This window comes from Bufo bufo, chromosome 8, assembly GCF_905171765.1.
Source record: "Bufo bufo chromosome 8, aBufBuf1.1, whole genome shotgun sequence".
NCBI lineage: Eukaryota > Metazoa > Chordata > Amphibia > Anura > Bufonidae > Bufo > Bufo bufo.
In genome coordinates, this window is record NC_053396.1 from 208,009,328 (window position 1) to 208,153,506 (window position 144,179).

The following is a 144,179-nucleotide window of genomic DNA, read 5'->3' on the forward strand; positions in this document are numbered from 1 at the left end:
TGCAATACCCAAACTGAGATGAACTTATCACCAAAGGAAACTACAGTGAGCCAAGTCCAGTGCAGCTGAACCACAGTCGGTTCGGGTAAGGCCTCATGCACACGACCGCATGTACAGTATTTTGCGGTCTGCAAAAAATACGGATGACGTCCGTGTGCATTCCGTATTTTGCGGAACGGAACAGCTGGCCCCTAATAGAACAGTGCTATCCTCGTCCGTGATGCGGACAATAATAGGACACATTCAACTCTTTTGCGGAACGGACATACGGAAACGGAATGCACGCGGAGTAAATTTCGTTTTTTTTTGGGTTTTTTTCGCAGACCCACTGAAATGAATGGTTCTGCATACAGTCCGGAAAGACGAATGGACACGGAAAGAGAATATGTTTGTGTGTATGAGCCCTAAGGGTGGCTGCACATAATGCAGCATGGCCGTATCTTGGAGGAGAATCAGCACTGTTTTGACATGAGTTTTTCATTGTAGCTAGCTGAGATTATCATTAAATCCTGGTGTTCTGCATAGTGGAAATGATTTAATTAATTTCAACTAGCTACAATAAAAAACGGCATCCTTAATGCATGTCAGAACTGCACTGTGTCCATGCAGTAAAAAAAAGTGACAAAAACCACACCCAAAAAAACACAAGGACGATTTTCATAATACGTTTTATGGTGCAGATTAATATGCAGAAAATCTGCACCAAAACCACACAAAAAGACTCCCATAAAGACTCACTATTTAGGCCACCTGCACATAAGATCCGCACGACGTTCTGTGCAGATTTATGTGCGTTTCTGCAGCATATCCACACCAAAATTCACCGTGTCTAACAGCGGATTTGATGTGGTTTCGCCACAGATCTCATTGAAAAGGGTGAAATCTGCATCTAAAACCACAAACATAAAAGACATGCTATTTATTTGGAAATCCACGTGGCAGGTCAGTTTCCGCAAGGAAAAAGTCTGCAAAGTCTACATGAGATTAGTGTAATCCCATAGACATTGCTGGTACTGTAATACAATATGGTTTTTCCGCACGGGAATCCACGCGGAAAAAAAACGCAGATATTCTGCAACCCTTATGGACCCTTTCACACGAGCAAGTTTTCCGCGCGGATTCAATGCGTGATGCGAACGCATTGCGCCGGCAATGAATCCGGACCCATTCATTTCAATGGGTCTGTGTACATGAGCGTTGTTTTTCACGCATCACTTGTGCGTTGCGTGAAAATCTAAACATGTTCTATATTCTGCGTTTTTCACGCAACACCGGCCCCATAGAAGTGAATGGGTCTGTGTGAAAACCGCATCGCATCCGCAAGCAAGTGCGGATGTGATGCGTTTTTCACTGACGGTTGGTAAGAGATGTTTGGAAAAATTCTGAACCACTGAACGCAATCGCAGACAAAACTGATTGAAATTGCTTGCGGAATGGTGCGAGTTTTCCTGAACGCATCCGGACCTAATCAGTATCGTTCGTTTGAAAGGGGCCTAAGGGTCTATTCACACGTCCGTTTTTTCTTTCCTGATCTGTTCTGTTTTTTCAGGAACAGATCTGGACCAGATCTGGACCCATTCATTTTCAATGGGTCCTGGAAAAAAACGGACAGCTCAATGGCAGATTTTTTCCAGGACCCATTGAAAATGAATGGGTCCAGATCTGGTCCAGATCTGTTCCTGAAAAAACGGAACAGATCAGGAAAGAAAAAACGGACGTGTGAATGGACCCTAAGGGTGTATTCACATGGAGGTGGAAAAAAGGCTATTAAAAATGGATTCACACTGTCAGTTTTTCATGGCTATTTTGCATCAGTGTGGCACATTTATCAAGCTCGCCTGTTTTTGGCCATAAAATTAGACAGCCGTACTTCATATTTTTCATATTTGCGCGTAAAAAAAGTTGCACGTCTCCAGGAAACTGCGGCTTTTAATGCATGAAAAGTCACAACTCACCAGACGAAGGAAAGTACGCCAGCCCTGGGGTGGAGTAAAAATTTGATTGTTTTAACGACAAATTCAGGCGCAAAAAAAGTCACAACTACATAAATAGGTCGGAAAAAAGTTGCAAAAGTTAGAAAACTTCTGAATTCTGAACGTCTAAAAAATTTTAATAGTCAGATGAGACACAAAAGCCCCCAAAACAGTAAATAGTAAATGCAACAAAAAAAATAAGACCGTCTAAAACAGCATTTTAAAAACAGCTGCGAACACTTTAGTAAATGTGCCCCAGTGTGTGCTTACATTTTGTGGCCATGTATCTGTTTTTCATAATGACTGTTTTGCATCAGTTTTTAAAGGGGTAGTCACATCTGAGACTGGTGGCATATCGCTAGGATATGCGATCAATGTCAGATAGGTGCAGATCCCACCTGCAGGACCATCGAAGTCAGTGAAGAGCAACCATGCAAACGCAGTCCCTCTCCATTCATTTCTATGGGACTGCCAAAAATAGTTGGCTATCTCCAGCAGTCCCATAGAAGTGAATGGAGCATGGCTGCGTAGACACTGTGCACTCTCCATTAATTTCAATGCGATGTCCGAAAATAGCCAAGCTAGTGTACACTTAGCTATTTTCGGAACTCTCATACTGATTAATGAAGAGCATGCCGTTCATGCGCGGTGCACTATCCTTCACTGAACGCGCTGAGCAATTGCTGTGTATACAGATCGGGAAGCGATAAGCCGGGGGAGTGCAGGAGCTGTCGGGTCTTCCTGAGACCACAATCAGCCTCAGCTGTATAGTGTAAAAATAATAAAGTGTTTTATAAAAAAATAAAAGTTTTACATATAAAAAAAATAGAAAGAACTTTAAAAAAAATACATACTTAGTATCTCCGTGTCCGTAATAACCAGCTCTATAAAAATATCACATGATCTATCCCATCAGGTGAACACTGACATTGAATAATGTCAAAACAGCTAGAAAAAAAATACTTTTTTAGTCACCTCACATCCCAAAATACATAATATGAAGCAATCAAAAAGTTGTATGTAAAACGTCACCTCATCCTGCAAAGAAAACAAGCCCGGACCAAGACCATAGCCAGATTAATTTACTTTTTTTATGGCTGTATGAAAATGGCAACACAAAAACATGATTTTTTCCAAAAATAAAAAAATAGACATACAGTATCTCACAAAAGGTAGTATACGCCTCCCATTTTTTAAATATTTTTTTTCTATTTTTTCATGGGACAACACTGAAGATATGACACTTTCATACAATGTAAATTATTCAGTGTACAGCTTGTATAACAGTGTAAATTTGGTGTGCCCTCAAAATAACTCCACACACAGCCATTAATGTCTAAACCGTGAGTACACCCCTAAGTGAAAATGGCCAAATTGTGCCCCGTTAGCCATTTTCCCTCTCCGGTGTCATGTGAGTCGTTAGTGTTAGAAGGTCTCTGGAAGTTCAACATGGCTCCTCATGGCCATGGAACTCTCTGAGGATCTGTTGCTCTACATAAAGATGGCCTAGGGGGCTATAAGAAGATTGCCAACACCCGGAGACTGAGCTGCAGCACGGCGGCCAAGACCATACCGTGATTTAACAAGACGGGTTCCACACAGTACAGGCCTCACCAAGGTCGACCACAGAAATAGAGTGCATGTCCTCAGTGTCATATCCAGAGGTTGTCTTTTCATAATAGATGTATTAGTGCTGCCAGCATTGCTGCAGAGGTTACAGCGGTGGCGGGTCAGCATGTCAGTGCTCAGAACATACTCCGCACACTGCATCAAATTGGCCGGCATGGCTGTTGTCCCAGTAGGAAGCCTCTTCTAAAGATCATGCAAAAGAAAGACTGCAAACGGTTTGCTGAAGAGAAATAGACTAAGGACATGGATTACTTGAACCATATCCTGTGGTCTGATAAGACCAGGATAAACTTATTTGGTTCAGATGGTGTCAAGCGTGTGTGGCGGCAACAAGGTGAGGAGTTCAAAGACAAGTGTGTCTTGGGTACAGTGAAGCATGGTGGTGGGAGTGTCATGGTTTGGGGCTGCATGAGTGCTGCCGGCTGTGGGGAGCTACAGATCATTGAGGGAACCATGAATGCCAACATGTACTGTGACATACTGAAGCAGAGCATGATCCCTTCAGAAACTGGGCTGCAGGGGAGTATTACAACATGATAACGACCGCAAACACACCTCCAAGATGACCACTGCCTTGCTAAACTGAGAGTAAAGGTGCTGGACTGGCCAAGCATGTCTCCAGACCTAAACCCTATTGAGCATCTGTGGGGCATCCTCAAACAGAAGGTGGAGGAACGCAAGATCTCTAACATCCACCAGCTTTGTGATGTCGTCATGGAAGAGGATTCCAGTGGCAAACTGTGAAGCTCTAGTGAACTCCATGCCCAAGAGAGTTAAGGCGGTGGTGGAAAATAACGGTGGCCACACAAAATATTAATGACTGTGTGTTGAGTTATTTTGAGGGCACACCAAATTTACACTGTTATACAAGCTGTACACTGACTGCTTTACATTGTATTAAAGTGTCATATCTTCAGTGTTGTCCTATAAAAAGATATAATAAAATATTTACAAAAAGGGTGTACTCATTTTTGTGAGATACTGTATGTGGTATCTCCGCATCCATAACGACTGGCTCTATAGAAATATCACATGATCTACCTCATCAGGTGAACGCCGTAAAATGATATATAAAAATTACTCCAAAACAGCTTTTTTGTTACCTCGCCTCCCAAAAAATATAATATCAAGTCATCAAAAAGTCTTATGTCTCTGACAATTGTACCAATAAAAAGTACAGTCTGTCCTGCAAAAGACAAGCCCTCAGGCATCTACGTTGGCAGAAAAATAAAAAATGTATGGATGTTAGTATATGGCGATGCATTTTATGATTTAATGCAAAAGTAGTAAAACATGAAAAAAACTAAATAAACTTGGTATCACCATAGTCATATCGACCTTCAGAATAAAGTTATTATATCCTATATACCACATGGGGAACCTCATGAAAAAAAACACTGACAGAATTTAAATTGTTGCCTACCTCACCTCCCAAAAGAATGAGATAAAAAGAGATTGGAAAGCCAAATGTACCCCAAATTTGTGCCAATAAAAACTGCAGCTTGTCCCATAAAAAATAAGCCCTTACACAGTAAAGTCAACAAAAAATAAAAAAGTTATGGCTCTTAAAAACCATTTCAGCAAATTCCATGTTAGAAAATCCAGATTCCGCTCCATAACCCGAAACAGCAGTTTATAACCTCAAATGGGGTGTTTCTGTGTTCAGGAGAAAATGGGTAGAAAATGGGGTTATATTCTCCTGTTGTCCCTAAAGCACCATTTTCTTGAAAAAAAAACAAAACATTTTTTTCATTTTCACAGCTAAAGTGTTATAAATTCTATAAAACACCTGTTGGGTCAAAGTGCTAACTACAACCCTTAAAAATCCCTTCGGTGGTGTACTTTCCAAAATGTGGTTACTTTTTGGGGGGTTTTCACTGTAGGGGTAACTCAGGGTCTCTTCAAAAACAACATGGTGTCTAAATTCCAGCAAAATCTGCCCTCTAAAAACCATATGGCAGCGCACTCTTTGCTTTCTGAGCCCTGCTGAATGCCAATTGCTTACGACCACATATGGGGTGTTTATGTAAACTGCAAAATCAGGGGTAATAAATATTGACGTATGTGTTGTTGTTACGCCTTTATGTGTTTAAAATTTAAAATTTCACCTCCATTTTGCTTTAATTCACCTCCTGCTTTAATTCTAAAATCAGTTTTGAATAGCTTGAGGGGTGTAGTTTCTAAAATGGGGTAATTTATTCTATTAGAGGCCGGTAGCAGGATCCATATTTGATAGCTCTGGTACGGGGGTCAGCTCTGTTAGGGTCTCAGGAACTGGAGACAACAGCAACTCAGCTGACATCCTTCTCTTGAGTCGGTTACTGTGTACCAGCTGATTGCCCCTATCCTGCCCTTTGGATCTTGTAGACCTTGGGTGAATGCACGACCACAACTGTATACGACTCACACTCCCGGTGACTGGCCACAATTTGTTTACTGGGTGGTTATTTCTAAGCCAACCTAGTCTCCAGTTTGTAAGGGTCCATCAATGGCATGGAGGTCAAAGTCCTGTTTTTGTTTTGGCTCAAACTTCTCTATTCTGGAGTATATTATTTCTCTAGGTGCCTCTGATGCTCCTTGACCCATGCAGTTTGAGAGAGAAGTTGCTCACAGGCAATATTCACAGGCAGTCGGCCATGTCATCCAAACATGAGATAATAGGAAGTGTACCCAGAAGAGAAATAGGTTGTGTTGTTATATAGGTACACAAGTTCTGGGAGAAGCAGCAGCCAGTCAGCTGTTTGATAGGGTGGAACAGCCTTGCACATATTGATGAGTGTCTGATAAATTTTTTCACACAACCCATTCCTCTGGTGGTGGAAGGCCGTGTTCCTTAATTTCTTGCAATGGTACAGAACACAAAGTTCCTAGAACTGGAACACAAACGCTGGCCCTTGATCAGTGAGTATCTTGTCAACACACCTATACAGCAATAAGAAGCTATAGTTCTAGCAATCAGGTCTTTCACGCGTACGACCACTACAAACTTCATGTAATCTATGATAGTCATGGCATATGTATACCCAGATCTGCTGGGTTCTAACTTTACATGATCGATGACCACAATTTCAAGAGAACTCTTGCTCACTACTGGGTAAAGAGGAGCTCGCTGGTCACGTTTCTCCCTCTAGCGAGGCACTCACGGCACCAAGTCTTGCTCTCAGGCCTCATGCCAAACCAGTAAAAACGCTGCCTAATGGTGGCTTCAGTCTTTTGTGTCTAAATGTCCTGACCTGTTATGGTCCATATAACGCACCACGTTTGCATCTCTGCGATGCACTACTCTCTGATGTAGATGCTTGTCAGTGACAGGGTCATGCGTCCTCCAGAGTAGACCTTTTTGCAGAAAGAGTTGTTTTCTCTGCAGCCAGAAACAAGCCAATTCCGGATTGGCCCTTTATTTCCTGATCTTTTTAGGAAGTAGTCATTCAGCAACCCAATGACTCTACTCTCTGCTTAGCACCTGAGCCAGACTTCTTTCTCTACTGGTGCAGTAGAGTCATAAGTCTGTGGAGAGATGATGACTCCGGAGTTCTTGGTTCCTGAGCCTCTTGCTATGCAAACCAGGAAAAGAACACTGTCATCTCTACATCTACAACTGTTCATCTGTAGAGACTTAATTTTTTTTTAGCAGGTAGCCTGGAAAAGGTGTTAGCATTATCATTAGTTATGCCAGCATGGTACTTGATGGAGAAATTGAAGATTGCGAGCCTAGAGGCCTACCTTTGTTCCAGGGCTCCCAGATGTGCAGTGTTCAAATAAGCCAGTGGGTAAATATCGTTGTAGACTGTGAAGGGTGTGGCCACTAAGTAATCCTTGAACTTCTCAGTTATGGCTCACACCAAAGCCAGGAACTCTAGTTCGAATGAACTATAGTTTTGATCATTTTTGATGGCTCTCTCTGTCCCAGATTGGAACTGAGACAGTAGGTAACAGTTTGTTATAGTCTGGTTAGCCCAGGATTGGTGGCTCTGTAAGTTTTTGCTTGAGTAGCTGAAAAGCTTTTCTCACTCCACTAAATTGGTATTTCAGCATTTTGACAGTTCTTGCGACGTTATTGCTACAGAATCATACTGACAGTGTTATGTCAGTATAATTCTGTAGATTTAAGGTCATGCAGAGACACATAGCATTATAAATCGGTATAAAGCCGTGTGCTCCTACAAGACGAGCAGTGTCCATAATGCGAGATCACGCTCACACACGAAGCGTGATTTCCGCACTGGACAAGCTCGTGTGAAAGTCCTTAATGGAGACGCGGCATATTTCCCCTTTTTGATTGACAAACTTCTGTTGGGCAGACAACAGACTAGTGAATGGCCCGGGGATGCTGTTGGAAAAGGTTTCTTCATGGATTCCAGTACTTCTCTGTAGCAGTTGCAAAGAACATTCATGCCAAGGACAACAGGGAGGTTGTCGTTGTCCTGCACCCAGATGACAATGACTCCTTGAGCTTGGTGTCTCCAATCTGGTTGCTAGCAATTAAATCCAGACAGGATTTGAAGGGTTAAGTGCCATTTCGACATCTCTATAAGAAACAAAATGCCTCAAAAATGTGCTTCACACAGTTCTTTAGGGAAAAAAAACACCCTAAAAACCACATATAGTATGGAAAAAAAAACACAAGCTGTTCCTATAGCACTTTTTAGTGAGCGAAAAACATCAGAACAAATTCATGGAGTTCACACTTCTGTCAGAGATTCTGTCATATTTGAAGGTAAGCATAGCACGTCATGATGATGGACGCTGCGGCAGAGCCCGATAGCCACCATTATAAGACCTCATTCAGACGGTCGTAACGTGTCCGCATTTTTATCACCTGTATTACAGCCCAATCGCGCATGTAATGATCTGGACTTACAGCAGTATAGATCCCTTTGATGCCGTTAGTTTGGGTCACTAGACATCATGGCTGTGCTGGGGTTTGTTCCCAACATACCATCACTGCATGAGGCTACCCACTTAGCTCTCTCCACTCCACTGGTGTCCATTGTGACCGATCCAGCAGTACGTTGCTGCTTCCATTTATGCTGGAACGCACAAAGCTAGTGTGAACAGAGGCTAAGGGTACATTCACGCAATCATTTTCATTGGCTTTTTTTTAAACTTCAACCAATTTAGTGCTTCCAGTATATATTATGCCCCCCTCACAGTGAATCAAATCCTGCTTCTTCCAATGTCGTGATGTTACATGTTCACTGGGAGCAGCCATGAGCAGACTGGCTACCGACCCTACAGCATGGGCAATCCGGTGTGCCTCTTAATCCCTCCTCTTGACCATCAGCAAGGTACATAAACATTAATGTATGAGCATCAGGCACTGATGCACCTGGCATGCGACAGCAGGTGCCCTCCTGAATTCAATGATATTGTCATCCTCAGGACAATGATACAGCTTTAGGCCTCATGTACACGGCCGTTGCCCAGCCGTGGCCGTATTGCGGCCCGCAAACAGTGGGTCCGCAATATGCAGGCACCGGCCGTGTGCTTCCCCCATCACAGATGCGGACCCATTCACTTCATGTTCTATTTTTTTGCGGAACAGACGGATCACGGACCCATTCAAGTTGAATGGGTCTCAATCCATCCCGGCCGCTGCACAGCTGTTGCCCGTGCATTGGGGACCGCAAATTGCATGTGCATGAGGCCTTATACTGTGGGGCGGGTGTCAGTATGTTGTGCTGCACTGTGGTATCTGGTTCTCCTGGGGTGGTATTTTTAGCTGCACTACAGAATTTCTGGCTGCTCCTACTTCTGATGCCCCACCTTCTGTCAATTTGGACCCACCTACAACATGAGGCCACTTTTAGTTTGTTTTTTTCAGGGCCACTTTAAGTTCCCAGTCCACAGGTGATTGCTTCAGCAGCACATATACTAAAATTGTAACGATACAGCCAAGATTTCCATGGCCCCTGCACAAGGATTCACAGTTCAGACAAAACCCGTCTGTGGGTACAATATAGAAAGGTGGTATATAGAAAATCACTAATCACAGACTACCACCCTTAAAACATAGCCTTTATTATATACCATTAAAAACCCAAATAGCCTATATTATACAAAACAAAAAGAAAATAAGGAAAGAAACCATACATTTTAGATGAGTTAATACTCAATGATCTGGGACATCAATAGGCAGGTGTGGACCAAGTATAGTAAACTATGGGGTTCTGACCCTAGAACTGGCCCCATATCTGTTATACAGCCTGCAAATAGAATAGCCGCCCCGATAGGGGCGACCCCGTATCAGGAGCCTCCCGAGCGCCCTAGGATGGCCCTGATGGAGGGAAAAGCTACCAGCTAATGTAAGCTGACCAGAAAGACTATTACTACAATGATGAGTAGCACACAATAAGAAAAACATAAACTTGCAGAAAAATGAAGTAAATCATGAATATAGGTAAATTAACAACTCCTATAAACCGATCCTGATTTAGAAAATTATATAGAATAGATGTTCTAACGAGAAACGACGTGTTGATTCACGTCGTCGTTGTCGTCCCAACGCGTTTCGCCCATGCTGTCACTGGGCTCATCAGGGGACACATTTGACTTAATACTTGACCAGGACCAGATCAAAACTTAGACCTGAAGAAGTGGCAAATAAACATTTAGATATATAAAACAGGAGTTATTGTGTTTAAAGTTAAAAAACAAACTGATATAATCGATATCAACATCAGCTCATTATCATAATGTCCGATATCTCTGCAGTCTCTCTTTGTAATTCTAGGGGAGACCTGCTATATGGATATCAGTTGTCAGCAAAATGGGAGGAGACAATGATGTGGTGCAGGAACCAGATCACCCCAGTGGGTCAGTCAGAACGGCAATGGGCGTACATGGCGGCCACCTATAGAGTAATATACAAGAGACCATCAGCCAGAGTTTAGCTCCAGCTCCACATACATGACAGTGATAGCCAAAGTAAAGTAGTAGAGCAATTTGTACCTGTGTATGGATGAAACACAGAATAGTAAGGAGCTGCGCCACCTCTCGGGGTGAGAAAGGGTCTCCTGGCGTCCGTGATGATGTCAGCGGCCATTACTGTGCCGTCGCATCTCTTATGCTTACCGCCAGCTATTACGGCGTGTCACGTGAACAATCACGTGATCGGAATATAGTCACGTGCATAGACCGCATCTGCTTGTATCCACAGCAGGGCGGAGTTAAATTGGCATGGCCAAGTTGCTGTAGGTAGTCACATGAACGGAGTTCCTATTAGTATCATCTATTAGCCATATGATTTCGGGGATCGGTGAGCTGATATTGTAACAAAAGATCAAACGTGCAGGAAATTAGATTAGTAATAAATAAGTTATAAAGGTAAAACTTATTAAAGGGGATACCACCATTATATAGAGATGGGGCTGGCTACAGGCCCCAACGTTATTTAATACCCAATATAATATTGGTAATGCGGTATTCCCAGTATAGATAATGGACTTTTTACCTACATATTTCAATCTACAATGAGATTGCACCAAATAGACTACTCCCACAGTGTTGCCTGTATAGGTCTTCGTCTCAGAACTGTTCATAAATGTATTACCCGTGGAGATAAAGGGGCACGCTTTGCTCTTCCCACACTTGAAAGTACCCATACTCCTGTTTTGTAACCAGGTGCTGGTCTCTGGGGCCTCTATGTTGCTATGTACAAGTGTGTCCCTTATGTTACGTCCGCGTCTAAAAGTAATGGCTGGACTGTTGGGGAGAAATTTGTCCAAATCAGGGTCAGTTTTTAATAGTGACCAATATCGGCTTAATATATCACGAATCTGTTTAGATTATAGGTACCAATAACCCTAATTGTTTCTTGTGAGTTGGAGGTTGGAGTAGAGAGGAACGATTGACGGAATTAGCGTTACTCCATGCCCCAATGAGACACGAATCTGGATAGCCTCTCTGTTTAAAACGATTAAACAATTTGGACGCTTCCAATGTAAAGTCACCTTGCTCTGAGCAGTTTCTGCGGATTCTCTAAAACTGCCCCTTTGGTATACCCCTTTTTAGTGGGTTTGGGTGGAAGCTCTCCCATCGCAGTAAACGAGGGGTTGTCTTGATAGTTATTCTCTCCCCGTTTAATCTGAGTGTCCAAAAAAGTCATGGAATCACATTGGAGCTCAGACGCAAAAAACAGGCCAATGTGTTTGGAGTTTAATTCATTCATAAAAAGTTTGAAATCCTCTTTAGTGCCTGACCACAGGAGTAGTATATCGTCAATAAATCTGGACCAAAGGGTGATATATTTGGTCCAATGGACTAAGGAGTCAGAACAGACGATGGTATCCTCCCACCAGCCCAGGAGTAGATTTGCGTAAGTGGGAGCACCTGGGCTGCCCATCGCGGTACCCCTGAACTGGTGGTAGAAATGGCACTCAAAGACAAAATAGTTGTGGGTAAGAATAAAATTCAACAATTGGATCACAAAATGACTATGATCAGAGAGATCTTTAGATCTTGAGTCCAAGAAGTATTTGGCAGCTGCCAAACCTTTATTACGAGGGATTGATGTGTATAGAGCCTCCATGTCAATAGAGGCCAACCACATATCTGGTTCAATAGTGATCCCCTCCAGTCTCTGAAGGAGATCAGTAGTGTCCCTTAGATATGATGGTAAGGCCACAACAAAGGGGCGAAGCACCTGGTCAATATATGTGCCTGTATTCTGCGCCAGGGAGTCAATCTAATTTCCTGCACGTTTGTTCATTTGTTACAATATCAGCTCACGGCGTACATTATCGCCACCCCCGTCCCTCTAAATTGCAGTTTTGTATACCAACAGAGACCGATCCCCGAGATCATATGGCTAATAGATGATACTAATAGGAACTCCGGTCATGTGACTACCTACAGCAACTTGGCTATGCCAATTCAACTCCGCCCTGCTGTGGATACAAGCAGATGTGGTCTATGCACGCGACTATATTCCGATCACGTGACATATCATGTGACTGGAGTCCGATCGCGTGATTGTTCACGTGACACGCCGTAATTGCTGGCGGTAAGCATAAGAGATGCGACCGCACAGTAATGGCCGCGAATGCCCATGGTAGGGGTGGCAGAATTCTTCCAGGAAATGGGTTTTCACAAAAGGCCTTGAGCAGGGAGACATGGAAGACGAATCCTCATACTGTTAGGGAGTTGCAGCCGGAAAGTTACTGGATTAATCCGAGCGGTAATTGGAAAAGGTCCCAAATATTTTTTTCCCAATTTAGAGGAAGGAACATGTGTCTTCAAATGCTGAGTAGACAGCCAGACTTTGTCACTAGTTTGAAAAGAAGGGGCTGCTCTGCGATGTCTATCAGCAGTCTTTTTGTACCGTTCCTGAGCTTCCCGTAAAGTCTCAATCAACTTTTCCTGAATTTCCTTTACAGCTGTTATTCTAGTAGAAACGGCTGGTATAGGGGTTGAGACTGGCAGGTTAGGGGTAAAAACCGGATGATAACCAGAGTTCAAGAAAAATGGGGTCTGGGCAGTGGAGCTGTGCTTACAGTTATTATAAGGGAACTCGGCAGTGGGGAGGTAATCCATCAAATCGTCTTGAAGGTAACTGATGAAACACCGCAAGTATTGCTCCAGAGTCTGATTGGTTCTTTCCGTCTGACCGTTAGTCTGGGGATGAAAAGCAGAAGACAGATTGATAGAAACATCTAGAGCTTTACAGAAGTTCCTCCAAAATCCCGAGGTAAACTGAACCCCCCTGTCAGACACCACATTATCCGGAATTCCGTGCAATCGAAATATTTCGCGAACTATCAGATTAGCAGTCTGTTCCGCTGTGGGTACACCTCTGGCTGGGATAAAGTGAGCCATCTTGGTGAGATGGTCCACTACTACTAAGATAGTGGTCATATTGTGTGAAGGCGATAGATCCACCACGAAATCCATGGAAATGGACCCCCAAGGTCGTGATGGAACTGGGAGTGGCTGTAATAATACCAGAGGAGCAGATCGGGGAGTCTTGTTTCTGGCACAGGTCAGACAAGAGGCAACATATTTCTTCACATCTTTTTTATAACTAGGCCACCAGAAGGATCGGGATAAAAGATCTTCAGTCTTCGTGGCCCCAAAATGCCCTGCCAGTTTAAAATCATGTACTAGTCTAAGTACTTCAACTCTAGCACATTCGGGAACATATATGCAATTAGAATGCATCCATAATCCATTCTGAAAAGTTAGACTAATATCCATTGATGGATTACAAAGGAGTGGGTCACTACTGTAACCATCTTTAAGAAGTGTTAGGAACTCTTTGGGTGTAGTAGCCCCCAGGAAGTTCTTTTGAGGTAAAATGGTAAAGTCTGGCTGGGTTTTTTTTTTCAAAGGGATTGGACAAAGTTCTAGATAGGGCATCGGCCTTGCCATTCCTTGATCCAGGTCTGTAGGAGATCACGAAGTTGAACCTGGTAAAAAACAAAGCCCACCGTGCTTGTCGAGATGATGGCCTCTTAGCCGAACGGAGAAATTCTAAATTCTTGTGATCAGTTAGTACAGTCACAGGATGATTGGCCCCTTCCAGAAGGTGTCTCCATTCGGAAAATGCATCTTTGATAGCCAGCAGTTCTTTATTGCCAATATCGTAATTATTTTCAGCAGCAGACATTAGACGAGAATAATAGGCACAAGGCTGAAGCTGCATCTTATCTCCAGTCCTCTGAGAAAGAATTCCTCCCACAGCGTAATCCGAGGCATCTACTTCTACAATAAAAGGTAGTGTGGGATCCGGATGTACCAGGATGGGTGCAGAAGTAAAAAGGGTTTTTAATTTGGAGAACGCAGCCTGTGCTTCAGGTGACCAGGAGAAGGGTTCGCCTTTCTTTGTCAACTGAGTGATTGATGCAATGACTTTAGAGAAATCTCTAATAAATCTGTAGAAGTTTGCAAATCCCACAAATCTTTGAACCTCTTTAATATTAGTTGGTGTGGGCCACTCTACTACTGCTTTAATCTTGGCAGGGTCTATACTCAGCCTTTCTGGAGAAATTATGTAGCCTAAAAACGGAATTTGGGTTTGTTCAAACTCACATTTCTCCAATTTGATGTACAGTTTGCTGTCTCTCAGTCGTTCAAACACTGTACAAACATGTTTGCGGTGTTCTTCTACATCATCTGAAAAGATCAGGATATCGTCCAAATAAACAACGACAAAAACGTCCAATAGATCTCTAAAGACATCATTTATGAAATGCTGGAAGGTAGCAGGAGCATTGCACAGGCCAAAGGGCATAACCAGGTATTCATAATGTCCATATCTGGTTCTGAAGGCGGTTTTCCATTCATCACCCTCACGGACACGGATGAGGTTGTAAGCTCCTCTTAGATCTAATTTAGTAAATATTTTAGCTGATCGAAGTCTTTTAAGCAGCTCAGGGATTAAGGGAAGTGGATAACGATTCTTAACTGTAATCTTGTTCAGTTCCCTATAGTCGATGCATGGTCACAGGCTATGGTCTTTCTTTTCAACGAAGAACAGAGCTGCCCCTGCTGGAGATGTTGAGGGCCTGATGAACCCTTTTTGTAGGTTTTCATTGATGTACTCCTTAAGAACCCACAATTCCGGTTCTGAGAGAGAATAAATACGACCAAAAGGTATTTCTGCCCCAGGTAGCAACTCTATGGGATAGTCATAAGGGCGATGTAGAGGCAATTGATCAGCATTCTTTTTATCGGAGACATCTTGAAATTGCCTGTATTGTGGAGGCAAATTGCATAGGAGCAGCTTCCTCAACTTGAACTTCCTGGGTGACGGACTGACTCCGTAGACAATGTTTGTTGCAAAAGTCCGAAATGAATGTTATAGTGAGTGACCCCCAGTTGATAGAAGGGTTGGGGCAGCAAACCAAGGAATGCCCAGAATGACAGGAGACTTTGGTGACGCTATTAGCTGAAAACTGATTGTCTCCTGGTGATTGGATTCAATGTGAAGTTCAAGAGGAACAGTCTCATGTGTAACCGGCCCAGATGATAAAGGTGAGCCATCGACAGTCTCCATCTCAACCGGTGCCATCTTGTTAATCAGTTTTATATTGTGATTATGAGCAAATTCAATGTCCATAAAGTTTCCACCAGCTCCAGAGTCTACCATGGCAGAACAAGTAATGTCACGTCCTTGCAGCAGGATACGGATAGGAATGACAAAATGAGAGGATGGAGAGCAAACTTTATTTCCATCGGGAATTACTGGTGAGACAGTCTGAGCGACGGAGTTTATTTGTTCGGACACTTTTAGATCAGTGGTAGCAACAGTTCTCTTTAATTTATTAGAGGCAGTTGACTGCGTAATGTCCAGAATCCCCGCAATAAAGGCAAAGGTTCTCAGCATGCTGTCTCTCTTTCTCTTGAATAGAGATAAATTTCCTGATTGTGTCTATCTGCATGGGTTCAGGTGTGTCAGAAAAACTCCTCTGTACAGGTGGACTAACAGAGTAACGCCCCCCCACCATTATTACCAAGCTGTCCAAGTCTCTCTTTCCTTCTTTCGGTCAGTCTTTGATCAATATGGATACATAGCTGGATGAAGGCCTCCAGATCATTAGGGGTGTCTACTTTGGCAAGCTCATCTTTCACCTGTTCAGACAGACCACGACGAAATTGGCTCTTTTGCGCTGCTGGGTTCCATGTAGTGTCAGCCACCCAACGGCAAAACTCGGCAGTATATTCAGCCACTGAGCGTTTCCCCTGACGCAAGTTGTGCAGCTTAGCTTCAGCGGTAGCGCAGCGGTTAGGATCATCAAACATTTGCTTTATAGCAGTTATAAACTCATCAAAATTGTTTAGGATGTCACTGTCCTGTTCCACATAAGGGGAGGCCCAAGCTAGGGCTTCATCAGTCAGGAGGTTGATAATAAACAGTACCTTTTTCCATCCAGAAAGAAACGCAGTTTGGAAATAGATCCGGCACTGATTAAGGAAACCTCTGTATTGCCTCCGATCCCCATTGAATTTTTGCTGAAAAGGCATGCGTGCGCTAGAGTCTGTAGCGATGATATCCCGGTAGCGCAAGTCCAGCATTTGCCTCTGCAAATCATTGATCTCATCTTGTTGTTCTTTCACCATGTTGTGTAGACCCGCGAACCTGTCTTGATAAGTGACACCAAACTTTTGCAGCTCAGCAATTTGCTGCACAAGAGGGGCCACGGCAGCGGACTCCATGTTTAGGCCAGATTATTCTGTAACGATCTAGGTTCAGGCTCGGAGTCCAGTAGCTGGAAGCAGCAATGCACAAGCAGAGATAGATGAGAGGCAGCAAGCAGATGGAAGTCAGGACAAGCGTGGGTCTGTAGTCGAGGATGTCAGATAAGTGAAGGAGCACAAGCAAGCGTAGTAGGATGATACAAGCCACGGGTCGGTACACGGATGATAACGTCGATTTCACAGGAAGCAGCGAGGAGCAAGATATTGGCAGAGAGCACAATAATCTGGCAATGAAACAGAGCCAGGACATGGCTTTTAAAGGAAGTATATCGGAGGAGCCAGGAGTTCAGCAATGTATCTAGTACAAGAGATCCGACAAGGTAACAAGTCGGGAGTGAAGGTGGCTCAGCAGACAGAGCTGCAGCCAGGCACTGAAGCATTACTGGGTTCAAATCCTGACATTACCCCACTCCTTCCATGACGGCCACTGGACGTCTGAGGACCTGGTTTGTGAGGAAACCTGTGATGGAATTCCCTTGTTAGCCTGGGGGCGTGCACATTTTCTTCGGGTTCCCAAGAATTTTCCTCTTGACCATATCCTTGCCATTTAACAAGATATTGAAGCTTGTTCCTATGAATACGAGAATCCAGAATACGCTCCACAATAAATTCCTCTTCACCCTGTACATCAACTGGTGGTAGGGGTGGCAGAATTCTTCCAGGAAATGGGTTTTCACAAAAGGCCTTGAGCAGGGAGACATGGAAGACGGGATGAATCCTCATACCGTTAGGGAGTTGCAGACGGAAAGTTACTGGATTAATCCGAGCGGTAATTGGAAAAGGTCCCAAATACTTTTGTCCCAATTTAGAGGAAGGAACATGTGTCTTCAAATGCCGAGTAGACAGCCAGACTTTGTCACCAGTTTGAAAAGAAGGGGCTGCTCTGCGATGTCTATCAGCAGTCTTTTTGTACTGTTCCTGAGCTTCCCGTAAAGTCTCCATCCTGACAATTGCTCTATAGGTGGCCGCTATGTACGCCCATTGCCGTTCTGACTGACCCACTGGGGTTATCTGATTCCTGCACCACATCATTGTCTCCTCCCATTTTGCTGACAACTGATATCCATCTAGCAGGTCTCCCCTAGAATTACAAAGAGAGACTGCAGAGATATCGGACATTATGATAATGAGCTGATGTTGATATCAATTATATCAGTTTGCTTTTTAACTTTAAACACCATAACTCCTGTTTTATATATCTAAATGTTGATTTGCCACTTCTTCAGGTCTAAGTTTTGATCTGGTCCTGGTCAAGTATTAAGTCAAATGTGTCCCCTGATGAGCCCAGTGACAGCTTGGGCGAAACGCGTTGGGGGGACGACGACGGCGTGAATCAACACGTCGTTTCTCGTTAGAACATCTATTATATATCATTTTCTAAATCAGGATCGGTTTATAGGAGTTGTTAATTTACCTATATTCATGATTTACTTCATTATTGTGCAAGTTTATGTTTTTCTTATTGTGTGCTACTCATCATTGTAGTGATAGTCTTTCTGGTCAGCTTTCATTAGCTGGTAGCTTATCCCTCCATCAAGGCCATCCTAGGGCGCTCGGGAGGCTCCTGATACGGGGTCGCCCCTATCGGGGTGGCTATTCTGTTTGTAGGCTGTATAACAGATATAGGGCCAGTTCTAGGGTCAGAACCCCATAGCTTACTATACTTGGTCCACACCTGCCTATTGATGGCCCAGATCATTGAGTATTAACTCATTTAAAATTTACCAACCTCCGCAGGTGCCCTCCTGACCTCAACTGTATTGCCGTCCGGCAGTATTTTGTGTTGAACTGTGGTATTGCTGACCCTGCCTACGTCTGTCAATTTGGACCCACCTACAACATGGGGCCACTTTTAGTTTTTTCTCCAGGGCCACTTTCAGTTCCCAGTTGGCCCTGGGAGCAGCAGGTCAGAGTAAGTGTTCCCGTCAGGCCTTTTTTTTCTTCATGGTGTCCCTTATTTTAATGGCGGGTAGATGGACACACTTCTGTCTAAATGGCCGTTAATAACGGGTCCATTGATTTCAATGGGATTCGTCAGGTTGTGACGGCCAAAAATAGGACATGACTAGGGATGAGCGAATCGACTTCGGACGAAACATCCAAAGTCGATTTGCATAAAACTTAGTTTCAATACTGTACGGAGCGAACGCGCCGTAAGTATTAAAATGTATTGGCTCCTATGAGCCGAAGTTATTACTTTGCGAAGTAATAACGTCATAAGTTGATTTCTACTGTAAAAAAAAAAAAAACATTTCCCGAACTCGGGTTCGGTTCCAAGTGGTAATAACTTCGACTCATAGGAGCCAATACATTCTAAGTATTAAAACGAATCGACTTCGGAAGTTTCATTCGCTCATCCCTAGACAGGACCTATGAGGCTATTAAAAAATAAAAAGCCATGTGAATGTAGCCTTAGACTGCGATGGTTGTGAAAGCAGACTTGCAGCATTACATATCACGATTTATGTCGCCCGTATAGTTTTTTTTAAGGGCATTTTATGACTGGGAACCGATTTGCCCCTCTCTATGGTGTGCCTCTGTGTCAGGCCCCGTGGCCCCTGGAGAGTCTCCAGAGCGGATAACAAAGCTCCAGAGCAACTTTCCACCTCACTGAACTCTCCAGCGCACAGCGGGGAGCGGAGGACGCCAACATCCCACGTCTATTGGTTCTTCCAGGTCACATGACAGGGAGAGCATCGCAAGAGCTTCCGGGAATTGTAGTCCTGAGGCGCGCTCACCCTACGCGTCGTCCGCTGCGCTGAACTACAACCCCCGGAAGTCGCTGCGGAGGCCGACCAATGAGGGCGCTCTTCCTGCACGTCCTCTTTATTTGTGGCAGCAGAAGGTATGGCAGCGGCTCTCACTTGTATTGTGGTTTCATGGTTTGGTCGTATTTCTGCGTTGTGAGGGGACGCACCGTGTGCACGGCTCCTTTCTGATGCTGTGCGTCGCAATGAGCGGTCATGTGGCTCACATTTAAAGGGGCTGTCCAGATGTGCAGTGTGGGGTGCCTGGTCTGCTCTGGAGCCTGTGGAGAGTGGATAGATGAGAGCACAGGTGGCATCTGATGCTTTATTAAGGTACAGGATCATTTCCTCCTATAGCTGAGCTCTATGGTCGCTCCGGGTATCGTCCGCCGCCATGTTCCACCGCGGTGCGTGCGTCTGTGATGGGATAGGACCGCGGCCGCTCAGTCAGGCCTTAAGTAATGTGGGGGTCACATTGTGCGCTGTATGGCGGTTGGTGAGAATGGTGCATTGGGCGTCTATGGTGAATATGGCGGTACGTATCGTCACGTGGCACCTGCTGCGGTTAAAAAAATGTATGATGTGATGGAAAACGTGCCTGCGAGTTACTGAAGGCGTGATGGCTCCATAGAGTAACATTCCCCTTTCTATTCTGCTCCTGCCCCTTGTGGATAGAAAACGGAGCGCACGTGAGAGTGAGGCCCAATGCCGTCAGTGGTTCATCCATGAAGAATCTGCGCTCCGTGTGACATCCGTATTCCACGCGCACTGTGAAAACTGTCGACGGAGCGTGGAGGCGACTCGTGTTGTGTCAATGGTTTTCCAGGGATCCATAGACCTCAATGAGTGTGTCTGGTGCGCGTCACAGACCAGAATAGTCCACGTCTCTGTGTAAAGGCCGCTTTCACGTGAGCGATATGGATTGTCAGGAAAAACGGATCGTTGGCACGCAAGTTCAATTAGTCTTTTTTTGTGATTGCGTTAAGTGTGTGCAAATTATCTTCTGTGTGGACTTACCCTTAAAGGGGTTGTCCGGGATCAACTCCCTTAATTCCCACCCCATATGTTTTTAGGTATTTTCGCCACTTCTACAGGGCTCCGACGGTCCCCCAACGCATTGTTTACATCTATGTTTATCTTTGCCCTGTGGGTCCCAGAGCGGCATCATGTGGTTACAGCTGACTATCATCCCTGCCGTAACTCCGCCGCCTCATTAATATTCCGCCTCCTTCATTCATTAGAAAGGGACCTGAGGGGCGTAGCTTAGCGCCATGTCTTCCAGCCTAGTCACCGCCCCTCCCTGCGCTCTGCATAATTACTGAGGCTGACGGTGATGTCACCGGGCTCCCTGCGAAGCGGAAGAAGAGGCTTCGCTCTGCAGCAAGGGACCCGGTACGTCACTGACTATGAGAAATTCCGCCTGAGAATTTGTGATATCAAAACAGGGCATCAGACATGTGAGGCAAAGGTAGGGCAGGCATGTGTGTAATATTTGTGTCACTGTTGTACACTTAGAACAATGTCCCCAATCCTGGACAACCCTTTTAAAGGGGTTCTGCAGCTTTTTCTTACTGATGATCTATCCTCAGGATAGTGTCTGACACCTGGGACCCCCGCCAATCAGCTGTTTGGGAAGGCGCTGGCAGTAGAGCTGCGACCTTCTCGCTGTTTCCCGCGGGGCCCGGTGATGTCATGACTAGCATCACTGGCCTGGGAGCAGCCAAGCCCCATTGAGGTGAACTGAGCTTAGCCCCGCCCAGGCCAGTGATACTAGTCATGACCTCACCGGGCCCCGCGGGAAACAGCGAGAAGGTCGCAGCTCTACTGCCAGCGCCGCTGCCTTCCCAAACAGCTGGTCCCAGGTGTCGGACCCCCACCGATCAGATTCTGATGACCTATCCAGAGGACAGGTCATCGGTAAGAAAAAGCTATAGAACCCCTTTAACTTTAGAGGTGGGAGGTAACTACGGGAACTGAAATATTTTTAGGTGGAGTTTATATGAAGAAAGCGATGAAAATGAGCACTTAATGAGCTCCGCCTCTGAAGCCACCAGATATCCTAGAAGTCAGTGTTCGGCCCTTTAAATATCTGGTGGCATCAGAGGCGGAGCTTGTTAATCGCTCATTTGCATCCCTTTCTTCCCAGAATTCCAGAGGAGCATGTGAGGCCTATAAGACTAGGGCTACACAACGACATTTGTCGCGCGACAGACAGGGCAAAACTACACTGCAACATTTGTAGCGCAACATTTTGTTGCACTAATGTCGCGCGACAATTTTTATAATGGCAGTCTATGGTGTCGCATTGCAACATGCAACATACTGCGACGCAACAGTTGCAGAAAAATTCATCTCGAATGGATTTTCTGCGACTGTTGCGTCGCAGTCGCAGCATGTTGCAGTGCGACACCATGTACTGCCATTATAAATATTGTCGCGCGACAAATGTCGTCGTGTAGATGTAGCCTAAGTCTCCTCAAGCTGATTAAGGCGCTCTCCCCATAAGGAGCGACAGTACCCCCCAAATCCCAGTTTATATGAATACACGATTTACATGGACTTAGAGTGACACGCTGCCATGGACATGTACAGTACAGACCAAAAGTTTGGACACACCTTCTCATTCAAAGAGTTTTCTTTATTTTCATGACTATGAAAATTGTAGATTCACACTGAAGGCATCAAAACTATGAATTAACACATGTGGAATTATATACATAACAAACAAGTGTGAAACAACTGAAAATATGTCCTATTCTAGGTTCTTCAAAGTAGCCACCTTTTGCTTTGATTACTGCTTTGCACACTCTTGGCATTCTCTTGATGAGCTTCCAGAGGTAGTCCCCTGAAATGGTTTTCACTTCACAGGTGTGCCCTGTCAGGTTTAATAAGTGGGATTTCTTGCCTTATAAATGGGGTTGGGACCATCAGTTGCGTTGAGGAGAAGTCAGGTGGATACACAGCTGATAGTCCTACTGAATAGACTGTTAGAATTTGTATTATGGCAAGAAAAAAGCAGCTAAGTAAAGAAAAACGAGTGGCCATCATTACTTTAAGAAATGAAGGTCAGTCAGTCAGCCGAAAAATTGGGAAAACTTTGAAAGTAAGGGCTATTTGACCATGAAGGAGAGTGATGGGGTGCTGCGCCAGATGACCTGGCCTCCACAGTCACCGGACCTGAACCCAATCGAGATGGTTTGGGGTGAGCTGGACCGCAGAGTGAAGGCAAAAGGGCCAACAAGTGCTAAGCATCTCTGGGAACTCCTTCAAGACTGTTGGAAGACCATTTCAGGGGACTACCTCTTGAAGCTCATCAAGAGAACGCCAAGAGTGTGCAAAGCAATAATCAAAGCAAAAGGTGGCTACTTTGAAGAACCTAGAATATGACATATTTTCAGTTGTTTCACACTTGTTTGTTATGTATATAATTCCACATGTGTTAATTCATAGTTTTGATGCCTTCATAGTCATGATAATAAAGAAAACTCGAACTTTGAATGAGAAGGTGTGTCCAAACTTTTGGTCTGTACTGTACATTAAAATATTATTGCTGTCCGCTATTGAAGGTGTACGGGCGACTTTTAGGGTCTTTTTACACAGATTAACGGGGTAGAGCGTTTGCACGAACCTTGTCCCCGATAATCTGTCGGCGATCACTGTTCTGTTCTGCTGAAAACCACCGTTCCTGCCCGGCAGATTGTGGCGTGTAAACCGCGGTCTGCTGCGCTGGAACAATCACTCTCTATGGGGATGAGCGATCGCCGAATTGTTTGCTTCTCCCCATTTTGCTGCGTGTAAATGCAGATTTGACGGCGATCGGGAGCGTCGGCTTTGTTCCCCATCATGTCAGATAATCGGTCCGTGTAAACGTACCCTTAGATATTTGATGTCCTATCTGCCAGATAAGTTGCCCATATTAGATTGTTAATGGTCTGACCCCCCCCACGGCTGCTGCCATAAAGAGCTGCTTGTAGGGATGCTGGTGTCGGACCCCCAACAATCTATTATTGACGACCTAATCCTCAATATCTTAAAGCTGGACAACTCCTTAAAGGGGTATTCTGTTGGTTTAGTTACCCCCATCCAGAGAATAGGGTATAACTATTAGATTAGTGGGGGTCCTACTGCTGGGACCCCCACCAATCACACTAGGGAATAACTTTAAACAACCAGAATACCCCTTTAAGTCCAGGAGCCTGCTGGTATGTTTTTGCATGTTGTCTATGGGGAGCATGAAGTTGCGTGCTTGAGCGTGTTAATATCCCATTCAGTTTTTTTCGCCGGAGATAAAACCGTAGCATGCTGCGGTTTTCTCTTTTGCCTGATCAGTCAAAATGATTGAACTGAAGACATCCTGATGCATCCTGAACGGATTACTCTCCATTCAGAATGCATGGGGATATGCCTGATCAGTTCTTTTCCGGTATTGAGCCCCTGTGACGGAACTCTATGCCGGAAATGAAAAACGCAAGTGTGAAAGTACCATTAGTCGTCGCTGTATGCGTGTAGAAGGGTCCGATATTTTCGAAGGAGATCTTAGGACTTTTTCTCTTTGAATTTTAGTTTGTTGTTTTTTTGTTTTGTTTTTTTTGATGATTTTGCAGTTTATTTCTCTAAACCTGAACAAATCTTTTATATAAAGAGGAAGAGAAAGGTCTGACTAGGGACGTGACGCCGGAGAATTACCAGACCCAGCGCTCCCTGGGTAATCACAAATGTAATGTGTGGAAACATAAAAGCCGGCACTGCGGTCCTGAAGAGCAAAAGAAAGTACGACCAGCACCAGGGCGTCGGGTGCGCGCTACCAGCGAACAAGGACTACAAGTAACAGCACACCGCTTTATGCACAAAGACGCATGGAAACACGACTACAAGTAGACTGCATCACTGCTGTACTTACTAGATGGAAAGGCGACTTTCACACTGGCGTTTTGGCTTTCCGTTTGTGAGATCCGTTCAGGGCTCTCTCACGTGGTCCAAAACGGATCAGTTTGCATTCTAATGCAGTCTGAATGGAGAAGGATCCGCTCAGAATGCATCAGTTCAGTCTCCATTCCGCTTTGGAGACGGACACCAAAACACTGCTTGACGAAACTGTCCTGGCACACAATGTAAGTCAATGGGGACGGATCCATTTTCTATGACACAATCTGGCACAATAGAAAACGGACCCGTCCTCCATTGACTTTCAATGGAGTTCATGACGGATCCGTCTTGGCTATGTTAAAAGATGATGCAAACGGATCCGTTCTGAACGCATGCAGACGGTTGTATTATCTGAACGCATCCGCACCAAACGCAAGTGTGAAAGTAGCCTAAGTAGAAGCTCTTTGCGCACATTTTTGATCAAAATTGCGTCAGGCCCATCTACCAGCGATATGAACCTACACGAAGATGTGCCTCTCCTGGGCTTTTGGCCTCCATAATTCGGGGCACTGCAGAGTCCGCACCAGGCAGATGGGAGGGAGTGCAAGATCTAAATGGGGGAAGCTGCAGGGGTAACGGACACGTACCTGTCCACTTCTGCTGTGACCTGTCCTCACAGGTTATGTCATAACTGAGGCTCCGATGTCGGCCTTCTACCAGAGGTGTACATCAGGAGGATTGCCCAATGTTTGCTGTCGATGCCTCTGACCTATGACATGCGCTACCTCTGAATAGAAAAACTATGTCGCCTAAACTTTTAAAAAAGTACACAGATATATATACTGGCCGAAAGGCGTATTGCAGGGGTACGCCACCTCTGGCACTCCAGCTGTTGTGAAACTACTACTCCCAGCATGCATACTTGCTCTGCTCTTGTAAGAACTCGCATAAAAATGAATGGAGAATGCTGGGAACTGGAGTGCCGAAGGTTGCTGATCCCTGGCATATTGTGACGAGAGCTTTACTGGCACATATGTCAAATGCGTGCCCAAAAGGTGATGCCAACAAGAGCCTAATGTAGTTTAAAAAAAAAACGAATCCAAAAAAGATTAATTTAAAGTAACCAAGCTAAGGCCTCTTTCACACTTGCGTTGTCCGGATCCGGCGTGTACTCCACTTGCCGGAATTACACGCCGGATCCGGAAAAACGCAAGTGTACTGAAAGCATTTGAAGACGGAACCGTCTTCCAAATGCGTTCAGTGTTACTATGGCACCCAGGACGCTATTAAAGTCCTGGTTGCCATAGTAGGAGCGGGGAGCGGTATACTTACAGTCCGTGCGGCTCCCGGGAGCGCTCCAGAGTGACGTCAGAGCGCCCCATGCGCATGGATGACGTGATCCATGTGATCACATGATCCATGCGCGTGGGGCGCCCTGACGTCACTCTGAAGCGCCCGGGGAGCCGCACGGACGGTAAGTATACTGCTCCCCCGCTCCCCACTACACTTTACCATGGCTGCCAGGACTTTAGCGTCCCAGCAGCCATGGTAACCACTCTGAAAAAGCTAAATGTCGGCTCCGGCAATGCGCCGAAACGACGTTTAGCTTAAGGCCGGATCCGGATCAATGCCTTTCAATGGGCATTAATGCCGGATCCGGCCTTGCGGCAAGTGTTCCGGATTTTTGGCCGGAGCAAAAAGCGCAGCATGCTGCGATATTTTCTCCGGCCAAAAAAACGTTCCGTTCCGGAACTGAAGACATCCTGATGCATCCTGAACGGATTTCTCTCCATTCAGAATGCATTAGGATAATCCTGATCAGGATTCTTCCGGCATAGAGCCCCGACGACGGAACTCTATGCCGGAAGACAAGAACGCAAGTGTGAAAGAGCCCTAAGAAAAACGAACCAGTGTTTTATCCTACACCCCCGCTTCTATTCAAGGCCTTACTGAGCTGTTACTCCGGGGGCCTCGTGGCTGCATCCATTTGACTAGTATCTAAGGTACCATGGATGTGGTTGGCGTAGGCATTGCCGCCACATTGAGACAATGCGTATAAGTACCGCACTGATACTTTCGACAACCGCAGACCTTTAGTCAGATGTACACAATGCCTTAGGGTTTATCACTAAGGCTAGGGCGACATGCGTCGCGCGGCAAAAAGAGTACAGCTACATTGTGACGTGTGTCGCACAGCCTTTTTATAATGATGGTCAATGGTGACGCCCTGCAACATGCGGTGATGCAACAGTCGCACAAAAGTCTAACTTGGATGGATTTTTTGTGACTGTAGTGTTGCATTTGTAGCATGTCGCAGTGTGATACCATTGACTATCAGGTCGTTGTGTAGCCCTAGCCTAACATATCTGGGGCAACGTCCCTCACCGCTGAGGCCCCCGGAGAGAAGCTCCGTACCAGTGACTTCATGTCTTCTTTCTGGTGTCTACACTTGCCATGCACAGTGTAACCTAACGTGATGTTGTTCCTCTGGCTGTTCACAGCTTGTGTTCTTATAAAGCCTGACATCGTCCTTGCAGCGACTGAATCGGGTTCTACATGGAAGAGAGAATGGAGCCTGTGGAGAAGACGCTTCCTCTAGGTGAGAAACCAGAAACCCTACAAAGATTTGTTTTTTGTAGCTACAAAAGGGGAGCGACATAAAGGGTAAGTGTCCTTCACATCCTGCATGGAAGATGCTAAGACCACCCTTATGAACAGGACAAAGCGGCAGACGAGCGCAATCATTTCATCTGTTTGTTTGTTTTTTTGTTCTTCGAGAAGACCTCAGTATGGGCTGAAGGAAGTCCATATCCGTACAGGCCTTGTCTAGTAGTTTGATATTGGCACCCCGTCGATCAGATGTTACCTTGTATCTCCGGACGGCGCTGTGCACTGCCATTGTGTAGTTCCAGCACTAAAGCTAGGAGGTAACAGCTGATCGGCGAGGATGTGGGTTGTTAGACCCCACCGATCTGATATTGATTGCCCGTCCTGAGGATAGGCCATCAAAGTTCTAACCCGTTCAATATTTTAGCAGCAAAAGCTGGCATTCAGGATTGAAGTTTCCAATTCTGCTTTGTATAGATGGAATACTCTGTATTTCTTCATGTACATATCACATCCATGCAGACACTTTTAGAGCTTTTTAGGAAAGAAGGTCTTTGTACAAATGAGAGACACGTGGAGGAACATTATAGGATCTGTGTAGCTAATAGAGCCATAGTACAGCCATGTGGATATTCCCTTAGGGGCAGTTTACATGGGCCGATGCGATACACAGAACTACGATCAGTAGTGAACCGTTCTTTCCTAATCATTGCCCGCTCATGTGAGCTGCGAATGATCCTTACTATGATCATTCATCCCCATACAGACTGGTTGGTTGTTGGCAGTACATCCTTTTTTACACGGGCGATGTGCCACCTACCACTGATGATTTTATGTGCCACACAAATGGTCACAAGTGTTTTGCTCATTTGTCGTGATCGGCGACACGTTTACACAGGCCGATTATCAGAAGCTCGTTTTCTTAGGTACGTTGGCTGCTATTTGTCAGGATCAGCCTCCTGTGTGATGGATGCTTTAGAGCGCCGGAGAGGCCTCCCTATGTTAGTGCTTGTATTGCCGTCGGTACAAGTAATGCCGCAGGGTGCCGCTCCTTTTCTAGGGCAAATGAGAAGGATTTTCGCATTCTAGAGACATTTACCACATATTGTAAGTCTCCCCTTAACGACCCTGGCTCCTGACCGTTCTCCCAGGCCTGATCTTCAGAAGAAGCCCATGCAGTATACTTGCCCGTCTGCGTCCAGCTTTTATTGTGGCTTATTTCAATGATTGCAATTTATTGAGATAAAGAAAATTCCTTCTTTACAGAATCTGCTGTTGTGAAGCCAGACATCGAATCTAGTATAAAAGAAGGCAAACCTTTGATTATAACGATTCCAGTAGACGACGAATGCAAGTCCTCAGGTGAGTAGCAAACTAGGGTTTGTCCAGGAGTACACCCAGCACCCTGCCTCCCCTGCTGAAAAGATCGTACTTACCTGCTCCACGCCGCTCCAGTCCTCGGCGCTGGCTCCCGTATCTCCATCTTCCAGTCCAGGGTTCTTCCCGTCCGGCATGGTCACCTGATTCTTTTCAGTCAACCACTGGCTTCATCAGTGATGTGTCCTCAAGAGACTCGTCACTTCTGAGGAGGATCAGGTGACCGTGCCCATGCGGACAGGAAGAAAAACCCTGGAATGGAAGATGAACATGCAGAAGGAGGCATGGAGCGGGTAAGTATCGTCCTTTTTGTAGTGGTGGCAGGCTACCCGCACCTGTTAGACATGATGTGCTCCCAGACAACCCCTCCAGGAGATGATAAAAAAATAAATACCGTACTTCCTTTCTGGTGTCCTGTGTGTCAGACCCATCATTTGATCGTCAGAATTAGAGCTGAGCGAATTTCATATTTTGAAATTCGTTTGCGCTTCGTTTGGTGGTAAAAGCAGAATTGCGTTATGGGTTCCGTTACCACGGACCATAGCGCAATTTTACGTCCTACTAGAAGTCCCGTTTCTGTTATGCAGGGGAGTTCTATTATGACGTGGAATTGCGTTATGGTCCGTGATAACGGAATCCATAACGCAATTCTGCTTTTACCACCAAACGAATTTCATAACATGAAATTCGCTCATCCGTAGTCAGAATACAGATTGTGGTTTACACCTTCAGATTGGCAGGTTTAGGTCAGAACACAACTGAGGCTGAGGTGATAAGTTCCAGTGATAACTCCATATTCCACAATGCTGTGACAAAGATGGTCAACTCATCAATCATTAAATCTCGGGTATCCCACCATTGTGGGGGTCTGACCTATGGGACCCCATCCATCCTGAAAATGATGGGGATACAGCACTGGATTAGCGGCCCTTTCCCTTTGCACATTTTCCCTGCGCAGTGATGCACTTAGCTCGTCCTCGGTCCTCCATAGGATTGGTTAATAAAGCGATCTGTTTTTATCTATCCTGTTTGTATGTATTTGTTTATTTTGCTATTGATCCACAGACGTCTATGTGATTTCTGATAATGCCTCAGCAATAAAGCAAGAAATTAAACCTGTGATGGATCCTTTACGACACAGAAATACATTTTCACAAGGTTTGTCAAAGACGTACATCTGGTTTACCTTACTGTTTGTTACACACCTGAGGGGTTAAAGGGGCTTTCTGAGAGTAGACATTGATGACCCATCCTCACAGTGCCGTACATTTTATAGCTGTTCTTGGTATTGGAGGCCAGGCCTAGTTATTTATGCTGTGTGACCTATGAACGTGACGTTACTGAGGTCCTAGCCGCTTCACACAGCTGATCGGTGTCTGGAGTCTGACCCCCACCCATCTGATATTGATGACTCGTGATGAGCGAAGCAAGCTTCAGATGCTGCATCCGAAGTCGCTTCGTTCAAAACTTCAGATTAATACTGTATAGAGATCTGTCTCCGTACAGTATTAGAATGTATGGGCTCTGATGAGCCGAAGTGTGGTTCCAGTTGGAGCAGAGTCAGAGTTCGGTTCCAAGTTTTAAACTGGTTTCCCACTTTAAAAATCAATTACCGAAGGTATTATACAAAGTCTCATGCGACTTTGCGAATAACTGACTTCAGCTCATCGGAGCCCATACATTCTAATACTGTACGGAGACGGATCTCCGTACAGTATGAATCCGAAGTTTTGAAAGAAGCGTCTTCGGATGCAGCATCTTAACCCGTAGAGGACCCACGCCGTACATGTACGACGCAGATGTCCGTGACTTAAGGACCAATGCCGTACATGTACTGCGCTGTGATCAGGCAGGTGCAGGAGATGCGCCCACCCGATCCGCGGCAGGGGTCCGGCAGTCGCTGATAGCCGAACACCTGCTGCATGCACCGCCATCGGTAAAATCACGAATGCCGGCGCATTAACCCTTGATGTGCCGTCGTCTATGCTTACCGCCGCACCTTCGATTGTCCTTGCAAGGATCGGAGCTTCCATCGGGTCCCTGCACTGCTGTGACGGGGACCCGATGGCAGTGAAGGCAGCCCGATGCCTTCCTTAGGCATCGTGGCTGCCTTCCGAGAGAGCCTGTGAGATCCAGCCCCCTGTATTATAGTGTGTAAAACACTTACAGCCAATGCATTACAATACAGAAGTATTGTGATGCATTGTAAAGGGGATCAGACACCCAAAAGTTGAAATCCCAGAGTGGGACAAAAAATGAAGTGCAAAAAAAAAAAAATCTAAAGTTCCAAGTAAAAAAAATAAATAGAAAAAGTCCTTTCCCCACAATAAAGTAAATAAAAAAATTGGCAAAAATAGGGAAAAAAAGAAAAGTAGACATATTGGGTATCGCCGTGTCCGTATTGACCGGTTCTATAAAAATCACATGACCTAACCCCTCAAATGAATACCGTCAAAAAAAATAAAAACTGTGCTAAAAAAAAAACATTTTATTTTTGTCACCTTACATCACAAAAAGTGTAATAGCAAGCGATCAAAAAGTAACATAAACCCTAAAATAGTACAAATCAAACCGTCATCTCATCCCGAAAAAAATTAGCCCCTACACAAGACAGTCGCCCAAAAAAAACTAACTACAGCTTTCAGAATTTGGAGACACTAAAAAATCTTTTTTTTTTTTTTCAAAAATGCTTTAATATGTAAAACTGAAACAAACAACCGAAAAAATATTTTTGGTATTGCCGCATCCGTAACGACGTGCTCTATAAAAATACCACATGATCTAACCTGTCAGATGATCGTTGTAAATAACAAAAAATTAAAACTGTTTCAAAACTATTTTTTTGTTACCTTGCCTCACAAACCGTGTAATATGGAGCAACCAAAAATCATCTGTATCCTAAAATAGTACCAACAAAACTGACACCTTATCATGTAGTTTCCAAAATGGGGTCACTTTTTTGGAGTTTCTACTCTAGGGGTGCATCAGGGGGGCTTCAAATGGGACATAGGTTCAAAAAACCAGTCCAGCAAAGTCTGCCTTCAAAAACCGTATGGCATTCCTTTCCTTCTGCGCTCTGCCATGTGCCCGTACAGCAGTTTACGACCACATATGGGGTGTTTCTGTAAACAACAGAATCAGGGCCAGAAATATTGATTTTTGTTTGGCTGTTAACCCTTGCTTTGTTAGTGAATTTTTTTTTTTTTATTCAAATGGAAAATCTGCCAAAAAAGGGAAATTCTGAAATTTCATCTCCATTTCCCATTAATTCTTGTTGAACACCTAAAGGGTTAACAAAGTTTTGAATACTTTGAGGGGTGTAGTTTCTAAAATGGGGTCATTTTTGCGTGGTTTCTATTATGTAAGCCTCGCAAAGTGACTTCAGACCTGAACTGGTCCTGAAAAAGTGGGTTTTTTGAAATTTTCTGAAAAATTTTAAGATTTACTTCTAAACTTCTGAGTCTTCTAACGTCCCCAAAAAATAAAATGTCATTCCCAAAATGATCCAAACATGAAGATATATGGGGAATGTAAAGTAATAACTATTTTTGGAGGTATCATTATGTATTATACAAGTAGAGAAATAGAAATTTAGCAAATTTGCTAATTTTTCCCAATTTTTGGTAAATTTGGCTTTTTTTTTTTTATAAATAAAAATACATGTTTTGACTCCATTTTACCAGTGTCATGAAGTACAATATGTGACAAGAAAACAATCTCAGAATAGCCTGGATAAGTCAGTGTTTTAAAGTTATCACCACATTAAGGACCAGGCCATTTTTTGCAAATCTGACCAGTGTCACTTTAAGGGAGTCTGTCATCAAAGTTTCACCTTTTTAACCCTTCCCATAGCTTTCTAGCAGCCTTACAGTTAATAAAAACGTTACCTTTATGAGCAATCCTGGACTTATAAAACCGTCAAAAAACAACTTAGTAGCATATGCAAATGAGGGCTCGCAAGTGCCCAGGGGCGGTATTACCCTCGTAGGTGCATGCGCATTAATTACTGTGATGCCGTACAAGGAAAGGGCATCGCAGTGCGCATGCGCCGGCCGACGGACTGAGTGCGCAGGCGCGGGATCTCGGCGAAACAAGAAGTAAGTAGATGGGTGGTCAGAGGGAAAGAATGGGCGGGGGGAAGCGACGATAAGGCTGAGCTAGCTGGGCACCTACGAAGGTAACGCCGCCCCTGGGCACTTGCGAGCCCTTATTTGCATATCCTATTAAGTTGTTTTTTGCCGGTTTTCTAAGTCCAGGATTGCTCATAAAGGTAATGTTTTTATTAACTGTAAGGATGCTAGAAAGCTATGGGAAGGGTTAAAAAGGTGAAACTTTGATAACAGACTCCCTTTAAGGTGAAAAATGGCAGGGTCCTGAAGGGGTTAAGCTTGCGTCGCTCATCACTATTGATGACCCATCCTGAGGATAGGTCATTAATATTTTACTTTGAGAAAACCCCCTTTAAAGGAGCAATCAGTTCACGTTGCTATCTGTCAGTCCCATAGACGGTGAGTGGGGCAGCAGTGTGTACGCTCTACCACTGATCTATTCCAACTTGGGACATGGACCCAGTGGTTGGTCCTCTACTGACCTATGATCAGTTGTCCCTTATCCTGATGTTATTTCCGGAGTACCCCCTATAACACTAGTCTGGTTGGAGTTAAAATTCTTTATTAGCAAATTCATCTACAATACATACCTCCCTCATCTAGTGACCCGGTGTGCACTGCAATATGTGTCCCACCGGAAACACTCTCCTTACATACATGGTGCCTAGAGTCATTATTACAGGACCTGTGTCTAGATATTCTGATCTCTATTAACACCTGAAAGTCCAGATACACACGAGCGACTTTATGGCGAGAAACTTGTTGCGTGTGACAGTGTGATTTCCCGTTCTGACCTCTGCTCCTCTGAGCAATGATGCTGTGTGTCCCTTCCAGACCCCGAATCTACTGAATTACACTGACGGCATTATGTCAGTGTATTTCAGTCAATTCCAGGTCCCTCGGGGTCACACATTCTTATAAATCATTGCGATCCTGTCAGAGGAGCAGAGGTCAGAACGGGAAACCACACTGTCACACGCTGCAAGTTTCTCGCACTGAACTCGCACCTTCTGGTCAAATGGTCTCCCCTCACATATATAAAGAGATACGTATGGGACAGTGTCCGTTCACGTTCAGTAATGGCTTCTTTTGAATGTATACATAATGTATGTCTAATATATATTTGTCACTCTTAACATTCACTTTTCCTTGTTCCCCCTATACACAGGAGTTTACGTGATTTCTAATAATACTTTAACATTGAGGCAAGACACAAAACCTGAGATGGCTCCTTTACCACTCAAAAAGGCTTCGTCACAAGGTATGTTACAGATGTAGCTGTGGTTTACTTTGCTTCAGTGCTTGCTGTACACCTAAAGTGGTAAAGGGATTTTCCAATCGGCTATTTGTAGGGGTTCTTCATACTTAACCAAGCACAGCGCCATACAGTGGCTGTGTTTGGTGTTGCTGCTCAATCCTCTAGACACTGTTTGTATAACTTTATGCCAATTATTGGTTTGCTTATGTTGCAACATAATTTTTCACCAGAACTGCCATGAAAATGTTGCATCTTAGGCCTCGCCCCATTTCCCTCTGATCATTTGGTGCAATTCACGACAAGGTCTAGGTGCATTCACATTCGTCAATGGGGCCTTCTGATTTCTAATACTATACTGTACATTCTTTGCTTGCGCATTGATTATTCTTTTTTTTTTTCTTTGGGGATCTACAGGTGTTTACGTGATTACTGACAACACTTTAAAAATAAAGCAAGAAACGAAACCCCAGATGGATCCTTCACCACTTAAAAAGACATTGCCACAAGGTTTGTTAAAGACGTACTTCTGATTTTACCTTCCTACTTTCAATTCCAAAGCATCACCGTATAGGCAAGGTTAAAGCGGTATTCCCCTTGTTTTAAATTATCCCCTATCCACAGGATAGGGGATAGCTATTAGATTGGTGGGGGTCCTACCACTAGGACTCCCACTGATCACTAGAACGGGGACTCTACCCCCTGAAGCCCCCCCTGAAATGAATTGAGCAGCCAGTCGGGTGCAGCTGCTCCATTCATTTCTATGGGAGTTCGTGATTGTTGGGGGTTCCCAGCTGTAGGACCTCTACCGATCTAATAGTTATACCCTATTCTCTGGCTAGGGGCTAACTTGAAACAACCTGATTACCCCAGGGATTGACCATCCATTTCATGTGTATCATGACCTCCTAACGCCTGATGTCTAGGGAGAGTAGGACACTGTTGGATTTCATCATGCCTGGGAAGATAATGTAGTGGCGGTGTTTGGGGTGACCCCAATGCTACGCTCACGTGTTGCTGCTCTCCAGAAGGGATGGCAAGGAGTGGTGCACCCTAATGGGAAAGAAGTCCAGAGAGCCAGGGTCTGCAGTAAACTAGTGTGTTTCTTTACTGGAAGAATTCAGGTGCAAAACTATATAGGCGAGGCATAGGGTTGGCTACTCCAGTCTCCTCCCTTGCAGAATAAGATCCATTCACACATCCGGCAAAATCACGGACACCGGCAATGTGCGTTCCGCATTTTGTGGACCGCACATTCCCGGCACTAATAGAATATGCCTATTCTTCTCCGCAATTACGGACAATAGGGCATGTATTATTTTTTTCGGGAACGGAAATGCGGACCCGGAAGTGCGGGTCCGCATTTCCGGATTGGGGCCGCACATCAGAATTGCGGATGTGTGAATGGAGCCTAAGGGTTTGATGCTGAGGAAAGGTCTGGGCTAGCTGTCCCCCTCTCTCTCAGAAGGCTGGTACCCTGGTCCAAGGCTGAAGGCCCACGATCTGTAGCTTAGTAGTCCCGGTGACTCCTTGGTCACAGGGCTGGTAACCCATGGTCTGTGGCTCAGCGCCCCCATCTCAGCGTCTTCTTCTGGTCACTCATACAGACTGGCAGAGTATCCCCCTCCAAGCACTGTTCCCTAACTGCAGAACACTAGGGGCTCTGACTACTCTCCTTATATACAGTTTCTACCTGACCTAGACTCTTCTAGTGGGAGGGGTGGAGTGGAGATACTCAGCACAAACAGGTACAATGTTACATTTCTGGACTCTCATAGGCTTACATCACAGCTTCGATGATACTCAATGGCAACGGCACAAGTTTTTCCAGACAAAAACAGGTTTTCAGATATAACAGAGGAGCTAAACCAGATATTCAAATGGTCAGTCTGTCTGGTTTTGGTGGTAAACAAGTCTGGCTTTTTCCCTCCAAAACATGCTCTTCTTTAAACCCTGTGGCAGCTGTGGAAAATTACCAGCTTCTCATTCAAAGTCCCAAAAGTCTCTGTGTTAATTAACCCTTTCCACAGAGCCTCACAAATACAGTGCAAATGAACAGGATATACACTCACCTAAGGAATTATTAGGAGCACCATACTAATACGGTGTTGGACCCCTTTTTGCCTTCAGAACTGCCTTAATTCTACGTGGAATTGATTCAACAAGGTGCTGATAGCATTCTTTAGAAATGTTGGCCCATATTGATAGGATAGCATCTTGCAGTTGATGGAGATTTGAGGGATGCACATCCAGGGCACGAAGCTCCCGTTCCACCACATCCCAAAGATGCTCTAATGGGTTGAGATCTGGTGACTGTGGGGGCCATTTTAGTGCAGTGAACTCATTGTCATGTTCAAGAAACCAATGTGAAATGATTTGAGCTTTGTGACATGGTGCATTATCCTGCTGGAAGTAGCCATCAGAGGATGGGTACATGGTGGTCATGAAGGGATGGACATGGTCAGAAACAATGCTCAGGTAGCCCGTGGCATTTAAACGATGCCCAATTGGCACTAAGGGGCCTAAAGTGTGCCCAGAAAACATCCCCCACACCATTACACCACCACCACCAGCCTGCACAGTGGTAACAGGGCATGATGGATACATGTTCTCATTCTGTTTACGCCAAATTCGGACTCTACTATTTGAATGTCTCAACAGAAATCGAGACTCATCAGACCAGGCAACATTTTTCCAGTCTTCAACAGTCCAATTTTGGTGAGCTCGTGCAAATTGTAGCCTCTTTTTCCTATTTGTAGTGGAGATGAGTGGTACCCGGTGGGGTCTTCTGCTGTTGTAGCCCATCCGCCTCAAGGTTGTGCGTGTTGTGGCTACACAAATGCTTTGCTGCATACCTCGGTTGGAACGAGTGGTTATTTCAGTCAACGTTGCTCTTCTATCAGCTTGAATCAGTCGGCCCATTCTCCTCTGACCTCTAGCATCCACAAGGCATTTTTGCCCACAGGACTGCCGCATACTGGATGTTTTTCCCTTTTCACACCATTCTTTGTAAACCCTAGAAATGGTTGTGCGTGAAAATCACAGTAACTGAGCAGATTGTGAAATACTCAGACCGGCCCGTCTGGCACCAACAACCATGCCACGCTCAAAATTGCTTAAATCACCTTTCTTTCCCATTCTGACATTCAGTTTGGAGTTCAGGAGATTGTCTTGACCAGGACCACCCCCCTAAATGCATTGAAGCAACTGCCATGTGATTGGTTGACTAGATAATTGCATTAATGAGAAATAGAACAGGTGTTCCTAATAATTCTTTAGGTGAGTGTATATCACAACATACATATAAAATGGTTACACTGTATTAAACAGTATAAGTCAATGCACGTTAACCCTTTAAAGTGAGGAGTTAATTACTTTACACAGGGGAAATAAGCACATTTCCAGACATATAAAGTACCCCTGCTCCAGGGCACTTCAATAAGTGATCACTCTATTGAGAATACAAGCACACCCTTGGTCTCTTTACATAGTGAACTTTGTGTGTACACTCATTTCCGATAACTGGTCCAAATGAGAATCCACCATTTATGTGGACACCGAAATCATTTGGCTAGCCTTACAGATGACCCCTGACAAACGTACCAGTCTGTTACATAGCTTATAGGGGATCATTCAGAGAATGCGCTTCAGTTACCTGGGTGTTGGTCCTATACTAGTGAAAAAAGCCTTGAAAGCACAGAATTATTGCCCGCATGCCAATATCAGAATACTCCTGTTAGGCAAAATAGAAGAAATATTTTAGTGACATTGTTTTCGACCTTTCTGTGAATCTTCAACTATAGACCACATTGACCCTCTATTGAATAGTTTTGTCTATAACTGAGTAAAAGGGACCCAAAACAAGTCTATTTGGTATAGAAAGGCAGTCTGCTGTATAGTAAAAAGAATCATAGTAATGTGGTCGCCCGGAGAAGACATCCTGTAGTTTGCCAAGTTCCTTGGACTTGTTAAATGTGCAGAATACTGTACGAGGAAAGAAAGAAGCAGATTCCGCATGGGTGCGCCATAGTAATTCAGCTTATCGATGGTCATCTTTTTAATTTGCATAAGCCTTTATCTTAACGGTTTGATGTTGCAGGAGATGAGTCTTCAGAAGCAACTATTATAGTCAATATTGATGACGATGAGGAAGATGATGATGACGATGAGGAAGATGATGATGATGGTGAGGAGGAGGAGGAGGAGGATGACGACGACGAAGAGGAGGAGGAGGAGTGTTATAAAAAGGAACAAGTGACACCTAAAGGAGGTGCAAATGCTGCAGGTTTGTAGGTGCTAGTAATTGTAAAGGAAATAAGATGTCGGGTGTCTGTGCGGGAGACCACACCGTTACACATTACAGATTTGCGTGAACAGCTGCCCTGACAAATGTCACTTTGCTTTTTTTTTTTTTTTTAAACGGTGCAAAGCATATGATAAAGCGGGGCCCTGACATACATGACCATCATCAGATTGACTGACACAGACTCTGATGCAATATCCCCATCTGCTGCTCAACCATTGGGGCAATTATATTCATAAATGAGCCATGTAATGTTAGAGGGAATCTGTCACCTCATCCCTGTAAACTAATGATGAGCAGCCTACGGAGCTGGGCTCAGATTATGGTAAAGGGGTATGCCTGTTTCATGATATTGATATCCCATCCTCAGGTCTTCAGTGTCACATCTATGGGGGGTCAGACCTCTGGTTCCCCACCTATCTGCTGTTTGAAGAGGCTGCATCCTCCTTACCTGCACGCCATCTACTAGTGTGGTGTAATTAGGCCTCTTTCACACGGGCATCATGGTTTTGGGCGGGATAAGATGCGAGTGCAAAACATTGTAATGCGTTTTGCACGTGCGTGAGAAAACTCGGCATGGTTGGTACCCAGACCCGAACCCGGACTTCCTCACAGAAGTTCGGGTTTGGGTTAGGTGTTGTGTAGATTTTATTATTTTCCCTTATAACATGGTTATAAGGGAAAATAATAACATTCTTAATACAGAATGCATAGTACAATAGGGTTGGAGGGGTTAATTTTTTTTTTATTTAACTCTCCTTAATCCACTTGTTTGTGCAGCCCGGCTTCTCTTCTGTCTTCATCTTCGCTGTGCAGTAGGAATAGGATCTTTGACATCACTGCGCTCATCACATGGTCCGTCACATGATGGACGGACCATGTGATGAGCACAGTGATGTCACCACCTGTCCTTTTCCTGTGCACAGCAAAGATGAAGACAGAAGAGAAGCCGGGCTGCGCGAACAAGTGGATTAAGGCGAGTTAAATTATTATTATATATTTTTTTTTAACCCCTCCAGCCCTATTGTACTATGCAGTCTGTATTCAGAATGCTATTATTTTCCTTTTTATAACCATGTTATAAGGGAAAATAATAAAGATCGGGTCCCCATCCCGATCGTCTCCTAGCAACAGTGCGTGAAAATCGCACCGCATCCGCACTTGCTTGCGATTTTCACGCAGCCCCATTCACTTCTATGGGGCCTGCGTTGCGTGAAAAACGCACAAAATAGAGCATGCTGCGATTTTCACGCAACGCACAAGTGATGCGTGAAAATCACCGCTCATGTGCACAGCCCCATAGAAATGAATGGGGTCAGGATTCAGTGCGGGTGCAATGCGTTCACCTCACGCATTGCACCCGCGCGGAAATCTCGGCCCGTGTGAAAGGGGCCTTACAGCTACCTCTACCATTCAAGTGAATAGGACGATCAGCTGTAATTACATTAAACAGGAGGTATGAACACTGCTGCCCTTTGAAACGGCTGATTAGCGGGGTTACTGGGAGTTGTAATCTTTCAATATCTTAATACTAGACGACCCATTTAATACGCAGCGCCATTCTCCCACTGTGTGCCTGCAAACCGGCTGATGCTTATAGAGGACTCCTGAGTGCACATACGTAATGGAGGGAAGGAGTCCTGTATATGGGTCTCACAGCAGGTTTGCTGGTGTACAGTGGGGGCCAGTATAGAGGTAAGAATTACTGGTCTGAACTACTTCATTACAGACTGGTCTAAGACGACCAGAGCCCTTCAATATAACTTCTCAGATTCTTTATTAATATCTTAGCATATACTCACACCCAGAATGTTTATTGCAGAATTTTCGGCGACTTTCCTCATACATATATGTGCCGCTTACAGAAATCCATGCACGTGCTGCAGACTGGTCTCTGCCAATACCATGATTATGAATTTTGGATACTTTTATTTGTCTTTTGCAGACTGGTTCGTTCAAGATGTTATCGCCCCAGTAGAGAACAAAAGCGCCCAAAATCAGCCCGGACCAGTCAATGTCTGGTGTGTGAAGAGCGTAAAGGTTAGCAACCAAAACCAGCCTAAGGGAGAAAATCTCGGCAAATCTGACAAGAAACCAGGGGTTAACGTTCTCGAAAACCAGGCGCTTCACAACAGGCAGGCCCCTATTGGCTCAAAGTTCGGGGCACCTCTCTCTGATGCAATAACCATAGACGACGATCTAGAAGAGAAGATCCAGGTGTGTCATGAGTGTTCGATGTGCTTTACCTCGCTGTCCGATCTGGAAGCGCATATGAAAAGTCACCAGGGCGGAAGTTCCTGGATTTGCTCCGACTGCGGGAAATCTTTTTACACCAAGTCAAGTCTCGATCGGCACCATTTAACTCACCTGAAACGTAAACCACTAAAGTGTCCAGAATGTGGCAAGGAATTCTCCAAGCATGCAAATTTTGAAATGCACCTGCGGCTCCATGCCGGGGAAGTGCTTTTTCCATGCAGCGAATGCGAAAAATTGTTTAATTCAAAGGCCTCTTGTGACAGACACATACGAGCGCATAAGATAGAACGTCCACACGTCTGCCCCCAGTGTGGGAAAGGCTTTCTTTATAATGGCTGCCTCATTAGGCACATCAGGGTTCACACTGGGGAACGGCCATTCCCTTGTCCCGAATGTGGCAGATGTTTTCGTCAGACTTCGGCTCTCAATCGTCACGTAAAAACCCATACGGGTATAAAGCCATATGACTGCTCGGAGTGCGGTAAATGTTTTACCCATCAGTCGGATCTCAACCGACACAAGGAGACCCATAGAAGAGAACAGCTTGTACAGTGTATGCCAAGTAATGAAAGCTCTTTACCCACATACATTATTTTATAAAACGTACTGTGGCTGCTGGCGTACCCAGTGGTTGGAGCGATGTAAATTAGTGTTAATACTAATGAATTTGAATTTTTTTATAGTGTGCATTTGTAGAGATGGAACTCTGCTTTGGAGCCACGGTATTGATTAACTAGCAGTAATGATACCACCATATTAGATGCCACTTTCCTTTATAAAGGGGGAGCAAACTGGTAGCAGCAAGACTGGGGGATTTCTTGTTTCTTTCTTATGCCTCGCCTAAGCCGACACGGTCGTTTTCCATGCAGTAGTCACATGAAGGTGTGCTGATTTTTTATTTCCCCATATGACATTCTCCTGGAATTTAAAAGCTATGGACACCAATTTAATTTTTATTATTCATTTGCTTCCTAAATGCAAAATTCATTTCAAACATTCTATTTCCGTCATCAAAAAGTTCCTAGCATTTTGCTTCTGCAGAGTGTAAGTCCTTCACCTACAGTGCTGCCCATAATTATTCATACCTCTGGCAAATTTTGACTTAAAGTTACTTTTATTCAACCAGCAAGTAATTTTTTTGACGGGAAATGACATAGGTGTCTCCCAAAAGATAATAAGACGATGTACAAGAGGCATTATTGTGGGAAAAAATACATTTCTCAGCTTTTATTTACATTTGAGCAAAAAGTGTCCAGTCCAAAATTATTCCTACCCTTCTCAATAATCAATAGAAAAGCCTTTATTGGCTATTACAGCAATCAGACGCTTCCTATAATTGCAGACCAGCTTTTTGCAGGTCTCCACAGGTATTTTTGCCCATTCATCTTTAGCAATGAGCTCCAAATCTTTCAGGTTGGAGGGTCTTCTTGCCATCACCCTGATCTTTAGCTCCGACCACAGATTCTCAATTGGATTCCAGTCTGGACTCTGGCTGGGCCACTCCAAAACGTTAATGTTGTTGTCTGCTAACCATTTCTTCACCACTTTTGCTTTGTGTTTTGGGTCATTGTCATGCTGAAATGTCCACTGGTGCCCAAGGCCAAGTTTCTCTGCAGACGGCCTGATGTTGTCGTTGAGAATCCTCATGTATCGCTCTTTTTTCATGGTGCTGTTTACTGTGATTAGGTTCCCTGGTCCATTGGCTGAAAAACACCCCCAAAGCATTAGGTTCCCACCACCATGTTTGACAGTGGGGATGGTGTTCTTTGGGTTGAAGGCTTCTCCTTTTTTACACCAACTGGACACTTTTTGCTCAAATGTAAATAAAAGCTGAGAATTTTTTTCCCCCACAATAATGCCTCTTGTACATTGTCGTATTATCTTTTGGAAGACACCGATGTAATTTCCCGTCAAAAAATTACTTGCTGGTTGAATAAAGGTAAATTTGTAAAAATTTGCCTGGGGTATAAATAATTTTGGGCAGCACTGTATATGCCGGTGCTGCAGAATCCGACATAAATCCAGAGTTCTGCTCCTGTTTTTGACGGCTCTCTCTGTTCTCCCCATCCCTTATTTCAGTTTTAGAAACAGCAGCAGGGAGTGGGAGGAGGTTGGACACAGCAGATCAGAGGGAGGAGAGGATCTAAGAAGGTCAGATCACACAAAGCTGTAGCTGGGGATATGGAAACACGTACAAGGTAGTTTGCAGGAAGTAAATAAGACATGTAGAAATTGTAGACAGAAAGCAGACCTTCCACTGGAAATTCAGGAGGGGGAGGAATTTTTAATCTCAAACTCTTCTGCATCCGTAATTGTCAGTACAAGGTACAGGATCTCCCTCATGTGCTGTAGCAGGGAAAATCCACGTAGGAATAAATCTGAGAGCTAGAGAAGACAGCAGCATCCTGGACACACAAACCTCTCGCGCACGCCCATGAGAAAAGTCTGCTACTAGGAACCGGTTGTAAACTAAATATCAGAAAATTGTAGCAACTTTTTTGTTTTTTAACTCGAAGTAACCACCAACATATGTAAAAATATTTTTTTTCCATGTCAGATGTGTCCATAGCCTTTCACATTCAGTAGCCCTGTATGGTCATTCATCTGATTGCCCCCTCTGAAGTGTTTCTAATATTATATGACCAATTAGCTTTTTATGCAATTCTATAATGTAATTAGTAGACATAGTGCATATGTTATGCCTTTTATTTCCTTTATACTCTCTATAGGATGGATTTATTGCTGGCCTTGAACTAAAAAAAGGCCTCAAACATTTCACCACCCCTTGTGTGCTCCTGGCTTTGAAGTGTGGCCTCTGAACTTTGTTTTAGGATAACCTGGTCCTCTATACGTTCTAAGTTGTAAACGGCTGTAATACTTGAACTACCAGTTATGTCACAGAGCTGCTAATGTCTGTACGTATGCAAACATTTTAAGAAATTTAAGTAAATCCGAATGATGCAGAGAAAAAGGCTAACTGTCCTTTTAAAAATGGAAGCGGGTCTGGCACCTACAGCCTTCAGTGCATGCATTTTACAGAATGAGGAATTGATTTTTTTTTTGTGCTCTTATCTACCAAGCCGTGAATCGCTTGGTTTGTTCTATTGCTTGCAGTGCCTAAAATGGGGCCCCTAGGTGGGTGCTTTCGAAGGGTGTCAACCTACTTTGTAGAGAGATAAAAGAAACTTGGCACCCCTAGTGTAATACGTGTTTGGCATAGGATGATGTGAAAAATAGTGGGCTGCTCACCTTTGATGGGTGTGCGATAGAGCACAACACTGTGTAAGGCAAGGTACAGAAATGGGATGATCTGGTATCGTAACTGAGCGCCAGTAACTACTCCAAAGATTGTCTTTATTCAGATTGTGTGTCACGGGGCGGAATACTCCTTTCATTCGGTCCAGTCCTCAATAAAGACAATCTTTGGAGCCAACTCCCCGCTAACGAGTATTCCCTGGCAGTAAGGTCATGATGCCGGATCATCCTACTTCTGTACCAACATACTCAATAGGGCAAGTTTCAGCGTTGGCGGTATTCCCATCTCATCCAGAAACAGCCAATCGGTCTGTGCTAAGCCGTTTCTGTAACTCTCAAAGAACTGAATGGTACCTATAGAAAAAGCAATAGCACACAATGGCCTCGCCTAGAAGCAATCCAAAAACCTTCACTGATCTTGCATAAGAAATCTAAGACGTTTTGACTCGTGTAGGTGCCTTTATCGATCATTAACCACTGAGCAGGTCGAAACTTTGCATATCTGTTATTCTGGATCAGTGAAGTGTTTTTTATGGGAGGGATTATTTTTATACCCGTCGCCCTCTCTTCGTTGTGCAGAGTTTAGCATTCCTATACGTTGTGACTGAATGCATCCTGACTTTGCCCACAAGGGCTATGGTCCTATCGAGATTTGCTTCTGCATCTCTACCGTTTACTTGTAAATAGCTGAAGAGACCAAAAATCTCCATAATCCAGAACGGGAGTTGACAAATGTTTTAATGCAGTGCACAGGGTGATTAGAGGGGTTCGTATTCATGCTCGTTAGTAGAAATAAAATAGAATCGACCAGTTGGATACATACTGCGGGGGTGATGATTTGAAGAAGAGTTCCTGTATTCCCCCTACGGTCACTGGATGTTTTTGTTTTTTTAAATCTTACTAACCATGAGGCAATAACAGCTGCTTACTGTCATCTTCACGCCATCACTTGCAACTTTCACCCCATCTTTACACACAGAAACGAGAAGTAAAACTTTCCTTGCTGCTCCTCAACGAGTGCAGCGCCCCAGATATTGAGCCTGGAGCTTACAATACCCTTACCATTCACAGTATTGGAGATAAATGCCTGATCGGTAGGGTCCAACCCCTATGACCTCCACCCATCACAAGAACACTGATCCCGTTCTCCTGAATGTATGGAGCGTCAAACGTGCTCTCCATATGGAAGTGTCGGAGATCGAAAAGTTAGGTTGAGTTTATCTTTTTATCCTCTAAACCACTTTTATTACCATTGAGGTAAAGTGCGGTAGATCTCATCTATGTAGAATAAAAGATGCGAAGAGTAAATGTGCGGCTCTCACCGTGCACGCTCAATTATCATTCTTTATCAGGATACAAATTTACTTCTGAAAGAATAAGGCTACTTTCACGTCCGCGTTGTGTGTATTCTGCTGGAATTCTCCAGATCCAGCCACATTCCAGCAAAAAATGCAGAGAATCGGCGGGAACTAAACCAGTTTGTGTCCCGGCATTCTCTGTGTCACAGATGAGAAAGTAGCTTTAGGCTACAGACACTCAATCGGGTTTCTGGATGCAATTTTGGGAGCCAAAACCCGGAGTGAATTAAAAAAGAGAAGTCGTTTCTGTACTTTATACTTCCTTTCCTTTTATGATCCACTCCTGATTTTGGCTTCAAAAACCGTATGCATAAACCTGACCGCGTGGATGTGCCTTTACAGGGAGAACATTTGTCTGTCTCTGGTGCTTGGGTCATAACAGAAAAATATATTTTTTTCTTTTTTATACTCTATAGCAATGAAAATCTATTAGCTTGGCTCTATGCAGGGAGAGGAGTTGCATAAAGTTGTACGTGCATCTATCTTGCAAAGCGTTAAGGCAAGAGAATCTGAGAAATTACCATACAATGCTTCTTCGTATTGAAAATAAAAATCTGCTGTTAAAACCTCAACGTGGAAATATCTTATACTGCCATAGCAAATACTTGTTCTCGTAGATGCAGATCACACTGGTTCACGTTATGATGAAATATCTGCATATACCTCAAGGATTGGACTGGCCCTCTAGTAGGCCCTCAATGGGGTTGTCTGGGCTCTAGAGATTGATGGATGACCTATCCGTGTCTGCTGATCGGTTCGTCCACTGCGTTTTTTCCAACACCAGGGCTGCTGAGGACATCTGACTGTTGGGGGTGCAGGGACCACCATGATAAGATATTTATGATGTACCTATGCAAATTACATACACAATATAATTCTCCATCAAGTGACATTTTACAACAATCGACTGTTATGACACAGATGTTCATGCTCAGAAGGAACCCAAAGTTACACCACTCTAAAATGGAGGACAAGTAGTGCAGACTGTTCAGAAATTTTAAAACAAAAGCTTTATTCTCAGTACGCGCCAACATCCATTAAAATTCAGCACGTCGTATTCAGGCGCTGTTTGATTAGCTCGATCCAGGGTTTCACCCACTTCCACCTAAGTTGCAGTCCACTGCCTGCTGTCAGACAAGATCCATCCCTGTTAACAGAGACTCAGAAGATGGCTGAGAGGACATGGGGACGTGTTAGTGCTAGCTGAGATCCTGAGCCAGATTAAAAGAACTGCTTCTACACAGCTTCAGAACGTGACACGAGCCTCCAGTGTGTTTGTAAGTGTGACTTACCCCTCGTTTATCTGTTCTGTGAGCTCTAGAGTTGAAAACGCGGGGTAAGTAAAGAAAAGGATGTCACAGCAGTACGGTGCTGGCAGAAGAGAGATGCCCCCTGCTTCTGAGTGAGATGCCTCTAACTGTGCAGCTGAAACAAGGAATAATATGGCTGTAAAAAAAACATAACCGTTCCTTCACAGTTATGATTGTACAAAGAAGCAAAGCTATCAGGCAGACTTTTTTGAAAAATCATGTAAGCTTTAAGCATAATGCCGATCCTGCTGGGCTGCTCTTTAAGGGTTCAGAACTGATACAAGAATGTTGGAGGGGGGAAGACATTGATAGAAAACTAAATAAACAACAGGTATGTTGGATACATATGCTAAGTACTCTTATACCAGGGGACTAAACATTGATTTTGAGATGTCATCTGAAATTCATCACATTTACAGTCCAGTTCTGGTGCTGGCATTCCCGTTACAGGCACTTTTTAAGCGGTGGACAAGGAACATGGGCAATTTGTCCAGTTTATGTCCATATTTAAGTTCCATGCATAACAGTGATGCACTGTGCTTTCTTACAACGCTCATAATTTTTGTCTTTGATTTATACTACAGTAGCTGTTCTGTCAGCTTGGTCCAGACGGGCTAACTTTTGAAACCCACCCCCCATCCATGAACCTTGAGCACCCATAAAGCTGGCTCAGTGGTTGTCCTTACTGGGACCTGTGTTAGTAGCAAATAACCACTGTACACTAGAAACACCATAGACCAAGAACACCACAAATTCTGTTCTACAACCATTGTTTAGGCCTTAACAGGGTTCTTTGGAAATTATTTAAAATGGCTGCAAGCAACCTGTCGTAGAACATTAGCAGGTCTGGTGGCCTCCACCTGCAGAGCTGCCTAGAGTGGGTGAAGTGCGGGGCCTCACGACACACTATGCTGTAGCACTTGCATATACTAGACCTTAGTGAGCATTTCTATCAGGCTGCTCAGCCATGGTGCCACATGGTAGGCAGGATCGCATCATTACCATTTATTGTAGAGCAGTGTAGTGAGGCCCCTTGGCAGCTCTGCAGATGATGGCAACCAGTCCCGCTCACATTCTAGAACAGGTTGCTTGCAACCATTTTAAATTACTTCCAGAGAACCTCTTTAACCACCTCCCATCTGCCCATTGACCATAATCGTCCAGGGGGTGGATCTCTATTTCTGAATGGACGTTTCTGAACGTCCATTCAGAGATGGCAGCCGCACGCTAATCATGCAGCTGCAGAGCGGGTTGCCCACTGTCAGTGACAGCAGGGCAACCCAGAGAGAAGGCAGGGACAGTTCCCAGGTGTCCCTGCCTCACAGAGCGCTGTGTATACTGTGCGCTTTCTGTCCCGGCCTGGTGGTCATGTGACCGCCGGGGCTGGGAGAGTGCAGGAGCTATCGGGTCTTCTACAGACCTCGATCAGCCCTGCACTGAGGCTGTACAGCGTTGTATTCTGCTGTACAGCCTCTCTGGGGGGGTGTATTTCCCCTGTAACTGGGGCTACTATGTCAGCCCCAGTTACAGGAGAAATCAATAGTGGGAAGAAAAAAAAAAAGTGAAGTTAAATGTCCCCCAGAGGTCTTGTATGACCTTATGGGGGACGCAAAGTGTAAAATAAAAAAAAAGGTTTCACATGTATAAAAAATAAAAATAGTACCAATCAAACTGTCACCTCATCCAGCAAAAATGAGACCCTAACTAAGACAATCGGTCAAAAACAAAGAAAAAAATAAAACGATGGAGACACTAAAACATTTTTTTTTTTGTTTTAAAAATGCTATTATTGTGTAAAACTTGAATAAATAAGAAAAAGTATACATATTAGGTATTGCGACATCTGTAACGATCTGCTCTATAAAAATGTTACATGACCTAACCCCTCAGGTGAACGCAGTAAAAATAAATAAATAAAAAACGGTGCTAAAATAACCAATTTTTTGGTCACCTTGCCCTATAAAAGTGTTATAATGAATGATCAAAAAATCATATGTACCCAAAAATGGTACCAATAAAAACGTCAACTCTTCCTGCAAAAAAAACAAGCCCCTGCACAAGACGCTCGGCATAAAAAATAAATAAAATAAGGCATTCAGAAAATGGAGACACAAAAACATAATTCATTTTTTTTCTAAAATGCTTTATTATGTAAAACTGAAACAAACAAAGAAAGCAGACATATTTGATATCATTGTGTCCGTAACAACCTGCTCTATAAAAATAGCACATGATCTACTCTGTCAGATGAATGTTGTAAAAAATAAAAACCGTGCCAAAACAGCCATTTTTTTTGTTACCTTGCCTCACAAAAAACTTAATATAGAGCAATAAAAAAAATCATATGTACCCCAAAATAGTACCAATAAAACTGGCACCTTATCCCTTAATTTCCAAAATGGGGTCACTTTATGGGAGTTTCTACTGTAAGGGTGCATCAGGGGGGCTTCAAATGGGACATGGCATCTAAAAACCAATTCAGCAAAATCTGCCTTCCAAAAACCATTCGGCTCTCCTTTTCTTCTGCGCCCTGCCGTGTGCCCGTACAGCAGTTTCCGATCACGTGGGGTGTTTCTGTAAACCGCAGAATCAGCGTAATAAATATTGTTTTGTTTGGCTGTTAACCCTCGATGTGTTAAAGAAATAAATTGATTAAAATGGAAAATCTGCGAAAAAAGGGAAATTTTAAAATTTGATCTCCATTTTTCTTTAATTCTTGTTGAACACCCTAAATGTTAACAAAGTTTGTAAAATCAGTTTTAACCACCTGCCATCTGGGCCATTTGCCCCCTTCCTGACCAGGCCAAATTTTGCAAAACTTACATATCTCACTTTATGTGGTAATAACTTTGGAACGCCTTTATTTATCCAAGTCATTCAGAGATTGTTTTCTCGTGACACATTGTACTTCATGATAGTCATAAATTTGAGTCAAAATATTTCACCTTTATTTATGAAAAAATCCCAAATTTACCCAAAAATTTGAAAAATTCGCAATTTTCTAAATTTCAATTTCTCTGCTTTTAAAACAGAAAGTGATACCTCATAAAATATTTATTATTTAACATTCCCCATATGTCTACTTTATGTTGGCATCATTTTGGAAATGTCATTTTATTTTTTTAGGACGTTAGAAGGCTTAGAAGTTTAGAAGCTATAAGAGCTATAGTTTTTTTATTTTTTGAGAGATTTTCTTATGTAGGGGCTCATTTTTTGCGGGATGAGGCGACTGTTTTATTGGTACTATTTTGTGGGACATAAGCGTTTTTGATCACTTGGTGTTGCACCTTTTGTGATGCAAGGTGACAAAAATTGCTTGTTTTGACGACCTTTTTTTTTTTTACGGTGTTCACCCGAGGGGTTAGGTCATGTGATATTTTTATAGAGCTGGTTTTTACGGACGCGGCAATACCTAATATTTATACTTTTTTTTTATTTTTTCTATTTTTAACTTTTTTTTTCATTCTTTACTTGGGGACTTTTTTTTTTTTTTTACATGTGAAACTTTTTTTTATTTTTTTTATTTTCAACCTTTTATTTTTTTTTATTTTATTTTACACTTTTCGTCCCCCATAAGGTCATACAAGACCTCTGGGGGACATTTACTTCCCTTTTTCTTTTCACTGTTGATTTCTCCTGTAACTGGGGCTGACTTAGTAGCCCCAGTTACAGGAGAAATGCACCCCCCTAGAGAGGCTGTACAGCGCAATCCAGCGCTGTACAGCCTCAGAGCAGGGCTGATCGAGGTCTCTGAGAGACCTCACACAGCTCCTGCACTCTCCGGTCACGGCGGTCACATGACTGCCGGGCCGGAACAGGAAGCGCATAGCGCTTCCTGTTCTGCACACACAGCGCTCGGTGAGCCCTGTGTCTGCAGCGATCGTGAAGGCAGGGACACCTGGGCACTGTCCCTGCCTTGTCTTAGGGTTGCCCTGCTGTCACTGACAGCGGGCAACCCGATCAGCAGCTGCACGATTAGCGTGCAGCTGCAATTTCTGAAAGGACGTTTTAAAACGTGCTTTCAGAAATAGACGTCCACCCATAGGACGTTTATATCCTATGGGCGGACGTAAAGCGGTTAAGTAACTTGAGGGGTGTAGTTTCTACAATGGGGTCATTTATGGGGGGTATCCACTATGTAGGCCCCACAAAGTGACTTCAGACCTGAACTGGTCCTTTTAAAAGTGGGTTTTGGCAATTTTAATTTTTTTTTAAGAATTGCTTCTAAAATTATAAGCCTTCTAACGTCCTAAAAAAAATAAAATGACATTTACAAAATGATGCCAACATAAAGGAGACATATGGGGAATGTTAAGTAATAAATATTTTATGAGGAATCACTTTCTGTTTTAAAAGCAGAGAAATTGAAATTTTGAAAATTGCGAATTGAAATATATTGACTGAAATTTATGACCATCATGAAGTACAGTGTGTCTCTGAATGACTTGGATAAGTAAAAGTGTTCCAAACCTATTACCACATAAAGTGACATATGTCAGATTTGCAAAATTAGGCCTGGTCAGGAAGGGGGCAAATGGCCCGGATGTGAACTGGTTAATGTGGATGTCTGAATTTTAACTATTTTTGCTATTTCTAGGTCCAACATGTTCCTCCATTTTTATTCAAATACAAAGTTCCAAATTCATTGAAATAGAGTTAAAGGGGTTTTCTGGGTTATAGATATTGCTGACCTCTCTACACGATATGTTATCAAATTTAGATTGGTGGTTTCACGCTGTTTGCTGGCGAATGAGCAGTAGTTAAAGCGACGCCATGCCCACAATGGGCATCACAGTGCGCATGCCCCGGCGAGGCAGTGCGCAGGATCTCGGCCGGACCGAAGGATGACGCAAGGGAATAGAAGGGCAGGCAGAGGCTGGGGCAACAATGAAAAAAGGCAGAGCAGCCTGGGCTCCAACACTGAACGCCGCCCCTGGGCCCTTGCGAGCGCTCATTTGCATATGAATTAAACTTTTTCTTTACACTTGCAGAAGCTGGAAAGACAAAGGTACTTTTACGTACAGGTGTGCTATAGGACAATGTAAACACTGTATATAGCCATATGGAGGTGACAGACTCCCTTTTAATTTTTTGTTTTTAAATTTCTGGCAATTCATGACACACTGATAACCATCGAGACCTAGAAATAGCTGAATACTGATTGTACACTGGACAAATGTCAGACACCTATTAACGGGGTTGTCCAGAAGTTTTTAAGGAGAGCAGAAAGGCTTATAAACCCCGAAATAAAGCTTTACTCATCTATTACTAGTACCTCGTTATATCCCTCCTCATTCGGCCCCCGGGGCTTTTGGTCTCCAGACCGGAAGGGATGATCGAACGTCCAATGGTCAAGTGACCACTCGGCCAATCGCAACTCGGCGGTCACAGATGCATGAACGGCACGTGACCAAGTCCAGTGATTGGCTGTGTGGTTAACAGCCGGGCTTATACTGAATGTTACAGCACATCGAACATGAGGCAGCTACTAAACTATGCAAGGTCCACATCACCTTTTTCCTGACACCAACAAAAAGTTGTAGTTTTCTCCTTGTGCCCAACTGGAAGTGAACATATTATTTACATATAATTTTTCTTTCTACCAGACTTCCGTCCTTTAGGATGCTTACTGTACGTGTCGATAAATATGGCCCTGGAAAGGTGCTGGCGCAGGTAAGCAGCACAGTAACAAAGCTAGCGGTGCTCTATTATTCCAATGTCCAAGTTTTTCAGTCACCATTTTGCAAGAGTTTACAGTAAGTGCCTTTCTTCTGTACAAGCTCATTGTGGCTTCCACACTCTACTACTCGACCCCCATCCAGAACGAGAATCTGATCTGCTGTTCGCACAGTACGAAGCCTATGAGCGATGATCAGAAGAGTGAGACCTGGGATCCCCTGAAGAGACTGCTGGATCTGTGGAAGAGAGAAAATTGTCAACATGCAAAAGCCAAAAATATCACATCAATTTGCTGTAATGATCACAGTACTGCACCTCATGCTCTGTATCAACATCCAGGCAACTTGAAGCTTCATCCAGAATAAGTAACTTGGGTTTACGTGCAAGAGCTCGAGCAAGGGCAATGCGTTGTTTCTGTCCAGCGCCCAACTGGGTCCCACTATCTCCAACATCTGTCAAAACAAACATAGGACATTTTGGTATCAGACAATATACAAATAGGAATCTGTATGAGGTTATACTTTTCCTTGAAGAGGGTAAAGAACAGGTGACATTAGTGGCCTGGAAAAGAGTCACGGCCACCTGAGAAGAGTCATGGTTATTCATAAATTCCTGCTCTCCCTGCCCCCCTGCTGATGACTGACCGTCTTCTACTTAGTTGTCTCCATTTCTCTCTAGGAGAGAACTGCCAATCATCAGCAGATGGGCGGGAGAGCGAGGACATTATGAATAACCATGACTCTTCTCAGGTAGATTTGACTCTTTTCAAATCTGGCCTGTAATTATCATGATGCTGGTTCTTGACAACCACTTACTTTTAGCTCATGAGTGACACACCACTGAAATCACCATTTCCGTCACTATTTTATGCTGCCCTCAGTGAGATCAGCATAAAGTTGATGACAGGTTCCCTTTATGGGCAGGTGGACATTTGTTTATCTCCACTAAACACTCCTATCCCATACAGTGAAGTGAATTAAGAGACGATGAACAATTTAATATGCATGGTGCCCTCCACCCTCATTAATTTACTGATCTCATACAGGAAAGGAGTTTTCCTAAGTTTCGGGGTGGGGCTAGAAAACTCCGCTAATAAAACAAAGCCAGAGTTCACATTTTGAGGGCAACCAAGATTGAGCGTGTTCCATTCTACTCCACCCTCATGGATGCAGAAAGACCTGTAAGTGTTAGGTCTCCTATTATTCTCTGCTTTTGATCTTATAATTGTTTTCTTGTGTTCGTATGTCATTTTATTTACTCTTTTAAAATTTTCAAGCATTGTACCTTTTTGAATTAAAGCTTAAAGGGGTATTCCAAGACTGGAAATGCCCCCCCCCCCCCCCCCCACCCTGTTGCCCGGGCCCCTCACACTGATTCTACTTACCTGGCTCCCCGCATGGCCGCCGCTGCTTCTCCCTGGTGTCGGGGGGAGCAGCCAATGGCAGGAGGTGAAAGGGACGAGCCTCCCTAGCGTCACCCGTGATGCTAGGCAGGCTAGTTCCCATCACTGCCTGCCATTGGCTGATACCTCCTTCCCCCGACACTGGATGTTTTCCTCCGTGCACAGAAAGAAGCAGCGGCTGCCATGCGGGGACCAGGAGCAACGTGGAGAGCTAGGTAAGTAGAATCAGTGTGAGGGGCGGTAGGGGGAAATTTACAGCCTTGGATAACCCCTTTAACACTTTAATATGTTTAGTTCCTGTGTGATCTAAGAATCCATAGCCTTTCAAAAAGTGTTTTACTGTTTGATGTTTGAGAGCAGTATGTGTCTGTGTGTGCTTGTGCATTAGCCTAATGATGGGTAGTGGTATGTGTCTGAGGTGCGATTTATGATCAATTTGCATTTGGAGGAGGAGGAGTGTAAGATTGGGTGAGTGGAAATAGATCACCCCTTGCAATTGCACCCATATCACATGTCAGGTATCACGTCTGAGATGGCAGGTAACAGACGTGTGGCGCAGAGGGGAGGGAAGAGGAGTACCCTTCCACTAGGGAGAGGGAGGAGTGGTGACCCCTAGCTCACCTGGCACTGGCACCTGGCTGCCCTGACGTCCCTAGACGGGCTGCTAACCCATATGCCGATCACTTGCCTCGTCCCTGGCTTACCCTGAAATAAGCCCTAGGTAGTGAATAGTCCTCACCACGGACACCTAGGGTAACAACAGGGAAAGAACAAACAACAATCCCCGAAAGGAAACAACAGGAGTGAACCGGAGATCCAACAGCTCCAGTTCCAACGGCTCCACAGCAACTGTTGTCCACCTGAGGTCAGAATAGAAGATTTGGAAGGAAGGTCTATATCTGGCAACAAGGGAAGCAGAAAGGGAGAATATATAGTAGCTGGGAGTGGCTGACAGAACAGCTGAAAGGAAAAACTACAGATTCCTAAATGGGACAAAATTGGACAGCAGAAAAACCTGGACAGAAATCCATTCTCACCATTAGGTCATGGAGCGATCCCTTGAGAAACCGGACGCATAGCCACCCGCTGCAACCTTCTGACCCCAGGCACAACAGGGTCAGCGATAGGTCGCGACAACCTCGTGACAGTACCCCCCTTTCTACAAGGGGCCACCAGACATTCAGGACCAGGTTTCTCCGGGTGAGAAATGTGGAGAGAACGAATTAACCTTCTGGCGTTTACTTCCGAAGCTGGCACCCACATTCTTTCTTCCGGACTTTAACCCCTCCAATGCACCAGATATTGAAGGGAGAGACGGACAAAACGAGAATCTACAATTCTTGCCACCTCAAACTCCAAATTGCCATCGACAATGATTGGAGGGGGCGGTAAAGGTGATGGTTCTGGAGGTGCAACATACTTTTTGAGCAACAATTTATTAAAAACATTATGAATTTTAAAAGTTTGAGGTAGCTCTAGGCGAAATGCCACGGGGTTAATGACAGCGACTATTTTATAAGGACCAATAAACCTAGGACCCAATTTCCAAGAGGCAACCTTTAACTTAATATTCCTAGTTGACAACCACACATAGTCATTCACCCCTAGGTCCGGACCTGGTGAACGTTTTTTTATCAGCCATACGTTTATATCTGTCTCTCCTAAATTTTTCAAGTTGCTTTGAACCTTTCTCCATACAGAAGAGAGTGATGATGTAAACCGTTCTTCCTTGGGGATCCCAAAAGGCTCCCCCTCACTGAAAGTGCAAAATTGCAGATGAAAACCCTATGCACCAAAAAATTGTGACTTACCAGTTGATTCTTGATGGTGATTGTTTATAGCAAACTCTGCTAAAGATAAGTAAGATAACCATTCCTCCTGATTTTCAGACACGAAACATCTAGAGTAAGTCTCTAGGTATTGGTTGGTGCATTCGGTCTCGCCATTCGACTGCGGATGGAAGGCTGAGGAAAAGGACAAATGTACCCCGAGGCGAGAACAAAAAGCTCTCCAGAATTTCTAAATAAACTGGGTTCCCGATCCGAAACAACATCGGAAGGGACCCTGTGAAGCTTCACTATTTCACTGATAAAAACCTGAGCCAGGGTTCTAGCATTTGGCAACGCGGGTAAGGCAATGAAATGCACCATTGAACCATGAACCTGTCTACTAGTACCAGGATAACAGTTTTACCCGCAGATACAGGTAGGTCAGTAATAAAATCCATCGGCCTGTTGGGAATGACCAGTATCAACAGAGACCCTGCCGGATGAGTATGAGTGACTTTAGCGCGTGCACAGGTTGTGCAGGTAGACACAAAATCAACTACATCCTGGTGCAACCTCGGCCACCATAAAAGAACGAGACAATAGATCTGAGGTTGCCCTACTACCTGGGTGCCCAGCGAGTGTAGAGTTATAATGTTCTTTTAATATTTTAAGGCGCAAATTCAAAGGCACAAACAACTTTACTGGGGCACAGGAGACCGGGGCGTCCCCCTGAGCCTACAACACCATCCCCTCCAGGTCTGAGTGTAACGCAGAGACAACCACCCCCTTTTGTAAAATCGGCACCGGATCGTCAACATCACCCCCCGAGGAAAACGCCAAGACAGCGCATCAGATTTGGTATTTTTTGCCCCCGGATGATAGGTGTTAAAATTAAACCTTAAAATTAAAAACAAAGACCACCTAGCTTGTCTAGGGGTAAGATGTTTAGCAGACTCAAGGTATAACAGGTTTTTATGATCCGTAATCACAGTGACAGGATGAGCTGCCCCCTCCAAAAAGAGAAACCATTCCTTAAACGCTAATTTAATACCTAAAACTTCCCTGTTGCCTATATCATAATTCTTCTCGGCTGCCGACAATTTCTTAGAAAAGAAAGCACAAGGATGCCATTTACTTGGAGACACACCCTGCCTGGGACAGTACAGCCCCCACCTCCGATGTCTCAACCTCCACAATAAAAAGTTTAGAAACATCAGTCTGGACCAGTATGGGTGCAGAGGTGAAACTCCCCTTCAGAGAGGAAAAAGCCAGTTTAGCAGCGTCAGACCATTTACAAAAATCTGTCCCCTTCTTTGTCATGTCCGTAAGGGGTTTGACAGTCGCAGAATATGTCTGAATTAATTTTCTATAGAATTGGCAAAACCCCAAAAATGCTGCAGAGCTTTTAGGTTCTCAGGAAGATCCCATTCTAGGATCACGCGGACCTTCTCTGGATCCATACGGAACCCCGAAGCTGATAGCAGATACCCCAGGAATTGTACCTCCTGTATGGCGAATACACATTTCTCCAATTTAGCATATAACTTTTTCATCTGTAAAATCTGCAACACCTGCCTGACATGCCTTGTGTGTCTCCAGATCAAGTGACTAGATCAAAATATCGTTAAGATATATCACCACAAATCGGCCAACAAGATGACTAAAGATATTGTTGAAAGTGTTGAAAGACAGCAGGAGCATTAGCGAGGTCACCATGACCAGGTTTTCATAATGCCCCTCAGGAGTGTTAAACGCTGTCTTCCACTCATCCCCCTCTTTGATGCGAATCAGATTGTAGGCTCCCCTTAAATCCATTTTGGAAAACAATTTCGCACCCACAATCTGATTAAAGAGGTCAAAAATGAGAGGAAAAGGATAGGGGTCTCAGATAGTTATCCGATTTAGTTCACGAAAATCTAGTCAAGGACGCAGGCCCCCATCTTTCTTCTTCACAAAGAAGAACCCTGCAGCCAGGCGTGAGGAAGAGGGTCTGATATGTCCTTTAGCCAGACTCTCGAAAATATAGTCCTTCATGGCTTGTCTTTCGGGGCCAGAAAGATGATATAACCTAGTCTTTGTACAAGCAAACAAAAAAGCCTCAATGTAGAACCGTAAGTTAGGGCAGGGAATGAATAACCATATAAACCTATAATGTTGTTGAACAAGCAACAAAAGAATGCCCAATGTATTCAAAAAATAGTCTTAGGTAACTTTGCTCCACGGAGCAGGTTAACCGGGCAATCATATGGACGATGGGGTGGTAACTCCTGACACACCTTTTCAGAGAAAAGTCGGACACAAATGCTGGTAAGATTGTAATCGAGGTGGCTGAGCAACTGCTACTTAGGCAATTGTCCCTACAATCCTCACTCCACTCCCTGGCCTGCCAATCAACAACAGGATTGTGCGCTACCAACCAGGGAAGTCCTAACACCATAGCAGTGGGAAGACCTTTAAGGACATAGCAAGAAATAAATTCATTATGGAGGGCCCCCACCCGAAGATGTATGTTATGTACAATGTGTGTCAAGTTCCCCTGAGTAAGAGGAGCAGAGTCAATGGCGAATATGGGTATTGATCTAGATAAAGGACTAAAAGACAAACCCAGAGTCCGAGCGAATTGGGCATCCACCATATTAACCCCAACCCCACTGTCCAAAAAAACTGAGATCGTCTCAGTTCAAATACCCGAAACTACCATAGCTGGCAAAACAAACTGAGACGTTTGTATGGAGGAGATGTATACACCCAGGTTGTCATCCTCCACACAACCTGGGGTCAGTAGTTCCGGCGGTTGTTTCTTTTTAGGTACGGATGGACAAGTTCTAATAAAATGACCCCTCCGACCACAAAAAAATAAAAAAAACCTCGTCTTACAGCGAACCCCAGGAGAACCAACCTGATGAGTGGCTTCCCCTAGTTGCATAGGTTCGTCTGAGTCAGAACAAACAGACTCCTGCCTCAGAAAAGTCTCTGGAGGACGACAACTCCTCAGCCTATCCCTAAGGCGTCTATCAATTCTTATAGATAGCAACATAGCGGCCTCAAGGGACGCAAGCCCGTCTTTTACTTTCTCTGACGATCCCTGGTAAAACTGGCTTCTGAGAGCCGGGTCATTCCACAGAGTATCCGTGGCCCACCTTCGAAACTCAGAACAATAAACCTCCGCTTACCGATCTCCCTGCTGAAGCCGCTGTAATCTAGACTCAGCTAGGGAGACTCCTTCAGGGTCATCGTATATGAGACCTAGGGCCTCAAAAAAACTCATCTACCAACCGGAGAGCCTGGGTACCAGCTGGTACATGAAAAAGCCCAGGATTGAGGATCCCCTTGGAGAAGGGAGATAACAATCCCCACCCGCAGTTCCTCATTACCAGAGGAATTTGGGCGCAGCCTGAAATATAATTAACAGGCTTCTCGAAACACCACAAATTTGTCTCTCCCTCCAGAAAATCTGTCAGGGAGAGCAACCTTAGGTTCTGGATTGACCTGGTTACCCATAGCATCACTGGGCTCGAGGTCTGCTGCTGCTGCTGAAGGACCAACGCCCTCAATTCTGTCACTTCAAGAGACAGACCTTGCAACTGCTTTGCCAAAGCAGCAATAGAATCCATAGTGGATTTTATTAAAGAAAAAACAAAATAAGGGCCAGATATAATATCACGTCTGAGAGTGGTGACCCCTAGCTCACCTAGCACTGGCTGCCCTGACGTCCCTAGACGGGCTGCTCACCGTACGCCGATCACGTGCCTCATCCATGGCTTACCCTGAAATAAGCCCTAGGTAGTGAGTAGGGCGATGGGAGCACTAGTCCTCCCCACTGACACCTAGGGTAACAACAGGGGAAGGAGAAACACAAACACCACAAACAATCCCCAAAGGGAGATAACAACAGAAAATAACAACAGGAGTCACCCGGAGATCCAACAGCTCCAGTTACAACACCTCCACTCCAACTCCAACTCCACCAGAGGTCAGAATAGAAGATCTGGAAGGAAGGTCTATATCTGGCAACAAGGGAAGCAGAAAGGGAGAATATATAGTAGCTGAGAGTGGCTGACAGAGAACAGCTGAAAGGAAAAACTACAGATTCCTAAATGGGACAAAAAGGATCGCAAACCTAAGCAGGAAAACCTGGATCAGAATCCATTCTCACCATTAGGTCATGGAGCGATCCCTTGAGAAACTGAGTGCGTAGCCACCCGCTGCGACCTTCTGACCCCAGGCACAACAGGGTCAGCGATAGGTCATAACACCCTCTTGACGTCAGGATGGTGCGTATGTGACAGAATAATTCCAGGCCGATGAGAAACATCTCCCTTCTTGTATAAAGGGGCGGCTTTGTTACATCAAGTTTTGCTAAAATATATTACACTTAATGCAGAATGGATGTGAAAATTGCAATCACTTTTGAGGGACAGAGAAGTGCTCAGTGCAAACAAAAATAAAAATCATGTAAAGCTATACAAACGACATTACTCAGCAGGGGGCAACACTGAGCACAAGAAGAAGTTCCAATGAAATGTTTATGTCAGGCCTCATGCACACCTCATGTTTCGGGACACATACAATACAATTTTTGAGGACCCATTCATTTCAATGGGGTTGCAAAAGATGCAGACAGCATGTCCGCTCCCTCAGCGCCGCAAAAAAAAATAGAACATGTACTATTCTTTACCGTTTTGCGGACAAGAATAGTCATTTCTATCAGAGGGCAGTACGTACTGATCCGCAAAATGCAGAACGCAAACGACCGGTATTTGTGTTTTGCGGACTGCAAGAACGGACACAGCCACCTGCATGAGGCCTAAGGGCTCATGCACACGAACGTATTTTCTTTCCGTGTCCGTTCCGTTTTTTTGTCGACCATATACGGAACCATTCATTTCAATGGGTCCGCAAAAAAAACGGAAGTTACTCCGTGTGCATTTTCTTTCCGTATGTCCGTTCCGCAAAAAAATAGAATATGGCCTATTATTGTCCGCATTACGGACAAGGATAGTACTGTTCTATTAGGGGCCAGCTGTTCCGTTCTGCAAAATACGGAATGCACACGGAAGTCATTCGTGATTTTTGCTAGTGATGATTATCAATGTGTAGAATTAAAGGGATTGTTCGACCAATAAACATAGGGTCCAGGAAGTGGTGACAACACTCTGACATCTGTAATTCACTGATCTGAGGCCGGGTTCACATATTATCACTATATCAGAAAACCACATACTGTGGCCAAGGTGTGAACACCAGGATCAGGATGTGGTGGACTTAATATGTGGTTCACCTGGTATTTTAAAGGGATTCTGTCACCAGGATTATGCCTATAAAGGCGTTTATACATTCTGATAGTTCTCCCAGAGCATATCCGCAATGTGCCTTTGTTATTGACATGAGTGATTTTGTCGATTCAGGAAATCAATAGATATATATACACACACACACACACACACAAAGTACCTCTGAAAAGAGCCCATGGGGCTGTCCTCTACATTTTTGGAGCTCAGCCACGCCCATTCCTATGGGACCCAGCACTGCCCCGCATCCCAAACTGCCCTCCTTGCAGCCCCGACGTCACAGAAGCTCAGTAATCCGGCGCATGAGCATGGCGCCGCACATAAGCAGAGTGTGCAGACAGCTGGTGCATGCACAGTCCATTCCCTGAGGCATGCTGGCCTCACAGGGATGGAAGACCGAGCAGGCGCTTATGTGCGGCGTCCGTGCACATGCACGGGATTACGGAGCTTCTTCTCTGTGACGTCGGGGCTGTAAGGAGGGCAGTGTGGGATGCGGGACAGTGCTGGGCTCCATAAGAATGGGTGTGTCTGGACTCCAAAGATGTAGAAGACGGCGGTTTCGGAGGTAATTTGCATAAATATTAGGGATGTCCCGATACCATTTTTTTAAGAGCGAGTACGAGTACCGATACTTTTATTTAAGTATTCACCGATACCAATTACCGATACCAATTATGGTGTGGTAATGTTTTTACAGCAAATTTAATTTAGTCTTAGGGGAGATTTATCAAACTTTGTACAAAGAAACAGCGGCGCAGTTGCTGATAGCAATGAAAAAAATTAAAGCTGGAATTTGGTTGCTATGGACAACTGCTTTACTTTTCCTTTGTACAAGGGTTAATAAATTAATAAACTGGGCATATAACAGTGCTTCCCAACCAATGTGCCTCCAGCTGTTGCAAAACTACAACTCCCAGCATGCCCACACAGCTTTTGGCTGTGCGGGCATGCTGGGGAGGTGTAGTTTTGCAACAACTGGAGGCACATTGGTTGGGAAGCACTGTTATATGCCCATTGCCCCCCCCCCACCACCACCACCTGATTTTATTATTCACAGTTTGTCTGTTTTAACATGAAATGGAGAGAAATTAACTGGATTTCTTCTCCATTTCATGCATCATACCCACCTGGCCTGATGTAATCCTTCCCATGCAGAGTACAGCCACGTGACCTCTCCGATATTCTTTACTTCACTACATATTTCCGGCATAAATCTGTGACAACCCCTTTAATGGCCAGCATAATGAAGGCGACTGAGTAGTCACAGACTATAGGAGTGCTCCCAGTCTGGATGGCTCTGCTTATGAGAGGCAGCCATATTGGCTGTCACACAGCTTTCTCAGAATTAGATGTGGCTGGCAAACATAAGAATGGACTGCAGTACCTGGTCTCCGGCAGCTCCTGCCATCTCTCCACCTCCGGCCCAGCTTCTTGCAGTCCCCTGAGGATAATATCCAGAACCCCAGCCAGAGGCGGCCTCCTCCTGCCGCTGCCGAGCCCGCACGTCCTCAGGTGTATAATATCCGCTGCCATCCCCACGCTGATCAGCTGGGAGCAGCGCCACCGCCGACTGGAAGAGAAGATGGGACACGCCGCTGCAGCCGCCGCCCGGAAGAAGATGGGACGCGCCTCCGCCACCGCTGATCTAGGGCCATGAGGTATCGGCCGCGGTATCGGCGACATTTGCACGAGTACATGTACTCGTGCAAATGTCCGGTATCGGCCCCGATACCGATACTGGTATCGGGACATCCCTAATAAATATAAAAAAATCGATTTTCTGAATCAACAAAATCATTCATGTCCATAACAAAAGTATATTGCGGACATGCTCTGGGAGAACTATCAGAACACATAAACGCCTCTGTGGGCATAATCCTGGAGACAGAATCTCTTGAAACTAAAAATAAAATAAAACTTAAATAAAAAATATAATTACAGTATTTTCCTGCGTATAAGATTACTTTTTAACACATGAAAATCTTCTCAAAAGTCAGGGGTCGTCTTATACGCCGGGGGTCGTCTTATATGCCGGTATACGGCGTGCTGAAACGTACTTCCTAGCCGGACTGGAGAAGCTGTCCTTCTCCAGCCTCAGGGACAGGCGCCCTCTAGCTGAGCCACCGTGCACTGCATCCCGGCCAGCCGCTCCTGAAGCATCCCCCTCTCCCGGCTCTCAGTGGTTTTCTCATGCCGGCAGTATCACATTGCGTGCCGTGTGCACAGAAAATACCGGTACATCGCTTGCCGTGATTGGCTGGTTGTTGTATACTGGGTTGGATTGGCGATTCTGAGGGAAGGCAGAGGGAAGCAGGAGCATCTATACTTCAGCCAATTCTAATGTTGGAACGGCGGATCTCTAATGAAGTTTGGTGTGCATCTTAGGCTACTTTCACACCTGCGTTCGGGGCTCCGCTTGTGAGCTCCGTTTGAAGGGGCTCACAAGCGGCCCCGAACGCATCCGTCCAGCCCTAATGCATTCTGAGTGGACGCGGATCCGCTCAGAATGCATCAGTCTGGCGGCGTTCAGCCTCCGCTCCGCAAGCGGACACCTGAACGCTGCTTGCAGCGTTCGGGTGTCCGCCTGGCCGTGCGGAGGCGAGCGGATCCGTCCAGACTTACAATGTAAGTCAATGGGGACGGATCCGTTTGAAGATGTCACAGTATGGCTCAATCTTCAAACGGATCAGTCCCCCATTGACTTTCAATGTAAAGTCTGGACGGATCCGTTCAGGCTACTTTCACACTTAGAATTTTTTCTAAGTTATAATGCAGACGGATCCGTTCTGAACGGTAGTGTGAAAGTAGCCTTATCTGTGGTGAAAAAACAGTCTGTCTGGGGAGCAGATACATGTGGTGGTGAATACAGTACAGTACCAGTATCTGTACATACAGTACAGCACCAGTATCTGTACATACAGTACAGCACCAGTATCTGTACCGGTTCATACAGTACAGCACCAGTATCTACATACAGTACAGCACCAGTACATAGCACCAGTATCTGTACCTGTTCATACAGTACAGCACCAGTATCTGTACCTGTTCATACAGTACAGCACCAGTATCTACATACAGTACAGCACCAGTACATAGCACCAGTATCTGTACCTGTTCATACAGTACAGCACCAGTATCTGTACCGGTTCATACAGTACAGCACCAGTATCTGTACCGGTTCATACAGTACAGCACCAGTATCTGTACTGGTTCATAGAGTACAGCACCAGTATCTGTACCGGTTCATACAGTACAGCACCAGTATCTACATACAGTACATAGCACCAGTATCTGTACCAATACATACAGTACAGTATACAAATGGCTAACAGTCAAGACCCCATCATGGCTCTACCAGCAAGAAGAAAGAAATATGAAGCCAGTTTCAAACTTAAAGTTGTAAACTTTGCCATGGAACATAATAACTGCGCTGCTGCAAGACAATATGGAGTAACAGAAAAGATGGTTCGGGACTGGAAAGCAAATGAAAAAGCATTAAAGGGAACCTGTCACCAGAATTTTGTGTTTAGAGCTGAGGACATGGGTTGCTAGATGGCCGCTAGCACATCTGCAATACCCAGTCCCCATAGCTCTGTGTGCTTTTATTGTGTAAAAAAAACAGATTTGATACATTTGCAAATTAACCTGAGATGAGTCCTGTACGTGAGATGAGTCGGGGACAGGACTCATCTCAGGTTAATTTGCATATGTATCAAATCAGTTTTTTTTACACAATAAAAGCACACAGAGCTATGGGGACTGGGTATTGCAGATGTGCTAGCGGCCACCTAGCAACCCATGTCCTCAGCTCTATACACAAAATCCCGGTGACAGGTTCCCTTTAAAGAGTATGCCAAGGGGTAAGTGTGCATTAAGAAGAGGCACCCCACATTGGCCAGAACTCGAAAAACATGTAGCAGACATGGTGAATGAGCATCGCCAACACGGTTATGTAGTGACACTAAATAAAATACGTTTGTTTGCACTTCAGTGGCCAAATCTAACCCAGATCACAGCCACAGATTTACGGCCACTGTGTCCTGGTGTACTAGAGTCTTGGAAAGGCACAATATGGGACTGAGGCAAAGGACGAAACCTGCACAACAATTACCTGCAGATCTTGATGCCAAAGTAAATAGCGTTGGAGGGGTAGTCTTATACGGCGAGTATAGCCCAAACCCTATATTTTAACTAGAAAAGTTGGGGGGTCGTCTTATACGCCCAGTCGTCTTATACGCCAGAAAATACGGTAATATTCCCCATCTGCGGAGTCACTCGTCAGTTTTCTGGTCTCCCGTTTTCTATTGTGCTTGTACAGTGTAATGCTTACATCGCTTACCTGTATCATAGGCCTTTTCCAAGTCACTGATGAAGTTCTCAGCCTTTGCTTGCCTCGCCGCTGCGGTCACTTGCTGCTCACTCTTGTTGCTGAGTCCATAACTGATGTTTTCTCTTATTGTTCCAGCAAACAAAACCGGATCTTGGGCGACCAGCACCACCTAGAAGGAACATTTTACAGTGATCTCATTAAAATAAAAAAATATCTCGCCAATGGACTTGTACCATTGTTTTTTTGTAGGATAATGTCTACTCTCGGCATTTACACTTTTGGGATTAAAGAACTAAAGGATAGGGCACTGATATTTGGTGGTGGTCCGACACCATGAGGTCAGCTCAGTGAAGGGAAAGTAAATGCGACTGAAATCCCAGGCAAGGTGCCCATGAGTGAGACAATGAACACACTGGAGGGGATGTGACTGTGGCCCCTTTGTTAAAGTGTACTTGTGCTTTAAAAAGGTTTTTATCGGTGGGGTCTGAGTGCTGTGACCTCCGCCGATTGCTAGAACGAGGAGAGGGAAGTTCTCACACAGAGCGCTGTCTCCTCGCTACAAGAGACGGACTCGAGACAGAACCATAGACTTTCTATCGAGTCAGTCTAAAGCTTTTCTCTTCTCATTCTAGCAATCAGTGGGTGTCTCAGCACTCATAAACATATCAAAGGTTTTGATCTAGGGTGGTCTATGTACACGAGGGACACTTTACACTGATTTGAAGATATCCAAGGGCTTGGACCCTACAAATAAAATATGGATGGACTATTTTAACCCCTTAGTGACCACCCATACACCTTTTTACGGTGGTCAATAAGGGGCCAGATCTAAGCGTAGCACGGGTCCACCGTGCAGCAGAGAGTGGGGGCTCGGCTCACATGAGCACCACGCTCCTGCTCTAACAGACCGGATCGGCAGGAGTGCCGATCTAAGCTGTTTAACCCCTTAAATGCAGCAGACAATGGCGCCTGCCACATGTAAGCGGTGGCAGAGGGAGCAGACTCCCTCTCTCTCCCAATGAAAATGTAAGATAATCTGCAGGCAGTCTGTTATAGAGCGGGAGGAGCTGAGCAGATTGATATATAGTTTTATAGGAAAAGATTCAGTAGGACTTGTATTTTATTCATTTATATTCCTGCTCATTCTGGGCTTTGAAGTCCAGGAGGCGGAGCTATCAGTGATTGACAGCTATCTCTGTATACATAGTCATAGAGGGAAGGCTGTCAATCACTGATAGAACCGCCTCCTGGACTCCAAAGCTAAAAATGAACAGAAATATAAATGAGTAAATTACAAGTTATATTGAATTTTTTTCAAATAAATCTATACATCAATCTGCTCAGCTCCTTCTGCCTTCAACTCAGACACCATATTCATGACAGGTTCCCTTTAACTGAGCTCCCACAATGCACTGCTGTATGATTACTGGAAACCAGTGGAATTCTGAAGTTAGTACCAAGCATTACATTTTTTTAAAACACAAAAATAATAAAAATTCGAATCACAATTCTCACGCGAGAATTGATTACTGGTTGATCCCACATACCTCCATTCACCTTTTGAAATCATCCCGAATTATGGATATCTATATTTCAGACCATGCACCTGTCATTTTTGAGTCGACCCTAACTACGCCTATTCCTCTTTCCCTTCATACCTTTTCCACTCTGAAGATTTTAAAGCCATGCTGGACTTATGCCTCTGACAATTTGAGACATGGGGAAGACATTAACCTTTTTTGGGCCGCCTCTAAGGCAGTTCTCTGAAGTCAGATCATTTCCTATGTCTCTCATAAACTGAAAGAATGAATGGCCTCCTTAACCTCCACCCAGAAAACCCTTACTCAGGCATAAAAGAAATTTAAGCTCTGTAATACTCCTGAAACTAAACAATATTTAAATGCCAAAATGGAGGCCGAGGCAGTTGCTCATGAGCGAGCGCTATTAGATGTGAACTACCAAAAACATTGATTGTTCCGTTGGGGTAATAAACCGGGCAGACTGTTAGCTTCCCTTACCAAACCTTTTCATACTGCTACAAAAATTTCCAAGTTGAAGCTGCATACGGGTTCTTTCATATCTCATCCTATGGAAATTGGAGAGCAATTGAAATCCTTCTTTGAATCTTTATATACTGCACCCTCAGAGGACGTACCTTCAGGGTCCCCTTTTCTCAATGCTAATCTTTTACCCACCTTGTCAGACGACCATTGACTAATTTTGAACGCTTCTATTAGTCAAGATGAAATTACAGCCGCTATTAAATCTCTCAAGCTTTCTAAGGCACCGGGTCCCGATGGCTTTGGGATTGAATATTATAAATTATTAAATAGAACCCTGAGCCCCCACTTATACTCACTGTATAATCACATTATTACTTGTAACACTATTCCTGATGGATTTAATGACGCCTGCATAACGGTTCTTCCAAAACCAGATGAAGATCTCCTACTGGTAGAGTCTTACCGTCTCATCTAGCTTTTAAATGCAGATTTTAAAATATTTACTAAAATATTGGCAAATAGACTTCAAACCTTTCTCTCAGATATCATACACCCTTCTCAAACAGGTTTTATGTTAGGAAGATCTATTACCTACAAATTCCGAACGGAGATTGGGGCGATATCATCAAGCAGAGTACATCGACAAACTAAGAATATCCTAGTTAGCCTAGATGCTGACAAGGCTTTCGATCGAGTGTCATGGAGATATCTTCAGGAAATCCTTCGGCTACGACACTTTGGCCCCATGTTCTGTACTGCTGTCCAGATGATGTACCATAATCCCCGCTCTACTATATGGGTTAACTCTATTTGCTCCTCCTCATTTGAAGGGGGCAGAGGAACGAGACAGGGATGCCCATTATCCCCACTGCTATTTAATTTTGCCCTAGATCCTTTAATTAGAGTCCTACAAACTCTCCCATAATTCCGTGGCATTCATACACGACCAGTTGAAACTAAACTACTAGCCTTTGCTGAGGCTATCCCACAGATAATGTCAGTTATGGCATCCTTTGGCGCTATCTCCGGATTTAAGGTTAATTTTCATGAATCAGAGGCGCTTCCTATTTTTCGCACAGCCAGAAACCATACTTCATTCCCATTTCAATGGCATCCCGAATCCATTACTTACCTGGGGGTTAAATTAGCAGCCAACCCGACCCAGCTGTATAGGCTGAACTACCGTCCTTTTATTGCCCCTATCATTTGTTTAATTCAACCCTGGCAACATTTTACATAGTCCTTCTCTGGCCGATGTCACCTCCTTAAACCACTCTATCTAATTCAAACTCTCCCCCTACTGCTCCACTCATCGGACATTAAACTTCTTCAGAGAACTTTTAGGCGATTCATTTGGAGTCAAATTAGCCTTTATAAACTACAGCAACAATGAATATTGGAGGGTCTTAACTTCCCTGACATTTCACTATATAACCTGGCTGCCAACTTTCGATAGGTTATTGGTTGGGTGTGAGGTAAAACCCAATGTGGATATGGAAAACTATTTTTCCCTCACATCTCCCTTTTGCCACTCCTGCATTTACCGAAAGCTACGCTTCCTCCTAACATAATAGATTTCCCTGTTCTATGGAATACTATTCAGGCCTGGCGTAAAATAAAGAAACTCAGTAGACCAGATGGCACACATACTTTCTTTGAGCCATTTTTAGGTCACCCGGGGTTTCTGGGGGGCAGACCGCCCAGGATATATACTACCCTAGCTTCACAGGGATGTATTTGGATTCTTGATATGTTAGATTCCAGTGACTCTGTTCTTTATTTTCCAGAAGCCTCCCAACGGTTCCCGGCATTTAATCATAACCAATTTATATATCTACAAGCCTGTAGTTTTGTTCAACGCTGTATGAACAATATTCTGGGAGACTCGAGAGGGTAATGCTTAAACATATTTCTAAAGAGTCCGAACTCAGATTTCTTCCACTAGTACTATCTACAGATTCCTCAGACCACTAATAGATTGGGATGTAGTCACCACAGGTCAGAGGAAATGGATCAGAACATTATTAGATGCCACATTGAAAATACACAAACATTCCCCAGTCAGCAGCTATACGGATATGGCTTTGGTGATATTCCATAGCGCTTATGTGACACCAAGCATTAAAAATAAAATGTCCCCTGATTGTACCTATTCTTGCTCTAAATGTAATATGCCCAATACAGGTCTAAACCATCATCTGTGGGGCTGCACATGTGTTCAAGATTTATTGAAGCAAGTGCGATCCCACATATTAACAACCTACAATATAACCTTCACTCTTCCTAGACGAGATAAAGCTCTATTACACATTTGGGCGGCTGCTACTAGAAAAAGCCTTCTACATCGATGGCTAGACTCAGAAATACCTTCTATCTCTTTTATCCAAGCCAAAATAACCTTCCTGTTTAATATGGACTGGATTTTTACTTTAAAAGATAAGGAAAAAATAATATTTTTTTGAAAAACGGTCTTTATTTATGAATACTCTTTCCACTTCCATCAAATCTAAACTTATTTTCACATTTCACCACATGGTATTTATATGAGGTTCTTCATGGACGCACACCTATTCAAATTTCGGCTGGCACTTGAGGTTTCCCCGAAGTGCCATTTTATTTCGGGTTGAAGCACAAGATTGGGGGGGGGGGGGACGACACATTGTTTTTGAAATTCTTGTTCACCGATGTCTGTACCTCTTAGTATATACTGTCTTGTTACCGGTTATGCTGAATTGTATTTGCTTTTTGCTATAATGACTAAACAATAAAACAGATTTGGAAAAAAATAAATCTAATCACCCCCTTTCCCAGTTTTACATATAGAAGAAATAAACAATAAAATAATGAACATAACAGGTATTGCTGCAACTGAAAAAGTCCAAACTACTAAAATATAAAAATATTTTCCCTATGTGTTGAACTCTGTAACGGATAAAAATATAAATGTGCAATTCACCTTTTTTCCTTGGCCCCCAAAAAGTGAACAAAATGTTGTATGTACCCCAAAATTGTACAAATAATAACTACAGCCCAGGGGCGTAGCTGCAGGGGAAGCTGCAGCTTTGGGGCCCTGACCCAGAAGGGGCCCATCCAGGAGGAGGAGGACTAAAAGATTTGGTCAGGGCCCCCTTAACAGTATTACACAATGAAATTATATACAGTGACAGTATAGACAGTGTAGAAAACGCATGGAATAGCTGCCGGGCCTGGTCTGAGAGAGCGATCTTTACTAGCCACAGGAATGGGGGCGGCATAAAAGGAAGGGGTTGCGAAAAAATTAGGAAGGGGTTGCGACTTTCAATGGGTCCGTTGAAATCTCGGCTAATGCACCGTTTGACATCCACGTCCGTGATCCGTGGTTCCAGTCCGTCAAAAAAATATAACCTGTCCTATTTTTTTCACGGAAAACGGTTCGCGGACCCATTCAAGTCAATGGGACCGTGAAAAAACGCGGAGGCACAGAAGATTGTCATCCGCGTCCGTTTTTTTCCTATAATTTGCATGGCAAACTTGACTTTTTTTTTAACTTTCCTTCATGTCTGGTGATCCTCCAAAAATAAAGGAAGACACACGGAAACAAAAACGGAAACGGATCACGGAACAACGGAACCCCATTTTGCGGAACGGAACACAACGTGTGCATGAGGCCTAATAGGGACGTCCTGTCCACCCATAATGCATTTTTCCCATCTTTTCCAATAGATGATATAGCAAAATTAAACGGTGCCATTAAAAATACAACTTGTACTGCAAAAAATAAGCCCTTATATGGCTATGTGAAAGAAAAGTAAAAAAGTTATGGCTCCTGGAAAGCGGGGAGAAAGAAAAACTAAAAACAATATTGGCTTGGTCCTTGAGGGGTTGAAGGGGCACTGCTCATACAATCAGCAGCTAATATAAACACAGCTTATAGTTAAAGCTACTAATTTCATTCAAGTGTCTGTACGGTATATAAAGGTTTCTGGAGGTTCCCTATAAAGCAGTGATCACGGGGGCAGACATTTTTCTGGATTTCCTGTCACTAAGGACAATATTACAAATCAGCCTCTCCCTAGCCTGAAACAGATGCACACAGACACCACGTGCAGACTTTGCTTCGTATTTGTCCCATTACTATTGTGGTGAAATTCATGTGCAGGTGTCCTAAAGGTTTACTACGTGTTTGGATGGTCCCGATAGGTTTACTTTTATGTTTCTCTTACCTTACTGTGCAGATACTGATGGTCATAATCAGCTAGTGGTTTTCCATCAAGAAGGATTTCTCCACTCTGTGGCTCATAGAATCTCTCCAGAAGCGACACGCAGGTTGTCTTGCCACCTCCTGAGGGCCCAACAAGAGCCGCAACACTTCCAGGACGAAGGCGGAATGAAACGTTCTGCGGGTCATAAAATGGACACGATAGAGGACAGATATGAACTAAGAACATTGCAGTAAATGAAAGAACAGGCTACATAAAGTGCCCACAAGTTTTATGTGACAGTTCTGAAATATCAGAGACATATCATAAGTTTATATCGGAGGGGCTCTGTGCACTGAGACCCCCAGCGATGACTAGAACACAGAAGTATAAGTAGCATTTAGATCAGTGTGGTGCCAATCTATGCTCGGTCATCATTCTGTAGACTATATATACTATATTTAAATCAAGTCTTTTGTTTGTCAAGGAGAGTCACAGAATTCCAATGGGAGGAGAATATCATAGAGAAGAATTACACACTGCACTCAGGGGATAATTGGCAGTGATCCTGCTATAGACAGGTGTAGCTGTAATAAAGGGAACCTCTGCTTTATAACTAAATTTTTCCAACCTGCCTATACTTCTCCAAACACTGCATATTTTTGCCCCATATCCCGGTTTTTCACTTCAGCACTTTCCTTCCCCTGTTCTCAGCATCACTGCATCCTGGCCGGATGTTTACCTGCAGAACTTCCTGTTTTTATCAGCTTCTTGTTGGGTTTTCTAACCAAACCCAGCATGCTTTGCTGTACTGTTTCACAGGGTTTGCGCCACCTACCTAACATGGAAAGGGGAGGTGTAGGGGGAATGGCTACCACAGAGAAAAACAACCTGGCAAGCGGAGCAAGCCATGAGAAAACATTACAGAGCAGAGCATGATGGGTCTGGTTAGAAAACCTGATGAAAACAGGAAGTTCTGCAAGTAAACATCCTGCCAGGATACAGTGATGCTGAGAACAGGGGAAAAAAAAAAAAACATAAAAAAAACAGGTATATGGGGCAAAATATATGCAGTGTTTGGGGTAGATTTCTCGGTAGATGAATAAAATGTCATTATGAAATCAGAGAACCCCTCTAAGGCACACGGAGGGTGTGTGGTTAAATCTTTGTATTGCATGCGCCATAGTGATAAATAACGACGAGCGAATCGACTTCGGATGAATTATCCGAAGTCGATTCGCATAATACTTGATTTAAATACTGTACGGAGCGGTATTACAATGTGAGACTTCGCATAATAACTTTATAAGTTAATTTCTACTGTAAAAAAACTCGGGTTCGGTTCCAAGGTACCACTTGGAAGTAATAACTCATAGGAGCCAATACATTCTAATACTGTACGGAGCGCTCGCTCCGTACAGTATTCAAACAAAGTATTATGCAAATCGACTTCGGATGTTTCATCCGAAGTCAATTCGCTCATCCCTAGTGATAAAAAGCGCAAAGAAAATTTGGGTTTTATATAAAAAAAAGTGTCTAAGCTGCACCGCATCAAATTAATCTCAAAAGAAGTCTCATATAATTTTTCTCATCTGCCGCAAGCCCGGGAGGTTTGAGTGGAGCAGAGGATAGGAGTGGTAGTGGCTCTGGCTGCAATAATTATTTAGAGTGGCAATCCCCACACCAATGCTCCCTAGGGCCAGGGCAATGATAGGAGGGTGCACACTTCACATCCTAATATTGGGACTCCTGCCTGTTGGTAGCTGGGGTGCTCTTTGTGTTATGAGTCTGGTGTGGGTGCAAGGCAGGAGATGTAGGTGCTGTGGCCGGCAAATGGAGTCCAACTGTAGAAGGTAAACGTAGCTCTTTACCAAAGTGCAGGATGGGAGTTGTAGTACATCCAACAGTATCAAAACACAGTTCCAAACAATTCTCAGTGCAAATTTTCCCAGATAGCAATGTATGGCTATAGGCCAGGATTGGGATTGTAGTACTCCTCTTTGTCTGCAGAATCTAAGGCTGGCAATATTACTCTTGCAATGGTGGTTGTAATTCCCAGCTGAGCAGTACAGGATTAAGAGATGGTGGCCACACCGTGTCCACGAGTGAAATGTACCTCTCACTGCAGTAAAGTCTTTATCAGCATTAAACAGCAGATACCTTTCTGACTGACTCCAATGCTTGCCCATGCCTATTCTGGACCTTCTAGTTCTTTCTTTCTGGAGTACTGTGAAGTAGAGGTGGTTTCCGCTCTGTACATTTCTCAGAAAGAGTGATTCTCTGGAATGAAGGCCTAGTTCTCCTTCCTCTCACTCCTTCAGCTAGCACTAGGTAACCGAGCTATGGGCAGGTCTAAATTCCATAACTAACTTCCTGCAGGAGCAGAGTCAGGAATGTTAACCCCGACTAATCCATACAGAAATATGTTGGTACATTACAAGGCATTCGCATATTAAATAACAAGAACAGTTTGCAAGTTTCCTATTCTTTTACTGTGCTGCAGCTGCACACTCCAGAGTTTTTGTGTCATTTTTCCTAGATTCTTCATGACCCTCAGTCTATGTTGTTCATTAGCCATTAGGTTACATTCACAGACGGCAGATCTGTTGCAGAAATCTCTGAGACTTGAACTTACATTCCCGCCACGCTTCACTGGCCAAGAGCTGTGAAGACTACAGCGTTACCTAAGGTGTAACAATTTGTATCACAACTTTTTTGTAAAATTGTTTGCAATATTAGCCACCCAATAAGTGGTATGAAGTTAGCCCTGCATCAGATTTATCATCAACAAGACCCATTGTGATAAATGCGAAGCCTGTCTACAGGATTAGGGTGCATTCAGACGACCTTATTTGTGGGTCTGCAAAATGGGGACCCATTCATTTTAATGGGGCCGTAAAAGATGCGGAAAGCGCACCATGTGCTGTCCGCATCTGTAGTTCTGTTCGGCAGCCCCGCAAAAAAATACAGAGTGTGTCCTATTTCTATATAAGGCTGGGCCTGTGCGGAACGCACACGGCTGGTATCCATGTTTTGCGGACACCAAAACACTTACGGTCGTCTGAATGTAGCCTCAGTAAGTCTGCCCCAAGAGGATGGTATTTTTCATGTGGTACGGGTGTAGACTTCGGCACGTGTAACAGTTGCACACACTTACCTGCACAGCAGGGGTATCTGGACGGGAGGGATAATGAAACGTAACATTCCTGAACTCAAATTCACCAACTAACTCTTTCGGACAAAGAGATCCCGATGCGGAGATCTGAGGCTCCCGATCCAGGTACTGGAAAACCTTGGAGGCCACTCCTGCTGAATGTGTTATCTCACTGAGCATGTGAAACAGAGACTGAAAAACAGGAGAGAGGGGAATGTAGGTCAATAAAAAGCGTCTATTTTGAATGAACAGGTTTAGTTCATTTCTGTGTCATGCCCAATAAGGACCTACCGTGGAAGTCCTACTGTGAACGGCACTACTAGTCCAATAGAAGACGTATCTAAGTCTTCAGATCCTCATACGTTTCAAAGATTTCATTTAGAACAGAATACCAGCACTTCACTAGTTAGCCCATTAACTGCCCTATACTCACCCTTAAAGGGGTTTTCCATTTTTTTTTTTTAAGGAATCGGCCTTCCAGCAAGTGGGACCTGTGGAGAAATCCACGCTCACCTGCTCCCCACCACTGTCTTCACTGGACTTCTGCTCCCCATCTGTCAACTTCATAAATGGATGGGGTCATGTGTGCCACTGCAGCCAATGACTGGCCTCAGCAGTGATATATTTATTTATTTTATGCACTTCTATGGCGCTACTATATTCCGCAGCGCTTTACAGACATTATCATCCAACTGTCCCCAATGGGGCTCACAATCAGTATGTCTTTGGAGTGTGGGAGGAAACCGGAGGAAACCCACGCAAACACGGGGAGAACATACAAACTCCATGCAGATGTTATCCTTGGTCAGATTCAAACCTAGGACCGCAGCGCTGCAAGGCACCAGTGCTAACCACTGAGCCACCGTGCTGCCCATGTATGCCAGTAATGACGTACCGCTTGGGTACACATCTTGGGTGAGGCTGCCCTGGTGACCCCTTCCATGCAGAAAGTTGACAGACGGGGATCAGATGTGCAGTGAAGACAGCCTGGGGACCAAAGGAGATAAAAGTGAGTGGCGGTGACCAGGTGAGTATGGATTTCTCTACAGGTCCTGATGTTGGCGGACAGACATAAGGAAAAAAAAAAAAACGGAACCGAATGTTGAAGCTATGGAAGATGGAGAGCATCGCAATGATGGTTTGCGGGGGGAGGGTATGTGGGGGTTGGGGGTGTAAGGTGTAAGAGATTACCTAGGTCGCCCCAATCAGGGATTAGAGAGCGCAACTTAAAGCACACCGCCGTCTAGTCTCCATTTAGATCCAATTCATGGACAGACGGCGCTGGAGCCGGAGATTAGTAAATCAGGTACTGGACTCAGAGATGTTTCCATTAACCCTTTTACTGTCTAGGACCCAATCACTATCATTTTAAATTGATTCCATGATGGGAAAGAAGAAAGTGGCGGGGAATCCCACTTTACCATATCTGCCTAAAGATTCAAAATGCCTTGTCCCATCCCAAAGAACCGAGAGGAACCATAGTACAGTATATTAGGGAGGCTATAGGGATTTCTAAGTGCCGGTCCACACGATCACTCCTTTTGAGGCACTTACTTGATAAGGTGCGTATGTAGAACTTAAGTGACAGCGTGTGCCCTCCTGCGTACGTGAAGCGTGGGAACATTGGGGCACATTTATCTACCGTTAACCAATGTTTTTCCTAAATACAGAGCAGACACTGAGCCCTTACAGCAGTGTGATCTCTCTTGTCTCGTACCCGTATATAATCGTTAGACTCCATCTGGTAGATGAGAAAAGACACCATTGCTCCGGTGCTGATCTCTCCTTTTTGGATTAACGTGTGCCCGTAGCATAACATGGCGACCTGGACTCCGAGATTAATGATCTAAAGGAAACAAAAACAGAAAAAGACACCTTGTAGAGTAAGGTATACTACAATTCTATAACTATCCCTGCAGATATCCAGGTCATTGACACTTATGGTTACAGTCTCAGGTAGCAGCTGGCATCAGAGGTTATCAATCAACTGACAGAATCTTGTTGAAGAAGACCACATGGACCGGGTTTTCTATACCATCAAGGGTGTGCCTTGTCCGGAAGGTGGACACTACATGGGACTGTACCTTTCTAATCCATTTTTAGGAGAAAATGCACTGGGTAGCTTGAAAAATCACTGCAGTGAGTAGCTGAGGCTAAATTCACATGGAGGAGAGTGGTCAAGGCTCCATAACACAATTCTGTGGTAACTGGAACCGGGAACTTCTAAAACAGAACTTCGCTCATCACTAGTTACATCCACTGAAAACTCGTCAGCAGTGGTAAAACGGCATGATTCTTTTTTCTTTTTTTTTTAGACCTTCCATAGCGTTTCTCCAATATTGTTTTTCAGGTGGTTTAAAAAAAAAAAAAAAAAGAATCAAAAACAAATAAAAAAATAAAAACAACATTAAAAAGCCAGCTTAAAGAGGACCTTTCACCTTGAAAAACATTGTGAACGAAGTATGCTGCCATGTAGAGCGGCGCCCGGGGATCTCCCTGCACTTACTATTATCCCCAGGCGCCGCTCCGTTCTCCCGTTATGCCCTCTGGTACCTTTGCTCTGTAAGTTATAGTAGGCGGGTCTTCCCTTGTCCTGTGGGCGTCTCCTCCTCCTAGGCTGCAGCGCTGGCCAATCGCAGCGCACAGCTCACAGCCTGGGAGGTTTTTTTCTCCCAGGCTGTGAGCTGTGCGCTGCGATTGGCCAGCGCTACAGCTTAGGAGAAGGAGACGCCCACAGGACAAGGGCAGACCCGCCTACTATAACTTAGTGAGTGAAGATACCGGAGGGGATAACGGGAGAACGGAGCGGCGCCCGGGGATAATAGTAAGTGCAGTGAGATCCCCGGGCGCCACTCTCCATGGCAGCATACTTCGTTCACAATGTTTTTCAAGGTGAAAGGTCCTCTTTAAAGCTTTCTCTCCTTTTATAATCCACCCCCGATTAGGGCTTCAAAGACAGCATTAAAAGCCTAAATAAAACCTGATCAAAATATACATATAGGATTTTGGCTGTAGGCAATTTTAAAAACACTAGAAAAAAAATGCACGTTCAAAATGTTGTTCAAAAATGTCACCAAAAATGCTTATAAATACTGAAAATTGCTGAAAGTGCTTACAAATGCTGGCTGGGAAAACGCTAAAAGAAAACAAAAGAAATCTTTATTTCTTAATTGTACTAAAACATCTAACAGGGGTGGGGAAATTGCAAGGTAGATAGATCAATCTGTGTGATTACAGCATGTGTGTTGGCTGCCGTTGTTGTCTCACCCTTATCAGCAGAAGATACAAAGCTCGGACCATGTCCCTACAGATCTGCAGGCTGTGGGTCTTCTTCATCGCCTCTTCGTATCTCTTCACCTCTTCTTCCTCAGCGGCAAAACTTTGCACTGTTTTTACTGACTCAACAATCTCTTTTGCTAGATCACTCGAGGCAGCGATGGAGTCCTGCACCTTCTTCACAAGATCCTACGAGATAAAAGTAAAAAATGGTAAGCCAATAATTTGATATAAAAATGCATGAAGGTGAAGTTTTAGATGTCACTTTTCATGTGTGGCTAGGACAAAAATACTGTTATCCAGCTGACAACAGTTTAAGACCTACCATAAATGTCATTTCATTTACTCCACAGAAGCATTAAAGGGGCGTTCCCTTCTGGGACATTTATGACATATCAATAGAATATGCCATAAATGTCTGACAGCTGCAGGTCCCAGAGGTGGAACCCACTTCTATCTCAAGAACCAGGGCCCTGAAGTGAATGGAAAGCACACCATGAGTGGTTGAAGTCCTCTCCATTCACTACTACGGGACTTCCATTAATAGCAGTGAAAATAGCGCGCTTGGCTATTTACGGAGGTCCCACAGAAGTGAATGGAAAGCATATCGTGTATAGGCAGCCACTCACGCCGATTCACTACTATTCAAGGAGGAAGGAACCGTCCCATGGAAGTGAATGGGACGGTGGAGTTGTGATTACACCTGCTCACCGCTGCAGTTGTGACGGCAAGCAGGTAAACAGTGAAGAGAAAGCAGCGCTCATACAAGAGCTGCAGTCTCTTTAAACAGCTGATCAGTGGTGGTGCCGGGTGTCGGACCCCCGCTGATCTGATATTGATGACCATCAATGTAAAAGCAGCGGACAACCCTTTTAACTTCTATGGAACTTGCAAAAATAGCCGAGCCAATGCTTGGCTGCTTTCAAAATTCCCATAGCAGTGATAAGGAAAATAATCATATATAGCTTTTCTAATCATCAATCGTCAGTCTTGCAGTATATTCTATGCAGTATATTTAACTTCCTTAAAGAAGGATTACTTATATCCAGATCTGCTGGAATTTCTGCTATGACCTTGGTACTGTGCGCTCGTTAGTGACAATCTGCCTATGTAAAGGCGCCATTGATTAACTGATGAATGAGCAAAAGTGCTCGTTCATTGGGTAATTAGACTGTTCATGCGGACACCTAAATCATCAGTTGCCGGTGGTAGATCATGCCGTCTAAACAGCCTCTGGTGCTGGTACTGTGGAGGAGATCACAGCGTGTAATTTGCAGGGAAGGAACGGTTCCTTCCCGACTATCGTCTGCTCAGTTGAGCAGTATAAAAGGTAATAATTACACAAATATTATGGTCAAAAATGGAGGGGGTGTACTGTCTTTTTTGATAGCTGGTATTACCCAGATATTTTATTGTATTCATTTAAAGTTATATTTTAGCTTCCTTTTTGCCCCCGCCCAGTATAAAGGTAAGGCATAGACCAGAGGCAGCACTCTAGACAATATAATCTATAGTTAAAGCGGCTCTGTCACCAGGATCAACCCTGTTAAATCAGACATACTGCCTGGTAGGGCTCATCATGCTGATTAATACTTTGCCTTTCTTTTGTCTGTATGATAAACAGTTGAAGAGAAATCAGCATTGTTATTCATATGCAAATGAGAATTTTGAGCACTCAGTGGTGGGGCTGAATCCTTTGAGTACTGCTATGTAACCCCCCTGTGCTCTGCACACGCCCCCCTCCAATTGATTGACAGGACTAGACGTGCTGAGGGCAGAGTTGTGTCCTAGCATCTACATATCACATACACTATGTACTATAAAGAAAAAAATATAAGGGGTTGAGTCCGCACAACCTGCCTGCAGGTGCACATCACTATGGCGAACTACATACACAAACGGAAAACATACACAAACGGAAAATGCAAATGTGATCGCACACTGCATCCAGCACTCTGCCCTCCATGCTGGATGAGACATTGGTTTATATTTTGGCCAAAGCATAGTAAGCCACTCACCGCGTCAAGGTTGTCTCATGAGTGGTCCCTAACTCTTGTTCCTACCTGTTCATGGGCCATGACAGCCACATAAAATCCAGGGAATGCAGGTCAGCATGCAAGCCAAGTACACTTTGCTTGTAACCCCGTCCGGTGCCATTACAGCTTTCATCGGATCCAGGGATGCAAGTACCAACATGCATGCTGAACCCACCATATACTTCTCCTGGAGTATAAAACTGAGTCTGCTTGTATAGAACCTACCATTAGCCATCTGGCTCCAGGAGAAGTATATGGTGGGTTCAGCATGCATGTTGGTACTTGCATCCCTGGATCCGATGAAAGCTGTAATGGCACCGGACGGGGTTACAAGCAAAGTGTACTTGGCTTGCATGCTGACCTGCATTCCCTGGATTTTATGTGGCTGTCATGGCCCATGAACAGGTAGGAACAAGAGTTAGGGACCACTCAATTGAGACGACCTTGACGCGGTGAGTGGCTTACTATGCTTTGGCCAAAATATAAACCAATGTCTCATCCACTATGTACTATAGCTTCACCACACTGAGATCTGCTCAGAAAGCCAATCTACTATATTACTGCTGTATTCACAGGCACAATATATGATTATAAAGACACCAGTAATGTGTGTTAGTTTCTAAGTATGGGGAAAACATACATCTGTGTGTAGTAATGTTACAGCAGGGTGGTTAAGTGATTGGTTTTGCATGTAGAGATCCCAGGTTTGAATCTTGGGAGAGACATCAAAATTTCTTTCTTCAGATATTTTTTTTTCTTCCCCATTTATTCCATAAGAAAAAGAAGCTAAGTATGCTTAGAAGCTAACACACATTACTGATGTCTTCATGATTCTATGTTGTGCCTCTGAATAGAGCAGTAATATGTAGATTAGCTTTCTGAGCAGATCTCAGTGTGGCGAAGCTATAGTACATAGTGTATGTAATATGTACTGTAGATGCTAGGACACAGCTCTGCCCTCTGCCTGGGTGAAGAAGGGAATATGTTCGGGTTCAGCTCTGAACCCGGAAAACCCCTTTAAGCATAAGAGATTTGACAAGAAGAATAGAGACATTTAATACACTCTCTACTTAAAACTTCTCTGAGCTGAAACTTTTATTTTCCGAAGTGTCAGACTTCTTCTACGTGACTTCCGAAAATAGCCCCATAGCAGTGAACGGAGGTTGGACTGTGGCAGAAAGACTATAGAGCAGGAAAAGCTGAGTAAACTGTAAAGTTTTGAGGGTAAAAATTCTGTATAACCTGTATTTCATTTATTTAAAGGGGTTGTGCAGTGCTATAATATTGATGACTTATACTAAGTTAAGGTCATCAATATCAGATCATTGGGGGTCTGACTCTCGTCAACCTCGCTGATCAGCTGCTTGAAGCGGTCGTTGCGCCCGTGTTTAGATCATACGAGTCTATTACTGTACAGCAGTGGCGGCACGAAGCGCACGGCGTCATAGCAACCAATGACGCCGTGCGCTTCTGCACCACGGACGTGTGCATGAGGCTTAAGGCTTACCTGTACGCTGTTTCCTTTGTACCAGCGGGGCAGTGTTAATTACAACTCCTCACCCATTCATTTGATTGGGCCGAGCAGTTGTAACTACACTTCATGGCCACTACAAAGGAGACCACGTGCAGACCAACTTTGAAGGGATGCAGTGCTCGCACAAGCGCCACAAACCCTTCAAGCTTCTGATCGTCGGGGGTGCCAGGAGTTGGACTCCCACTGACCTGAGGATAGGTCATCAATATTATGGCACTACACAGCCCCTTCAAATTTCTGCTCTTTCTGGGTTTTTGAGGCAGTTCTATTAGTGACTGACAACTATCTATGTATACACAGTTATACAGGGAATGCTGTCAATCACTCATAGGACCGCCCACTGGACTCCACAGACCAGAATGAGCAATGATTTAAACAAATAAAATATAGGTTATACTGAATATTTTTCCACAAAACTTTATATTTTGTCCGCTCAGCTTTTCCTGCTGTATGACATGAAGCTGCAGCTCAGACACCATGTTCAGCATGACAGATTTCTTGTAACTAACTCCCTTGATAACAGAGTACTGGGCCTAGAAAGTGTGTGAAACACTGTTGTATGGCACCTATTAGGGGGCTGCACTGTGCAGAGAAACTGCCAAGGGTGGGGTGACCCTTTGGTCTAGGAATATATGATGTCCCACCGATCAACAAGTTATTTTGACAGGGAACTCCATCATATGACCTGTCACCACTCCTGATATGTCTGTTTATATAGCTTCATGCATTCCCCATGTGATAACAGTTCTGGAGCATCTATTCTTATGGCTCTATGTTGTGCCATTCCTTTATTATTTCTACTAGAAGTTATGGAGGCATTGCTAGCAGTCTGCAGTAAGGGTACAGAGGGGCGGTAACCAGTTGGGGGGGTGTACCTGCACAGACTTACTATATCCAATCAGTGCTGCCATTTTCAGACTGTGCAGGGACACACCCACAGCTTGTTACCGCCCCCCCTGTACCCTTACTGCAGACTGCTAGCAATTCATTCATAACTTCTAGTAGAAATAATAAAGGAACGGCACAACATAGAGCCATAAGAATAGATGCTCCAGAATTGCTTTTAGATGGGGAATGCAAGTAGCTATTAAAAAGGCATGTCAGGAGAGGGGACAGGTCCTCTCTAAAGGGAACCTGTCACCGGGATTTTGTGTATAGAGCTGAGGACATGGGTTGCTAGAAGGCCGCTAGCACATCCGCAATATCCAGTCCCCATAGCTCTGTGTGCTTTTACTGTGTAAACCTGTCCTGTCACTGAGATGAGTCCAGCGTGAAGGAGCCCAGCACCGCCCTGCATCCTCAGAATCTCCTCCTTGCTCCCCGACGTCACAAAGCTAGAGCGACGTAATCTCGCGATGCGCGAGCTAGCGCATGCGCAGTGTCGTCATAGTGTTCCTTCCCTGTGCTGGCATCAGCCTCAGGGAACAAACTGCGCATGCGCTAGCTCGCGCACTGCAAGATTACGGCGCTCTTGCTTTCTGAAGTCGGGGAGCAAGGAGGAGATTCTGAGGATGCCGGGTAGGTGCTGGGCTCCTTCACGCTGGACTCATCTCAGGGACAGGGCTCATCTCAGGTTAATTTGCATATCTATCAAATCGTTTTTTTACACAATAAAAGCACACAGAGCTATGGGGACTGGATATTGCAGATGTGCTAGCGGCCATCTAGCAACCCATGTCCTCAGCTCTATACACAAAATCCCGGTGACAGGTTCCCTTTAACATTGCTGGGCCAGACGCGGCCTGGCAATTAGCACTAATCTGCATGGAGGTTATGAGCACCCTAATGGCCTTCTTACATTGGCTCCTTCCCAATCAGGAGGAGGGACCCGAATAAATGCAGACACCAGGCACCATGATGGGCTGTGTGGAGTGCACCTTCCCACTAGGAGATGAATGCCGGACAAGGCCTGCTGCAGCGGGCGGGCCAAGCACAGGAAGTCCTACTTTTTCCCCCGACATTTATGATTATTATTTATGGCTGCACCAATAAGAAGTTGGCATTATGACATTTTATTTCCATATAGACACTTACCTCGTGATATTTATTGTACATGTGCTGCACCACGGATATTAATGGCATGCTGATGAGGGAGAGGAGCGTAAGTCGCCACGATAGAAAGAACATGAAGTAGTAATAGCCAATGCATTTTATTAACGTCCGAAGTGTTATATTCACATTGCCAGCAATCGAGCGACTCACGAGAGCCGTGTCATTGGACAGTCGAGAGGAGAGGTCACCTGCCAGAGAACCGTAAAAAACGCATTTCATTTCTAGCTAAATGCGCCATTACTACAATGGTAAAATAGAAGGTCACGCATTACTACATTTATGGGGAGATTTATCAAAACTGGTGTGACAGAACAGTGGCTTAGTTGCCCATAAAAACCGATCAGATTCTGCCTTTTATTTCTAAAAGGAGCTGTGAAAAATGGAAATTTGCTATGGGTAACTAAGACTACGTTCACACCAGCGTTTTCCCTTTGCGCTATTGAGATCCGTCGTAGGATCTTACTAGCGGAGGAAAACGCTTCCGTTTTGTTCCCATTCATTGTCAATGGGGACAAAACTGAACAGAACGGTTCTGAGGTTTTTATATAAAGCAATACATTAACAGGGTTTTCTGAGGTTTTTATATCGGCGGCCTAACCTCAAGGGAAGAGAGGCAGCTGCCAATCAGCTGTTTGAAGAGGCCATGGGCGTCTTCTGTTCCGTTTCATTGCGTTCCCGTGATGCACACAAAAGCGCAGCAAGCAGGGTTTTTGAGTGCGTCCTGGGATGCAAGTCAATGGAGACGGATCCGTTTTCTCTGACACAAAAGAAAACGGATCCATCACCCATTGACTTACAAAGGTTTTAGAGACGGATCCGTCATTGCAATGTTAAAGATAATACAACCGTTCAGAACGGATGCAGACGGTTGTACTATCGTGACGGAAGCGTTTTTGCTGGTCCATGACGGATCAGGTGTGAAAGTAGCCGAGGCCGGTTTTCCTTTACACCAGTTTTGATAAATCTCCCCATTTGTGTTTTAAGGGTCGAAATCTTTCCAAGTTACAGGCTCGTACTTTACCTGTTTTATTCGTTTCGAAGAAGGCGATGTCCTGCTTAATGACAGCACGGAAAAGAAGGATTCTCAAACGTCTTGTGAGACGAAAGAGGCAGAATATGAAAAGTCCTCCTCTGCAGCCGACGGAAAGAGAGCTGAAGAAAAAGGAGGCGTGCGTCAGGCGTTGGAATTACGTTCAATAAAGCAATAATTATTTCTTTACCTCACGTGTTCGCAATTGGGAGACAAGGATTGTGGTGCGTGGTCTCACTCAATGGCGGACGCCCTTCCCTGTATGTATGCTTGTGAGGAGAAGACTGGCAGTCGACCTCGACCGCCCTCCAGGCTCACATTCAGAATGGCAGTCATATAAAGCAATACATTAGCGGGGTTTTCTGAAGGTTTTTATATCGGCGGCCTATCCTCAAGGGAAGAGAGGCAGCTGCCAATCAGCTGTTTGAAGAGACCATGGAGTTCTAGTGAGTTCCTAGGCCAGAGATGTCATGTTCACTAGTCACGTGGCCTAAGTGCAGCTCAGTCCTATTCCAGTGAATGGGCCTGGGCTGCAATACCAAGGACAGCCACTATACAATGGACGGCGCTGTCCTCAGTATGCTGTGAGGAGGCCGCAGCACTCACCGCAGCTCCACAGCCTCTTCAGCTGGACGGCGGGGATGCTGGGAGTTGGACCCCCACCGATCTGATAATGATGTTCTATACTGCGCATAGGCCATCAATATCAAAATATCAGATAACCCTTTAAAGTTATGCAGAATCTTTCCATGTGACAATTCAAATCTGTAATGCACTGCCAGAGTACAGCGGCTTATGGAGGGGTTTAATGGAGTATTCACAGGATTTGATACAGGTGAATGAACAGGTGGCAGCGCAGCCGAATTTCTGTACCTCCCATAGAAGTAAATGTCGATGGCTGCCTCGCCAGGCAAGACTGGGGTCGGGGCATTCCTGTTCAGGTACGGATCCTAGAAGTATCAGACATTCATGGCATACCGTGTGGGCATGCTATAAATGTCTTCTCTGGGAATACCCCCTTTACCATTATAGGACAATGCATCAAAATTAAGCTTTTAACCCTATCAACCAATCAGAATTCATCTGGAAAAAACGGCAACTGAAATCTGAGTGGTTGCTCACCTCCAATTTCTGCCTTCACCAGTTTTATTCATGAGGACCAACAAGTGTTTACGTTATGTTAAGTTTACACCCACCTTGAGATGGTCAACACCGCCAAATAAACGATAGCCGCCAGGAACTCAGCCTCCTTGTAGTGGTTGGATAAGATGTCAATCAGGCGCCCCGTATAGTAGGGAATCGACATTTCAACTGTCAACCATAAAACCTACTTTTAGAAATCTCACACGGTACAGGCCGGCGCTCATCTACCTCTTCACAGTCACGTCACCAGATGACTAAGTCAATGACCATGTTGGAAAGTACCAAACAGTTAGATCACTTTCGTGCAGCTACATCCGCAATGTGAATGCAGGGTCAGACTCCTGCTTCGTTATCGCGCCTGGCCCTGTCCATCAAAAAGGAGACGGCGGCAGGGCTGGCAGTGGAAGCAGGAGGAGCAAGTGTGCACAAAGTACTTGGGCCCGCCCTCGGTGCACATAACTGCTCATTTCCATATGGTTTGAAGAATGAATCAACAGATCAATAGGTGAAAGATATCATTACATTCAGCTGAGCTAGTCCTACAAGGCACGGTGCCTGGTGTAACAGTTCCTGGTGACAGACCCCCTTTAGAGGGATTTTCCCTCTTAAACAGGTTCTGGTCCAAGACCAGAAATCCCTTTTGATATTGCCGAGTTCCCTTCGCCTCCTGGACCGGAAATGTGACGTACCATCCACACACTGCTGCCAGCTAATCAACGGCCTCAGTGGTGACATGATGGAAGCATGATGTGACCGAGGCCATTGGCTGGCCAGCAGTGGTTAGGTGTACGTAGACTTCACACTTCCGGTCCAGTGACGCCGGAGAGGAGAAGGGAACGTGACGCTGGAACCAGGGCACCATTGACAGGTGAGTGTTCTTTTTTTCCTCCTGTGTTGTGCCTGCCAATATTAAATGAAGTTACTGGTCTCGGAGAACCTCTTTAAGAAAAATACTGTCCAGCGTCATCAAAGATGGTTAAAAACCCAAAAGAAGAGATACCTCCATCAATCTACTGGTCAGACGCTGCCCTGGTCTCCGCTGCTCTCTACTTGCTGCTCCAATCTCGACACCACAAAAATGTCAGGAAAAAAACCCACTCAGCCAACCACTGGCACAGGAGGGTGACCACTAAGGCCAGTGATTTCCTGAGCAGACCTTCTCTGGCATTGAGATGGACCACGAAGTAGAGACCAGTGGAGTGTCATTAAATGTTTTTTTTTCTCATCTGGGACATTGATGGCCTATTGCTAGGATGTACCATCAATGTCTGAGAGGAGCGGACCCCACCTATTTCCAGAACGGGGCCCCCAAAGTGAATGAGAGCACACCGCACATGCGTGGCTTGCTCTCCATTCCCTGTTATGGGAGTTTGGCAAAACGGACGAGTGAGCATCCATAGCAGTGAACGGAAAGCAAGCCAGGCATGTGCGGTGTAGTCTCACTCACTTTGGGGGCTCGTTCTGGACATAGGAGCGGAGTTCCAGAAGTGGGATCTGCTCCTATCTGACATTAAAGGCCTTTCTATAGTGATAAGCCATCAATGTCCCAGAAGGGAATACCACGTAAAGTGTCAAGACAAGAGCAGTAGGGGATCTGTAAGATATCGCCTTTATATTATATACCATTAAGGTTTATTTTTTGCAAACACTTTACATTCTAAGCCTAAGGGCTCATACACACGACCGTTGCCTGTTTTGCGCATCCGCAAAACACGGATACCGGCCGCGTGCATTCCACATTTTGCGGAACGGAAGGGCCGGCCCTTAATAGAACAGTCCTATTCTTGTCTGAAATACGGACAATAATAAGACATATTTTTTTTGCAGAACGGCCATGCAGACATACGGGCACAGAAGGCACACGGAGTAATTTCCGTAACAGAACTGACACGGGAAAAAAATACGGTCGTGTGCATGAGCCCTAAAGAAGGGGAAGAAGGAAAACCCTGTGTATGTTCAGGTCTCCACACCCTGAGGGGATCCCTCCTTCTCCGTTGGCCCCATAACATCCAAAACTTACTATTTTGAGAATACAGTTTTGTATTTCAGTTCTTTTTTTCTCTTATTTTAAAATTTATAGTTTTAGATTTTTATATATAAAATGTTAAATGTTATATAAAAGAGTTATGTGAACTTACATATTAAAGCCAGAGCAAGGAAGACAAAAGCCGAACACAGGTAAAGCCAATCCGGCTTCGAAAGTTTGACGAGTCTGACGAAATTCTTCTTGTCTGTTTTTTCGCGATCGTCTCCGGCAGAAGAGTCTTTCGTGTTATTAGGAGGTACAAGCAGATCCCAGAGCAGACATGACAATGGAAGGGGTAGATGATAGAGCAGGGAGTCGGAGAAAACAGAGTATAACTCCGGAGACTGAGCGGAGAGAAAGAACCTCAGGGTCTGGTACAGAGGAGGAGCGAAGCAGAAGGTGAGAACGTAGAGGAGATCGGAGGGAATCCATTGTGGACGGGGCAGTTTACTGGATATCAGGGCAAGAGCAGGAGCTTTAAGGAGGTAGACCAGCCACACAACACTAAGGGGGACACCGGGACAATGACTGAAGACGAGCCTGGATGTCATACAACTGAGCGACGAGTCCAGCAAGAACAAAATAGGCAGAAAACAGAAGGAAATCATTGTGAAGGCTGAAGAGGACACCTCAGCGGAGACCTAAAAAGGAAACGCACACAAGTTAAGAGCCGACTATAAAGTCGCAATACAATACAATACAATACAACTCGCAGACAGGCCTGTCACCCATGCACAATGCCTGGGAAGGATCGTCAGAGTTAGGCCTCTTTCACACGACCGTATGGCTTTTTCAGTGTTTTGCGGTCCGTTTTTTGTTTCCGTTGTGTTTCCGTTCCATTTTTTCATATGGCATATACAGTATACAGTAATTACATACAAAAAATTGGGCTGGGCATAAAATTTTCAATAGATGGTTCCGCAAAAACGGAACGGATACGGAAGACATACAGAGGCATTTACGTATGTGTTCCGTTTTTTTTTGCGGACCCATTGACTTGAATGGAGCCACGGAACGTGATTTGCGGGCAATAATAGGACATGTTCTATCTTTCAACGGAACGGAAATACGGAAACTGAATGCATACGGAGTACATTCTGTTTTTTTTTGCGGAACCATTGAAATGAATGGTTCCATATACGGACCGTATACGGAACACAAAAAACGGCCCGCAAATGAAAAAAAAAAACGGTCATGTGAAAGAGGCCTAATTATCACTCTTTGGCTACATGCTCACGACCGTTGTGTGTTTTGCGGTCCGCAAATTGCGGATCCGCAAAATACGGATGGCGTCCGTGTGCGTTCCGCAATTTGCGGAACGGCACGGACAGCCATTGATATAACTGCCTATTCTTGTCCGCAAAACGGACAAGAATAGGACAGGTTATATTTTTTTTGAGGGGCCACGGAACGGAGCAACGTATGTGGACAGCACATGGAGTGCTGTCCGCATCTTTTGCGGCCCCATTGAAGGGAATGGGTCCGCACCCGAGCCGCAAAAACTGCGGCTTGGATGCGGACCGAAACAACGGTCGTGTCCAACGGTCGTGCCCCAAATTCACATGCCGGTATAGACTCCGGTCTTAATAAAGCCCTAAGCTGGCGGTGAATCCGCCGAAGTTATGGAGAGGCGCCGGCCTCTGCAGAACTTTGGCGCATTCAGCGCCAGTCTAAATGTAAGACAACTTCCCTGCTGTCTTACATTTAGACCTTTTTCTAAGCCTAAAAGAGGGCGTAAAAAATGGTGAATGAGACTGACCTGCCGGCCCTTCCCCTTCCCCGCCCACAATTTTAGACCGATCGTGAGCAGTGTGAAGTCGCAGATAGTGACGCAACTAACCGCTGTGCCGCCATCGGCACCTGAAATACGACTAATGTAGGCGTATTTCAACATAGTAAATGACCCCCCACTTTGCTGGTACTCTATTACGCTGCAGTTTTTCCACATGACAATGCGCGCGGGAAAAACGGCACGTAATCTGCACCGTGTGCAGAAACCCAAATCCTTAGCAAAATCCGTACAATCTGATGCAGGTTTTGGGCTTCTGAGTGTTTCCAAGGCTTTGGGGTCCGTGCCGACACACCGCAAAAGATAGAACATGTCCTATCTTTCACCGCATGTTGCGGTTTGCGGACCCAAGTCGATGGGCCTACACAGCGAGGCGTAGTGCACACTGTCGGTGCCTGTGTTTTGAAAACACGCGAGTTATGGTCCGTGGGACAAGCACGGTGGCCCCATGGTTGTGTGCAGGAGGCCTGAGGCTGGATTGTACCTACTGATTCGCTGCGAATTACTACAACCACTTGGTCCTTGGCCGCGTGGCTCGTCGTGTGGTCAATACGGAGGAACCCAGCCTCGGGGTTATGCTCCCACAATTGCTGCAGGAATGTATGTGTTCTATATAACCAGAGGAACTGTAAAAATCCGCAGATTTTCAGTCACAGAAATTTCTGCAGCAATCTTCCACGTGTGAGCGGGCGGACAACCTGCGATAAATTCACACAAGGCGTCACCGTGATCAGCGCTGGACACGGTAAAAGCACACGTAGAAACAGGAGCTGGCTGGCGAGGAGCCAGCGTCCATCTTCATCGACAGCTTCAGGGACGCGAAGGTTAGCATCAGAGGGGGAGGACAGCGAGCTGCGGGGAGCAGGAACGCTCAAAGATGAAACTGAAAGAAGATCTCTGGCTGCTTTCTATTCATATCAAGTGTACAATAAAAAATAAAAAAAACGCTGCTGCTGAGCCGGAACTGCTCATGAATATTCATCGGCAGCCATTTTAAGATGAGTCCGCAGCCATTTTGTTTAAGGGGTTGTTCCGTCTAAACGTTATGGAATGTCCCTTCTTGACGCAGTTTCCGTGTTGATACTATGGTGGGTGCGTAAACGCAGATCACCTGCACCGAATGGATTTAATCCGCAGTCAGATCCGCCACTGCGTCAGTCACACTACAAATCCGCAGATTATAAAAAACTGAAAAACAGTATTTAATCCAGCCCGGCATACCACGGACCGCTCTCGGCCGCGGAACACCGCCGTGTGCATTCGGCCTTACACTGACAGCAAATGCATTTTTTTTTTTTTTTTACAATGGAACTCTATGGTGAATGGATGCCACTGTACGGCATCAGTCTGAGGCATCTGTTTAACGTATATACGTTTTTTGTATACGTCAATAGGATGGGAAAAACTTGATGTGAACCCAGCCCCCTGGATCTCACAGGCAAGCGGTCTGTCAGTGTATTACACTGTGTATTAGGCCGAATGCACACGGCCGTGTTCCGCGGCTGAGAGCGGTCCGTGGTATGCCAAGCTGGATTCCTGTTCAGAGCAGGAGCGCACGGCGTCATTGGTTGCTATGATGGCGTGCGCTTCATGCCGCCGCTGGACTACAGTAATACAAGCGCCGCCGCTGCACTACAGTAATACATAGTGTATTACTGTAGTGCAGCGGCGGCATGAAGCGCAGGGCGTCATAGCAACCAATGACACCGTGCGATCCTGCTCTGAACAGGAATCCAGCCCAGCATACCACGGACCGCTCTCGGCCGCGTGCATTCGGCCTTACACTTACAGCAAATGCATTACAATACAGAAGTATTGTAATGCATTGTAAAGGGGATCAGACCCCCAAAAGTGGACAAAAAAAAAAGAAAAAAAGTTTTTTACATAATAAAAAAATAAGTTCCAAGTAAAAAAAAAAGCGCCCTTTTCCCATAATTAAGTTAAATTAATTAAGTTAAAAAATAGGATTTTTTTTTTTTACATATATATATATATATATATATATATATATATATATATATATATATATATATATATATATTAGGTATATATATATATATCATGACATGATCCACCCCGTCAGGTGAACGCAGTAAAAAACAAAAATAAAAATGGTGCCAAAACGGCCATTTTTATCACCTTACGTCCCAAAAAGTGTAATACCAAGCGATTAAAAAGTCGTATGTACCCCAAAATGGTACCGATCAAACCGTCAACTCATCATGCAAAAAATAAATCCCCACACAAGACAATCGCCCAAAAACTAAAAACCAATGGCCCCCGTAAACGAATCCATCCAAATCTACGCTGTAAAAGCCCTATGGAGCTCCTTCCCTTCTGCGCCCTGCCGTGTGCCCCCACAGCAGTTTACCACCACAGATGGGGAATTTCTGTAAACCGCAGAATCAGAGTAAGGCCTCATACACACGACCGTTTTTTTTTTAAGGTCCGCAAAAACGGGGTCCGTAGGTCCGTGATCCATGACCGTTTTTTCGTCCGTGGGTCTTCCTTGATTTTTGGAGGATCCACGGACATGAAAAATGAAAAAAAAATCAAAGTCAAGTTTGCCATTGAAATGATAGGAAAAAACGGACACGGATCACGGACACGGATGACAATCTTGTGTGCATCCGTGTTTTTTCACGGACCCATTGACTTGAATGGGTCCATGAACTGTTGGCCGTGAAAAAAATAGGACAGGTCATATTTTTTTCACGGCCAGGAAACACGGATCACGGATGCGGCTGCCAAACGATGCATTTTCCGATTTTTCCACGGACCCGCGAAAAAAAAACGGAAAACGTCACAACTGCCACGGATGCACACAACGGTCGTGTGCATGAGGCCTAAGGCTACTTTTACACTGGCGTTTTGAATTCCGTTTGTGACATCCGTTTCAGGGATCTCACAAACGGTTCAAAACGGATCAGTTTAGCCCCAATGCATTCTGAATGGATAAGGATCCGCTCAGAATGCATCCGTTTGGCTCCGTTCCGCCTCCATTCCGCTCTGGATGCGGACACCAAAACGCTTCTTGCAGCGTTTTGGTGTCCGCCTGGCGATGCGGAGCCAAACGGATCCGTCCTGACTTACAATGTAAGTCAGGACGGATCCTTTTTCACTGACACAATATGGTGCAATTGTAAATGGATCCGTCCTCCATTGACTTTCAATGTAAAGTCAGGACGGATCCGTTTGGACTTTGTTCATGGTAATGCAAACGGATCCGTTCTGAACGGATACAAGCGTTTTCATTATAGGTGCGGATCCGTCTGTGCAGATACCAGACGGATCCGCACCTAACGCGAGTGTGAAAGTAGCCTAATGTATATCGAGGTTTATTTTGCTGTTAACCCTTGCTGTGTTGGAAGAAAGAAAATGTAACAAAAAAAATCTACAAAATAATGACATTTTGAACCTTTATAAATCACTTTATAACTGAACTGGTTCTCCAAAAAAATTTGGGGGGAATTTTCTTGAACATTTGAAAAATTGCTACTACAATTCTAAGCCTTCTAACGTCCTAAAAAAATTAAATGACATTTACAAAATGATGGCAACATAAAGGAGACCTATGGGGAATGTAAAGTAAGGCTGGGTTCACACCTGAGCGTTTTACAGCGCGTTCCTACGCGTTGTAAAACGCGCAACAGGCAAGAACCAAAGATTCCCTATGGGAATGGTTCTCACCTGAGCGTTTTACAGCGCGTACGATCGCACTGTAAAACGCCCGACGCCCCAAGAAGTACAGGAGCTTCTTTGGGGCGTCTTGTCGCGCGTTCCCGTACATAGACTTCCGGGAACGCGCGACAATGGGCGTTTCGCTTGTCTCTGTATGCACGATTGCAAACGCCGGTATACAGAGCGCTCCTACATATTTAGTGATGTATCACTATCTGCCATTTAGAGAAATTCTAATTAAAAAAATAGTGAATTTTTCCACATTTTCTTCAATTTTTGTATTTTTTAATAAATAAAAGTAAAACACGTTGACTCACATTTACCCCTAACATGAAGTACAACGTGTCCCAAGAAAACAGTCTCAGAATGGCTCGGATAAGTAAAACCTTTCCAAAGTTATTACCACAAAAAGTGACATATGTCATATTTGCAAAAATCGACCTGGGATTTAAGGTAAAAAGTGGCTCGGTACTGAAGAGGTTAATAATAACTCGGCAAAAGAAAGACGAATGAAATACGCGAGTCTAACTGTGCGACTAAAAATAAAAATTGGACTTGGATGGATTTTTTGCGACTGTCGTGTCGCAGTCGGACACCATTGACTATCATTATAAATGTTGCGCACTTTTCTGCGACAAATGTCGCCCTGTAGCCCTAGCCTAACCCTAATATCCACCGCGTTGCTGTGTGTAGCGCCTCCTTGTGGCCATTTATTGCTAGTGCATATATAGAATGAAAAAGGTGACAAGTCAGAAGAACTACCAGTTATCGTTTTCTGCTGGGAGTTGTAGTGCAGCAGGTAAACTAACGGGCATATATAGCACATGGCAGGGGGCACCATGCACACCGTGCACTTCTTCTGCTCACCTTGTCTGCAGCGGCTTTACCCGATCCTTCACCTCTGCGATTCTGATGCGTCACCTGCGGCGGACCGAGAGGAGTGAAGATGAGGCGCAGTGCGGAGGCTCACCGCATGGGGCGTCCGCGGGGTCATCCGGCAGTCCCACTTTCACTTTCGAATTTCTCTCAATAAACCGATTCCCGGAATCACCGGGGGTTTCTGAGATCCTGAGAAGGCGGGGACCGACCGCAGAGAGGTAGGTGGCTGCCCCGAGCCGGCGGTATACAGAGAAGCATCGGCGGATCCAGGCGAGGTGATGTCTCTTACATTCTGGCTGTCTCTTATATACGGGGTGTCTCTCATATACAGGGTGTCTCTTATATACAGGTTGTGTCTTACATTCTGTCTGTCTCTTATATACAGGGTGTCTCTTATATTCTGTGTGTCTCTTATATACAGGTTGTGTCTTACATTCTGGCTGTCTCTTATATACGGGATATCTCTTATATTCTGTGTGTCTCTTACATTCTGGCTGTCTCTTATATACGGGATATCTCTTATATTCTGTGTGTCTCTTACATTCTGGCTGTCTCTTATATACGGGGTGTCTTATATACGGGGTGTCTCTTATATACGGGGTGTCTCTTATATACAGATTGTCTCTTATATTCTGGATGTCTCTTATCTACAGGATGTCTTTTATATACAGGTTGTGTCTTATATACAGGGTGTCTCTTATATACAGGATTTCTCTTATCTTCTGGGTGTCTCTTATATACAGGATGTCTCTTATCTACAGGGTGTCTCTTATCTACAGGGTGTCTCTTATATACAGGATGTCTCTTATCTACAGGATGTCTCTTATCTACAGGGTGTCTCTTATCTACAGGGTGTCTCTTATATACAGGATGTCTCTTATCTACAGGGTGTCTCTTATATACAGGATATCTCTTATCTACAGGGTGTCTCTTATCTACAGGGTGTCTCTTATATACAGGGTGTCTCTTATCTACAGGGTGTCTCTTATATACAGGGTGTCTCTTATATACAGGGTGTCTCTTATATACAGGATATCTCTTGTATACTGGGTTTCTTTTATATACTTATATATAAGAGACACCCCGTATATAAGAGACACCCCGTATATAAGAGACACCCCGCATATAAGAGACACCCCGCATATAAGAGACACCCTGTATATAAGAGACACCCCGCATATAAGAGACACCCCGCATATAAGAGACACCCCATATATGAGAGACACCCCATATATGAGAGACACCCCATATATGAGAGACACCCCGTATATAAGAGACACCCCATATATAAGAGACACCCTGTACATAAGAGACACCCCGTATATAAGAGACACCCCTGCTTTGCGGTGTCGGTGACTGTGCTGATGTGACCAGAGACGTCGGCGCCCGCACTGATAGTTTTACTATTTGTCTCTTTCTTTTTCCACGTGTAATAAAAGTGAAGTTTTAAACTTTCTAAAGACACAAGTGACAGTCGGACGTCTCTCGTCACCACTTATTGTAAATATGAAGTGATGGAAATGCCAGGCCTTGTGTCGGGGGTCTATTGATCTAAGTTATATATGGGATGTCTCTTATATCTCATATACAGGGTGTCTCTGATATACAGGTTGTGTATGAGTGGGTCTGCAATTCAGGTGCGATGTGGAGCGGAGACGCGGAACCCCACGGAAGCACTATGGAGCGCTCCGTGCCTACGCACCACAAAAAAATTGTTCTATTTTTTGCGGTGCGGATGGCTCACGGACCCATTCAAGGTGAACGGTCTGTTTCTGTCTGCGGCAGCCGCACGGACGGTGCCTGTGCATGGGGGACAGCAGATTGGGAATGCACAAGATACACAGGAGCTGAGCAGTCCGTGGACTGGGGGAGCGGGGGAGGGGGGTACAGGATCCGCTGGAGCTGAGCAGTCTGTGGACTGCGGGGGGGGGGGGGTCGGAGGGTACAGGATCCGCTGGAGCTGAGCAGTCTGTGGACTGGGGGGGGCGGGGGGTACAGGATCCGCTGGAGCTGAGCAGTCTGTGGACTGGGGGGGGGCGGGGGGTACAGGATCCGCTGGAGCTGAGCAGTCTGTGGACTAGGGGGGGGGGGGGGGGGCGTACAGGATCCGCTGGAGCTGAGCAGTCTGTGGACTGGGGGGGCGGGGGGGTACAGGATCCGCTGGAGCTGAGCAGTCTGTGGACTGGGGGGGGGGCGGGGGGTACAGGATCCGCTGGAGCTGAGCAGTCTGTGGACTGGGGGGGCGGGGGGGACAGGATCCGCTGGAGCGGAGCAGTCTGTGGACTGGGGGGGGGGGGGGGTACAGGATCCGCTGGAGCTGAGCAGTCTGTGGACTGGGGGAGGGGGGGTACAGGATCCGCTGGAGCTGAGCAGTCTGTGGACTGGGGGGGCGGGGGGTACAGGATCCGCTGGAGCTGAGCAGTCTGTGGACTGGGGGGGGGGCGGGGGGTACAGGATCCGCTGGAGCTGAGCAGTCTGTGGACTAGGGGGGGGGGGGGCGTACAGGATCCGCTGGAGCTGAGCAGTCTGTGGACTGGGGGGGCGGGGGGTACAGGATCCGCTGGAGCTGAGCAGTCTGTGGACTGGGGGGGGCGGGGGGTACAGGATCCGCTGGAGCTGAGCAGTCTGTGGACTGGGGGGGGGGGGGGGTACAGGATCCGCTGGAGCTGAGCAGTCTGTGGACTGGGGGAGGGGGGGGTACAGGATCCGCTGGAGCTGAGCAGTCTGTGGACTGGGGGGGGCGGGGGGGTACAGGATCCGCTGGAGCTGAGCAGTCTGTGGACTGGGGGGGGGGGGGGGGTACAGGATCCGCTGGAGCTGAGCAGTCTGTGGACTGGGGGGGGTGGGGGTACAGGATCCGCTGGAGCTGAGCAGTCTGTGGACTGGGGGGGGGCGGGGGGTACAGGATCCGCTGGAGCTGAGCAGTCTGTGGACTGGGGGGGGTGGGGGTACAGGATCCGCTGGAGCTGAGCAGTCTGGGGGGCGGGGGGTACAGGATCCGCTGGTGTCACTGAGGTCAGAGTGCTGCCCGTCTGCCATAATTATAGATGATAGACTTACATCCAGGTGACATCTCCTGTCATGTAGACCTTCTCTTTCCTCTTCTCCTCCATTTGACCCAGACCACCATGACTAATTCTTTCAGCCGCATCTCGTCTCTACAGTTTGTAACACAGACACGTTAGGTTTCTCAGTTTTTCCATCAACCTCCTCATCCTGGTGTCCCCACTGTGTCACCCTGCCACCCCCAATACTGTGCCCCAGGATGGATTTGATTTAAATCATAGTTTTCTACATAAAGACTAATTCTTGCCGGTATAACTTATAATATGCAAGTAGATGAAGATTTTTGCAATAACAACTTTTCATATTAGTTTGATTCGGTTGATTCTGCATTCATCGATTTGTAGAAGTTCGGATTAAGGTCTTTTTCTCAACTCTGTTCATGTTATAACATTTTTGCTGTGAAGAAGAGGCATGTGATCTCTGCTGAGTCAAATTCAGTTTTGAGAACTGGCGTTTTGGCTTTCCGTTTGTGAGATCCGTTCAGGGCTCCAAAACGGATCAGTTTGGCCCTAATGCATTCTGAATGGATAAGGATCCGCTCAGAATATATTAGTTTGCCTCCGTTCCGTCTCCATTCCGTTCTGGGCTGGAGGCTGATTGCAGCGTTTTGGTGTCCGTCTGACGAAACTGAGCCAAACGGATCCGTTCTGACAATGTAAGTCAACGGGGACGGATCCGTTTTCTATGACACAATCTGGCACAATAGAAAACGGATCTGTCCCCCATTGACTTTCAATGGAGTTCATGACGGATCCGTCTCGGCTATGTTACAGATAATACAAACGGATCCGTTCTGAACGGATGCAGACGGTTGTATTATCTAAACGGATCCGCACCAAACGCGAGTGTGAAAGTAGCCTAAACCAAGCATCTGTGATAATATCTTGTAGGCAGAGAAACTACCCATAAATCTTACAAAAACCTCTGGAAGAGCATGACATTGTGAAAGGATTAATGGAATTTATTTACCAAAAAAAATTAAACATATACAGCCTTATTCTACATAACGAATCTTTATTTCATGATGAAATAACCTTTGGATGGTAATATATTTTCCTCAAAAAGCATTTTATATAAAAAAAAATCAGATTTTTTTTATTTATTTTTAAAAATCATAGATTTTTATCCACCCTGCTGTGCCCGTTGTGCCCCCCAATGCCCCAAGTACTATACTGCTGAAAAAATAGTGACCCCAATAGACATAATTGGGGTAATTTATCAAACTGGTGTAAAGTAGAACTTTACACCAGTTTGCTAAATTACCCCAAAGGTCCCTATAGTGTCCACAGCAGCTATAATGTCCCCCACAGTGCCCCCAGTAATAATACCACCCAATACTGTGCTCCAGGCAATAATCCCTGTAAAGTGTCCCCAGAAATAATAGAATTACCCCAACAGTGCCTCCCCAATAACAACGCCCCCCATGCTGCCCCATATAGTAATTTCCCCCACAGTAATCCCCCATATTAATTCCCCCCCCCCACACACAGTCATTTCCCCCCACAGTAAATGACCCCACACTGCCCCCATATAGTAATTTGCACCCACACAGTATCCTACCATAATATTTCCCCCCCACATGTCCTCCTGTGTGCCCCCCCATGTCGCCCCCCAAAATTGGCACATAAAAATAAAACTAAAAGCTAAATACTCACCTGCGCTTGCAGAGGAGAGGAAGGCGCGCACACTTCACTGTGCTGCTGCGTCCCGGCACAGGTGATGCCATCATCACGCACACCTGCGTCGGGATTTCACTACGGCATAGGTCTATGGCGGTGATGGGCTGTGGGGCAGGGAACTATGCGCTCCCGTGCCCCGCCGCAATATGTGGGCGTCAGCACTCCAGCAATAAGCGCTTCTGGCACCCCCCTGAGAGCTGGCACCCGGGGCGGACCGCCCCTGCCCCCCCCCCTTAGCCCCAGGACCACCACTGACAAGCGGCACAGCAGCAGCAATGTGAATAATGCTGTGGAAGTGATCCAGCATCCAAGTAAGGCCTCTTGCACACGAACGTGTGCTGCCCGTGCCCATGCTGCACGGGCACCGACCGTGGGCCAGCCGCATGCGGATCGCGACCCCATTCACTTGAAGAGGCCTAACTAGAAAATAAAATTCCACGCTGCCTAAACGTTGTTTAAAGGTCGTGTTCTGTAATCCCCAGGGCGACGTTTCCGTCCTCGTACCAGGACTTTTCTCACACAGTATTTATAATGCTTGAGAAAAGTCTGAGACGTCAGATTGCTGATTACAGAACACGGCCTTTAAACAACTTTTAGGCAGCGTGGAATTGTCTTTTCTAGATAGATAATGAGATAGATTTAATTATATTTACATAATTGTGTTCCAGGCAGCGAATAGTAAAAAAAAAAAAAAACAGCTACAGTGCAGAGGACCGATCCTGTACATTCTCTGCGCCCCCCCCTCCTGCGCCTATCGGGTTATCTCTGAAGCCCTTGTCATTTATTGCAGCACAGAGAGGAGAGAGGGGCCAGCAGCACATATGTCCGGCCCCTGTTTCAAAAATTGCTTCAGAAATTCTAAACTTTCTAACGTCCTAAAAAAATTAAAATTACATTACCAAAATGATGCCCACATAAAGGAGATATATGGGGAATGTTAATTAATGAATAGAATGAGGCATCACTATCTGTCTTAAGAGCAGAGAGATTCAAATTTAGAAAACAGTGAATTTTTGGATTTTTTTTTATAAATAAATAAAGGTAAAACATATTAACTCAAATTTGCCATTAACAAGAAGTACAATGTGCCACGAGAAAACAGTCTCAGAACGGCTTGGATAAGTAAAAGCGTTCCAAAGTTATTACCACATAAAGTGACACATGTCAGATTTGCAAAATTAGGCCTGGTCAGGAAGGCGGTAAACATAAAATTCTCCATTAAACATGAAAAAAATATCTCCAGGAGTCTGAAGTTTCTATGAGGGTGAAATTTTCGCCTTCCATAGCCAGCATTTTCATGGCTTGGTGGGAAAGACAGCTCCGATTTACAGATACAAATCCACATTTTCAGAATATCAAATGGTACGGACGCGACATTGACGATATACTCATTATTTGGACTGGCGATGTAGCGGACAGGGTCTTGAATGGGGCTATTGATGCACTGAAGTTTTGCATACATTATGACCCAAAATCAATTGTGTTTTTGGATTTATATTTATACGGGGATGTTACAAATTCAGCCATTTTAACATCAAACCAAAGCACCACCAATTGCTGCGAGACATAGGTGTATATGGTGGGACACCTCCCTATACCTAGCATGGATATGAGCCACTGACTATCCATTCATAGAATACGACGGGGAACTTACCTTCGATTCTATTATCCCTGAATGTTCATTGAAGTCCCCTGATGAGTTCCGGTAAATCGGAATGAAACATGGCATGTAGGGCTTTATAAACAGGGTACACTTTAGGATTAGGGCCATATACAGGGAAAGGTTCCGTATGGGGTCGCCCCTGTCGGGGCGGGTGCTCTGTGTCTGATAGGCAGGTAACCAGTTTAGCCCCCTGCCCTTCACTTAGGTAGGGATCTATTTGAGGGTTAAACAGGAGAACAAACTAATGCCTATAACACAAGTGTGCCGGTCACCAGTGTCCTTCTGCCACCTCACAAAAGGACCAATCGCCACCAGGTGTGGATCTCCCTACAGGACGTGGTAAGATCCACCCAATTATTATTTTTCACTTATTTTGTGACATTAGCTAGTGGCGCTTTCGTCTAAAGTGCAATTTTTTGTCTCACAACAATGTGGTGTATATGATACTTATTTTAAAGGGAACCTGTCACCAGGATTTTGTGCATAGAGCTGAGGACATGGGCTGCTCGATGGCCGCTAGCACATCCGCAATACCCAGTCCCCATAGCTCTGTGTGCTTTTATTGTGTTTTGATCCATATGCAAATGGCCTGATATGTGTCCTGTATCTGGAGATGAGTCCAGCGTCAAGGAGCCCAGCACCGCCCCGCGTCCTCCGAAATCTCGTGATGCGCGAGCTAGCGCATGCGTAGTTCGTTCCCTGTGCTGATGCCAGTACAGGGAATGAACATGATGCCGACACTGCGCATGTGCTTGCTCACGCATCGCGAGATTTCGGCGCTCTAGCTCTGTGACGTCAGCCAGCAAGGAGTAGATTCGGAGGACGCGGGGCGGTGCTGGGCTCCTTTCCGCTGGACTCATCTCCGGATACAGGACACATATCAGGTCATTTGCATATGGATCAAAACTGTTTTTTAACACAATAAAAGCACACAGAGCTATGGGGACTGGGTATTGCGGATGTGCTAGCGGCCATCTAGCAGCCCATGTCCTCAGCTCTATGCACAAAATCATGGTGACAGGTTCTCTTTAATAATATAAAGTAAAAGTTATGTTTTAAGATACCCAGTTCACATAAGTTACTGACATGGTGTGAGTCAGAAATGCTGGGACACAGCACTCTGCTAATCACACCTGCCCCTCCTATTTAGTGATCGATGGGGGTCTCAGCATCCAGACCATGACCACCTGCCACTAGTACATGTCAGAAGTTTGTTTGGTGCCTCCAAACCATGGGAACCCCGTTAAGACCTTCTAGAAGTAGGACTTGGTGGCAGTTCCTCTCAGTTATGCTGTGCTCTTTCTCTCTGTTGTCAGGCGATGCATCCCGTCTGGTCTTTGTGCTGCCTCGTCGGCGTGGACTATGTCACTTTGTACCTACTGCAGCTGAGCCTGCCCCTTTACTTGACCCTGAATCTCCTCCTGACGTGGGTAATGGGCCTGGCACGACTGGTCGTCTTGATGCTGGGTGTCCGTGCAGTGAGCTCCGTATCTAAATTGCCCCCCTGGTTAAAAGGAGAACCGTTGCTGGTGTCCTCTGCTGCCCTCAGCCTCTTGGTACCATCTTGTGCTACCTTCACGGCTGTCCTGTCACCACGGACCAGTGCTGAACTCCTGCACAGATGTGGGCATGCAGACCTCTTCATCTACTCCTACCTGATCACGGTGACGTCTACAATCGTTTGGCATCAGCTGTTCCTCGATGGTGAAGATGAGGAGGACAAGGCGGAGTCGCCCCCCTCCGTGTGGAGATTAATCGCCCTTCTGAGGCCTTACGGGTGGAGGTTCCTGCTGGTGTCTGTGTTCTTGGTGCTGTCTTCTTGGAGTAAGTATTGTGTCTTGACCTGTCTGAGTATCCGTGGTTTCGTTTTACGTACATCATTTTCTTGGTCTTTATATAACTTTCTTCTATACTTTGTTCTCTGGTTTCTCACCATTTGCAAGATCTCTTCTTGCTTTAATGAATGGAAACTTTCTTGCTTATATCCAGGAGCTAACACCGGGTTTCCATTCTGCAGTAGTCATGGAAGGGTTAGTAGGCCACATGGTTTTGCTGGTAATCCCTATGTGTTAGAAGGGTCTCATGACAATTAGCTGACCACAACGTGTCCTCCTGCTGGGACCTGCAGAAATCTGGCAGTAAGCGTCTAAATTCCCTGGAGCGCCACCACAGGAGAAATAAAGCATTACACAGTGTTCATTCACCTCAATGTGGTGTCTGTATAATACAGGACAGGACAGGTCCTCCAGAGCAAGAGACATTCTTCACTTTGGCCAAGAGATGAGGATCCTGAACAGAAGACTTCACTAACAGATCTGTGAGGATGGGATTTCTGACCTGGATGTCCCATCATTTGAATCAGTTTATATACAGACTGTATTCCTATTCATTATGCTCTCCCATAATAAAAACTAGCTGCCCATGAATGTCTAACCTGTGGCTTCATTTCTCCCACGTTACAGGTGAAATGGTTTTGCCGTCGTACACAGGACAGATGACGGACTGGATCCAGGAGAAGAAGGACCCCTCTATATTCTGGAACTCCATAATAGCCATAAGTCTGATCACATTGTGTAGGTGAGGACATTGAATTCTGCTGTGTCCACACCAACAATAGGTCTAGTTCTTATGGTAGAGTCAGCCTAAAACTGGCCATACACACACATAATTTGTCTGCCAAACCAGCCGAGAACGGCAAGATGGGCCAACAATCTAATGACAATTGATCTCGCCCAATCCTTGTGTTCTCTGGAGAGATAAGCCGCCACCAAAAGTGTCTGGAGACTGGAAAGATAGCTGTTGGACGAATGATCGTTTGGCTGACCGCTATTGAATGTGTATGGCCAGCTTTAGGCTGGAGGTTACAGAGATCTCCAAAGAGGCACTGGTAGTTCTATGGGGGTCCTGACTCACAGACCCCGCTAATGCTATCTACTGACGTGTTTCTGGGAGACTTCCACATGCTGGTCTGTATCAATACAGCATGAGGTCTAAGTACTTCCCATATTACACCTAGTATAGTCCAGGAATGGTGCAGGCACAGGAGTAGCTGACACCCTGCCACAGCAGCCAGGAACAGAGATTTTAACTTCTTAGATGCCACAGTCAATAGCAGCTGCAGCAGCTAGCAGGTTTTATAGGAGGAAAAGGCCACATAGTCAAGTTCTGTGGCAGATTTTTACCCACTTCAAAGTAGCAGTGGTGAATCCGGAGCAAAATCCACTTGGGATTTCAGAGCTGTGTCTGCTGAACAATCATCTGCCCCCTCAGCTTCCACCAACTTCCCTCACACACAGGCAGATATACTGCGGCATCATATCCCCCCCTTCTCCCCATATCTCCGTTCTGATTTGTGCTTTCTGTTAGGGTTTGGCTACACAGAGAGTGTAGCAGAAGCACAAAAAATGCAGACGTGTTGGATATTTTGTGAATCTGGGGTCACCGCAAAACGTGCGAGCCGCGCTGCAACCTCATTCATTTCTATGGCTGTCCTCCTACACTGCAATACTTTGGCACGCGACATGTTTGGCCCCCAAAATTGCTGAGTAGCTGAACCCTTAATGTGTTAGGAGATTTTTAGAGACTAAATTGATTCCTGACCACTTGGCTTGGCTTGGGAAAGAGAACTCCCAGCCGTGGGAAGCTGAGGAAGAGGCCACGTTCCTCTCATAGCATTTTTGATAAAGGTTCAAGAATTCACATTAAAGGGGTTGTCCGGGCAAAACTATCTTAGGGTCATGAACCCCACTTTGTACACAACTTTTTCTTTCTAATATACTTTACTGACCTGCGACGTCTGTATCACAAGATCTGAACTCTGATCACCCGATCCCCTACACTACTCCACACAGTCCATCCTCTGACGTCCTGTCCATCGCTCGGCTCTACTCTCTGACGGTCCTGAGTGCGTCACTGTGTAACTGATTTGCATGGTCCAGTGGGCAGTGATAGATTTCAGACCCTAGTTCTGGCGCATGCGCAGGCACACACAGGGCTGTAGACCCTTTGTTATGAGCGCATGTTCCAGGACTGGGGTCTGGATTCCTTCATCACCCACTTGACCATGCAAATCAGGTGATTTGGTCACAAGAGAGAAGAGCTGATCGATGGAGGCGACGTCGACGGATGCTCTGTGTTGGAGCAGTGGACGGGATCGGGTGATCCGAGTTTGGATCTTGTGATACAGACATCGCAGGTTAATAAAATATATTAGAAAGTGAAAGCTGTGTACAAAGTGCGGTAAATGACCCTAAGTTCGTTTTGCCTCTTTTAAAGAGTTTTTTGTACTCTTAAGGGCTCATGCACATAGCAGTGCATCTAGAGAAGAATGTAATACAGCATGCAGTAAAAAACCTGTGCAGAGTATACAGTCCCTTGTCGCGGGTATATATATCCCCTACCGCATATGGACTATTAGTAATGATATTTTTGTAACGCGCAGCGCTGTGACAGAATTCCTGTGTGACGGTATCTACAACATTACCATGAGCTTGGTTCACACCCAGACCCAGGGGAAGCTTCTCCACGCCATCCTGAAGCAGGACATCACTTTCTTCGACACGGTGTCCACAGGTATCGGCCATGTCAATGACATCTTACCAGGAACCTCTCTGGTTTCTTCTTGCCTCCTCAACGTATCACTTCGGTTCCAGGTGACATCACGTCTCGCATTACGACGGACATCACGGCGATGAGCGAAGCCCTCAGCCACAACCTCAGCCTGCTGATGTGGTATCTCATGAGGCTGATATTCCTGACCCTCTACATGTTCAGCCTGTCCTCTAAGCTGACGCTCTTCACCGTGCTGTGCCTCTTAGTAATCACCATTGTGCCCAAACTGTCGGGAGCCTTTTCCCAGGTGAGCTGTGTATATTGATTGTTTCGTCACAGTGTATCAGTGTAGACATTCCTCCGTCAGCTATTTACTGTATCTGCAACATGTCTCTCCCTGCTCCTGAACTCCAGAATGATAGTTTTTGGCTACACTTCAAAATTCACTGACTGCAAGCAGAGACCTTGAAGCTTTTTAACATTGCTTCCTGCTTAGTAGCAGCTTAATGAAATACATTGTAAATGTCCTGTCCACATGATACTGGCCATAGGCTTTAGAAAGCTGTGAGCTATTATGCCTTCCGACCCTCCCATACACACACACTTTTGGCCTGGCTGAGCATGCATGTATTTCTAATAGGGTGGCTTGTCTCCCATCTGTGTTCTCCTGTCAGAACAAAAGGATCGGGTATGTTGAAATCTAACAACCTGTAATGGGCAGCAGGTGGGAATCCACTGAGCCAACCAGTTTGACTTTAGGCTTTACCTAAGGGCGTTGTCCTGGCAGTTCCTTGGTATTCACCCTTGTACATGGATCTGGACTTTGCTGCAGAGAACCAACCAGGCCACTACCTCCTGGAGTAGTCCTGGTGTAGTTGGCTGCTGACCCACTGGGGTCAGAGATACTGATGTGAAGCACCAAGAATCGGGCACAAGACGCATTTTCTGAAGTCCTAGGTCGGGGCAGGCTGAGAGCATGCGGAATCCAGATAGCAATTTTTGAAGGTTGGTGCAGGTGGTAAGGAGCAGAATTGGTAGTCAGGCAAGGTACAGTACACGGGGGTAGTCAGACGAGAGATCACACCTTTGCTACAAGACACACGATAACCCAAACCCAGCTGAATAGGGCGCAAGACAAAAGGATTGACTCTTGCAGTGCTGAAAGAAAGTTCACTGAGCACTAGTTCCAAGACACACAGAGCGAGGCTCGTCCCTGCCCAGTACTGCGGCGGGCATGGACCACCAGTGGGCGTGACACAGCCCATTCCATCTTTTCCCACAGCAGCAGAAAGTGGGGGATTTCAGAGGTTGTTTGCAAGTTAGGATTTATTCATAGTCCCGGAGATCCCCTTTAACATACAAAATACACATTTGTCAACAATCTAATCTCCTAACTTTCCTTTCGCATAGAATTTGGCTGTGAAGGTACAGAAGTCCCTCTCGGAGGCCAATCAGGTGGCCCTGGAGATCTTCTCCAACATGAAGACAGTGCGCAGCTTTGCTAATGAAGAAGGTGAATGTCGGCGATATGAGGCAAAGCTGCAAGACACCTATGCACTCAACAAGATGGAGGCCATTGCCTACGGCGGCACTTCAGTGGCCAACAGCGTGAGTGCGACTATTCTGTGTGAATCACTTTTTCTTACATCCTTTGTAAAAATAGCGATTTTATGTCTGTTCATTGAAGGACAATATCCAGAAAGCTGCTCGTCAGGCCCAGGAAAAGTATTCAGCTCCAGCTTTGTCTGGATTACTAATGGCACGTACTGAATGATCAAGAAAAAATGGCTGCGGTTTTGCCGGGATTTTGCAAGAACTGCTGCATATTAATATGGATTTTCAGTCACAGCAAAAAGTGACCACTTCTTCAATAACTTAAAATTCGCAATTCTTTTAAATTAAAAACGGTTTTTAATGACTGCATTTTACTCATTTTCGGCTGAAAATATATATTTTTTTCAATTGATCTTTATTAAAAAATGTTCAGCCGTTTTTTAGATACAGTGGATATAAAATCAGCCAGTTTGCAGAGTATCACTTCTCAGTCCCATCTGGCAAGCCACATTTGATAAGAATTTAGCTACAAACCGGATTCCAAAAAAGTTGGGACACTAAACAAATTGTGAATAAAAACTGAATGCAATGATGTGGAGATGGCAAATGTCAATATTTTATTTGTAATAGAACGTAGATGACAGATCAAACGTTTAATCCGAGTAAATGTATCATTTTAAAGGAAAATATATGTTGATTCCAATTTTCACGGTGTCAACAAATCCCAAAAAAGTTGGGACAAGTAGCAATAAGAGGCTGGAGAATGTAAATTTGAGCATAACGAAGAGCTGGAAGACCAATTAACACTAATTAGGTCAATTGGCAACATGATTGGGTATAAAAAGAGCTTCTCAGAGTGGCAGTGTCTCTCAGAAGCCAAGATGGGTAGAGGATCACCAATTCCCACAATGTTGCGCAGAAAGATAGTGGAGCAATATCAGAAAGGTGTTACCCAGCGAAAAATTGCAAAGACTTTGCATCTATCATCATCAACTGTGCATAGCATCATCCGAAGACTCAGAGAATCTGGAACAATCTCTGTGTAAGGGTCAAGGCCGTAAAACTATACTGGATGCCCGTGATCTCCGGGCCCTTAAACGACACTGCACCACAAACAGGAATGCTACTGTAAAGGAAATCACAGAATGGGCTCAGGAATACTTCCAGAAACCATTGTCAGTGAACACAATCCACCGTGCCATCCGCCGTTGCCATCTGAAACTCTACAGTGCAAAGAAGAAGCCATTTCTAAGCAAGATCCACAAGCTCAGGCGTTTTCACTGGGCCAGGGATCATTTAAAATGGAGTGTGGCAAAATGGAAGACTGTTCTGTGGTCAGACGAGTCACAATTCGAAGTTCTTTTTGGAAATCTGGGACGCCATGTCATCCGGACCAAAGAGGACAAGGACAACCCAAGTTGTTATCAACGCTCAGTTCAGAAGCCTGCATCTCTGATGGTAAGGGGTTGCATGAGTGCGTGTGGCATGGGCAGCTTGCATGTCTGGAAAGGCACCATCAATGCAGAAAAATATATTCAGGTTCTAGAACAACATATGCTCCCATCCAGACGTCATCTCTTTCAGGGAAGACCCTGCATTTTTCAACAAGATAATGCCAGACCACATTCTGCATCAATCACAACATCATGGCTGCGTAGGAGAAGGATCCGGGTACTGAAATGGCCAGTCTGCAGTCCAGATCTTTCACCTATAGAGAACATTTGGCGCATCATAAAGAGGAAGAAAGGAACAAAGAAGGCCCAAGACGATTGAACAGTTAGAGGCCTGTATTAGACAAGAATGGGAGAGCATTCCTATTTCTAAACTTGAGAAACTGGTCTCCTCGGTCCCCAGACGTCTGTTGAGTGTTGTAAGAAGAAGGGGAGATGCCACACAGTGGTGAAAATGGCCTTGTCCCAACTTTTTGGGGATTTGTTGACACCATGAAATTCTGATTCAACATATTTTTCCCTTAAAATGGTACATTTTCTCAGTTTAAACTTTTGTTCCGTGATTTATGTTCTATTCTAAATAAAATATTAGAAGTTGGCACCTCCACATCATTGCATTCAGTTTTTATTCATGACTTGTATAGTGTCCCAACTTTTTTGGAATCCGGTTTGTATAATGAGCGTTTATGAGGTCAGAAGATCAGAGATAAGGCTTCACATGAGCTGTCAGCTGACATAACTTAGAAGTGACAGTCTGCAAATAGACTCATTTTTTTAACCCTTGTATCTCAAAAAAACGCTGAAAATCTTTCCTAAGGATCAATTGAAAAAAAGATTTTAGTCCGAAATGAGTAAAATGCAGTCCTCATGCAGCCATGAGTGTCAGAGTTGACACAGATGATAAAAATAACCTAAGGGTATGTTCACACATAGTGGTTAAGGTTTGGTTAAACCCGCAATCTGGTTTTAGATACAGTTTTTTTCTGTTTGTTTTTTTTATAGATAAAACACATTTTTTAACAAGTTTCACCTATAAAAAGTACCACGATTGAATGCATTTAAAACCATACCGCAACATGTGAACATACACTAAGGGATCATCCAAACGAGTGATTTACACGTCCTTGTACTGTCCAGGTAGGACAGACAGCACCCGAACCTAACGCTGATACTTTCAGTCCAAATTTTTTCACAGAGCATCGGCCCACTCAGACAAAATCGCACATTTGTTTTGATCCAACTTTCACGGGCCTATATTGAAATCAATAGCTCCGTGAAAAAAAAATAGGACAGTACACAAACACCATCCTGAACCCCTCTCTTAATACGATATATGAAAATGGGTTTTCTAGACTGGACCGCCCCATTGGTTAATATTGCATCGTCTGAACCATCTCCAGATCACATCGCACATTTAGATTTTAGTAGGAACAACCGCTGACAATAGCCTGTAGTAGATGTGCAAGGTGTAAAGCAAGTATTTTTTCCGACAGCTGTCCGGGCTCGTGCTCAAGGTGGGCATCCTCTACTTTGGTGGACGTCTAGTGACATACGGCGAGGTCAGTGGAGGTGAACTGGTGGCATTCGTCCTGTATGAGCTGCAGTTCACGTCGGCTGTGGAGGTGAGGCATGGCCAGAAGTAAAAGCAGCACTATATGTGGGCGTTATGGGGCACAGTGATTTATCCTGGTCAAGTCCGATTTATAATGACTCTAGTCACCTTCCAAAAGCCACCATCCTTTGGCACACGTGTGCTGTGGCTGCAGCCACGTGGTGTGCCGGGAAGTGCCGTAATGTGATGATCTAATATCAGATTCCCAAGTGCAGTGATACAACCTGTACACCATGATGACATTTCATACAGTGCACTTCATATTATAACTGGGCAAGCAATATTACAAAATCATACTCTCCTGTTCAACCCCCCGCTGCTCTGGTGCTAACAGCAGTCTTTGTTTCTGGTGGTACCTCAGTGTCATCTCTGACTACCATGCTGACCTCAGTGGTCACGTGGGGTACTCGAGCACGTCATCTTTGTAGCTCCAGAAACAAAGACTGGCTGGAGCAGCGGGGGATTCAGCAGGTGAGTATTGTTTTTGTTGTCACTGTCCCTACCTAAATTTTTAGGGGTTTCGGAACTCCCCCTACCCCTTTAAACTTCTTTCACACCAAGCTCTACTCTTCTCTTATACACCTCTCTGCCTGTTGGTCTAAGGTGTTGCAGCGCATGTACCCTGACGTTCAAAAGGCAGTAGGCTCATCCGAAAAAGTATTTCAATATATGGACAGAATTCCTCAGTTGCCACCCCCCGGGAGTCTCAAGCCAACAAATCTTAAGGGGCATATCCAGTTCAAGAATGTGACGTTTTCATACCCAAAACGACCGGACACCCAGGCTTTGCAGGTATAAAGTGACTTGTAGATGTTCGATGTCCTCTTATGTTCAGGCCCTGGTTTCTTTATGTACGGTTAGATTTCTAATAGGTATGTGATATATTTTATAAACCTCTAGGACGTCTCCTTTGACCTACGTGAAGGACAAGTGACCGCTTTGGTCGGTGCTTGTGATGCAGGGAAATCCACTGTGGTGAAGCTGCTGCTGAAGTTTTATCAACCACAAAAAGGACAAATCCTGCTGGACGGGCGGCCGTTATCTGAGTATGACAACGAGTATTACCGCAAGAAGGTGAGCGCTCTGCGGATAGCAGCTACCCTATAACATAACTAAAGTACAGACTTCTCCGGAGAGTTTTTTTTTATATCAATTAAACATTAGCGGGGAGACAATAAGCATTGAAAATCCACTAAGCCTTCGGCCAGCTATTGTGTCAGAATCCACTGTTTCCTTTCATTGCAGGTGTCCGTGGTGAGTCAGGAGCCTGTCCTTACGGCAAGGTCCTTGAAGGACAATATTTCGTATGGTTTGGGGGAGGTTCCTCTGCCCTCAGTAAAAGCCGCAGCAGTGGCAGCATATGCCGACGATTTCATCTCAGACCTGGCAAGTGGTTATAGCACAGGTTGGTATTCACGATATTAAAGGAATTGTGACTGAAATGTCTGATGGAGCTAAATATTCTACATCCTTCCATTAGATGAATGCAAAGTGAATTTATGAAACATGGACGGAGTACGGATCATCATAGTAATGCTCTGTATTTTCCGCATAAGGTGCTGGACAAAGAGGTGGACTTCTGTCTGGGGGTCAGAAGCAGAGGATCGCGCTAGCAAGGGCTTTGTTGAGGGATCCCAAGATCCTAATTTTGGATGATGTTAGCAGCTCTCTGGACACTGAAAGTGAACTCAAGGTGAGACCGGCGATGGGAAATAGTAAATGGGCTTACACGAACATTGCATCGTATGAAGTGCTCCATACATTCTGTAGACCATGTATCGCATGATTCAATATATCTCACAGTCTACTCGAGTTAAAGTGGGCGAGGGTAGAGCCAGGGAATACTCTGATCTGTATATTGCCTGGAATCCCCTTATTGCATAATGAAAATCAGGATCTGGTGTTTTGGGTATGTTCTGTCTACTGTCCTCAAGCTTCAGAACCTCTTACTCTATGTGGATAGATAGTTTTCTCCCTCCTGTGTTCTCTGTTGCAGCACAGTTTGCAGAAGTTGGTTGCGTCACCATTTCCTGATCTAGAAAAGGAAGACTTTAGAGATTCACCCACCATGAGCTTAAAAGTTGCTTTATAGAATTTCATGTATCAGGACTTTTCGTGTTGTTTTGCTGCTGCATCGCCTTCCTTTCCCTCTGTGACGCTGTGCTGACTTTGACTTTTGACGATCTGTAACTTGTCTCTTCTGGTTCTAGATTCAGAGCACGGTTTACGATAACCCAAAGAAGCGCACGGTACTGCTGATATCTCACCGCATGAACATCGTGGAGAAGGCCGATCACATTCTGGTTCTGGAAGGTGGTCAGATCAAAGAGTCCGGTAGACATGAGCAGTTACTGGCCCAGCAGGGCAGCTACCGGAGACTCTGGGACAAGCAACATAGCGTGTTTCACCGGGACAGTGGGGAACAAACATGAAATCATCCCAGCTTTAGTGGTGTTTAAAGGGGTTATCCAGGTTTTAAAATGGATGGCCTTGAGATACGCCATCAATAATAGATCAGTGGTGTTATGACTCTCAGCACCTCCTCCAATCTGTTTGGAGAGGCTGCGGTCCTTGTGGCGAGCTCTGCGGCCTCGTCCTTGCTCACGTTGGTCCATGCTGCACAATGTCATACTTTTCCTAGCAGCTGTCCTATTACAGCGTAGTCCCATTCACAAAGGATACGCCATACATTTTTAAAACCTAGATGATCCTTTTAATTTTTCCAGATCCTGAAGAACTGAAGCAAATTTATCTGTGATGGTTGAACTAGACCGGACTGTACATAGAAAACTGTAAGATAGTTTATAAGGCTGAAGAAAGACATCCGTCCATCCAGTTCAACCTGTTATCCTGCAAGTTTATTCAGGGGAAGGCAAAAAAAAAATGCGCGTTAGAAGCCAATTTTCCTCATTTTAGGGTAAAAAAATTCCTAAATCCCATTGAACACCTGTGGAGAGATCTTAAAACTGTTGTTGGGAGAAGGCACCCTTCAAATATGAGGGACCTGGAGCAATTTGCAGAAGAAGAGTGGTCCAAAATTACAGTTGAGAAATGTAAGAAGCTTGTTGATGGTTATAGGAAGCGATTGATTTCAGTTATTTCTTCCAAAGACTGTGCAACCAAATATTAAGATGAGGGTGGCAGTAAATTTGTCCAGACCATTTTTGGAGTTTTGTGTGAAATTATATCATTTGGGTTTTTTTTTTATCTCAGTTTTTTTTTCTGTTGTTCCAATACACACAAAGGAAATAACCATGTGTATAACAAAATATGTGTCATTGCAACAATTTTATGGAAGAAATACTGTGCAGCCCCTCTACAAGATCATTAATAAATATATTGAAGAGAATAGGGCCCAATACTGACCCCTGCGGTACCACACTAGTGACAGTGACCCTCCAATACTGACCCCTGCGGTACCACACTAGTGACAGTGACCCTCCAATACTGACCCCTGAGGTACCACACTAGTGACACTGACCCCTCCATTACTGACCCCTGCGGTACCCCACTGGTGACAGTGACCCTCCAATACTGACCCCTGAGGTACCCCACTGGTGACACTGACCCCTCCAATACTGACCCCTGAGGTACCCCACTGGTGACACTGACCCCTCCAGTACTGACCCCTGCGGTACCCCACTAGTGATGGTGACCCTAATCAGAGTATGAAATGGGTTTTGCTGGGGGTCTGTCACCAGGAAATTCACTGATAAACCATTGTTCTTCTGCATAGTGAATTAGTATATGGCATCTTAACCAGTATTTACGTTGCTCACATATTAAACTTGGCGCAGATGGAGCAGACTCTGTTGTATATTTTTCCGTCTACTATAATTCTGCTGCCACAGCATTTTACAAGTTATTCTCATCGACTCAAAGGGGTTGTCCAGCCAATAAAAATGTATAAAAGGGTCAAACGCTGTGGGAAAAATTAACCCTTTAATGACCAAGCCTAAAAAATAAAGCTTTAACCCTTTCATGACCGGGCCCAAAAAAAGGCCTAAATGTCCAGGCAACTTTTTGTGATTTTGTGCACGTGGCGGTTTAGGCACTGTAGCTTTTTTATTTGTTTGACTACCAAAATCATTTTTGAGATTTTTTTTATTATTTTTATTAATATTATTATTTTATTTATTTTTTTACTTGACACTTAGGACTTTTTATTAGAATGTAGAGGATTTTTTTTCTTTTTTTAGGTTTAATTTGGAAGAAAACTGCAAATTATTATTAAAAAGTATTTTTTTTTTTAATTATAGCTTTTTATTTCTTAAATATTAAAACTGCCACAAAAATAAATTATTTCAATGGGTTCCCTATTTTGTTCAGGACGGGGCGACTATGGTGACGGTTTCTGTTAGCGACTGCATTTTGTATTTTATTTTATTTTTTAAATTAAATTTGTATTTTTTATAAATTTAATTTTTTTACTTTTATTTTTATTTCTTTTTGGCACATAATATGTGCCCCCATGACGTCATTAACCACCTCAGCCCCTATAGCTTAAACACCCTTAAAGACCAGGCCACTTTTTACACTTCTGACCTACCCTACTTTCACCGTTTATTGCTCGGTCATGCAACTTACCACCCAAATGAATTTTACCTCCTTTTCTTCTCACTAATAGAGCTTTCATTTGGTGGTATTTCATTGCTGCTGACATTTTTACTTTTTTTGTTATTAATCGAAATTTAACGATTTTTTTGCAAAAAAAATGACATTTTTCACTTTCAGTTGAAAAATTTTGCAAAAAAAACGACATCCATATATAAATTTTGCTCTAAATTTATTGTTCTACATGTCTTTGATAAAAAAAAAATGTTTGGGTAAAAAAAAAAAATGGTTTGGGTAAAAGTTATAGCGTTTACAAACTATGGTACAAAAATGTGAATTTCCGCTTTTTGAAGCAGCTCTGACTTTCTGAGCACCTGTCATGTTTCCTGAGGTTCTACAATGGCCAGACAGTACAAACACCCCACAAATGACCCCATTTCGGAAAGTAGACACCCTAAGGTATTCGCTGATGGGCATAGTGAGTTCATAGAACTTTTTATTTTTTGTCACAAGTTAGCGGAAAATGATGATTTTTATATTTTTATTTTTTTCTTACAAAGTCTCATATTCCACTAACTTGTGACAAAAAATAAAAAGTTCTATGAACTCACTATGCCCATCAGCGAATACCTTTGGGTGTCTTCTTTCCAAAATGGGGTCACTTGTGGGGTAGTTATACTGCCCTGGCATTCTAGGGGCCCAAATGTGTGGTAAGGAGTTTGAAATCAAATTCTGTAAAAAATGGCCGGTGAAATCCGAAAGGTGCTCTTTGGAATGTGGGCCCCTTTGCCCACCTAGGCTTTAAAAAAGTGTCACACATGTGGTATCTCCGTACTCAGGAGAAGTTGGGGAATGTGTTTTGGGGTGTCATTTTACATATAACCATGCTGGGTGAGATAAATATCTTGGTCAAATGCCAACTTTGTATAAAAAAAATGGGAAAAGTTGTCTTTTGCCAAGATATTTCTCTCACCCTTCATGGGTATATGTAAAATGACACCCCAAAACACATTCCCCAACTTCTCCCGAGTATGGAGATACCACATGTGTGACACTTTTTTGCAGCCTAGGTGGGCAAAGGGGCCCACATTCCAAAGAGCACCTTTCGGATTTCATAGGGCATTTTTTACAGAATTTGATTTCAAACTCCTTACCACACATTTGGGCCCCTAGAATGCCAGGGCAGTATAACTACCCCACAAGTGACCCCATTTTGTAAAGAAGACACCCCAAGGTATTCGCTGATGGGCATAGTGAGTTCATGGAAGTTTTTATTTTTTGTCACAAGTTAGTGGAATATGAGACCTTGTAAGAAAAAAAAAAAAAAAAAAAAGAATCATCATTTTCCACTAACTTGTGACAAAAAAATTCTAGGAACTCGCCATGCCCCTCACGGAATACCTTGGGGTGTCTTCTTTCCAAAATGGGGTCATTTGTGGGGTAGTTATACTGCCCTGGCATTTTCCAGGGGCCCTAATGTGTGGTAAGTAGGTAAATGACCTGTGAAATCCTAAAGGTGCTCTTTGGAATGTGGGCCCCTTTGCCCACCTAGGCTGCAAAAAAGTGTCACACATGTGGTATCGCCGTATTCAGGAGAAGTTGGGCAATGTGTTTTGGGGTGTCTTTTTACATATACTCATGCTGGGTGAGAGAAATATCTCGGCAAAAGACAACTTTTCCCATTTTTTTTTATACAAAGTTGGCATTTGACCAAGATATTTATCTCACCCAGCATGGGTATATGTAAAATGACACCCCAAAACACATTGCCCAACTTCTCCTGAGTACGGCGATACCAGATGTGTGACACTTTTTTGCAGCCAAGATGCGCAAAGGGGCCCACATTCCTTTTATGAGGGCATTTTTAGACATTTGGATCCCAGACTTCTTCTTACGCTTTAGGGCCCCTAGAATGCCAGGGCAGTATAAATACCCCACATGTGACCCCATTTTGGAAAGAAGACACCCCAAGGTATTCAATGAGGGGCATGGCGAGTTCATAGAAATTTTTTTTTTTTGGCACAAGTTAGCGGAAATTGATTTTATTTTATTTTTTCTCACAAAGTCTCCCTTTCCGCTAACTTGGGACAAAAATTTCAATCTTTCATGGACTCGATATGCCCCTCACGGAATACCTGGGGGTGTCTTCTTTCCGAAATGGGGTCACATGTGGGGTATTTATACTGCCCTGGCATTCTAGGGGCCCTAAAGCGTGAGAAGAAGTCTGGAATATAAATGTCAAAATTTTTTTACGCATTTGGATTCCGTGAGGGGTATGGTGAGTTCATGTGAGATTTTATTTTTTGACACAAGTTAGTGGAATATGAGACTTTGTAAGAAAAAAATAAATAATTTCCGCTAACTTGGGCCAAAAAAATGTCTGAATGGAGCCTTACAGGGGGGTGATCAATGACAGGGGGGTGATCAATGACAGGGGGGTGATCAATGACAGGGGGTGATCAGGGAGTCTATATGGGGTGATCACCCCCCTGTCATTGATCACCCCCCTGTAAGGCTCCATTCAGACGCCTGTATGTGTTTTGCGGATCCGATCCATCTATCAGTGGATCCGTAAAAATCATGCGGACGTCTGAATGGAGCTTTACAGGGGGGTGATCAATGACGGGGGTAATCAATGACAGGGGGGTGATCAGGGAGTCTATATGGGGTGATCACCACAGTCATTGATCACGCCCCTGTAAGGCTTCATTCAGACGTCCATATGCGTTTTGCGGATCCGATCCATCTATCAGTGGATCCGTAAAAATCATGCGGACGTCTGAATGGAGCTTTACAGGGGGGTGATCAATGACAGGGGGGTAATCAGGGAGTCTATATGGGGTGATCACCACAGTCATTGATCACGCCCCTGTAAGGCTCCATTCAGACGTCCGTATGCGTTTGGCGGATCCGAAAAAATAATGCGGACGTCTGAATGGAGCTTTACAGGGGGGTGATCAATGACAGGGGGGTAATCAGGGAGTCTATATGGGGTGATCACCACAGTCATTGATCACGCCCCTGTAAGGCTCCATTCAGACGTCCGTATGCGTTTGGCGGATCCTATCCATCTATCAGTGGATCCGTAAAAATCATGCGGACGTCTGAATGGAGCTTTACAGGGGGGTGATCAATGACAGGGGGGTAATCAATGCCAGGGGGGTGATCAGGGAGTCTATATGGGGTGATCAAGGGTGAATAAGGGGTTAATAAGTGACAGGGGGGGGGGGGTGTAGTGTAGTGGTGCTTGGTGCAACATATTACTGAGCTACCTGTGTCCTCTGGTGGTCGATCCAAACAAAGGGGACCACCAGAGAACCAGGTAGCAGGTATATTAGACGCTGTTATCAAAACAGCGTCTAATATACCTGTTAGGGGTTAAAAAAAATCACATCTCCAGCCTGCCAGCGAACAATCGCCGCTGAATATTGCTGAACTGAAACAGTTCTGTAAAGAGGAATGGTCAAGAATTACTCCTGACCGTTGTGCATGTCTGATCTGCAACTACAGGAAACGTTTGGTTGAAGTTATTGCTGCCAAAGGAGGTTCAACCAGTTATTAAATCCAAGGGTTCACATACTTTTTCCACCTGCACTGTGAATGTTTACATGGTGTGTTCAGTAAAATCATGGTAACATATAATTCTTTGTGTGTTATTAGTTTAACCACTTAAGGACCACAGGTTTATACCCCCCTAAAGACCAGGCCCTTTTTTACAAATCGGCACTCCACAACTTTAGCGGTTTATTGCTCGGTCATGCAACTTACCACCCAAATGAATTTTACCTCCTTTTCTTCTCACTAATAGAGCTTTCATTTGGTGGTATTTCATTGCTGCTGACATTTTTACTTTTTGTGTTATGAATCGAAATTTAACGATTTTTTTGCAAAAAATGACATTTTTCACTTTCAGTTGCAAAATTTTGCAAAAAAAACGAGATCCATATATAAATTTTGCTCTAAATTTATTGTTCTACATGTCTTTGATAAAAAAAAAATGTTTGGGTAAAAAAAAAATGGTTTGGGTAAAAGTTATAGCGTTTACAAACTATGGTACAAAAATGTGAATTTCCGCTTTTTGAAGCAGCTCTGACTTTCTGAGCACCTGTCATGTTTCCTGAGGTTCTACAATGCCCAGACAGTACAAACACCCCACAAATGACCCCATTTCGGAAAGTAGACACCCTAAGGTATTCGCTGATGGGCATAGTGAGTTCATAGAACTTTTTATTTTTTGTCACAAGTTAGCGGAAAATGATGATTTTTTTTTTTTTTCTTACAAAGTCTCATATTCCACTAACTTACCACACATTTGGGCCCCTAGAATGCCAGGGCAGTATAACTACCCCACAAGTGACCCCATTTTGGAAAGAAGACACCCCAAGGTATTCGCTGATGGGCATAGTGAGTTCATGGAAGTTTTTATTTTTTGTCACAAGTTAGTGGAATATGAGACTTTGTAAGAAAAAAAAATAAAAAGAAAAAATCATCATTTTCCACTAACTTGTGACAAAAAATAAAAAATTCTAGGAACTCGCCATGCCCCTCACGGAATACCTTGGGGTGTCTTCTTTCCAAAATGGGGTCACTTGTGGGGTAGTTATACTGCCCTGGCATTTTCCAGGGGCCCTAATGTGTGGTAAGTAGGTAAATGACCTGTGAAATCCTAAAGGTGCTCTTTGGAATATGGGCCCCTTTGCCCACCTAGGCTGCAAAAAAGTGTCACACATGTGGTATCGCCGTATTCAGGAGAAGTTGGGGAATGTGTTTTGGGGTGTCATTTTACATATACCCATGCTGGGTGAGAGAAATATCTTGGCAAAAGACAACTTTTCCCATTTTTTTATACAAAGTTGGCATTTGACCAAGATATTTCTCTCACCCAGCATGGGTATATGTAAAATGACACCCCAAAACACATTCCCCAACTTCTCCTGAGTACGGCGATACCAGATGTGTGACACTTTTTTTGCAGCCTAGATGCGCAAAGGTGCCCAAATTCCTTTTAGGAGGGCATTTTTAGACATTTGGATACCAGACTTCTTCTCACGCTTTGGGGCCCCTAGAATGCCAGGGCAGTATAAATACCCCACATGTGACCCCATTTTGGAAAGAAGACACCCCAAGGTATTCAATGAGGGGCATGGCGAGTTCATAGAATTTTTTTTTTTTTTGGCACAAGTTAGCGGAAATTGATATTTTTTATTTTTTTCTCACAAAGTCTCCCTTTCCGCTAACTTGGGACAAAAATTTCAATCTTTCATGGACTAAATATGCCCCTCACGGAATACCTGGGGGTGTCTTCTTTCCGAAATGGGGTCACATGTGGGGTATTTATACTGCCCTGGCATTCTAGGGGCCCTAAAGCGTGAGAAGAAGTCTGGAATATAAATGTCTAAAAAATTTTACGCATTTGGATTCCGTGAGGGGTATGGTGAGTTCATGTGAGATTTTATTTTTTGACACAAGTTAGTGGAATATGAGACTTTGTAAGAAAAAATAATAATTTCCGCTAACTTGGGCCAAAAAATGTCTGAATGGAGCCTGACAGGGGGGTGATCAATGACAGGGAGGTGATCAATGACAGGGGGGGTGATCAATGACAGGGGGGGTGATCAGGGAGTCTATATGGGGTGATCACCCCCCTGTCATTGATCACCCCCCTATAAGGCTCCATTCAGATATCCGTATGTGTTTTGCGGATCCGATCCATGTATCCGTGGATCCGTAAAAATCATACGGACATCTGAATGCAGCCTGACAGGGGGGGTGATCAATGACAAGGGGGTGATCAGGGAGTCTATATGGGGTGATCACCACAGTCATTGATCATGCCCGTGTAAGGCTCCATTCAGACGTCCGTATGCGTTTTGCGGATCCGATCCATCTATCAGTGGATCCGTAAAAATCATGCGGACGTCTGAATGGAGCTTTACAGGGGTGTGATCAATGTCTGATGGGGGCCTGATCTGAGGCTGATGGAGGTGATGGGCAGATCTGAGGCTGAGAAAGGGACAAACGTAGGTAAAGTTGGGAAGAAAGAGGCAGGGAGAGTAAAAGCTGGATGAACCTCTCTCTAGACCCCTTTGGGTTTAGCTTGACTGCCATTAATGCCAAATAAAGAACTAAATATATAACATTCTCAACTTAAAAATTAGACTGCTATATGTGGACAAAATGGCGCCTGTACTATAATATCTATAGTGCCCATTTTGTGCTCCAAAAATAAAGCGCTCTAGATTTTGTTAATTGAAGTGCAATTTCTGTAACTTACCCCCAAGTCACTTATATGTTTGACCAAATACAGCAGTCAAATTTGTAAGTTGAGAATTTTGTATGCCCCCCAAACAATGTTACAAATATCCAAAAGGCCCTCGGCAGCAAAAAGGTTCCCCATCCCTGCCCAATGCAAAGTTATAAACTTCTTACTTCTTTTCACTTGAAAGGGTTAATTTGCACTGTTTAATACTGCGTAATTACATTTTTGTATATACGTTGGTATATATATCCTGTTCATTTGCGCTGTATTTGTGAGGCTCTTTGGAAAGGGTTGATGAATACTGAGAGGCTTTTGGGACTGAATGAGAAGCTGGTAATTTTCCACATCTACCATAGGCTTTAAAGAAGAGCATGTTTTGGAGGGAAAAGACCAGACTTGTTTACCACCAAAACCAGACACTCTGACCTTTTGAATGTCTGGTTTTAGCTCTGTTGTTATGTCTGGTAACTTGTTTTTGTGTGGGAAAAACTGCTGTGTCATTGCCATTGAGTATCATTGAAGTTCTAATGTAAGTCTATGGAATACGGAAAGTGTAACAATGTATCTGTTTATGCTGAGTTTCTCCACTCCACCCCTCCCACTAGAAGGTTCCAGTCTAGCTAGAAACTGTATATAAGGGGAGCAGTCAGAGCACCTAGTGTGCTGCAGTTAGGGAACAGTGATTGGAGGGGAGACTCATGCCAGACTATTGAGTGACTCTAGTGGCCCAGAGCGGGCACTACCATTCTTACTGTCTTTAATGGCTAACAAATAATGTCATCTGTGTATTTGATTCCAGGTCCGTTAATATTGTGCTTTAATAACATGGCTATGTAACTTATGTATCATATGTTCATGTACAGTGCCTGGTTCACCAGCAAGTGGCAGTGTATCTGGCAGAGGGAGATCTTTGGATCAAATGAAACTTACAATTCCATTCTCCCCCTTCTGGGCAGAAGTGGGCTACCCCTGCTTCCTACCAAGGGAGGGGTTGCAGGAAGCTATAGTCTAGTCTAGTTTAGATTCTATAGTGGAGCTGAGAAGACACAAGAGATGGCACAGTGAGAGGAATGGCCCCCATCCTGCAGCAGGAGGCACCCCACTCAAAAGGTACCAAAACTATCAGAAAGTCCAGCTACCAGACCGAAGCCAGAGTCTAGCACAGCAGAAAAAGATAAAGCAAAGTATCCAAGTTAGCCTGCCAGTTTACCCCAAAACCTGCTGGAGCCAAGAGAAAGATCAAGTGTTGTCTGGATGCAAGTTTATTCAAGTAAAGCTATTGAACTTTTACCAAGTCTGGACTCTTACTGCACCAAATATCACTCTCCCCTTTATTGCTTCAAAGCCTAACCCTAGGGAGCGACAGTATCCAGGTAGGAGCACCGTGACACACACAAAACTAATAAGGCCACATCACCACTCGGCATTCCTAAAAACCTGGGACACTATAGACCCTGGGGGGCAGCATATTCCATGATCAGAAGAAGATGCTGAGACGGGGATACTCTGCAACAGACCCTGGATCACCAGCCTTTGGCCAGGGTACCAGCCTTCTGAGAGAGGGACAGCTAGCTCAGGCCTTTCCTCAGCATCAAACCCTCTGTACCACGCCTTACCATCCCTTCCAGAGAACAGCAACACGTGGTGACACCTCAACGGTGTCTGGGGGACCCAACGTAGAAAACCTGACCACTGCATGTGGTGACTAATTCCAGAGAGCAGCAACATGTGGTGACACCTCAACAGTGTCTGGGGGACCCAGCGTGCCAAACCTGACCACTGCATGTGGTGACTAATTCCAGAGAGCAGCAACATGTGGTGACACCTCAACAATGTCTGGGGGACCCAGCGTACCAAACCTGACCACTGCATGTGGTGACTAATTCCTCTTTTATGTCTTTCCTCTGTGTGTGTAGAGTGACAAAGACAGCTCTCATAAAACAAAAGCAGCTTCTAAAATCTGGAAGTGTGCGATTTGTCTGACAAAGCTGGCTGATACGTGTGTGAATATGCACAAGTTATATCAGAAGTGTACTAGTAATATTGCAAGAGATGCTTTTGGCTATTTCTGTTTCTGAATCAGAGAGAGAACAAAGGGTTAGTTTAGATATTTTTCTCATCCAACTCAGACTCAGAAGTTAACTCTCTCGATTCTGAGGATTCTTAAGGATCATATTCTGAATACAAATGGGGTAATAAACTGGAAAAAGTAAAATCCATCTCAGAAAATTCCTAAGGAGACTTGGTGCCTCAGAAAAGTTTTCTTTCCTCTCAGAAAGTTTTCAGTCAGGTAGGAGACTTCCTTCTCCTCCCTCCTGCTCTGTCTGAAAAGGGTTCTCCTAGGCACTCTTATCTCCTGCATCCCAAATGTCAGATAGGATCAGTTTCACTTTCATTCCCTTCAACAATTGATATTGGAAAATTGAAACAGCAAAAGTCAATGGAAGACAAGTTCATTTCCCCGATAGTGGCTCAGTCCCTAGCTTGTTAGCAGTGTACAAGTCATTTGCAGAAAGGGGTTCCATGGGGGGTTCAAGGATCTTCAGGTAGTCACTGCAGATGCAAGTCTGTGGGTCTGGAGAGCATACTGCTTTCAGCTATTTTTTTCAAAGGGAGTGGTCGACAGAGTAGGTAGGTATAGAAAAGAAGATGGCTTCGGCAGCATTCCGCAATATCAAAACGATCCTTTATTCGTACCTCCAGACACAATTGGCAACGTTTCGACTGTACACCAGTCTTTGTCAAGCCTAATGACATACATTCTGGTAGGCATATATATACCCCCCACATAAAAGACACACCCCGTTACATCATCAGTACAAATCACTGCACAATAGTATACACATGTTGATATTACAACTCACAGTTAATGATATGTCCACCCCGCTCGTGTTGTTCACCTCGGCGTTCCAATATCTGTAATGCGCAGCCGCATCTCAATGTATTTGCATATCGGAAGTGTCATACGTTGCCATGACTCCCGGCGGCGTACGTGTCTCCAGCCAATGTGCTGCAGGACGCACTCACTGACGTCACAGCTTGTGCGTCCACCCCATGACCCACACTCAAGTGCGCACATCAGTGCGTCAATAGCGTTAGTCACGTAGGGTACGCAGCCAATGAAGACCCGGCGCGAACATCGGCGCCATGGCAACGATGACGCCACGGTCACCACTACTTATTACATGTGTGATCTGTATCTGAAGTGGCCGGGTCTATATATTACAGAACCTCCGCTCACAACGATAATCACATGACTATAGAGGGAAATTAATCATGACCCCACATATACACGCACATAACAGCTAATGGAAAAATACATAACCTCATAAGTGTGGTGCACAATAACCACACATAACCATCATCTGGATGGTGTATCCCATATATACATCACATATGGACCATCAACATGGTCCTTTGACATATAGACTAAAGACTGTTGCACCAGGGATGTGCCACATATATATTTAAAAACATGATGTCACTATACTGAGAGGACAAAACAGTGACAATCATCAATCGATGGATGCGACATTAAACTCTAAATTCAGGCCAAAAGGTTGGAGGGACCTGAGGGTATGGATCCATTTAAGTTCCTTCTTCCTCAGGATTCCCTTCCTGTCCCCACCCCTTCTCAAGTATCCTACACTGTCAATAACTCGAAATCTCAATTGATTAATGGAATGTTTACAGTCAATGAAGTGTTTTGCAACCGGTTTGTCAAGTGCACCTGTTCTAATTGTGCTTTTGTGTTTGTTAATTCTTTCCCTCAATTCCATCGTGGTCTCCCCCACATAGATCAAACTGCATGGGCACTGTATCATGTAAACCACATCCGTGGATTTACATGTAAAATGACCTTTGATCTTAAACCGTTTACCACTGTAGGGATGTGTAAAACCATCACCTTTCATGATGCCACCGCAGTTGCAACATGAAAGGCAAGGGAAATTACCATTCCTCAGTGGTGCTAGCCTTTTCTGTCTTTCGATGTCCTTCCCCCCTATATCCGCCTTCACCAATCTATCGCGTAGGTTAGGGCTCCGTTTGTATGCCATCATTGGGGGAACTGAAAATTCAGTGACTGCAGGCAATCCTTTCTGTAGGATCCGCCATTCCTGTCGTAGGATGTTGGCTATATTGCCGCTATCACCCCCATAGATGGATACAAATGGAATGCGGGGGGTCTCCTGTTTTTGGGATTTCCTTACCAGAGTGGCACTACGTTCCATGGATGTATTCCTATGCTTGGTACGGTTGATCAATTTGATGGGATATCCTCTCCTGCTGAACTTATTACACATCTCATCTACCCTAATACCAAAGAGGGTGTCATCCGATACGATACGGCGTACCCTAAGTAGCTGACTCCACGGGAGGGAGCTCACCATGTTCTGAGGGTGACTACTGTCATACATTAACAAGGTATTCCTGTCCGTAGGTTTTTGGAAGAGATCAGTACAGATCCTTCCATTGTGCACCTGAATTCGGACGTCAAGGAACTGCAGCTCACGGGCAGAATGCATCACGGTGAACTGCAGGTCCCGGACCCCAGAATTCAGGTGCGCATGAAACTCATCCAGTTCAGGCACGGTGCCAGTCCAAATCAAGAAAATGTCGTCGATGTAGCGCCACCAGCACAGGACTCTCTCAAAAAATATGGAGCGATACACCAGCCGATCCTCGACCTCCGCCATGAAGATGTTTGCGTAGGTGGGGGCCACATTGGACCCCATCGCCACACCCCGCTTTTGCTGGTAGAAGGTGTCACCGAAGAGAAAGTAATTCCTCCTCAGGACAACCTCCAAGAGGGCGTGGATCAGCCGGCGCGCCCCAAGAGAGAGCCCCGTGCCGGCCAGGGCCACATCGACGACATTTAAACCATAGGAGTGATCAATGGATGTATACAGGGATACAACATCAAAACTCACAAGTAAAAATTCCGCCGGCAAGTCAAGTGAATTCAGTTTAGTCAAGAAATGGCCAGTATCCCTGACATAGGAGGGGGCCGTGGTCGCGTGGATCCGTAATACCTTGTCCAGAAAGATGGATACAGGATTGAAGATGGAGCCCCTGCCCGACACTATGGGTCGGCCAGGGGGATCCACAAGGCTCTTGTGGATCTTTGGTAAGACATATATCACAGGGGTGATTGGATGGCTTACACGCAAAAAGCTGTTTAATTCATCATCATATATGCCTACCAGAATGTATGTCATTAGGCTTGACAAAGACTGGTGTACAGTCGAAACGTTGCCAATTGTGTCTGGAGGTACGAATAAAGGATCGTTTTGATATTGCGGAATGCTGCCGAAGCCATCTTCTTTTCTATATGTGTATTTCATGGCCTGATGGATCAAGGGCCTACGGCTAGGCTGTTGCATTGATATAGACGCATTATCTGGATACCGTATAGTGCTGCCTCTACACTACTTCTTGCAGAGTAGGTAGGTATGTCCTCAAATCTGACAGAACTACTGGCAGTCTTGGAATCTTTGAGAGCTCTGCCATCACATCTCGTAGGGAACTTATTGAGCACTATGTACAGAAGAAGACAGAAGCAGTAATAAACCTCCTCTGTCTTCTTCTCAGAGTGCAGGAGCTTTAATCCAATGCCATTCATTCTCTGGATTCAAGCCTAGCACCGAGTGCTGTACATGGGTCAATCTGGAGTCCAGGCTGTTCAGCTTACAGATAGTGTTGAGCAAACTTGTGTTTTCAAGTTCGGCGTTCAAGGTTCGGGTTATGGTCCGTGGTAGCAGAATCCATAACGGAATTCTTAGAAAACCCGAACCCGAACCTTGAACGCCGAACTTGAAAACACAAGTTCGCTCATCCCTACTCACAGAGCATTGTCTAGACTCAATACAATTATATCCACTCAGCTGAGAGCAGGACTCGCTATGGACAGGCTTACTGCCTCTGAATGGAAACAAGAAGGTTCTCATTCAAAAATTTGTATAAAATGGAAACCAGATATTGTATTAATATTGTGTATGTGCCCGCACCATTTTCAATCCCATACCAAAAGAATAATATTTTTTCTTCATATTACCTTGTTCGGCATCAATTTAGCATAAAATGATCCCTCTTGATGGACTTCAACTCATCGATGTAGATAATGTCATGTAGATATATATTTGCTTATGTTCTATTTTTATGTGTTCTTTAAATGTATAATAATAAAATAGATTACACACACACAAATAAAATATTATGTTAAACAAGAAACTTTATTGCCTGATTTTTGTGATAACGAAAAATTGACAAATGAAGAAGACCTTGAAGAAGAAATTGTGTCTCGGGTTGTCAGGCTCTCCAGTTACTGCTCCTTTTCTTCTTTGTAATTGTACAGCAAGTCACTGACGTCAAACTGCCCGACCTTCACCCATCCATCCTTTTTCATGTGGTACACTGAGGAGACAGAAACAAGTCTTACACGTGGCATCACTTTCTTCTTGATGTCATGAAATCGTGCACCCGGCAATTTCCCGATAAACTTGCATTACAAAAATTATGCTCACATATGTTTCTTATATCAGTGCCGTAACCTGTGCACAGTATTATGGTATAGACCAGGGATCAGCAACCTCCGGCACTCTAGATGTTCTGAAACTACAACTCCCAGAATGCTCCATTCACTCTTATGGGAGTTGTGAGAACAGCCAAGCATGTTTGCATGCTGGGAGTTGTAGTTTCACAGCAGCTGGAGTGCTGAAGGTTGTTGATCCCTGGTATAGACCATGGATCAGTCCTGTGCAACGTATCCAGGTGCTAGCTGAGTAGGAGAAAACATGGCGTCAATCATGTGACACCAACAATCATTTGTGACCTCATGTGACATTCATTTATTAATAGGGTCACATGACTTCTATGTGCTAACTAAGGGTAAAATTATTATGTTATGTTACTGCCATAACTGCCATTTACCATGTATAATATGGCTGCCGGTCTCTATGTGATGTCATGTTGTTAATAAAGTTAACTGATAGGAAAATGCACAGAAGAGACAGAGAGGAATGTAAGAGCAGGTTCTCCACAGACACTGATGGACATGATGCTGAGATGCTGGTGCAGGTGGTAATACTCTATACGTTTTGTTCATCAGTAAACTACTTACCAACATTGTAGTTGGTAAATTGAGGCCATTTAAACCCTACCCCCTGGAAACGCCCCCAAATTAACAGAAATGCCAATTTTTGGATGGAGTTTACACAAGCCCTGTCCGTTCTCTTCCCAGGACAGAACCTACAAAATTCAAGACCATTGGCAACTAAGACTATTCCCCTGTTAGATACAATGATAACTAAAAGGGGTCACATGACATTTGTTGGGTCGCATGACTGACGCCATGTATAGTCCATTAAAAGGGTTTTCAGGGTGTCCTATCCTAAGATCCCGTTGTGCCTCCTCAAAACTAGCCAAGCACAGCGTCGTACATTGCATAGCGGCTGTGCTTGGTATTGCATCTGAAATGGGAATGAAATGGAATGAGCCACCCAAAAGCCATGTGACCAATGAACGCGATATCACTGGACCAGGAAGAGGCCCTCACTCGAGCACACTGACTTCAGCAGCTGGTTGGTGGGGGTGCAGGGAGTTGGACCCCCACTTATTCTGAGGATAGGTCATCAATATTTGAACCCCAGAAAACCTCTTTGATCATTGCCAATTATTTGTCGTTACTGTATATTTGGACACTGCAGCATTATGTGGTTGTTCTCTCCATAATTCCTCATGCACACGGCCGTATGTATTTTGCGGTCTGCAAAAACAGATCCGCAAAAAATACAGATGACGTCCGTGTGCATTCTGTATTTTGCGTAACGAAACAGCTGGCCCCTAATACAGACAATAATAGGACATGTTCTTTTTCTTTACAGAACTGAAATACGGAAACAGAATGCACACGGAGTAACTTCCGGTTTTTTTTGCGGACCCATTGAAATGAATGGTTCCGCATACGGTCCAAACAACAAAAAAAAAACGGAAATGACATTTGTATGCATGAGCCCTAACTCAGTTCTTTTCCAGGCCAGTCAGCCACATGGGCTCATGCACACGAACGTATTTTCTTTCTCTACCAGGCAGTATAATTACTTTGATGGCAGGGAGTTTTTTTTCCATTTTTTTTTATTGATCAATGTAAGACTACTTTCACGCCTGTGTTTCTCCTTTCCGGTACTGAGATCCATCAAAGGATCTCAATACCGGAGGAAAACGCTTCCATTTTGTCCCCATTCATTGTCAACAGGGACAAAACTGAACTGAACTGCATTCCATTCCGTTTGGTTGCGTCCCCATCGCAGACAGAAAAACGCTGCAAGCAGCAGTTTTCTCTCCGGCATGGAATGCGGAGCAAAACGGATCAGTCATGACTCACAATGTAAGTCAATGGTGTCGGATCGGTTTTCTCGGACACAAAAGAATGTTTGTATTATCATGACTGAAGCATTTTTGCTGCTCCATGACGGATCCAGCAAAAACGCAGATGTGAAAGTAGTCTAAGACGGGCCCGGCTTAAATCAAGTATGCAAGACTTTAATCTTACCCAGTTTCTTCCTCTATTTCAATGTAATCAGTGCTGTGTGGAGAAGCTCAGCACATACACTGCACATATATGCTTGAAACATGTTAGCGGATAGAACATGTATGAGCAGCTCTGTGTCTCTAGCGCACAGTTACTTACTATTCACCACTCCGCCAGAAAAATTATCACGATGTGCAGCATAAGTGATGGCACGGCGACCGAGGTCATACGCTTCTTCAGTGGTCAGATCATAGCGGTATCCGCTGTCCATGACGCCATACGCAGAGTAACTTCCTGATCCCGTGGAAAACATGTTATTGGATAACCTTGTCCCGTTTTCATCAACGTAATATAAACCCGGACCCTGGGGGTTACACATAAGGCAGACTGTAATTTTTTTTGTTATTTGAGGTTATCCACAAAACGCTCTATTGCTCCTCCTGGTAATCTAGATTTATTATTAGTATTATGGTTTCAGCCAAGTGGTAATGAGGAAATGCTGAGGCCTGCACGTGGGGCCACGCTCCTTACCTTCTTATCCCAGCCACATATCATGCTGCCCACGCTCAAGCCTGCTCCTCGGTACTCAAGCATCATGTTGCACAAGAGCTTAGAGGCGGCCGACACGGAGATCCGGGCGTTATTCCGCAGCTCGTATAACCTGATGTAAGCAAAATATGCTGAGATTGAGTAAACTGCGATACTGGTCAAATCCCAAATTATTCATATTGACACCGTATACAACGCTACTAGCATTTTTTGTATATTCTAAGCATTTTGGAGTACAGACGAATCCACAACGCTGCCATCAGATAGTGCACACCACTGATAATGGGGTCTGTCAGGTTTCAGAATACTGTGTCCCATTTAGAAAAAAACACTACTACTCCTACTGTGCCTGCTCCACTAGTGTTCTGTGCCTGCCAGTGCTCTGTGGGCACGGCTGCCGAGAGGCTAACCTGGTGCATGATTCTGCTCTGCTTTGCCCGTCTGTGTCCTTCCACATCTTCCCGGGGCAGTGGTAACGTGGCCTCCTCCTTCCTGGTCTGTGCAGCCTATCTGTCTACTCTGCACCTCTGCCTCACGCGTGCTCAACTTAGAAAAAGTCCTTCGGAGTAGCCCTAAGACCTCATGCACACAAATTTTTTGTCCCCATCCGATTCACATTTTTTGCTGGTCAGATGCGGGCCTGTTCACTTCAATGGTGCCGCAAAAGATGTCCATGTCCGTTCTGTGCCATCCCCAAAAATATAGAACATGTCCTATTCTTGTCCGCATTACGAACAAGGATAGGACTGTTCTATTAGGGGCTGGACATTCCGTTCCGTAAAATGCGTAACACACACGGCCGGTATTCGTGTTTTGCGGATCTGCACTGTACCCACCGCAAAAACAGCTACGGCCATGTGCATGAGCCCTAAGCCAAATATTTTCAGTGACTCAGTGGTCACATTGTACGGTCCCGTTACAAATATATATCTCAGTGTATAAGAAAATGTTATTTTTTTTAGCAGCCAAAAAGGCAATATCTGGAAGACGCTCTCAGTGCTCTTGGTTCGGAAAAAAGTACTTTAGTTTGGATAGTGAATGACTCCGGGGATGGGGGGGGGGGGGGTGGATTGGCCATAGACCTTACAGGGAAATTTCCCAATTTCCCGGTGGGGTGATGCCCAGGGGGACGCCCAAGTCTCCATCTCTGCCGCTGGCCAGGTACATAATGAGCTCTCAGTGGTAATTAACTCTGTGAGAATCAGGTACTCATGTACCCGGTCAGCGACATGCCCTCCTGAATTCAGCTATGTCCCGCATCTCACCTCCTAAGCCCCCTGCTCCACATCTTAATCAGAGACAACTGGAAGAGGAGGAGAAAAAATGGCTGCTATTGATGGCCAACACAGAGCGAAAGCTTTTGGGGCAATGTATTGTGCGGCACTGTGGTATGTGGCATTTTGCACTATGGTATTGCTGACCCCCTGACTTTTGTTACACCGCCTACTATATGAGGCCACTTTTAGGTATTTTTTTGCAGGCCCATTTTAAGTTCCCAATCCCAAAAATTCTGTGCATTATGAAAACCTTGGATGGCTTCCCCTTCTTGTGAATTTTTACAGTTTTTCCTGGTATTTGACCTGGAAGTTGCTTTAGACCAGATGGGTCACTTTCTTCCTTACATATCAATGGCATATTAACTGGATTCATATACATTTTGCTATATCTATGGCTGTACCCCTATCTCTGTGTGTGGTGTTCCTTGCCATTATTTTTTTATTCCCCCCCCCCCCCCCCTTTTCTCTATTTTTTACCATGAATTAATAAAGTATGATACATATTTTGGATATATTTTATGTCCTGTGCGCTATTTTGTAGGATAGGTTCTACATTTTTGTAGCATGGAAAGCCAGTCTAATGCATTTCTGGTCATTATATCACACACCTGCACTCTTTGGCAAGAAGCCTTTCCCAGTACTGGCAGTCGGCGGCGCTCCCAGACATGGTGCCCAGCAAGTAAGGGTTAATCTCAATCACTTTATTAGCTTTCAGTGTAGCTGTTGAAAGAGAACGTTGTGCACAAGAGTCATTGTATTGAAGTATTGAGCAACCAACTGTTTCACTAAAGGTTATCACTGACTTGTATGTTTGGGTTGAATTTCGAATGTAGATGGCGCTGAGCAGGACTTTATACTAACTCACCGATATAACTTCCGGCTGACGCTCTTGAATCCACGGCCACAATCACTCCATGATGGAACTTGAACGCCAGTGTGGTAGTCCCATGCCATGGTTCCAGTTTTACACCATCCACGCCTCGCTCCAAATGATGAAGAAATTCTGCAGGCTGCACAACAGAACAATGAGAGCCACATGAAGGAGCCTGATGTCTCTTACGGAAGTGTTCCTCAACTCCAGTTCTCAGGGCCCACCTACCAGTCATGATTTGAGAAGATCCCACAGAATAAATACCTGTGGTAAGTCCTGATGCATGGACACTAATTATATCACCTGCTCAATACTAAGGAAATCCTGAAAACATGACCATGTAGGTGGGCCCTGAGGACCGGAGTTGAGGAACCCTGTCTTAGGGTATGCTCACATGTGGCTCAAATGCTGTGGAACTGCTGCCACAAATTTGAGTGTAGAACATCATCTGTATTTTACAGTACCAAGAAAATGGATGAAATCTCCACATGCTGTGAACTAGATTAATTCAGCGAGTGTTAAATCCAAAAGGTGTCGATTTTTACTGCAGATATCCCTGTCGATTTTACCAATACATAGCGTGAAGTCTGCAGCAAAAAAATAAAATTACACCCAGCGTGGTCGTACCTGTTTTAAAGTATTCCCAACTCAAACAACAATGTATTTCCCAAGGGTATGACAAGACACTGTGCTGCACATATTAAAAGCACTGCATGAGACACGGCAACGGCATGTACCCAATGGGTTGATGACTAGGCAATCTCCATGAGGAGAAGTAGTACCACCCTCCCCCCATTATAATATATACAGATGAGAAATGTGATGCAATAAATAAGCATTATTTGTACCTGATATCCAGGTGGCACCGTCAGTTCAGTGTTGTAAGGGTTATATGATATTGTGGGTGATATTTTGCCACCGTAGATGGGTGATCTCCAGTCCTCATTTCCAGAAGACCCACAAGTCTTCAGAAGAGCCATACCAAGGAGAAGCAATGTCTGGGTAACGTTATCCTTTCTCTGTATTCGCCTTCTGTTATATGTTGAGCACTATTCCTCCTCTATTCACTCTTTCTCTCGATAACTTTCTTCTCTCCTTATTTCATATAAATCTTCTTAGTCCTTTATGCTTTTTTCTGCCGTCTTCTGCCTGGCTCACCCAGTCACATAGAAACTGAAAGTGATGCTTGAAATTCTCCACCTCCTCAGTCTGTTGTTGACAAAGCCTCAAAGCAAAAATTGAAAGAACACGGGTAGGTTTACTTCATGGTTCAATGTAACATGTATGTTAGTAAGAAGCTCCTTCAACCCTTTCACGATCAGGACCTTCAATGTCTAAATATCCACAGCAAAATTTCAACTTTTGGAATGGCAGTCACAAATCTTTGATACAGTATGTCTTAGCAACATATCAGAGGTTTGGATCGGTGGGGGTCTGATTGCTGAGATCCCCGATAATCACTAGGATTAGGAAAGAGAAGCGCTTACATGGATCTCCTTCTTTCCGCGCTCCAGGAGACGGAATCGAGACGGGCCCATAGACTTTCCATTGAGCCCATCTCCTGCAGTGAGCGCTTCTCTCTCACTTGGCACTTGGACCTTTACCGATCAAAACCTTTGATATGTCTCTAAGACTTAGGCCTCATGTACACGACCGTTGTTCGGGTCCGCATTCGAGCCGCAGTTTTTGCGGCTCGGGTGCGGACCCTTTCATTTCAATGGGGCCGCAAAAGATGCGGACAGCACTCCGTGTGCTGTCTGCATCCGTTGCTCCGTTCCGTGGCCCCGCAAAAAAAATATAACATGTTCTATTCTTGTCTATTTTGCGGACAAGAATAGGCATTTCTACAATGGGCCACCTGTTCCGTTCCGCAAATTGCGGAAGGCACACAGGCGGCTTCTGTTTTTTGAGGATCCGCAGTCTGCGGACCGCAAAAAACGGAACAGTCATGTGCAAGAGGCCTTATCAAAAGTATCTTTAAAGTACAGAGAGTGTCTGTGTGATTTCTTTTATTTTCTAAATTCTTTATTTAACCCCTTCACTACCGAGCCACTTTTCACCTTAAATCCGAGGCCGATTTTTGCAAATCTGACATGTGTCACTTTATGTGGTAATAACTTTAAAACGCTTCTACTTATCCAGGCCATTCTGAGACTGTTTTCTCGTCACATATTGTACTTCATGACACTGGTAAAATTGAGTAAAAATATTTCATTTTTATTTATAAAAAAAATACCAAATTTACCAAAAATTATCAACTTTCCAAATCTCAATTTCTCTACTTTTATAATAGATAGTAATAACTCCAAAAATAGTTATTACTTTACATTTCCCATATGTCTACTTCATGTTTGGATCATTTTGTGAATGCCATTTTATTTTTTGGGGATGTTAGAAGGCTTAGAAGTTTAGAAATTTCCAAAACCCACTTTTTAAGGATCAGTTCAGGTATGAAGTCAATTTGTGAAGCTTACATAATAGAAACCACCCAAAAGTGTCCCCATTTTAGAAACTACACCCTCCAAGGTATTCAAAACTGATTTTACAAGCTTTGTTAACCCTTTAGGTGTTCCTCAAGAATTAATGGAAAATGGAGATGAAATTTCAGAATTTCACTTTTTTGGCAGATTTTCCATTTTAATCCATTTTTTTCCAGTAACAAAGCAAGGGTTAACAGCCAAACAAAACTCAATATTCATTGCCCTGATTCTGTAGTTTACAGAAACACCCCATATGTGGTTGTAAACTGCTGTATGGGCACACGGCAGGGTGCAGAAGGAAAGGAACGCCATATAGTTTTGGAAGGCAGATTTTACTGGACTGTTTTTTTGACACTATGTCCCGTTTGAAGCCCCCTTGATGCACCCCAAAATGGAGATGAAATTTCAGAATTTCACTTTTTTGGCAGATTTTCAATTTTAATCCATTTTTTTCCAGTAGCAAAGCAAGGGTTAACAGCCAAACAAAACTCAATATTTATTGCCCTGATTCTGTAGTTTACAGAAAATAAACATATGTGGTTGTAAACTGCTGTATAGGCACATGGCAGGGAGCAGAAGGAAAGGAACGCCATATGGTTTTTGGAAGGCAAATTTTGCTGGACTGGTTTTTTGACACCATGTCCCATTTGAAGCCCCCCTGATGTACCCTAAAGTAGAAACTCCAAAAAAAGACCCCATTTTGGAAACTATGGGATAAGGTGGCAGTTGTATTGCTACTATTTTAGGGTACATATGATTTTTGGTTGCTTTATATTACACTTTTTGTGAGGCAAGGTGACAAATTTTTTTGTTAATTACAATGTTCATCTGACAGGTTAGATCATGTCTTAGGTAGGGGCTCATTTTTTGCTGGATGAGGTGACGGTTAGATTGGTACAATTTTGGGTGGCATACGCCTTTTTGATTGCTTGGTGCTGCACCTTTAGTGATGTAAGGTGACAGAAAAATGTTTTTAGCACAGTTTTTATTTAACTTTTTTTGATGGTGTTCACCTGAGGGGTTAGATCATGTGATATTTTTATAGAGCCGATCGATACGGATGCGGTGATACTTAATATGTCTACTTTTATTTTTTCCCTATTTAAAAAATAATAATTTACTTTGTTTTTGGAAAAAGATGCTTTTTTTTTTTTACTTGAAACTGTTTAACTTTTTTTTCACTTTATCTTTTGTCCCACTCTGGGACTTCAACTTTTGGTGGTCTGATCCCCTTTACATTGCATAACAAAACTTCTGTATGGTGATACATTGGCTGTAAGTGTATTATACACTGTAATACACTTACAGCTTCCTGCCTGTGAGATCCAGGGGGCTGGATTTCACAGGCTAAGAGCGATGGCAGCCACGATGACTAAGGAAGGAATCGGGCTGCCTTCCCTGCCATAGGGTCCCCGTCACAGCAGCGCGGGGACCTGATGGCAACTCCGATCCCCGTGTGCACATCAAAGGATTAATGCGCCTGCATCGGTGAAAACATACAGCAGGGGTCCGGCTATCAGTGACTTCTGGACCCCTGCCGCTGATACGCCCGCCCGATCAGAGCGCCGTAGCTGTGATTTCAGACATGTACGGCACTGGTATCCTAAGGGTAAAAAAAATAAAACAAAAACACAAGTAAGTATACATCTCTTATATTATAAAAATGAGTTTTTGTCTGTCTGTCTAGACGTCTGTCTGGATGTTCTTTATGCACGAACAAACGACTGTACCGATCTTCACCAAATTTGGCACATAGGTACATCAGGTATCCGTGAAGGTTTTAGACCGGGTCTCAGCTCTCTAGGACGTACAGTTCCTGAGATATTCCCCTGACCTGCATTAGCCAATACAAAACAACCCAGCCATTTTTCTTCACTGCTATAAGTCAGCTTTAATCTAGGGCTACACGACAACATGCACAGCTCAGCAGACAGTATCACACAATAGACTTAGATACACAGCAGACAGTAGCACACATGATAGGATTAGATACACAGCTCAACAGACAGTATCACACATGATAGGATTAGATACACAGCTCAACAGACAGTATCACACATTATAGGATTAGATACACCGCTCAGCAGGCAGTATCACACAGGGTAGGATTAGATACACAGTTTAGCAGACAGTATCACACAGGATAGGATTAGATACACAGCTCAACAGACAGTATCACACAGCATAGGATTAGATACACAGCTCAGCACGGATTAGATACACAGCTCAGCAGACAGTATCAAACAGGATAGGATTAGATACACAGCTAAGCAGACAGTATCATACAACATAAGATTAGACACAGCTCAGCAGACATTATCACACAGGATAGGATTAGATACACAGCTCAGCAAACAGTATCACACAGGATAGGATTAAATACACGGCTCAGCAAGGATTAGATACACAGCTCATCAGACAGTATCACACAGGATAGGAATAGATACACAGCTCAGCAAGGATTAGATACACAGCTCAGCAGACAGTATAACACAGGATAGGATTAGATACACAGCTCAGCAGACAGTATCACACAGGGTAGGATTAGATACACAGCTCAGCAAGGATTAGACACACAGCTCAGCAGACAGTATCACACAGGATAGGATTAGATACACAGCTCAACAGACAGTATCACACAGGATAGGATTAGATACACAGACAGTATCACACAGGATAGGATTAGATACACAGCTCAGCAAACAGTATCACACAGGATAGGATTAAATACACGGCTCAGCAAGGATTAGATACACAGCTCATCAGACAGTATCACACAGGATAGGAATAGATACACAGCTCAGCAAGGATTAGATACACAGCTCAGCAGACAGTATAACACAGGATAGGATTAGATACACAGCTCAGCAGACAGTATCACACAGGGTAGGATTAGATACACAGCTCAGCAAGGATTAGACACACAGCTCAGCAGACAGTATCACACAGGATAGGATTAGATACACAGCTCAACAGACAGTATCACACAGGATAGGATTAGATACACAGACAGTATCACACAGACAGTATCACACAGGATATGATTAGATAGGATCATACAGACAGTATAACACAGGATAGGATTAGATACATAGCTCAGCAGACAGTATAACACAGGATATGATTAGATACACAGCTCAACAGACAGTATCACACAGGATAGGATTAGATACACAGATCAGCAGACAGTATCACACAGGATAGGATTAGATACACGGCTCAGCAAAGATTAGATACACAGCTCAGCAGACAGTATCACACAGGATAGGATTAGATACACAGCTCAGCAAGGATTAGATACAAATCTCAGCAGACAGTATCACACAATATAAGATTAGATACACAGCTCAGCAGACAGTATCACGCAGGATTAGATTAGATACACAGCTCAGCAGACAGTATCACACAACATAAGATTAGATACACAGCTCAGCAGACAGTATCACACAGAATAGGATTAGGCCTCTTTCACACTTGCATTGTCCGGATCCGGCGTGTACTCCACTTGCCGGAATTACACGCCGGATCCGGAAAAACGCAAGTGTACTGAAAGCATTTGAAGACGGAGCCGTCTTCAAAATGCGTTCAGTGTTACTATGGCAGCCAGGACGCTATTAAAGTCCTGGTTGCCATAGTAGGAGCGGGGAGCGGGGGAGCGGTATACTTACCGTCCGTGCAGCTCCCCGGGGCGCTCCAGAGTGACGTCAGAGCGCCCAATGCGCATGGATGACGTGAGCCATGTGATCACATGATCCATGCGCTTGGGGCGCCCTGACGTCACTCTGGAGCGCCCCGGGAGCCGCACGGACGGTAAGTATACTGCTCCCCCGCTCCCCACTACACTTTACCATGGCAAACAGGACTTTAGCGTCTTGGCAGCCATGGTAACCACTCTGAAAAAGCTAAACGTCGGATCCGGCAATGCGCCGAAACGACGTTTAGCTTAAGGCCGGATCCGGATCAATGCCTTTCAATGGGCATTAATTCCGGATCCGGCCTTGCGGCAAGTGTTCAGGATTTTTGGCCGGAGCAAAAAGCGCAGCATGCTGCGGTATTTTCTCCGGCCAAAAAACGTTCTGTTCCGGAACTGAAGACATCCTGATGCATCCTGAACGGATTACTCTCCATTCAGAATGGATTAGGATAAAACTGATCAGGATTCTTCCGGCATAGAGCCCCCGACGACGGAACTCTATGCCGGAAGAAAAGAACGCAGGTGTGAAAGAGCCCTAAGATACACAGCTCAGCAGACAGTATCACACAACATAAGATTAAATACACAGCTCAGCAGACAGTATCACACATGATAGGATTAGATACATAGCTCAGCAGACAGTATCACACAGGATAGGATTAGATACACAGACAGTATCACACAGGATAGGATTAGATAGGATCATACAGACAGTATAACACAGGATAGGATTAGATACATAGCTCAGCAGACAGTATAACACAGGATAGGATTAGATACATAGCTCAGCAGACAGTATCACACAGGATAGGATTAGATACACAGCTCAGCAGACAGTATCACACAACATAAGATTAGATACACAACTCAGCAGACAGTATCACACAGGATAGGATTAGATACACAGCTCAGCAAGGATTAGATATACAGCTCAGCAGACAGTATCACACAGGATAGGATTAGATACACAGCTCAGCAGACAGTATCACACAGGATAGGATTAGATACACAGCTCAGCAGGCTGTATCACACAGGATAGGATTAGATACACATCTCAGCAGACAGTATCACACAGGGTAGGATTAGATACACAGCTCAGCAGGCAGCATCACACAACACAAGATTAGATACACAGCTCAGCAGACAGTGGGGCGGGGTGCTGTAGAGGTCACTGTTATGGGGGAAATTGTCAATATGTTTTAACGACACATAAACTTTAAATGAAATAGATTACATATACCCGTGCGAAGCCGGGTCCTTCTGCTAGTAAGTAATAAAAGTGCACGTAGAATACAGAGTCTGGGGAACTCGATCTGTTAGCAATAATGGGCTCAGGCTGTGGCAAAACAAGCAATCAGTGGAGTACATAGAGAAGTTGTTTTCCGCCTAAACCCCTTTCAATGACCCTTGGGCCATTTTTTCCACTGCTTCGTTTGCTAAAATGTGTTCCTTTAGAGGGTACAGTCCTGACCCCCTCTTACCCTGGACCCCATAGAGGTTGCATGGTCTGCCACTATGGTAGTTACGCCCTTGCAAACAATGCTTCAGATGTTTGCGCATTTGTAAGCCGTGTATTGGGGTGGGATCCCCAGGATACAGCAAAGTCACGAATGAGAAAAGCAACTCTGACACCAGCCTTTGCAAAACAGACTTTTTACTGCAATATGATACTAAACGCAAACCCCAACCTCTGGGAACATAAAATGGATTTACATACACTCAGCCCGCAGGCCGAGACTCTTGTGCTGCATAGCACGGATCCCTGCAATGGACGCCAGAAAGAATTGCACTAGTTTGCCTACTGGCGGGCACAACTAAAACTACCACAACGTACCTGTTATTACCCTAGAAATGACACGAACGATTATGTGGTTGTATGATGCGGGCTGGCCTGTGGTGCAACACAAAAGTTCACAATCTTATAATAAACTACAATATTCCCCCTCCCGTAACTGGTCCTATGGCACGTGCCTGCGTATTACTCCTACGCAAAACGCTGAGCTGGATTGAGCTGGTGAGACGTCTATCAGCTCTCAACTGTGCAATGTCTCTTTTTATTATGGAGTCATTTTGTGAACAGCAGAAGCACTTTTTGGCCTGACACACGAAACAGAGACCCTAACTATCTAACTACAGGCCTAGTACAGTCTCTAGGTGCAAATATTGCAATAAGGTTCGTGCACGATCTTACCGACCCGGGTCTGCTCTGTCTCCGCTGTTGACTCTGAACCGAACAGGCAGTCTATTCAACAAACATATGGTACCGCAGAGCAGGTAGTTTGTTCCTCAGATCTCATCAGCACTCCTGGCAGAAGTCCTCTTTCCCCTGGGCTGAATCTGGGTCCTGAACAGCTATCAGCCTAACTTGACTGTAGCTGTGGTCACAAAATGTTGATCCCATACTTGGATGGGAATTAATTCACTCCTCTATGTGTCTCTGTGTCCTTCCAATAGGGAGACTTCCTATTTCTCCTTCAGCCTGGCAACCCCACCTCTCATGAATATGGAAATATGTATATGCACTCAGTCAGCTGTGCCTAGGAAACGGCGGCATCTTGTGGCCAAACAGCAGAACGTCAGTCCAGAACATTTAATTTAATCCACACAGTGTTCAACAATGAGAGCTGTTTCCCCATCTCACACGATCTCCGGTTCAATTCCATACTAAGTCATATAAAAGAGGCCCAGATTCTCCTGTCACAATAAATTGGCTCCAAAAAACATGGAGGAAGAAGAACAGGATGACATTGATGGAAAAGAGTGAGAGGAAAGAGAGAGAGAAGGAGAAAAAGGGGGATATTCTTTCCCTCTGGGCCCAGACACTAACAGAAGGGGCAATGGGCCCATCCACCAGAGTCTTATTACCGTGTCAACCCTGGAAAAGGATCCAGGGGGTCCAGGCCTTGGGCGAATTCCGGAGGGTTGCGGTAAGCTCCTCCATCCTCTGATTATCTTCAACTTTGTGAACCCAGTGGGCTAGGGAAGGCGAGGAAGTGGATTCCACATGGCAGGGATGCAAGAACAAGCAGAATTCACAAATGTTTCAAGATTGATTTGCGAGAGATGAAATAAAATCCAACATATTTCTTCTGAGCACTTTCTTATTCACATTTTGGATTGTACCATAATAAATCCACTTTGCATATTTTGAACTTGCTCGAGTGTGCGTGGATTTCTCCAAAATGTTACAGTGGCATGTCAGAAATTTTGATTAAAGAAGGTCTGGTTCCTAAAGCCTATCCCCTGACTGCTAAAACTAAAAGATAGAAGCACTGTGCCAGCATACCTGCAACTTATATCGGGGCTGCACAAGCTTAATGTCTCCTCTGGATTTGGGTTTCTCTGTGATATGGACGTAACACAATAATCTGAATGCATAAGTTTATCTCAATGCCTTAGGGCCCTGGTGTTATACATGGTGTTCACCTGGTAAGAGGTCAGTGGTAGGGCTGCAGTAAACGATTATTTTAGTAATAGAGTATTCTATCGATTATTTTTTACGATTAATTGAGTAATCTAATAAGAAAAAATTAATTAATAGACTGTTTTCTTTTATAAAAACTCATAAAACCCCCTGCCATTAGTCCCCAACACCCTTCATTCCCCCTGAGCTATCAGCCCAAGTGCATCAGTTATCCCCAGAGCCATCAGCTCCATTCCCCCCAGTGCCATCAGCTCCACTATCCCCCAGTGCCATCATCTTTCCCCCGTGAAATCAGGTCTGTTCCCCCAGTGCCATTAGCTCTCCCCCACCCCAGTGCCATCAACTCCACTCCCCCAGTGCCATTAGCTCTTTCCCACCCATCAGCTCTCCCCCACCCCAGTGCCATCAGCTCCACTCCCCAGTGCGATCAGCTATCCCCCATGTCAGTGCCATCAGCTCCACTTTCCCAGTGCCGTCAGCTCTCCCCAACCAGTGCCATCAGCTCTACTCCCCCAGTGCCATCAGCTCTCCCCCTTGTGCCATCATCTCTCCCCCTATTGTGCCATCATCTCTCCCCCTTGTGCCATCATCTGTCCCCCCCCTTGTGCCATCAGCTCCCCCACTTGTGCCATCAGCTTTACTCCCCCAGTGCCATCAGCTCTCCCCCACCCCAGTGCCATCAGCTCCACTCCCCAGTGCCATCAGCTCTCTCCCACCCCAGTGCCATCAGCTCGACTCCCCAGTGCCATCAGCTCCACTCCCCAGTGCGATCAGCTATCCCCCATGTCAGTGCCATCAGCTCCACTTTCCCAGTGCCATCAGCTCTCCCCAACCAGTGCCATCAGCTCTCCCCACCCCATAGCCATCAACTCTACTCCCCCAGTGCCATCATCTCTCCCCCCATTGTGCCATCAGCTCTCCCCCTTGTGCCATCATCTGTTTCCCCTTGTGCCATCAGCTCCCCCCTTGTGCCGTCAGCTTTACTCCCCCCAGTGCCATCATCTCTCCCCCTTGTGCCATAATCTCTTCCCCCTTGTGCCATCAGCTCTCTCCCCCATTGTACCATCATCTCTCCCCCCATTGCGCCATCATCTGTCCCCCCTTGTGCCATCAGCTCCCCCCCTTGTGCCATCAGCTTTACTCCAGCCGTGCCATCATCTCTCCCTCTTGTGCCATCAGCTCTCCCCCACTGTGCCATCAGCTCTCCCCCCACTGTGCCATCAGCTCTCCCCCCACTGTGCCATCAGCTCTCCCCCCATTGTGCCATCAGCTCTCCCCCCTTGTGCCATCAGCTCTCCCCCCTTGTGCCATAGTCTCTGCTACCCTGCTCCTCCTGACACCCGGATTGCACAGCGTCATTGGTTGCTATGACGCTGTGCACTCCGGGCGCCCGGCCTTATTCACTCCACCACCCCCTCGGTTTCACCAACTTACCTTTCCAGCAGGGGAGCCGCGGACACTCCATTGTTCCGCGCTGCTCTGCGCCTGACGTCACACAGCGCATTAGGTCACGGTGTGCGTACGTCAGGAGGTCAGAGCAGCGCTGGACCATGGACGTGCTGTGGAGTGTCCGGAGGCCCCCTGCTGGAAAGGTGAGTATTTAAAGCACAGCGGGAGACCACGGAGCGGGAGTAATAGCAAGCGCTTCACTCCCACTCCGCGGTCACAGTGGCGTATCTAAGCTATGGCAGCCATGGCTAGTGCCATAGGCGCCAAGCGGGGGGGGGGGGCGACCAGGGCCGATCCTACACGGGGTGCAGTGGGTGCCCGGGCCCCGCACCCCAGCGCTGCGGCCCTGGTGACAAGTGGGGGCGGCCGCGGCCGGCGGCAGGGCAGAGCAGGAGATGAGCGCCTCCATTGCGGAAGCGCTCATCTCCATAGTCATCTGTATTGCCGTCCTCAGGACGGCAATACAGATGCCTGTCTGTGCTGCGGCAGAGGAGGGAGAGGTGTGTCCCCTCCTGTTCCTCTGATAGGCTGCCGGCTTAGTGCTGGCAGCCTATCAGAGGCCGGTGATGGCGCGATGACGTCATCGCGTCGCCTGAGCCGTATAGCGAGGGACACACAGACGGAAGAGGGGGCCTGCATCGCATCGCATTGCTGGAGGTAAGTATAAGTGTATTATTTTTTTTTATAGGTACAATACTGGGCTGGCACATGATAAGGGGGGCTACTGGGCTGGCACATAAGGGGGGCTACTGGGCTGGCACATAAGGGGGGACTACTGGGCTGGGCTGGCACATGATAAGGGGGGCTACTGGGCTGGCACATAAGGGGGGCTACTGGGCTGGCACATAAGGGGGGACTACTGGGCTGGGCTGGCACATGATAAGGGGGGCTACTGGGCTGGCACATGATAAGGGGGGACTACTGGGCTGGCACATGATAAGGGGGGACTACTGGGCTGGCACATGATAAGGGGGGACTACTGGGCTGGCACATGATAAGGGGGGACTACTGGGCTGGCACATGATATGGGGGGCTACTGGCACATGATATGGGGGGCTACTGGCACATGATATGGGGGCACTCTGGCTACTGGCACATGATATGGGGGCACTCTGGCTACTGACACATGATATGGGGGGGCTCTGGCTACTGACACATGATATGGGGGGCTACTGGCACATGATAAGGGGGGCTACTGGCACATGATAAGGGGGGCTACTGGCACATGATAAGGGGGCTACTGGCACATGATAAGGGGGCTACTGGCACATGATAAGGAGGGCTACTGGCACATGATAAGGAGGGCTACTGGCACATAAGGGGGGCTACTGGCACATGATATGGGGGGGCTCTGGCTACTGGCATGATATGGGGGGGCTCTGGCTACTGGCACATGATGGTGGGGGGGCTCTTATTACTGGCACATGATTGGGGGCATCTATGGGGGCACATCTTACTGCAGATTATTTGGGGGCACTATAGGGGCATCTACTGAGGCTAAAAAAGAAGATATTTTATATGGGGGCTCTGTATAGGGGCATTTTATACTGGGACACATTATGGTGGGTACTATGGGGAAGGGGGGGCACTATGGGGGTCATCTACGGGGGCACTGAGAAGGGGTATTTTATATTGGCACATTATGGGAACATTAGCTCAACTGGGGGCATTACAAATGTTTTTGCACATTATAAGGAGAATTATTACTACTGGGGGGGCATTATGGTGGGCTTTATTACTCCCCCATGGTATGACCCCCTAGTAGCAGCACCAGCCTCTCCCTGCTCTGCTATCCCTCTGCCCCTTCTCCAAATCCTTATTATGAAATCTTTCTCATTAGGTTAAAGCACAACATCAGCTCCGCCGAGCCCCCGGCCAAAGTGTTGAAGTGGCGTCCGAGATCCCCAAGGGCCAAGTCAAGTAACTGTAAGTTTTTATGGGGGTTCTACAAAAGAGCTATCGTGTTTTTTTTTTTGTTAAGGTTATCTGAAAGATGGGTTTAAAATATTTTGACAGGGGCGC

General features: G+C 44.8%; 4 protein-coding genes, 1 long non-coding RNA gene and 1 pseudogene across 10 annotated transcripts; 4 read left to right on the forward strand and 2 right to left on the reverse strand.

Moving 5' to 3' along the window:
• Positions 1–9,452: 9,452 nt before the first annotated feature.
• On the forward strand, positions 9,453–9,552 carry LOC120978314 (annotated as a pseudogene).
• A 10,043-nt stretch (positions 9,553–19,595) lies between these two features.
• On the forward strand, positions 19,596–41,502 carry LOC120977444 (zinc finger protein 691-like). Of its 2 annotated transcripts, none has more exons than XM_040405405.1 (8): positions 19,596–19,644; positions 26,914–27,011; positions 28,286–28,381; positions 29,462–29,554; positions 33,674–33,766; positions 34,178–34,270; positions 37,860–38,045; positions 40,009–41,502. In XM_040405405.1, exons 2-8 carry the CDS (start codon positions 26,969–26,971, stop codon positions 40,917–40,919), a joined length of 1,515 nt encoding a protein of 504 aa, XP_040261339.1. In that variant the 5' UTR covers positions 19,596–19,644; positions 26,914–26,968; the 3' UTR covers positions 40,920–41,502. The 2 variants fall into 2 exon arrangements, with proteins under 2 accessions (XP_040261339.1, XP_040261338.1); XM_040405404.1 differs by lacking the exon at positions 19,596–19,644 and adding an exon at positions 19,655–19,879.
• A 9,831-nt stretch (positions 41,503–51,333) lies between these two features.
• On the reverse strand, positions 51,334–93,618 carry TAP2 (transporter 2, ATP binding cassette subfamily B member). 2 transcript variants are annotated; one of them, XM_040405401.1, is made up of 12 exons: positions 93,483–93,618; positions 87,258–87,786; positions 85,173–85,287; positions 83,968–84,098; positions 82,929–83,134; positions 77,316–77,513; positions 75,766–75,894; positions 74,052–74,240; positions 70,919–71,092; positions 64,723–64,882; positions 52,237–52,373; positions 51,334–52,157 (listed from the first exon to the last, which is right to left on the reverse strand). In XM_040405401.1, exons 2-12 carry the CDS (start codon positions 87,751–87,753, stop codon positions 51,972–51,974), a joined length of 2,121 nt encoding a protein of 706 aa, XP_040261335.1. In that variant the 5' UTR covers positions 87,754–87,786; positions 93,483–93,618; the 3' UTR covers positions 51,334–51,971. The 2 variants fall into 2 exon arrangements, with proteins under 2 accessions (XP_040261335.1, XP_040261336.1); XM_040405402.1 differs by lacking the exon at positions 93,483–93,618 and adding an exon at positions 89,423–90,118.
• TAP1 (transporter 1, ATP binding cassette subfamily B member) lies at positions 93,368–112,239 on the forward strand. 4 transcript variants are annotated; one of them, XM_040405399.1, is made up of 12 exons: positions 93,368–93,414; positions 101,219–101,726; positions 102,365–102,479; positions 104,344–104,474; positions 104,555–104,760; positions 105,864–106,061; positions 108,952–109,080; positions 109,674–109,862; positions 109,971–110,144; positions 110,316–110,475; positions 110,627–110,763; positions 111,281–112,239. In XM_040405399.1, exons 2-12 carry the CDS (start codon positions 101,222–101,224, stop codon positions 111,500–111,502), a joined length of 2,166 nt encoding a protein of 721 aa, XP_040261333.1. In that variant the 5' UTR covers positions 93,368–93,414; positions 101,219–101,221; the 3' UTR covers positions 111,503–112,239. The 4 variants fall into 4 exon arrangements, with proteins under 4 accessions (XP_040261333.1, XP_040261332.1, XP_040261331.1 ...); XM_040405398.1 differs by lacking the exon at positions 93,368–93,414 and adding an exon at positions 93,574–93,712; XM_040405397.1 differs by lacking the exon at positions 93,368–93,414 and adding an exon at positions 93,648–93,769.
• A 33-nt stretch (positions 112,240–112,272) lies between these two features.
• Positions 112,273–112,870, forward strand: LOC120977455. Its single transcript, XR_005773898.1, has 2 exons — positions 112,273–112,573; positions 112,617–112,870. It is a non-coding gene; the product is annotated as an uncharacterized LOC120977455 (long non-coding RNA).
• A 13,227-nt stretch (positions 112,871–126,097) lies between these two features.
• Positions 126,098–132,294, reverse strand: PSMB8 (proteasome 20S subunit beta 8). The gene is made up of 6 exons (XM_040405416.1): positions 131,959–132,294; positions 131,105–131,249; positions 130,848–130,959; positions 128,945–129,074; positions 128,573–128,777; positions 126,098–126,297 (listed from the first exon to the last, which is right to left on the reverse strand). Exons 1-6 carry the CDS (start codon positions 132,088–132,090, stop codon positions 126,206–126,208), a joined length of 816 nt encoding a protein of 271 aa, XP_040261350.1. The 5' UTR covers positions 132,091–132,294; the 3' UTR covers positions 126,098–126,205.
• Positions 132,295–144,179: the final 11,885 nt, after the last annotated feature.

Bases quoted from the DNA above. Each gene is read 5' to 3' on its own strand.
- TAP1 (XM_040405399.1), top strand. From the start codon at position 101,222: ATGCATCCCGTCTGGTCTTTGTGCTGCCTCGTCGGCGTGGACTATGTC. The intron at 101,727-102,364 runs GTAAGTATTGTG...CCCACGTTACAG, and splicing joins CTTGGTGCTGTCTTCTTGGA to GTGAAATGGTTTTGCCGTCG. The intron at 110,764-111,280 runs GTGAGACCGGCG...TTCTGGTTCTAG, and splicing joins ACACTGAAAGTGAACTCAAG to ATTCAGAGCACGGTTTACGA.
- TAP2 (XM_040405401.1), bottom strand. From the start codon at position 87,753: ATGATTTCCTTCTGTTTTCTGCCTATTTTGTTCTTGCTGGACTCGTCG. The intron at 74,241-75,765 runs GTACGAGACAAG...CCTGTTTTTCAG, and splicing joins AGTCTAACGATTATATACGG to TCTCTGTTTCACATGCTCAG. The intron at 64,883-70,918 runs GTAAGAGAAACA...TGTTCCTTCTAG, and splicing joins ATCAGTATCTGCACAGTAAG to GTGGTGCTGGTCGCCCAAGA.
- LOC120977444 (XM_040405405.1), top strand. From the start codon at position 26,969: ATGGAAGAGAGAATGGAGCCTGTGGAGAAGACGCTTCCTCTAG. The intron at 27,012-28,285 runs GTGAGAAACCAG...CCTTCTTTACAG, and splicing joins GGAGAAGACGCTTCCTCTAG to AATCTGCTGTTGTGAAGCCA. The intron at 38,046-40,008 runs GTTTGTAGGTGC...TGTCTTTTGCAG, and splicing joins AGGAGGTGCAAATGCTGCAG to ACTGGTTCGTTCAAGATGTT.
- PSMB8 (XM_040405416.1), bottom strand. From the start codon at position 132,090: ATGGCTCTTCTGAAGACTTGTGGGTCTTCTGGAAATGAGGACTGGAGA. The intron at 128,778-128,944 runs GTAAGGAGCGTG...TGTAACCCCCAG, and splicing joins TATGTGGCTGGGATAAGAAG to GGTCCGGGTTTATATTACGT. The intron at 126,298-128,572 runs GTAAGTAACTGT...CTGTCTCCTCAG, and splicing joins TTCTGGCGGAGTGGTGAATA to TGTACCACATGAAAAAGGAT.